The sequence below is a fragment of the Primulina tabacum genome, chromosome 1 (assembly GCF_025594145.1).
Source record: "Primulina tabacum isolate GXHZ01 chromosome 1, ASM2559414v2, whole genome shotgun sequence".
Classification (NCBI taxonomy): Eukaryota; Viridiplantae; Streptophyta; class Magnoliopsida; order Lamiales; family Gesneriaceae; genus Primulina; species Primulina tabacum.
In genome coordinates, this window is record NC_134550.1 from 12,166,822 (window position 1) to 12,311,000 (window position 144,179).

Here is a 144,179-nt window from a genome sequence, read left to right on the forward strand (position 1 = left end):
TTAATGAAAATGGTAGAGATCGATATCAAATACACACAGCGCGCTTTGCATTTGAAAAACTGTATGGAATACTTCACATGTTTTGTGCAATATATCACCAAAGTCATTGCTCATTTTCAAGTATGAGTGAGCATAAACTGTGTTTTATTATCACTCATTAAATAAATTTAATCCATCCAGACTCTAAAAAAATTCTCGAAAGGAAATATATCTATCCAGTCACAACTAAGACTGGAATCTTATATTTATTGCTCAATTAGAAAGTGAGTTGTCACATTGTGCTTTTTAGTTATAAAAATCTCAATATATACACTCACCCGCTCCTTATGTTTTCACCATTGCAAGAACTCGAATCGCAACAACTTGTGTCACAGTCTTACAACTCTCCACAAATTTCAAGCATTATTGGTATACATTTTTTCTGTAACCTGATTCACATTAATGGGAATGGCATCAGTTCTTTTGTGTAAAGATCCATTTTTTAAAAGTTCATTTTCAAGTGAAGGATTGGAGTTTTTAAGGAAATGGTGATCTTGGTTGTGTTCATAGATCATATGAAAAAATTTCAAGTGGAGTAGAAATTAATGCTTACTCCGTTCCATTTATGCTTATGATCTATGCACGATCTATAGTTTTTATTTTTTCTTTTTTTGGATGATTATATTGAAGTATTGATCTCTATGTTTTTTTGTTGTTGTTGTTGTTGTCGTCGCTCGAACCTTTATTGATCTGATATCGTCAGCATTTTTTTTGTCGATTTATGTCGGCCCTTGTTTTATCGATTTATTTTGTTAATTTTTGTGTGTTTTCGTCGCTTTTCGTGTTATTATTTCTATCGTTATGCACAACGTGGTTAAAAGATTCGAAGAATTTATTATTCAATTTTTTTTCTTCAAATCCGACTTCATGATTCTTGGTTGCCATATCACTCATAGGTTGATAACATTTTTTGAAGTATTTGTTCACAAAAATAAATAAATAAATAACTTTAATTTTTTTATATATATTCTTCAAAACTTAGTAACCATGCATGTCAATTTTAAATTCATTTATAATCTGAATAAATTTAATTTGTATTCTTTATTTTAAGTAAGTCAACACCAGAGTTATTTGCTACTCTAATTTTTTTTTTTTTTGGTGTATTTTTTATCTTTCGGTATTTTTTTTTTTTTTTGCTGACCTCATTTGAATAATCTCTATATATGCGTTGTCTTTGCTTGTTTTTAATACTTTTCTGTTTAATTTCTATGTGGTACAATTTTGATATTCTCTCCATTAAAAAAATAAATAAATCCTCAACTGTTGTCACTTGCTTAATTGTTTTTGTCAATATTTCTCTTGTTAATTTTTTTTTTTTTTAAAAATTTATTTCTTGTGTTATATATATGTTGCTGTGAACTGATATGTATCCTTAGAACATCAACCCAATAAATTTATATTTATTTTCTTAAAATCTGATTTTATGACTTTTTTGTTTCTATAATTTTTTACTGCTTCACATGATATTTTTACCCTTTATTTAATTTCTCTTAAAAATTTAAATTTCACAATCGATTTTTTAAGTTATTCTTCTGAAAATTATTCGAATCCAAAGAAGATCATTTTAAGTGCAACTAACGTGCAAAAATAATGCATTCTAATTTTAATGCAGGCTATTTCTCAATCTTAACTGGAAGCAATGGAAAACAACAACGAGGCAAATAACAACGTTGATCTTACTTTGAGATTGGGTCTGCCTTTCTACGACCGGCTAAGAATAGAAGAAAATAATAGGAGACAACAAGGCCAGGTACTACATATATAATACTAATTCTGTTTTTTTAAAAAATAATTATTGCACATAATATTTTATTTACAAACAGAAATAAACTAAAATAATTAATTGTGCTGTTTCAGTGCAATGGTCACATATTATTCTCAGTTTAAATGTTGTTTCAATTAGGGAAATCTCCCCATCCAATTGGGAGCTCCTGTTGGACCAGCAAACCTTGCTCCCAACCACGATCCTCCGGCGGCAGCACCATTCATGGATGGGGTGAAAAGGTGCCAAGTATGTGCCCGCACGACCACCTCGCTATGGAGAAGAGGACCAAACGGCCCACAGGTAAGTACCAAAGATGGATTTTATTTGAGAAATATGTTGCATGCATGCATTTGAGTTTTGTCATTTTAGAAAAAATAAATTATTTGCATTAGAACTCTGACTTATCTTATGTTATTTTTGCAGACTCTGTGCAATGCCTGTGGGCTACGTTATGCAAGAAATATGAGGAGAAATGTACAAGGATAGAGAAGGCTTCTTTGTATATTAATATTATAAAGAACTTAGTAGTTTTTTTATGCTAGCTTGTCAAAATTGAATTAAAATGAAAAATTGTTACCTTGAGTAAAAAAATTGTTTAGTTTGTCGAATTTTATTTTATATTTGTTTTGATCATAAAATTGTTTTAACAAATATTTTGTGGGAGACTTACAAAAATTAATTGAGGAAGCATTAATTCTTAAATTAACATGAATGCGCGCGGGACATAGATGATATTATTTTTTTGAATTTTTTAATCTATTCTAATTAATTTGCACGTACCATGCACGTCACATTATCATTAATATTGTTATTTATTTATTTCTTAATTACTATTATTTTGTCAATATTATTATTCTTAATTTATTAATCTTATTATTTTTTATTGTGGATAATAATTTAATTTAATTATTATCATTTTATTACTTATATAATAAAAAAATTTAAAAATTGGTAACAGTGAATTCGCCAGTTCACTATTTTTTAAGAAAGACAAGTATAATTTCTTTCGGTTATATTTCGATAGATGAAATTATTTTTGTAATATTTAAAAATAAAAAATAAATCTTATCTGGGAGTGATGGATAACAGTGGACACCAAATTCCCGACAACAGTGAGGCAAATAACAACATTGATATTACTTTTAGGTTGGGTTTGCCTTTATACATGTATAATATTAATCATGTTTTTTTTATATAATTATTACACGTATTATTATTTGATATATTTAATCAAATAAACTAAAATAATTGTGCTGTTTCAGTGCATTGGCCACATCTTATTCTCAGTTTAAATGTTGTTTCATTTAGGTTAGTTTCCCCATACAGTTTAGAGCTCCTGTTGGGATGGGAAACGTTAGTGTCCACATGAACTCGACAAAGCAAACCTTTGCGCCCCACCACGGTTATCCGGTGGATGGGGTAAAAAGGTGCCAAATATGTGCACGAACGAGTAACGATCATCTTGTCGTAAAAATGGGGCCAGCTAGGTGCATAGTTAAGAAAGAATATTCATGAGGCAGCAAAGAAACGTTTAGCATTATTTGTCAAATTTGAATGAAGGCAAATACACCTCGCTGTGGTTGGGAGGACCAAACGGTCCACGGGCAAGTATCGAATATTAATTAGGTTGTATGCATTTAGATGGATGAATTCGATTTCATGAGAACTGATTTCAGATATATACGATTTGAATTATCATAATAATAATTACTTGTTCAACTGCTTAAGCTGATAAAGAGGGAGTTTTAAACACATTTGAATTAAATTTATTCAAACAAGACAAATAAATTTGAAACCCACAATTTTAAATTCCTCTTCCTCAAACATTTTAATTGTATACTTTTTTTTTTTCTAATTACAAACAAATTATTTTCCATTTAAACTTTAAAACAAACTAAATTTGCATTAGAATTGTGACTTCTTGTCTTTTATTAATACTATTAGAGGGTATAATTTTGATTTTTTATATTATTTCTTATTTTGTATAGAATTTTATTTGTGCAGACACTGTGCAATTCATGTGGGCTACACTGTGCAAGAAACGTGCATGGGGAGAAATGTACGAGGATAAAGAAGGCCAACTTGTATCTAATTTATTATAAAGAACTTATAGTTTTAATTTTGTTTGTTAAGATCGGGTTTGAAGTTTAGAAGAAGTGAAAAAACTTAAAAATTTTTCTAAAATATTTAAGTTTGAGATGATTCTCAAACCGGATTCAACAGATATTAATTGTAAAAGTTCTTTTCTCCATCGGACATATATGAATGGACCACTTGAAAATGATTTTCAACGTGTGAAAATGTCCGGAAGATCTAGCTAATGATATAATTATCAAATGACTAAACTTTTAACAAAGTAAAATGGACAATAATAAATTCGGTAATGAAAGTAACACAATATATTTTTATGGAAGTTTGAAGCTGGTTAAATCTTTTATGTCATATTTTTCACTTAGAAATTAAAGAATTCATTTTGAGACTTTAGTTTTACAATGTTTTTTCACAAACTTACTTCAATCTAAGGTTTATCTCTTTTCTAAATTGAAACTTTTAGTTTTACTTAAACAACAATTACAACATATGTAAATGCAAATGAATCTTCATATTCAAACAACTCTCGACAGTGCATTAAACAATGACGAGAAATTTAAGAAGTCCCAGTTGATCCTCGATAATATGTAATAAACTTGAACGTGTAGGCTTGTAAGCAGTTGAATAATCATTTCAATAAGTGTGTTCAGAAATCTTAAGAAAATTGAGAGCTTGTAGACTTGTAAGTTGTTCGAGTGACCTCAAATTAATGGAGATACTCTCAATTTATTATTACTTTTGATTCCATAATTCGAATCCTTGATATGTTTGACTTTTGTTTTTCTATTGCAAAAACAATTTTATATTCATCATCTCTTGAATCATAGTATGCTGTATTTAATGATTTGTTGGCACCTTACCAGAAATGGTAACCAACATTTCTGAGAAGTTGATAATGATAAGAGAGAATGCCACAACAACTTTCTATATGATTGAGAGATATTCTGGTCTTCTAATGATTTTGTTTCTTGAGCATGATTGATCAAAAAAATCTTATAATGTAATCGAGTTGACATGTGAGATAGCTTTGAACTTCGTGAAATCTGGCTCTAAGACCAAATGTACTGAAACATGCAGAGTCCGATTGGGCTGAATAATGTCTGGTTGTAGTACTTAAGTAGTTCGGTCTGGTAGAAGAAAAATCCGATTGCAAGCAATGTGGTTAGACTACTTGAGATCTGGTTCCAACACATGCAAATACATTAAATGAGGGTTGGAAATCATATAACAATTAAGTGTTATTTATATTCACCAAAACTAAGAGACTGTAGTTTAACATTGTTTGTTTGTCGGAGATTGAAAAAAAATGGAAAGTTTATTCCCTTGAGCTAATTAAATGGTTTGTTTGTAGTTTTTTTAAAAAAAAATCAGAAAATTATTTAAAAACCTTTTTTTTTGGGTTGATTTATAAAAATAAACGTGTAATATAATATATGTTATGACGCTCAATATTCCTCAGTTATTTTTTTAAATCTACCAAAAAGAAGGTTTTTAAACAATTTTCTGATTAAAAAAAAACTACAAACACGCCATTTATATATATAAATTGAATATTATGAAAGGTGAAATTAATTTAAGAATTTTTTTAATCTAGTCTAATTTGCACGAATCATGCACGCTACACTATCATTAATGTTGTTATTTATTTATTCTTACTTACTATTATTATTGTCAATATTATCATTCTTAATTTATTTTTCATTTCTTAATTAAAATATTTTTAATTTTTTTTTGTCGGAATTGAATTATAATAAAATTTATTCCCTTGAGCAAAAAATTATTATGCTTGTCGAATTTTTTTTGTCACAAAATTGTTTTAAAAATATATATTTTGCTAGGTTTCAAATTATTAATTGACGAAGCATTCAATTAACATAATCCAGGGGCATATATATATTTGAAAATTACGAAATTAAATATGTAATTATTTCGAGGATTTTTTTCCAAAATTCAGTCTTTTTTGCACGCTAAATTAATATAAAAATAATAACTAACAATACCCCAATTCATTATTATTAAGAAAGGCAAGTATAATTTATTTTGTTATATTGAAAAAATAATAATAAATTATTTTCTAAACCCTCCATTCCCACCCCGAGTTATGCCAAGTCCATGTGGCAGCTGCTATCCAAGCCATGAACATGTACACTGATATAACCCGGGCGAAACGGACGAGTCGGGTCAGGAACTCTGCCGGGTAGTGATGATGCCCCGAGATATCCCGGGTCATAGATAAACCCTGGGACTTCCCGGGTCATGGATAATATCCATGGTTAGTGCCCGGGTCAGGAGAATAAAAGGTTCTGACCATACCAATAAAGTAATCGGATGGATCGGTACCCGAGTCATGAAATTACTCGGGATAACGAGAGGATGGCTGGAAGAACCCACGGAAGGGCCGGTCAATCAGAGGCCAGGCCACGAGAGCACCCGAAACATAACCTCCCTGAGAAGTTATACACTTATGTTCTTATAAGGAATCCCGAGGAATACCTCACCCTGACCACTTCGATATGAGTGAAGTATTTAATGCCGCCGATAAACAGTGTTTATAGCCGATTTATCTCTGACATTATTACAAGTGGTCAATAAATCAAGTGGCCTGGATGTGACAAGTGTGCGATTTGACATGTCAGAACAATAGGATATAATCAGCCACCCTATTATAATTAATGATCTCACACGAAAAACGAGGTCATCATTGTATCTAGTATAAATATCAGGATTCTTTACTTGCATTTACTATCGTTCAGATATTAATTCACATTTAATACTCTCATTTACTACACACCAATCATCACAGCCATCACTTGGCTACATTGGTTTTATTGCTTGAGTATCCTGCTGACTTAAGCATCGGAGTGGCCACGCTGGACTCCCCTCCGGCGCCCATTCACGTGGTTATTTTCTTGTTCACAGATCCTTCAATGGAGCTCGAGAGTTACAATCCAAGTCCAGCGTCTAACTCCTATTTCCTTCAATATCTTGATAGTTTACCCGGCAGAGTTGCTGACCCGACTCGTCCGTTTCGCCCGGGTTACATCATTGGCGCCGTCTAGTGGGAAATTCTGAGTTCTAAGACGTTGATATGGCTCCTACCAGAAGAACAGCAAATCAAGACACTTCCCGAGTTCAGGGAGAAAACAACACTCATGTTCAGGGAGAAAACAACACTCATATCTCTGGTGCTGGTGGTCCTCCCCCTAACTGGTCCTCAGCCTACCATTCATTTAACCCCCGAGGAGTTACAGAAGATTATAACTGATGCTGTTAAGATGGCCACGGCAAAGAAGGCCACTTCTCACCATGCCAGTCATCCCAAGCAACAACGTGAACAGCCGCAAAGGGAAGAGAGAAGGGAAGAGGAAGGGGAATCAAGTGCGGGTTCTAAGTCTCCCACTGTTGCGGAAGAATTGGAAGAATTGAGGAAAAAAGTGAAAGTGTTAGAGGGGCATGTTGGTTCTAAAGGCAGCGCTCCAGTTGCAAAAGGTTACCCATTTTCTGACATCATTGTTCGGAAACCATTACCCGGGCATTTCAAGTCGGCAAAAATCAAGGACTACGATGGGAGTTCTGACCCCGAAGAGCACCTCGCTCGTTTCGAAAACATGGCTATGTTGCATTGTTATGGGGACCAAATTAAATGCAAAGTGTTTCTAACCACTCTGATTGACTCGGCTCAAAGGTGGTTCGAGGGTTTAGCTCCTCAGAGTATTCTTTCTTTCGAAGATTTTCAGAAGGTGTTCTTACATCAGTTCAGCAGTAGCAAGAAATATAAAAGAACCGCCTTTAGCCTATTCGAGGTAAAGCAGCGCCCGGAGGAAATTCTAAGAGCTTATATCAAAAGATTCAACTGAGTAGCCTTAGACGTGCCTGCTTGCGCGCCCGAGACGAAAACTTCTGCTTTCACGCAAGGATTGCTAGAAGGGGATTTCTTCCGCTCCCTCACCAAAAAACTGCCCGGAAATTTCGAAGATCTTTTGTCCCGGGCAGAAAAGTACATCAATATGGAAGAAACCCAGCACCAGAAGAGAGAAGCATTGAAGAGAGCAAGGGGAGACCGGGCTGTCAGGCCTGAGGAAAGAAGTAACAAGAGGAATGGTTCCGGGCATCTTTCTCATGTTCCCTTGAGAAATGCCCGGGGTATGGAGGTTCAAGAATGCAGCTCGGATGTGGCCCCACTCTCTAATCTCACAGTCCGGCCGGTCCGATCAGAGAAGGTCGGATATTGCACCCTACATAAAGAGTGCTCCCACAACACGAATGAATGCCGATCCCTAAGGAAGGGATTTAAGAAGCATACAGAGCCGGAATCTCGCCCTGGGTATCGCGACGACCTGGGTATCGCGACGACCTGGACCGAATGTTCCTAGGAGATCGGCTGACATCCCCAGTGGAAGCAGGAGAACAGAAGGGAATTCTCGGGAAGAAAAAAGCAGACAAGTGGAACGAAAAGACCTTCCCCCTATCCGGGGAGTGATCAAAATGATTTCGGGAGGATCTACTGATGGTGATTCCAACCGAGCCAGGAAAGCAAGGGGTAGAAGAGTGTGCTTAGAAGTTGATGGGAGGGATCGAAGTGAGCCGGTTATTAGTTTTGGCCCGGAAGACCTCAGAGGAGTCAGGCTACCTCATAATGATGCTCTGGTCATTCAGGCCCGGCTCGCTAATTATGACGTGTTGAGAGTTTTTGTGGATAATGGGAGTTCTGTTAATGTTATTTTCAAGGAAGCCCTGGTCAGATGGATTTACATGAATATCCGCTGGAAGTAGTTGCGACTGCTCTGTTCGGCTTTGCCGGTCATGCTGTATACCCTGAAGGGAAATCACTCTGCCCCTAACACTTGGAAGTGGAGATTTGAGGAAGACAGTTATGACAGTTTTCACCATAGTAGATGCCCCATCTTCGTATAATATAATCCTTGGAAGGCCAGCTATGAACGAGATGAGAGCTGTAGCCTCCACTTATCACCAGAAGATCAAGTTCCCGATACGAGGGCAGGTGGGAGAGGTTAAGGGAGACCAACCCTCCTCCCAGAAATGCTATGGTGAAACAATCCGAGTAGATCAGAAAAGGGCAAGAAGGGAGGACAGGGGAAAGAAAGTGGCTCAGGGAGCAAAGGAGGTAGAAGGTAATGAAGTAAATTTTGTTGCAGAGGACGAGCAAGAGGTGGTCGAAATAAAACCAGGAAAAAGTATTCGAGTGGCCCGAGACCTGGAAGACTCCACCCGGGTAAAACTCCTAGCCTGTTTAAGAGCTAATATCTCTATTTTTGCATGGTCCCAACAGGAACTTGTGGGAATATCACCCAAAATAGCCGAGCACAAATTAAACATCATCCTTGGATCCCGACCTATAAAACAGAAGAAAAAGGCACTTCGGGCCCGAAAAAGACAAAATCATAGAAGAGCAGGTGAAGGAAATGTTGGGAGCCGGACACATCATGGAAGTCCAATTTCCCACATGGCTCTCTAATGTGGTCCTTGTTCCTAAAGCCACAGGGAAGTGGAGGATGTGTGTAGATTTCCGGGATCTGAACAAAGCTTGCCCGAATGATTGTTACCCACTTCCTCGAATCGATCAGTTGGTGGATTCAACTTCCGGCTTTGAGTTACTAAGTTTCATGGATGCGTATCAGGGTTATCACCAAATCCCCATGGCCCGAGAAGATCAAGATAAGGCCAGCTTCATCACTTCTGGGGGCACCTTTTGCTATGTGGTCATGCCATTTGGATTAAAGAATGCCGGGGCCACATACCAACGCCTAATGAGTCAAGTCTTCCAAAAGCAGATAGGCAGGAATATCGAGGTATATGTGGATGATATCTTGATTAAGACTCGAGAAATGTCTTGTTTTATTGATGATTTGACAGAGACTTTTGCCACGTTGGAAAAGTATGAGATTAAGCTCAACCCGGCCAAATGTGTGTTCGGGATCAAGAGTGGAAAGTTTCTGGGTTTCATGGTTACAGACCGAGGAATTGAAGTCAACCCGGAAAAGATAAAATGCTGTGATTGACATGCCCTCCCCTCAATCTACTCGGGATGTACAGAAATTGACCGGGAGGATTGCTGCTTTGTCCCGATTCATCTCTCGATCTGCTCACCGGAGCTATCCTTTTTTTCAAGTCCTCAGAAAGGCCCAGAAGTTTGGTTGGAATGAAGGGTGCGAACAGGCTTTCCAAGACTTGAAAAAACACTTATCCGAGTTACCTGTTCTGGTAAAGCCGGAGCCGGGGGAAAAGCTGTAGATTTATTTGTCTGTCACTAAACATGCTGTCAGTTCTGTTCTCATCAAGAAAGAAGGGACAGATCAGAGGCCCTTGTATTATGTTAGTCACGCCCTCCGAGGAGCAGAGTTGAAGTATAGTGAAGTGGAAAAAATAGCTCTAGCTCTGGTAATGACTGCCCGAAAATTGAGGCCATACTTTTTGTCTCATCCGATAGTGGTCCTCACCAATTCTCCACTCGGAAGAATAATGACACATTCGGAAGTCTCAGGAAGAATGGTCAAATGGACAATAGAGCTGGGGGAATACGACATTGAGTATCAACCCCGGGCCGCTATCAAAGCTCAGGCTCTGACAGACTTCTTGATAGAAATGATCCAACCGACAGAGGAGGAAGTATGGAGAGTCTTCGTTGATGGCGCTTCAAATCTATCCGGATGCGGAGTTGGAGTGGTCATAGTCGCCCCATTCGGAGAAAAGATAAAATTGGCCCTGAGAATCGATTCCCGGATTACAAATAACGAAGCTGAATATGAAGCTGTTTTGTCAGGATTACAAGCTGCCCAAGAAGTTGGAGCCTCCCGAGTAATTATTTACTCTGATTCTCAGTTAGTAGCACAACAAATTAAGGGTGCTTACGAGGCCAAAGATGAAAAAATGCTCAAATACTTGAAACTCATAACAGCCCGAGCTGCCACTTTTACCGACTGGAGCATTGAACAAATCCCCCGGGGAGAGAATGGGGAAGCTGATAGTCTGGCCAAGTTAGCCGCTTCTATGTCCGAAGTAAGTACCCGGGAAATCATGTGTTTTACCCGATTGGTACTATCTGTTGATGAGGCATCACCTACCCAAATAACTTCATGGATGACTCCCCTGATTGAATACATAGTCCATGCCAAGCTTCCGATTGACCGAGTTCAGGCTTTAAAGATAAAGAAGCAAGCACCCAGGTTCACTCTATTGAACAACACTCTTTATAGGCGATCATACCTGGGTCCTCTATTGAAATGTGTCTCAGAAAGTGAAGTAGAGTACATCCTCTGGGAAATTCATGAAGGATGCTGTGGAGAACACTTGGGAGGGATGGCTCTGTCTCGGAAAGCCCTATTAGCAGGATTTTGGTGGCCCCGGATGGATCAAGATGCCGCCAGACTAGTCCAAAAATGCCAGGGTTGCCAACACCATTCCAATTTTCACCATCGCCCAACTGTAAGGATGCAACCAATCTCCGCCTCATGCCCTTTTGATCAATGGGGTCTAGATATAGTGGGCCCCTTCCCCATGGCCCGGGCACAAAAAAGATTTCTTCTAGTGGCTATTGATTATTTCTTCAAGTGGGTGGAAGCTGAGCCATTAGCCAGGATTACCGAAGACGAAGTTATGAAATTTCTTTGGAAAAGCATTGTTTGCAGATATGGCATCCCTAGGAAACTAATTTCCGACAATGGAAGACAATTCCAGGGAAAAAAGATCACCTCCTGGTGTCATGAAATGAAGATTATTCAATCCTTCACCTCAGTAGCCTACCCTCAGGCTAATGGCCAGACGAAAGTAACTAACAGGATCCTCGTGCAAGCACTGAAGGCCTGGCTCCATGGGAAAGGAAAAGATTGGGTGGAGGAATTGCCAAGTGTCTTATGGGCTTACCGAACTACTCCTCGATCATCTACTCGGGAAACACCCTATAGCCTTGTATATGGTTCAGAAGCAGTCCTACCAGTGGAGATCGGGCAATCTTCTATTCGGATAGAATCCTACCCGAATCACAATGATCAGTCCCAGGCCATTGAACTTGATCTGGTTGAAGAAAGGCGAGACAGAGCTAGCATTCGAATGGAAGCTTATCGTAGCCGGGTAATGAAATCCTATAATAAGAATGTTCGTGCGCGAGACTTTCAGATAGGGGATTTGGTCATGAAAAAGGTGAAACCGGTGGGCGATGTAGGGAAATTGGAAGCAAAATGGGAAGGACCCTTCAAAATAATTCAAAGAGTCAGTTCTGGTGCAACTTATTATCTTGAATATTCTCTGGGACAAACTCTCAAGAGGCCATGGAATGCTTTTCATTTAAAGAGATATTATGTGTAGAAAATACTTGTATCTACTGATTTCTACATCAAATAAAAAGATTGTTCGAGAAAGCGTTCAAATATTTCAAAGCCCAGGGACCCGTACCCTGGCCCGGTGGACCCGTACCCCGGTTATACTTTCAAGTCCAGGGACCTATACCCTGGCCCGGTGGACCCGTACCCCGGTTATACTTTCAAGTCCAGGGACCCGTACCCTGGCCCGGTGGACCCGTACCCTGGCCCGGTGGACCCGTACCCCGGTTATACTTTCAAATCCAGGGACCCGTACCCTGGCCCGGTGGACCCGTACCCCGGTTATCTACCAAGTCCAGAAACCCGTACCCTGGTCGCCTATCGATCTTAGTAAAGATTAATGTTGTATCGGTCCCGCAGGTTTTTGTTTTGGAAAAAGAAAATTATCGGTTAATGATTGATGAAATTCAGAGTTAATACAAAGTTTGAGATAATGCGGGGAATATCTGGGAAGACGTTATCAAATGCGATGAAGAGATCTCATTAACAAAGAAGATATTTACAAAGTGCCCGGAACCCGGGAGTAAAAAAAAAAAAACTGGTTTTATTTGGGATCCTGCTCCTTGTTCTGCTCCTCCTCCTCGTCTGGGAGAGAGGTTGCTGCCTTCTCTAAATCTGGAAAATCTTCCCGGTCATCTGGAACCAAACCCGCCTCCTCGAATTGTTCCAGGCACTTGTTGAAGCCCTGTTCAAAGTACGGGAAGGCCTTCTTAGCCAACATCAGCTTAAACTCAGGAGATTTTAAAAAGTTGGTCATCTGCTCCTCCTGAGCAGTCTTAAGAAGGGATACGGCAGCCTGGAGACCATCAGCTCGAGCACGGAAGGACTCGGCTTCCTCCCTTAACGCTTGTGTCTCTGCTCGGGCCACTGCCAGCTCCGCCCGTATCAGATCCATTTGTTGCTCCCAAACAGCCCTCTACCGAGCCAACACATGCTCGTGAAGCTCGCTCAAACGGCCCACCTCCTCTCGGAGTTTAGCATGTGTCTCCTGGGCCGAGGTAGCCCGAGCATTGGCCCCTTTAGCTACATTAGCTACTCGCTCGTAAGAATGTACGAGCATCTGCAGGTCCTGAAAATATTGTTCGAACTTGGGGATAAAGCTACAAAGCTTACAAAAAAAAAAAATAATAGAAAGAAGGGGAGAGAAAAGAAAAAAGGGGGGGTTAGAATTTCCTGAACTTACAGAAAAAACCCGGGACGTTCCTTCGCAGAGAAGCATGTTGGGATGGAGTCCCTGAAGGTGTGCCACCTCGTCAGGACGAAGAAGGACCCGGATCATTTTAAGAAGGTCCACGCTGATATCTTCCCCAAAGATGTTGGGGATAACCCAAGGCCTTCCCCCAGAGGGCCCGGTAGAAGAACTTGTCATAGGAGGAGACCGGACGACCTCCTCGACTTCATCCTCTACTACCACCACCGGCTCCTGGATGGCCTTCCTCTTTCGCTGATTAAGAGGAGCTGGATCCTCTTCGGTAGCTGGGACGGTGGATTCTTCCTAGGGAAGAATGGGTTCCTCCCGAACCATCATTTCTGTTTCGTCCCCCTGTCCTTCAGTTTCCCGGGCTTGGCGTTCTTCCTCCTCTTGAGTTTTCCGAGCTTTTTTCTCAGCCCGGGCTTTCTTTTGTTCGGACTTTCTCTTGGCCGCGGCCTTCTGGAAACTCGCCCTGATCATGTCCTCGGCTGCATTACAAAAACAGCATGTCAGATGACCAAGCATGTGAAGGATACATAAAGGGAAATAATGGTAAGATAATACTTTACCAGCCTGCGACCCGGGGTGATTGAACTCATCTATTATCTGGTCCACGGGGTCTTCAGTCCGGGACCCAATCCCATAATGAATCAAGTTGTCCCCCCCAATCAATACAGAGGAAAGATAAGATTGTTTTTCTAGGGCCCCCCAGGCTTGGATAAAAAGAGGGAGGAGTTTGTAATTCCGGGGAAGCTCAGGTTTGGAGGGCATAGCAGAAAGAAAGCCCAAGGCACTGGTAGGGAGAGTCGGGAATTGAAGAAAGAAAAATTTCGTCTTCCATCCCTTCAGATAGGAAGGGATATCAGTCAAGAACCGGTAATGCATCCGGGCCATAAAAGAAAAGACCACATCATTAAACAGGCAAGAATAAAAATAATGAAAAATTGAAGAATTGATGGGAAGTTGTTTCATACGGAAGTACAAAAGTAGCAGCCATAATACGAAAAGCGTTAGGGTGGAGGTGGTTGAGGGGTAAGGTTGAAAAATCGGGCAACTCCTTCAAAGAAGTGGTGTACCGGGAAGCGGAGACCACTCTTGAGCTGCTCAAGAAAGAAAGCATGATAGCCGGGGGGAGGGGTATCGGGGTGATCGTTCAGTCCGAGAATTTTGATGTCATAAGTAGAAGGGATGGAGCCCAAAGATTTCAACTCCTCTATACTACCCGGGCGAAGGGTAGAAGTCAAAGTGGAAAACCACGGGGGACCTGTGGCCTTCTCTTTTCCCTTGCCCTGGGTACCAGCAGGCCGAGAATAAGAAGCTTTGGATTTTTTAAGGAGTCGAGAATGGGGAATGGGAATGCCTACTGGAAGGCGAACGGAGGTCTCAGAAGGGGTCGGGCAGTTATCCTCTGATCGGCCCCTGACATTTTTTCCGGACGTGGAAGATGTGGAGTTTGACATAATGAAAAGGGTAAATGAGGAAAGGAGACTTACTAGGAAGAAATGGAGATGGTGACCGGTTGTCGATGAACGGAAAGATCGCCGGAATAACATCCGCGTGACAGGAAAAGCTCGAGAGAAGAATTTGGCAGAGCTTCGCTACAAGGAAATTTGCAAGTGAATTTTGAAAACCAGTCATATACTATATATAGGGGAAGAGGGTGATCTACACCGTTGATCTAAAGCAGATCGAACGGACCAGATCAGTCTCGGAAATTGAGCGGCATCATTGGGCGGGATATTTGAAAATACGTGTGCACAAATCGAGGAACCATAATCATTCATTTTCTCGGAATACGGACAGTTCCTGACAGCTTGTCAGAGGGGGACGCGTCGTTCTGACATCGCATTAAATGATCAGGGAAGGCTAAGCCCCGGCGTATTATCCTAAGCCCGGGTGGTACGAAGCCTTGGCATATTATTCGAAGCCCCGGCGTATTATCCTAAGCCCGAGTGGTGCGAAGCCCCGGCATATTATCCTAAGCCTGGTTGGTGCGATGCCCCGGCGTATTATCCTAAGCCCGGGTGGTACGAAGCCCCGGCGTATTATCCTAAGCGCGGGTGGTACGAGGACCCAGCGATCAATTAATAGCTTATGGTTTTCTTGTTTATTGATTCTTAATCTATGCCGGCTTGTTCACAAAAGATATAAAGTAGCAAGATACGTTAAAATTTTCATCAAGGAAATGGTCTGCGTCGTATTACAGCTATTCTAGAAGATACATAATCTTGTCATTCATTCATCCAATCAGTCAACTCTTGAAAGTAGAGATTGGTGAAGGACTCGGCGGTTGAAATCTTGTTCAAATGATGCCACTTCCTTCCACAGCATAGCATGCAACAGAGTTTGGTCGGTGGCTAGGTCTGCAGTTCAAGCTATTTCAAGCTCTCGCCTATATTTCCTCGCCACTGCTCTCTGTGCACGAGTAAGAGCCAGGCCATTCTGGTAAGCGATGGTAATATCTTGGATCTTGTACCAAGTGGACATAACCTTTACTTCGATATACTCTTCGACAGTCCTTTTTAGATTCTCCACGTAAGGACGTAGCTCGGCTGGTATTTGGCTATGTGCACCAATGGAAGAGACTGTATTGCTGTAGGCACTGGAATCACTTGAGCTCGACATGATGAACTAATACTCATTTCATCCATATCGTCTTATTTATAGGAAGGTGACATTTAATATTGAAGAAGGTAAAGAGGCCCTAGGCAGTCGAAGCGCCTTCCTATTTACCCAAAAGGAAAGTTGATCACCACCATTGAATGAATACATAAACGGTCAGGATGAGTCTTGAAAATAGAGCAGAGTAGACGAAAAGATGTACACGAATATCTAGGTGTTATAACCTCGGAATATGAAACGATTTTCGTCGACATAAATAAGCATGCATCATAATAATCCTTATGGATTGCCCGGTTACACTAACCAACGAAGCATATTAGCCCGGGAAACGCAAGGTCCCGGCACTATCTACAGGCTCGAATAATGTGAGGCCCCGGTATATTCTTATAAGCCTGGATGGTACGAAGACCCGACATTTGATTTCGAGACCAGGATACTATTGTTTATTGGTTATTTGTACCTATTTGTATGCAGAAGATAAAGAAACATAAGACACGATAATTAATAATTTTTTATTATTAAAGAAAGATTCGACGAACTGTTACATTATCCATTATTGAAGATACAGAAATTTGCCATTCAGTTAGCCAGTCGGTCAATTCATGAATCCGAAGATTGATGAAGGACTCAGCAGTTAAGATCTTTTCCAATTGATGTCATTCTTTCCACAGCATCATGTGTAACAGAACCTGGTCGGTAGCCAGATCTGTAACTCTATCCACTTCAAATTCTCGGGTGTACTTCCTTGCTCTTGCTCTTTGTGCTCGAGTAAGAGCCAAACCGTTCCGGTAGGTATCATTCAGGTCTTGAACCTTGTACCAGGTAGACATGACCTTCACCCAGATTAATTCTTCAATCGTCTTCTTCAATTCCTCCAGATGAGGACGCATTGTGTTGGTTACTACGACGTGTGTGCTGCTGCAATTAGTGGAGTCACTTGAAGACATGTTGAACTGATATTCACCTTTCATTTCTATCCTCTTATTTATAGGCACATGACATTTAATGGATGCACCTCGTAAATGGTATCAGGTAGACGAGAGGACATTCACGGTTATCGAAACATCATTCTTATCCATCTCGAAATATGGAACGTTTTTCGGCAGGAATTTAATATTGATACATGCGTCATTATGATTCTTTATCATAGCCCGGGAGGTTTGAGGCCCCGGTATCTTATAGCCCAGGAGGTTTGAGGTCCCGGCATCTTATCTTAAAAACCGGGGAAATTTGAGGCCCCGGTATCTTATTTTATAGCACGAGGAATTTTAGCTCCCGACATATCAGTTAGTGAGATTTATTTTATTCAGTTCCTAATACAAATACAATATCTGGTAAAACTGAAATTCTCGACAGAATTAGAAATGGACAAGCATTTTTATTCCGGAAAGGGTGCTGGGAAAGTAACGGAGATATAAAACAAAAATAACTTTTATTCAGAAAAAAAAATTCTTGCGGACTACATCATAATATGCTTCCTCTACAAACATCATCCACAGGGTCATCCAGCCCTTTACTTCTCCAGTAGACGTTTTGAGGAAGCTGTCGGATTTGACGATGTCCGTCAGAATTTTCCTTTCCTTGTAGAGCATCAGCTCGTAGACATAATCGTCCTTGAAGAGATCAGCTGTCTCAAAAACGTGCAGGCGTTCCCGATACTCCTTCAGCTTTACCACTAGTCTAGGAGTATTAGCTTCCCCAGTCTCGTAGAGAAACTTCAATCTCTGAAGCTTTTCCCAGTAGTGGATAATTTTACTGGAAGACTTCATCCTCCAGTTCCAGCTTTCGTTTCTCCCGGGCTGTTTTCATGAATTCTTCCGCCATATCAGGAGTCTTGGAGCCGCTTGCACCTGCCATTGTATTCTTTAGAAGATAAGTGTGTTGGTGTCATTGAACAAAGGAAGGGTTGTTATATATGGAGAGTGAAGCCAATCCACACCATTAATCCATAATGGACCCAACGGCTCAGATCTCCATCGGAAATAGTGCAAAGATATTCATACAGGCGAGAAGATATTCGAAAAGACAGGTCCAGGAATCAATGCGTCATAATGATTCATTTTCTTGGAAAAAGAAGAGTCTCTGACAAATCCTACGGCCTGTGTCAGCTATAATCCACGTGTCCATATACTACGATCAGCCTAAAAATAATAATAATAAGCGAGTAAGCAAACAATTTTCCTGACCGGGCACACGAGACTAATCGGGACAGCGAGTGGACTCTAACCCGACTAATTAAGGAAGGAATGATGATGCCCCGAGATAACCCAGGTCATAGATAAACCCTAGGACTTCCCGGGTCGTGGATAATATCCATGGTTAGTGCCCGGGTCAGGAGAATAAAAGGTTCTGACCATACAAATAAAGTAATCGGATGGATCGGCACCCGAGTCATGAAATTACCCGAGATAACGAGAGGATGGCTGGAAGAACCCACGGAAGGGCCGGTCAATCAGAGGCCAGGCCACGAGAGCACCCGAAACATAACCTCCCTGAGAAGGTATACACTTATGTTCTTATAAGGAATCCCGAGGAATACCTCACCCTGACCACTTCGATATGAGTGAAGTATTTAATGCCGCCGATAAACAGTGTTTATAGCCGATTTATCTCTGACATTATTACAAGTGATCAATAAATCAAGTGGCCTGGATGTGACAAGTGTGCGATTTGACATGTCAGAACAATATGGTATAATCAGCCACCCTATTATAATTAATGCTCTCACACGAAAAACGAGGTCATCATTGTATCATCTACTATAAATATCAGGTTCTTTACTTGCATTTACTATCTTTCGGATATTAATTCACATTTAATACTATCATTTACTACACACCAATCATCACAGCCATCACTTGGCTACATTGGTTTTATTGCTTGAGTACCCTGCTGACTTAAGCATCGGAGTGGCCACGCCGAACTCCCCTCCGGCGCCCATTCACGTGGTTATTTTCTTGTTCACAGATCCTTCAGGGAGCTCGAGAAGTTACAATCCAAGTCCAGCGTCTAACTCCTATTTCCTTCAATATCTTGATAGTTTATCCGACAGAGTTCCTGACCCGACTCGTCCGTTTCGCCCGGGTTACATCATACACACTGTGAACCAAAGGATGGTTTGAACTTTGAAGAAGTGAACTTGAAAGCAAAGACACTACAAAATTTTGGAAATACTGAAAGTAGAATCCAAGTCACTGATTTTGTTTGTTTTCAATTTCATGGAAAAATAGAGTTTTCGTTTTATGGCCGAAACTACATTTATGTTTGAATACGTGTTTATTTTAATCAAATATAATTCAATTCAATATTGAATGTGTGTTTAATATGGATCTTTCCCTCCAAGAACGACGTGAAGAGAACAAATGCACGCTCATGCTGGTAGCTCGGGACAAAATGTCCATCTCCCCTCACAGTAGCAAACGTCATGTTTTGATATTCAGACACATAACCTCCAACCTTTCATTTAAAACCGGTTAGAAATACGAAGTTTTGGGAAAAAACTAAATCGACTAGTATTAAACAGATCGACTTTCTTACTTCACCTTGAGAGTACCAAGGATGCCATGGAGTCTTAACTCTTAACAGGTGAACCAAGTTTAGCCATTGAATACCCGGTTGCTTTTCGCAGGTATGACGCTGTCTAAGTCTCCGCTGCAGTCATTTTTCCTTGATCTCAAGAAATAAATGTATGCTAAATAAAGGGATTTAAACAATGGTGTAGTTTTAGTTACCTAAAGACCCAAATGCGAATGCGGGTGGTCATCGGTTCTTTAATGAGAGTTAGTACCGTACGTATCGGGGTCCTGCCAAAGTCAACTTCTATGTTCCACATTACTGCATGAATATATAACATATATTAGTTAATCAGAGTGGATCCTGCAGTAAAAAATTGAAATAAAAATGTACTAATTTGAGTGGAAATTGGAACAAAAGAACGTTTCTTGGATCGTATTACCTGCAGCTTCCCCAGGGTCCAGGAGCTCTGGTGACATTGGCATGAAGGTCCTTTTGTACTTCAGGGTTACTTGAAGACATATCAAACATGGATCAAAACCAAAGAACTGAATAGAACGAGTAAAAATTTTATAAAAAAGAGTATGATATGAAAGTTATTGAGGTGTATATACCTACCGAGGGAGAATTTGAAGTGGAAAGGCAAAAGGGAGCATAAATTGTTAGAGCAGGTGTCCGGTAAGCCAACTTGTGGCTCGGGCTTTATTGACTCTAATGTAAAACAATTTTTATTTTAATAATATTTTACGATTTTATTCGATTATGGCATTATACTTTATCTGTATACCCATGCAATCAGCATAGATAAAGTCCTTGATTATACTTTAATACAAATGAATCGTAATTCGATGTTGAAACTCATTTATAAACAATGTAAAATCTAAATTTGTTCCTAGTCGATTCAGCCGCTTAAAACATGGATAAAGGTCGCTTGAGTTCGAGACTAGCTTCTGTGATGTTGTGTACCGCGTTTCTTGGTAAGGGCATAGAGATGTCCAAACATGCAGATGGGTAGTCATATGATGATTATACCGAACTACCCTCCCTCGGACTTTCCAAGTGGTTATCATTCATCGAGAGGATAAGTCCGTGGTTGTGATTGTACACCATTAGTCCTTACGACCCGGGACAACACTGAGGCTCTATATGCTAGGGCTGTGCTTTGACTCATTTACCGACCCCAGGAGGGTCATCAGGTGGCGAGATTGGGTACAGTTGCGACACATGTAGGAGCCAGTGCATTGTAGTCGGGGATTCACCGCTCACCTACGGGTGTGGATATCCTATGTGATCTGATAAAATAATAGTGCGTGGAATATCTGGCCAGAGTATGAGATGTACGTTGGAGAAGGAGTTCTCCAATGGTACATACGATGCCACTATTATATGTATCACATAGTTATCAAATTAATATGCAACCCTCGATGAACCAATGGTTGCAGATTCGATCGGGATATATGAGATGAAGGGACCGTACTGTACGTTAATCATAATCGACTGGTTCTTGTAGGCACTATCAGTGATACCTAGGGAATCATGGGACGATGGTACTAGACGCTCTTACCATGATCCGATGGGTGCAATTAGAAATGAGTTCTGACATCCTTGATCAAAGAGTTGATAATAAGAATGGGGTTAACTAGGGTAAATCCGAATAAGAATAAATGTTATTCTGAATCACATGGAGATGTGAACCCACGGCTAGTTGTATTCCTGAACCATTGAGGGACACACAAGTATCGGATTCTGTGTTCCCGTTAAGATAGTCAAATTTCAAAGAGTTGGATTTGGTGACTATAGTTTGATGGAGATCAAACATGAAGCTTATAAAGGAGTTTATGTGATGATTTTATAGGATGGAAGAAATGGAAGTTAGCATGATTGCTAAATAAGGAAGGAGAGTGGAACTGCCTGTTTTGTGAAGGAGTTCACTAAAACTGGCAGCTGCCTAATATGGTAAGTGAAAATTTTTATCTTCGAAATTTTTTATTTTCATTATATGAACAAGCCTTATATCCTTGATACATCGGCGCTCTCGGATCGTCGATCGGGATTATAATCAGTTTGATTACTGATCTTGTTGTTTCCAAGGATTAGATCAGCAATCTGAGGCACGTAATGACCCGCGTAACTCTCTCCTGCTATGTTGAGATCTCTAGTTTTGTACTCTGGAAATCTCTGCAACCATTACAAAGGTGTAGGAATCCGCTGCAGTGCTTTTGTCACCAGTAATGTAATCTGATGTTGTGTTTGAGTATGAAAATCCAACGCCAGCTGGGGATTCCAAGAAGAGGATATTCGCAACTGCAGCGATTTCAAGATTCAAACTTTAGTTAATGTTGTTCTTCAAAGTAGAAATATGCCCTGTTTTAAGAGTACTCGTTCCATTGATACTCACCAATATTCCAAGAATATTTGTTGTACCAGAGAGTTTTACCGTCGGGATTCACCGGAAATGGTCTAAGTTCGGTCATTGCTCCATTGCATACTGAAGAGCAGCCAGTCCCTGTAGTTTCAAATATCTGATGATTCCAAGTTACCTTCAAGTATACGATCTTGTAATTTCATCTTAAACTGCAAACTTTAGCAATTTGTTCGTGTAATGCGATAACACGAAAAGGGTTTGAATCACAACGGGTTGCCAAACAGTAATATTATCATAGATTTACCTCCATTTAGCCATAGCGCCAGGGGCTTGCTTGAAGAATCTTCAGCCTCATTTAACCAATAAAACAGTGCTCGGCCAGCATTAGGATCAACTGTTACGTAACCCGAATATTGATCAAAATTCACCAATGGTTGCCCTGGAAACATCAAGATTCCGTCCTTTCCCCTCAATCCATCTTGACTTTCTACATAGAAAGGCAAGTACTCGATCGAGGCATCCTCGGCAACATCTTTGACAGATTCTTTTCAGCTTCGTGCCTCGAGAAATTCCCCTAGACGGTTAAATCCTCTACCATCATGAGAATGTACTAAAACCACGAGGCATGAGAGAGTCAGACACAAAAACCTTACACACCCCATGTAGTGCTCTGCATCAAAAATATTGTCCTTTTTTGTAGATTTTTATTTTTTTACTTAAATGTTGTCCATATGTTCTTGTTGCATTTTCAGCTGGATCCTTGGTCTTGTTGGTATTCAGTTCAGCCAGTCACGTTTTGCGACGATGCAGCTCGTTAGTTTGTCCCATGTCTTTAATGTGTTTCTTAAGCTAAGCCTGCAATGTCTCTACTTGTCTCATGGACTAAAATACAAATAATTGAATTGAAAAGGATATGCTTGATTTATAATTCATTTGTCTTTGTTTAGTGTTTCATTTGGAATTAATTTATGAAGTTATAACATGAAAAGTTTGTGAAAGAAAGAGACACAGATGGCCTTAAAAATAGGAAGGTCCTTTTTCATGACACTAATTCAATAACATAGTTTTCGACAGATTATTCAAATTTAAATTTGGGAGCTAAAATTACTGCTACATAGAAACAGAGGATTTATGTGAAATATAATTAAATTGGAATAACTTTTTCCTCTCTAATTTCGAGTGTGAGTTTTGTTTTATTACGTTTTTGCTCAAAATACTTAGAGTCTGTTTGGTATCAAAAGTTTTTTGATTAAAAATGTGCTTTTTTAAGTTGGCTTTTAAAAAGGCTTTTTTAAGTAAAAGTTGTGTTAATATTGTGTTTGGATGAATAGATAAAAAGCACTTTTTAAATTAATAAATGTGTTTGGATACATATCATTTAAGTGCTTTTTTAACTCATTAATTTATATATATATTTTATAACGGATTTCTAAACAAGTGTGATGTATAAATATAAATAATTAAATCCATACCAAAACAATAAAATATTGAAATCTTAAAAACCATAAAAACAATTGTTAATAACAATGGTTAATGTTTACATTCTACTTTAATTTATTAAAAATAAAAACTAATAGTTCAATGTCGACCTTGTATTGGCAGTGAATTTCTTATGTCATCTCTCAATTCTTTTATTTCCGTAATATTTTCTTGTGTTGGCTCTTGCCATCTCGTACCTCTGTCATGGACATAAACATTTTCACCATCTTGCTCGATTTCTTGTAAATCATCAATATTTTCGAGTTGTTCAAGAATATCTCCAGCCGCATCGTATCGCCTTATGAAATTGTGTAAAGCAAAACATGCCACTATAATTTTAAATTGAGTATCTAGACAAAATGTGGGCATATTTTGTAATACCTTCCATCGTGCTTTGCACACTCCAAATGTTCTTTCAATAACCTTCCTTAAACTGGAATGATGATAATTAAATACTTCATTTTTTTATCTGAACTTTGGAAGCCAATCGAAATTGAGGTAAATGATATCTAGTATCTTTATACGGTCCCATAAAGCCTTTGAAAGTAGGATAACCTGCATCAACTAAATAATATTTACCTGCAAAAAATAAGAGTTAAAGTGTAAATATTTATCTAACAATTATTTAAAAAAACATATAAGATATATTAACATCAAACCTTCAGGTGGGAGTGGAAAATGCAATCTCTCTCTGCGCATAGCCTCTTTAAAAATTTTAGAATCATGAGCAGAACCTTCCCAACCAGCCCATACAAAAGTAAAGCACATGTCGAAGTCACATACAGCCATAACATTTGTTGAAGTATACCCTTTTCTTCCAATGAAATCTATTTGCTTGCTAGGGGGAACACGAATGCATATATGTGTGCCATCAATAGCCCCTATACAATCTTTAAAATAAGGCCAATATCTTTTGTCATTCTTAATATATTCAGGGACATCTATAAAATTAAGATCGATAGGTTTGATGATATCTCTCGACAACTTCCATATGGACTCTAAAACGCTGTGAAACTGTCTTGAAACAGTTTTCCCCGAGTGTTGAAAACGCTCTTAAACATTTCTAACTGAAGCAGGTTGACCCATCATGTACAAAAATAATCCCACCTTTTCATAGATATCAACTCCTCTTGTTAGCTGTAAGCTATATTTTTGGAGTAGATCGTCACATAGTTTATAAAAAACATGTTTTCTCATTCTAAACATTTCAAAGCATCGTGTCTCATTACCATTCAATATCTCTGCCACCCATTGAGACCCTGATAACCACGATGTCCTACATTTTTCTTTAACAATATATTTCAAAACATAATCCGTAACACCACACAAGGATAACAAAACCATTCTTTTCTTAGAGACATGTGTATTTCTAATAGAATCAACGAAAATGTCGGAATCACTTGATGCATCAGAGTTATCTGATATAGTGGAGCCTGAACTCGCAGACATCATGTGAAAATATATGAATAAAGATAAATATATAAAAAAAAACAATAAATATTGAAAGTTTTAGATTATTGCATTAAAAATTTAAACATACTACTTAGTAAAGTTGACTCATCAATCAATAAAAGAAAAAAACAAGTGCATTATTCAAGTATTTTTCCTAAAAACATAACTGCTGTTAATAACGCTTCAAATCATCTTTAGTGAATGTCTTTACCCAACCAAGCTGCAGTTCCGAGTCCTTCAATCCGATAAATGTTTGTCTATTATGCTTTTTACTCAAAACTCTAGTAACTATGAAGAATTGCTCACTGCCAACCACCATACCAGGCAAACTACGAAGAACCTCCAGACAATTTTCAATGCTACATGGATCATCTTTTGGTGTTTCGTGTATAGACTTTTGAGTCTCAAATTCTTGAAGGACACGATCAAGTTGATCGGCTAACCTAGTGGCAATGGGACCTCTTTTTTCCCTACTCTCCCTTCTTTTTCTCTTCCTTTGCTGCATAAAGTTGTCAGCTCCCATTGTTGAGTTTTTCATAAATTCTTGGCTTTCAACATTAATATAAACATCACTTTGAAACTCTCCATCTAACTGAACATCCCAATCATTTGTATCATCGTTGAAATTATTATGAATTGGTTGATCCTCTGATGGTGCTATTGCAGCATAGCCAGTTGCTATGGAACCTTTAAATATATTTTCCAATAAATCTAAATTCTTGGGTCCCCTCAATCTTAACTTTGCATACTCAGGATTTTCCTGTAATTTGCAACGTAACAAAAAATAAATAAAAATAATTGATTAAAAATTTAAAATGTAGTATATAAATTATGTACCTTAATCTTATCCTCCCACCAACTATTATCAGCTTGCACGGTCATCTTGTTGTGATCCCAACCAAGGCCAGTCTCATTATTTCCAATAAGTTGTGCCCACAGTGCAAAATATTTTCTCATAAAATCCCATTTATTTTTGAATTGTTTTTGATTCAAAGAAAGTCTCGTTCTCTCATTAAATTTTGAAACTAAATTTGTGTACCCCGTTTTGTTTAAATGTTTGGTAGGCTTATTGGCGGATTCAATTTCTTCCTCACAAATTTTTAAAAATATTTCGGTATTCTGATCAGTCCAATCCGCCTTATTATTCCCATCAACAACAAATCCAGGTTCAACAGTCTCAATCGTATATCTAGGTAATTGACTTGGATTTGATAATCCTCGTTTAGGAGCTAACTTCGAATACATTCTATATTCAAAAAATAAAACATAAAAAAACAATAGATTATCTAATTCACAATATCATAAATGAAAAAGTAATACAAACAAGGATTAAATAATATTACAGTAATATTATGGTATATAACATATTTTAATTAATATAATATTATATACGTAATACACAAGAATTGGTGAATATTATATACGTAGTTGCAAAAAAATGGAATAAGCAAATACTTTTCCCTTCCTGACTTCTTGGATTTATCGGATCATTGACCGAATTGTAACATAATTATCTAATTCACAATACGTAATACAGACGTAAATGAATAGGGAGTGTAGATTCTGCAGCAAAAAGAAAGCAGAAAAAAATGAACGAACAAAAACCTCGACGGAAAAAAAAATTGTACCTTGTAGAAGAATGGAGAAAAGATTGAGAGGAGACTACTGGTGGATGTTTTTTTTAAGGTTATTAAAAAAGCTAGTGAAAAAAACTATAAAATAGGGCTTTTAAAAAAGCTCTAATTTCAACTTAAATAAGTGCTTTTTTAAGCACTAGAAGCCCACCCAAACAAGTTAAAAATTAAAAAAGCACTTTTTTAATTGTAGCTTCTTATACCAAACGGGCTCTTAGTCATGCTTATATTCTCTAATCTATAATATTAACTAAAGTTAAACCCTGTAGCATAACTAATTTTTCGTACATTGGTGAAACTTTTTTTTATAATTTTGGTTAATAAAAAAAATTAGAAAATTTATAAACTTAGAACTACAAAATTATTTTATATTTATTTGTTAGTCGATTTTTTAAATAGAACAAAGAAACAGAAAAAAGATATCCTCAAAACAAAATAAATTTCAAACACTAAGCAATTTGTGATCACTCTTTTTCTAAGAGCACATCACTACATGTTAATAGCATATAACATAACAAGTTTTTTATCTCAAGTAAAAGGAAAAAAAGAAGAGGATTTCAAGATATTTTCTGGATGATCTATTTAGCTCTGACTTGGAGGAAGCTTTCCAGCTAAAAATGATGAGAAGAAGGTAAGTGCGCGTTCGGGCTGGTAACTCGGAACAAAATGACCTGCTCCTCTTATCGTTACGAAGGTCACGTTTTGATATTCGACTGCATAACCTCCAACCTTAAAAATAAAAAATCATTAGAAACAAATTCTCTGATCAAAACTGTGTTTTTTCCTAAAAAATAACACGAACCTCGCCTTGTGTGTACCAGGGGTACCATGATGTTTTTACTGATGATCCAATCTTGTTCATTGAATATCTAGTGGTTGTCACTGGCACTCTTCCATCTGTGTCACCACTGTTTCATTTGAAAACAAGAAATATTTAGTAAGAACAATAGTACATCAGTGATAAGATTTAAGTAAAGAGAGTCAAAAACCTGTAAATCCAAACACTGATGCCACTAGTCATCAGCTCCTTGATCACTGGTAAAACCGTCTCCGGCTGATCATTCCAGTTGGAAAATATGAAATCACTTCATAGAAACAGAATTGTTAATCAAAACAGTGGGTAGAAAAATGGCCGTTGCCTTATTTTATGACAAAAAAACTAAAGATTATTTTGAAGAAAAATGGATAGCTATAGTACTTGCAACCCTCCCATGGTCCTGGAATCCCAGAAACGTTTGCGTGAAGCGCATTCTGCACTTCTGGTGAGTTTAAGTAGGCATCGACATAGTCATCGGAGCAAGGGTCGAATCCAGATATCTATTTTTAATGAAGAATGAACAATAAAGATACTGGCTAATGTTTAAGGTTGTGATAAAGAAACTGAATCTTGCTTTCATACCGATGGAGCCGTGGAGTTAGAGTCACACAAAGGTTCATATAATGCCATAGATGAAAATGTCGCGTACGTCGTTATCAGCAGCATTCAGCCGATTCTTGGCACTTTTCTGTCACTGTCGCCTGCGAAGAGAAGTTGCAATTCGCCAGAACCGCCTGGTGATGTTCATCAGAGACGAGGGCGTGTGACCAGAAATAATCATACGTGCCACTCATTTCATCTTCATAATCAATATATGCATTCCCAATCTGTAAATCACGAGTTCCGTAGAAAAATATATGTGAACTTTTAGACCAAATTTTCCAAGAAGTAAATGTAAGTTAGTTAATTCTCACAGCAATTCCTTTCAAGTTGATGACAGTTTGATTTGTTATTTTGTTGTTTTTAAGGATCAGTTGAGCCAGCTGAGGCACGTAGTGACCAGCATAACTCTCTCCTGTCATGTAGAAATCACGGGCTTTGTATTCGGGAAATCTTTCCAACCAGTTTAGTAAAAAGGTATAAGAATCTGCTGCCGTTCTCGTGTCCCCAGTGACATAATCTGATGTTGTGTTCGAATAAGAAAATCCAACACCAGCCGGAGATTCCAAGAACAAGATATTTGCAACTGCATCAATTTCAGAATCATAATTGAATCCATTAGTACTTTTTTTTTGTATATGTTTTTTTCTAGATTCTAAGCGGCTTTTAATGTCACCTGTATTCCAGGCATTTTTGTTGTACCATAATGTTTTTCCATCAGGATTCACCCTAAACGGCCCAAGTTCAGTCATAGCTCCACTTCCTATAGAAGAACAGCCGGGACCTGCGTCTCAAATTTTTTCTACATCAAGTTTCATGTTACAAATCGTCACATTCTGAATAAAAAATATGTAGACTTACTAGTTATAAATAATAATTACCTCCATTTAGCCAGAGGACCAGAGGCTTATCCGACGAGTCCTCGGCTTCTGTAAGCCAATAAAAGAGTGCTCGTCCCGCTTTAGGATCAACTGTAACATAGCCCGAATACTGAGAAAAGTTCACACTTGGCTGTCCAGGCAAATTCAAAATCTTGTCACAGTCCTTTAATCCATCCTGTTGTGCTATGTAAACCGGAGAATATTTAGTCAAGGCATCTTCTGTGACATAGTTTTCTGATTTTTTTGCCCTTTTGGCCCTGAGAAGTTTCCCAAGAGGGTCGTGTCCTCTCCCACCATAACATTGTACTGAAGCCACCAGGCACAAAACAGAAAGAAACACAAAAGACCCTTTCATTTTCTGTAAGAAACAACCACAGGATTCAGGAGAGATCGTATTTTCACGAATAAGAGCACTGCGTTTATATATAGGTTCATTGTGACACTTACTAAACAAGAAATCATTGTATGTATCAACATTATGCTTGTTTTTATTTATTGACTTGATCTTCATTGGCATTCTCTATGAAGATCTTGGAAAGTAGTCCTTTTACTGAGTATATGATCCCTTCAAAATTATATTTATTTAACAGAAAGTACAAAGAGATATTAAATGTTTATATTTTCATAACGGGACGAAAGAAAGATGTTGATACAAAAGAGACAAGTGAACAAGACTGGACTAGTAGACGCGCCGGCCAGTTACAATTTCCCCTTTCTCAACTGATAGTTTGTATTTGTTTGTATTGTTTCATTAAAAAAAATGGCAACATTTCCCCAGTTCAACAAATCATAAATCATTATTATTACTTATTCTGATGGATGAAGATTGAACCATTGTATTCCACGAAATGAAATTTCATTTAACCAGAGATTCACATTCTTTTAGTCTTGTTTTTCAAACTTGGATTTTGTGGTCAAGTCTTGATTAGTTTGTGAACTTCACCAGCATTAGAGATTACCCCTCCATCAGAGCAGAATCTGTGAAGTTGAAAAGGATATCATAACTCACATCATATTTTGCTTTTGAAAATGTTCGAAGTGTATGAGTGACCGAATATGAAGGATGATAGGCACGAAAACTAGGGATAATATGCTCTAATCTATCTGCGAAATAAGTCAGAATTTGAGAAGTGATTCACACTTGTTCCACATTGATTTGCCGGGGAACCATAATTTGATATGTTAAAGTCTAATGTGCCAGATCATTAAAAATTTGTTGTAATTCAGACCGCGTGGAACGCTTGTTAACTGAAAAATGATATAGCTCGCGCATCATCTCTCTTTCTTGATCCCAGTTAGTCTGAAAAATAGTACTTCAGCCCAGGGGCATACTTATGTTACCTTGTATAGATGAAAGAAATATGCATTTTTTTGGTTAATATTACATAGGAAGATAGCTTACTTGATTCTGATTATTAAAGAAAAGTTTATTCCTACAGATGTTAAAAGATAACACCAACCCCACATTTCTCTTACCGAGCCGGTATAGCAAAGCCGATGGGTATCATATCACTGCCTAATATTTTCTAAAGTAAACATAATAGAACCACCAGCCTAAACCCCTGTCAAATGATCATTTGAGGCTATTCCTTATAAGAGGGGATAATCATTCGGAGACAGCTTTCCCTCCAAGAAAGACGAGAAAAAGACGAGCATGCTCGAGCAGGTAACTCGAAACAAAATGTCCTGATCCTCTTATGTGAAAACCTGAATTTCCAATAGTAGCCAGCATATTTCAGAAGCTAACAATTCCAGTAGCAACTAATATTTCAGAAGTTGGTAGTTTTCCAGAAGACAGAATTCCAGCAGATAGAATCCAGCAGCAGATAGAATTCCAGCAGACAGTTACTGATTCTACTTATGACTTGTAACTGAAGCAATTAACACGAAATAAATATTGTTAAAGGCATATTATGGCCAATTATTTGGGAGGCTAACAGTCAGAAATTTGCCTATAAATAACACTCTCAAATCTCTGAATTGGTGTTACGCAAATCTTGAGTATCACTTGAAAATTCGAGTTAAGAGAGTGCCTATTTTCGAGCAGTAGAAACCAATAGCAAGAACAAGAAGATTCCAGATTTCAACCGAAACTTTCTAGCAAATTACAGTAAGTGGGCTTATGTATAAATATCTTGAAATCAGTTTGATAATTCCTGATTTATGTATTTCTGATATCTGATTGTTGAAGCACTGAAATCTAGTGAACTAATGGTAGGAATATATATTCTGAACATTACTGAATTCTGATTACTGATTACTGGTCTCACCCTTTAGAGGAGAGAACATATAGGGGACTGATATCAGTTTAGCCATGAAATTCATAAACGTGTTTAGTGCTTACTTGTTAAATATCTGATTTCTGTTCTGAATACTGATTCCTGAATACTGATTTTTGTTTTGAAAATAAGAGTTTCTGTATATTATTTGTATTACTGTTTCTGTTGAAAATGACTTTGAAAACTGGGAGTTATTCCCGCCCCCGCTTACTGAGTGACAACCATATCACACACCCACCAAACCCATCTCGGATAAGAACGAGGAAGAATTGTTAGAGGAAGAAGAGCAGATTCAGTTCTGGAGCTGGTGAAGAAGACTGTTATTTCTCAATTCTATTTTATGTTTTCCGCTACATCTGTTAAGACGTTATTATATTTGGTTTTACATTTCCGCTGTAAAACATTAGTCATTTGACTTTGTATTAGACAATGAATATTCAGTATTATGAATAAAAGACTGGTTTATGAATTCTGTACTTCTGAGGCTTGTTGTTTTCGAATGTAAATTTGAGAGCAACGCCGGTGTCGATCAACCTCGTCCTTGGTGGCGTGATATTGAAGTGGTATCAGAGCAAACCAGGTTTCATAATCTGGGGAGGAGGAACTAGAAATAATGAGTTCTGATAGACTTCTGAAAATAAATTCTGATAAATTACTGTAATAGACTACTGAAAATACACTACTATAATAGACTAGTGAAATTGAGTAGAAAAAAATCAGTAGACCAAAACCAGTAGATCGAAAAAAAACAGTAGCATCAGACCAATAGTCTGAAAACAGAACCAGCAGATGGGAATCAGTATATCTGAATGCAGAAGACTTGGTCAGTAGATCAGGAATGCAGCAGACTGGTTCTAACAGTGCTGGAAATCAGCAGACTTGATTGCAGTAGCATCAGTATTGCAGTAGATAGTGAATTCCAGCAAGCGCATGCAGTAGACCTTGCAGATTGTATGAAGTTGGAGTGTTTTTCGCGCAAACTTCAAACGGCCATAACTTTTGATCCAGGAGTAATTTTGACTATTAAAAGATACGGTTGGAAAGCTCTCAACGAGAAGAACCTAACATAGAACGAAGCTTTCGTTCTAGCACCGCCGACGAACCCCAAAATCTTTCGTTTAGATAGTGATATCATCATTTCCGTAAGATTTTCCAAATTTTTGAAACTTTGAGGAATTTTCATTTCCAATCGGCTCAATATTTTTGCACCAAAATTTGTACACATCATGTTCTTGATGTGAAGGATTTTTAATAAATTTTTCACGAGATTCTAAGACTGAAAAATTTTGAGCTATTTCTTCTATTGAATGTTATATGCTGTAATGATTCTGTTCATTCAAGTAATTGTCTATAAATCGACTTGTATTCTGAGATCATTTATGAACCTTCACTCTCATGTTTTGGATGTAGGATATGGCTGACCAGAGTAGCTATATTAAGAGCTTAGAGAAGAAGCTAGAGAAACTAAAGAAACATAACTACTGCCTAGAGCTGGACAAAGATGAATTAGAGCGTCGAGCAGAACACTTAAGAGGTGATGTTCAACGATATGCTCACTATCTGCATCAGGCAGAAGAGAGAAATAGGAAAGCTCAAGAGGAGTTCGAAACCTCCCAAGAGACTGTTACAGAGTTAATCGAGTTACGTGATACCTTGGTTGAGAAGATCCAAGTGCTTAAGGATCAAAATCACCAACTTGTGCATTAGCATAATCAGTATTGTGAACAGACTGATGCTCAGATTCATGAGTTGCAGGAGCACTGTTGAAGTTCTTAACGACCAGAATGCAGTTCTGCATGGTCATATTGAACATCTGGAAACAGTAATAGTCAACCATGAAGATGAACCCGAGGAGGATCCCGAAGAAGAAGTCGAAGATGATCCTATGGATTTGGGATTAGGAGATTGATATATTAGACCTTCAGTAGTACTTCTTTGTAATAACACTTGTTCCATTTACATTTCTGTTAGCATTTTCGAAATTTAGTTGTAATTGCACTTTCGCGGGAATCAATAAATTTAATTTTATCCATTGGTTTCATATTTAATTTTTGAGCAATTACTCAATCATTTTGATTCTTTGTAAAGTCTCTATTCTACCAACAACCTTAGAAATTTTATATTTGTAGGAAATGGACGGAAGACCCGTGAGAAACAATCGCAACCCTCGTTATGGAAACTGCAACAACAACCAAAACGATGAGGCTGCACAACAACCACCACCAGCAGTTGGCCTCAGTCAGGCGGACCTGATGGCTATAGCCACGATTGTGGCAACCAAGCTACAAGGGTTTGTCAACCCTAATGCTAATCAGCCACCGCCACCACCGCCAGCTCAGAATGGGACTAAGCAGCATTATGAGCCCCTCGAAAGAGCAAGAGTCCCGAACTTCGATGGAAACTCCGATCCTGAGGTCGGACAGAATTGGATGAAGGAGATGGAGAATCATCTTCGACTACTTGAGGTTCCACAAGGGATCAAGGTAGATGTGATTACACTTTTTTTTGTGGATAAAGCAGCCAAATGGTGGGAAGGAGTCTCACCAGCTATGTTAGGGACGGGACCTATCACGTGGCAAAGGTTCCGAGAGGTATTTCTGAAGCAGTACTTCCCGACAGCAATTTGAGTGCAGAAGCTATCAGAATTTGAAAGTTTGGTTCAAGAACCAAACATGACAGTTGTGGAGTATTCATCTAAATTTCACTTATTCGGAACTTACTCCCCAACCATCATGAGAGATAAAGCCTTGAAGATACATCGCTTCAAGAAAGGATTGAACAGCCGCATTCAATCTGCCCTTGCTGTTATCGAGCCCAACAACTTTGATGAATTGATGGGAGCCGCCATCAGGGCTGAAAACGACATCAAGAGGCGTGAAGGTGAGAACAAACTCAAACGTCCTCAGTCAAGCCAGTACCAACCGGACCAACAATTCAAGAAGCCTAGGTTCTCGAGCAATCAGTTTACCAGTGCTCCATCCAAAGGAACCACTTCTTCTAAATCAAGCAGAGAGGAATTCAAGTGCCAAACTTGTGGATTCACTCACACTGGTGAATGCCATAGGAACTCTGGAGCTTGTTTCCGTTGTGGAAAGATGGGCCACCGCATTGCTCAATGCCCTTTTCCAGATCCAAGGAATGGTCCAGCAGGAGGAACAACTCCAAACAAGCTAAGGAGAACAAGCCAAATGCTCGAGTCTATGTTATCACTCAAGAAAAGGCTGACAACTCAAATGATGTCGTAACTGGTACAACTCTAATCAATAATATACCTGCTTATGTGTTATTTGATTGTGGTACTACGCATTCATTCATGTCTAAGAGATTTGCTAAGAAGTTAGGAGCTAAGCCTGATAACTTAGAAGAACCATATAGAGTGCAACTCCTACAAATCGAATTTTAGAAACTCGTACTCTATATCGGGATATTAGTGTCGTCATAGAAAATCAGAAGTTTCAAAGCAAACCTAATCCAACTAAACATGATGGAATTCGATGTAATTCTTGGAATTGATTGGTTAGCCAAGAATCATGCTTTAGTAGACTATCATGGAAAGACGATAATCATCCAAGCTCCACATCAAGAGAGACTTTTATTTCATGGTAAGACAAAAGAACGAAAGAGTCTTCTTTCTGCTTCTCAAACTTGGAAAGCCATGAAAAGTGGAGAAGAAGTTTACCTAGCTATGTTAAGCGAGGTAAAGGAAGAAACCACACTTGCACTAGAAGAGATTCCAGTAGTACAAGAGTTTCCGGATGTCTTTCCTGAAGAACTCCCTAGCGAAATTCCCGACCGCGAAATAGAATTTGAGATTAATTTAGTACCAAACTCTACACCAATCTCAAAAGCACCATACCGAATGGCTCCGGCAGAGTTGAAAGAACTCAAAGAGCAACTTCAAGAATTGTTGGATAAGGAGCAGATCCGACCCAGTGCATCTCCGTGGGGAGCCCCTGTACTATTTATGAAAAAGAAAGACGGGAGTATGAGGTTATGTATCAACTATAGAGAATTGAACAAGATTAAAATTAAGAATAAATATCCCTCTCTCGAGGATAGATGACCTTTTCGATTAATTGAAAGGAACCAAGGTCTTTTCAAACTCGATCTGAGATCAGGATACCATCAACTGAAGGAGATGTCCCTGAAACAGCCTTCAGGACAAGATACGGCCATTACGAGTTTGCAGTGATGCCGTTTGGACTGACCAATGCTCCAGCAGCATTCATGGACCTCATGAATAGAGTCTACAAACCATACCTCGATAGGTTCGTGGTCTATTCATCGATGACATTCTGATATATTCTTCAAGTGAGGAAGACCACAAAGAACATCTTCGTCTCACCCTCCAAAAGCTGAGAGAAAAGGAACTGTATGCCAAGTTCAAGAAATGTGAATTCTGGCTAGAGAGCGTCACATTCAGCATCACATTCTTGGGACACATAATATCAGCATCAGGAGTCTCTGTGGACCCTAAGAAAGTAGAATCAATCTCAGATTGTGCTAGACCAAAGACTGTGACAGAAATTCGAAACTTCTTGGGATTAGCAGGCTATTACCAAAAATTGTTGAAGGATTCTCTTCAATAGCAATACCTCTCACCAAACTCACACATAAGAACTTACAATTTTAATGGATTGAAGATTGTGAGAAAAGCTTCGAGACTTTGAAGAAAAAGCTTACCTCCACGCCAGTGTTGGTATTGCCAACTGAAGGTAAAGACTTCACCATCTACAGTGATGCATCTAAAGAAGGTTTAGGATGTGTACTCATGCAAGAGGGAAGGGTGATTGCATACGCGTCGAGACAGTTGAAGCCGTATGAACAGAATTACCCAACACATGACCTTGAACTAGCTGCAGTGGTGTTCACACTAAAACTTTGGAGAAATTATCTTTATGGAGCCAAGTGTGAGATTTTCACTGATCACCAAAGTCTCAAATATTTGTTCAATCAAAAGGAACTAAATATGAGACAAAGATGATGGATTGAACTCATGAAGGATTACGACTTGACGATAAGCTACCACCCAGGCAAAGCCAACAAGATAGCAGATGCTTTAAGTCGAAAGAATACTAGTAAGGTGATCCTGGCGTCACTTTCAGTACAACCATGTCTTCGAGAGACAATCAAGATAAGTCAAGATACAGATTTTGCTTTGGTGAAACTGAAAGAGCAAGCTAAAGAAGGGAAAAACACCAGATTTTGAGACGGATAACAAGGGAATCTTGTGGATGAAAGGACGATTGTGCGTACCAGACATCGACAATCTTCGACAAGAAGTAATGTCTAAAGCATATAAGTCAAAATTTTTAGTCCATCCTGGCAGTACAAAGATGTACAGAGACATGAAGAAGAATTCCTGGTGTAATGGAATGAAAATGGATGTTGCGATATTTGTTTCCAAGTGTCTTATGTGCCAACAAATCAAAGCAGAGCACCAAAGACCTGGGGGACTTCTTCAACCTCTAGAGATTCTGGAATGGAAATGACAACATATCTCCATGGACTTTGTTGTCGGATTACCAAAGTCTAGACAAAGTCATGATGGCATCTGGGTAATCGTAGATTGACTCACTAAATCTGCGCATTTCTTACCTGTCCGCATGAACTATAATTTGGACAAGTTAGCCACATTGTACATAAATGATATCGTGCGATTACATGGAGTTCCAGCTAGCATACTGTTAGACAGAGATCTTAGGTTTACATCTCGATTTTGGAAGAGCTTTCAACAAGCTATGGGGACGAAAGTTACTCTTAGTGCGGCATATCACCCTCAAACTGATGGCCAAACTGAGAGGACAATAAAAACTCTTGAGGATATGTTGAGAGCGTGTGCTCTAGACTTCAAGGGTACTTGGAGCGAACATCTGCCCTTAATCGAGTTCGCATACATTAATAGTTACCACAGTAGTATTGAAATGGCACCATACGAAGCTCTGTATGGACGAAAGTATCGATCACCACTGTATTGGGATGAAGTAGGGGAAAAAGCCATCGTTGGACCCGAACTAATCCAAGAAATAGTGGATAAAGTTGCTATGATCAAAGAGCGACTAAAAGCTGCACAAGATTGACAGAAAAGCTGGGCTGACCTTAAAAGAAGACCCGTGGAATTGGTAGTGGGCGAAAAGGCAAATGTGAAAGTTTCACCCATGAAGGGTGTAATCCGATTCAATAAGGCTGGAAAACTGAATCCCAGATATGTTGGACTTTTTGACATTCTAGAGAAAGTGGGAACACTTGCTTACATATTAGCACTTCCCCCTGAGATGTCAAGGATCCATAATGTTTTCCACATTTCACAGTTAAGAAGATATATTTTCGATCCAAGTCATGTCCTTGAAGCTGGACCACTATTGGTTGAGAATAATCTGAATGAAAAACTGAAGTATGAAGAAATTCCGATTCGAATTGTGGATAACAAAGACCAAGTACTGAGACGACAAACTATTCCATATGTCAAAATAAAATGGTCCAATCACACCGAAAGAGAAGCTACTTGGGAATTGGAAGAAAAGATACGAAAACGATACCCTTACCTCTTTGAGGATCAGGTATAGCCAAGTTTCGGGGACGAAACTTCTTATAAGGAGGGAGGGATGTGAGAACCTGAATTTCCAGCAGTAGCTAGCATATTTCAGAAGCTAACAATTCCAATAGCAACTAATATTCTAGAAGCTGGTAGTTTTCCAGCAGACAAAATTCCAGCAGATAGAATCCAGCAGCAGACAGTTACTGATTCTGCTTATGACTTGTAACTGAAGCTGTTAACACGGAATAAAGGTTGTTAAAGGCATATTATGACCATTTATTTGGGAGGCTAACAGTCAGAAATTTGCTTATAAATAACACCATCAAATCTCTGAATTGGTGTTACACAAATCTTGAGTATCACTTGAAAATTCGAGTTAAGAGTGCGCCTATTTTCGAGCAGTAGAAACCAGTAGCAAGAACAAGCAGATTCTAGATTTCGACCGAAACTTTCTAGCAACCCTCATGGGTTTCATCTGGCACAAGGGCACTAGTCCACAAATGTTCATAAAAGCTGAACAACTCGTTTTTTATCCATATCACCATTTCGTTTAAGGGTTATCATTTCAGCAATAGTATATATCTATGTAATCTATCAACACGTTCCCTATCTGAAAATACCACAATCATTTCCATGTTACCGGTCTTGTTTTTTAAGATAACAGGTAAATTAATGCGCGCAGCGATTCCATTTAAGATGCTGACAGTTTGATTTGTGATTTTGTTGTTTCTGAGGATTATATCAACATACGCAATGACTGACATAACTCTCTCCAGTTATTTAGAAATCTTGAGTTTTGTACTTTGGAAAGCTCGTCAACCTGTTAACCAAAAAGGTAAGAATCATCAAAATATCTTCCGTTAATATTAGCATAATTTGTTGTCCTATTCAAAGTAAGAAAATCCAACACCAGCTGTAGAATCCAAGAACAGCATATTTGCAGCTACAATAAATTTCAAGAAATATAATACATGGAAGTAGATCGATTCAAGAAACAAAAAACCAAGTCCAATCAATGCTACGGCCCAAGTCCAATCAAATAGAATATATGGAAGTAGATCGTTTCAAGCATTGTTGTTGTGACATAATGTTTCTCCACTAGGATTCATTTGAAACGGCCCAAGTCCAATCAATGCTACGGCCCCAATAGAAGAACAGCCTAATAACCCAAAACACGTTGAAAATAATCGCTTAAAAACCAGAAAACCCTCTTATTTCAAATCACTTTCCCCCATTAAACCGCAGCACCGGTCGCTCATTTGAAGGATCCTCAGACTCAATAAACCAATAAAATAGTGCTCACCCTGCTTTAGGATCAACTGTTACATAACCAAATAGTGAAAAAAGTTCATTTCTTGTTGACCAAGAAACCTCGATATTTTAACAGATTCTTTTAGTCACTTACGAGATTCAACTAAAATCGGGGAATACTCAGTTAACAAGGAAACTATATGTTTCATAAGTCTCGGAGCTGAAAACTTGGCTTTACAATTGGTGTTGAATCCCACCGAATCTGTTTCACTAACGGTAATCAATTATTAACCATTGCTAAACTGAGCTCAGTCTCTACCGTCATGAATGGTTTTTGGTCTTTGCTAGTTGCTTAGTGTTTAGTAGTAGCTGTGAAGACCCAAAATTTTGCATTACAAAGAGACAAAATACCAAGTTGATTTTAGTTTTGCATTAAAGATGAATTTTGTCATGGAGGATAAAAAATTACATGTAATAAATCATGCAACTTTTGGCATGGATGATAATAAATAGCATTCAATAAACCATTCAACCTTTGGGATAGAGGAGAATAAATTACATGTCATAAATCATGCAACCTTTGGCATGGAAGAGAAATGCCTAAAGTCACATTGGTGCTTATAAATGAGTGAAATCACACCAAAACATCATCAAAAGTTCTCTCCAAAAATTGTAATTTTCGAGTACAAAAATTCTGCCCAATTTCAGAAAGTTTGCTCATTGTTTTACACGTCCAAATCAGATCTCCACCATTCAGAATATGCCTACACGTGTTTGGAGCAACATATCCAAAATTCAGACCGATCCAACGGTTCAATTAGGTGCAAACATTTTTGCAAGATGACTGATTTTTCAGTGTCAAACTCCAACTTTCATTCCAAGATTTTTGGAACAATCTTTCAAGTAAGTGAGTTTTTTCTATGTATTTCTTTATAACTTAAAATTTGTATAAGTATGACATGCTTGTATGTGTGTCAAATCATTTTCGAAAAATGCTATATTATGTATGATATAAATCTCGATCGATGTACGATATGTTCTTCTGGTCTCGACGTTCTTTGAATCTGCTGAGTCCTCTCATAATTTGATAAGTACTGTTTGATGAATCTTATTTTGTAATACACTGTTATGATTCGAGTTGGATATGGAACGACGATTGTAAATTCTGTTATAGACCCCATCAGTGGGTATAAAACTGTATTATGGCCCCCATCAGTGGGTATAAAACTGTGTTTTGGCCTCACCCCTTAGAGGACTAACATATGGGGGACAATTTGACCATGGAGGACAAGATGAATAATAGTGTTCCTTTTGTTCCGATCTGTTCTGTTTTGATAAGTTTTGTTTCACCTTTTGAGTCTCTTTCGGTTAATGTTTGATATGATAAGTTTTGAAAGTCTGTTAAAAGATGTTTTAAAATTATCTTTATATGTAATTGTGGTAATCGATCGGCCCCCACTTGCTGAATGTTTCTCAAAGCACTCACCCCTTACATCTCTCCCCAGATAAGAATGAAGAACAATTGAACGAGAAGGAACATGAGACATTCTGGGGCTGGTGATCACACCAAAAGATCTAGACTCAAGACTTTGTATTTATTTTGCTTCCGCAATTCTGATGTAATTTCATTTTGTTGTCATTGTAAAGACAATATTTATTTATGAAAAAGACTGGTGTTTGGCTATTTGCTACGAGGCTTAATTATTTTCATATAAATTGATAAACAATGCCGGATGTCACCGACTCCTCGATCTCGGGGCATGACATTTTAGTGGTATCAGAGCCGCTAGGTTCATAATCCGGCTGGGAGTTTGATAGACAAATTTTGGCGAAGTCAAATTTTAGCAAAAGCCCATGCCTTCCCATCCAAATCATTCTAATATATCACAATCATCTTCTTTTGTTTAAATCTTCGAATTTAAGATGTCATCATAATTGGATGGCTTATACTTTCGCATAGATTCTCGAAACTCAATCTTGTCAACTGCTTTCAATCTGTGCGAAATTACCCATTCTTTCCACTTTTCGAAAATCTCATTCTGTTTGATCCAAATACCTTGCTTTTCTGATAATGAAATTTTGATCCCTTTTTCATTCGATATGTATTGGAATTTTCCACCCCTTGTACTCGTGCTCAAGCCACCCTTCGCATGCGTAAACTTATCATTGAAAACTAAGTATGAGAAATTGAAACCCTAAAAACTCAACTCGCTAGAGGAAAACAAGATAAACAAGAAATCTTGGAGATTAGGAACCTGCTTCAAACTGATGTACAATGTCTCACCCATTATCTTGATCGAGCAGAGAGCCGGCTCGCCCTAACCCTACGTAATCCATCTCACGTGGTACGACTAGTTTCCACTAACCGAAAGTTGATAGTAAGGATTGAAACTGAGAATGATCTTGCTAACCGCTCTCGTCATCAACAAGAAGACCTTGCTAGAAAACAAGAACATTATATCGCCAAGCTTAATGGCGCTATGGATAGACTGCAAGAACAAAATAACCATATGTACCTTGTCGTGGAAAACGTGAAAGAAGAAGAAGAAGAAAAAGTACCTATGGATGTAGTGGAAAAAGAACAGTGATGATGGAGAGATGATAAGATAGGCTAGACTGGTATTATGGTTATATGATACGAAAAGAAAGAAGTGTAACATTTCTTTGGGAATGTACAAAGATAAGTTGAATTATATTTTTGGGAATGTATCTATCAGATATAAGTTGACTTATATTTTTGGAAATACACCTATCTGATATAAGTTGACTTAAATTTTTGGGAATTTACCTATCGAAGATAAACTTTTGACTTAAGATGAAATGTTTGACTCGGGGATAATAAATTATTTATGAAAATATGAGATAAGTATTATATAAGTTTTGATATTCAGATGTAGAAGTTAAATTTTGTGTCAATAATTAACGGTATGTACATTAAATTTGGGATGCTAAGTGCTAAATTTAAATATGTAGGATTTTGTAATATCTTATGAAGGTAATAAATAATATATATTAAGAAATTTATATTATTTTAGGTCATTTCCTTATGAAAATAAAGTAAGATATTGATTGGCATCGAGGAAGTGTAGCATGCATAATAAGTTCTGACTCTTCTTATAGTACAAAAAAAATGGAAATTTGAGGAGAAAGACATCCAACGAAACTTGTTTGTGTTAAAGCATGCTGGGCTCATAGTCTTGATTAAGGAAAAATTTAGTAAAAGAAGAATTATTTGAGGAATTAGTTTCTTCCGTACAAGGTTGAAAGAAATTTTAACTAGGTTATAATTATTGGGACTTAAGTCAATAGGCTGATAAGGAGTTATGTTTAAGATTCTATGTTGGTTTTAAGTTTTGAGATAATAATCGTGATAATTTTAAGATAGAATAAAATAAGTATGGATACACATATATTCAGTGCCGATTTTATTCAGTGTACTATGAGAATTGATTGATTGGAAAAGAATCATGCAATGGTAGATTGTTGGGGTAAGAATACCAAACTCCAATCCAAGAATAAATCGTATTTCATGACAAGGATAAGGAAACTAAATCCTTCCTTTCTGCTTCTTAGACTTAAAATGCCATGGAGTATGGCGAAGAAATCTAACTAGCAATGATCAGCGAAGTAAATGACGAAGTTACTCTGAAGATAGAGGATATTCCAGTTATTCAGGAATTTCCGGACGTCTTCCCTGAAGAATTGCTTGGCACGATTCCTGACCGTGAAGTGAAGTTTGAGATCAACTTTATCCCTGGGGCTACACCAATCTCAAAAGCTCCATATAGAATGGCCTCCGCATAGTTAAATGAACTAAAGGATTAACTCCAAGAGTTGTTGGATAAAAAGCAAATCCGACCCAGTGCATCTCCGCGCGGAGCCCATGTACTATCTGTGAAAAAGAAAGACGGGAGTATGAGATTATGTATCGACTATAGAGAGTTGAATAAGATTACAAATAAGAATAAATACCTTCTCCCTAGGATAGATGACCTTTTCGACCAATTGAAAGAGCCAAGGTCTTTTCAAAACTCAATCTGTGGTCAGAATACCATCAACTGAAGGTCAAAGCAGAAGATATTCCTAAAACAACCTTCAGGACAAGATACGGCCATTACGAGTTTACGGTAATGTCGTTTGGACTGACCAATGCTCCAGCAGCATTCATGGACCTCATGAATAGAGTCTTCAAACCATAACTCGATAGGTTCATGCTCGTATTCATAGACGACATCCTGGTGTACTCACCAAGTAAGGAGGATCATGATAAAAATCTTCGTCTCACCCTACAGATACTCAGAGTAAAAGAACTGTATGCAAAATTTAAGAAACATGAATTTTGACTAACAAGTGTCACCTTCTTGGGACACATAATCTCTGAAATAGGTGTCTCAATAGACCCCAAGAAAGTAGAGGCAATTGTGGACTGGCCTCGACCAAAATCAGTAAGTGAGATTCGAAACTTTTTGGGTTTAGCTGGATATTATAGGAAATTCGTTGAAGGATTTTCAACCAAACTCACACAGAACAAAAAAAAACTCAAGATTCATTTGGAGCGAAGAATGAGAGAAGAGTTTTCATATTTTTAAAAGAAAACTTGCATCTACACCAGTGCTAGTACTTCCCGAAGATGGCAAGAACTTCACCATATTTAGTGATGCATCAAAGGGAGGATTAGGGTGTGTACTTATGCAGGAAGGTCAAGTAATGGCCTACGCATCAAGGCAATTGAAACCTTATGAGCAAAATTACCCAACTCATGATCTTGAGTTAGCAGCCATCGTATTTGCACTAAAAATATGGAGACATTATCTATATGGTGCTAAATGCGAGATATTCACCGATCATCAAAGCATCAAATACTTACTCACTCAAAAGGAATTAAACATGAGGCGGAGATAGTGGATTGAACTCTTGAAGGATTATGATATAACAATCAACCGCTATCTGGGTAAAACCAATAAGGTAGCAGATGCCTTGAGCCAAAGAGACTTAAGAAAAGTAAATTTATCGGCTCTTTCAACTCAACCATGCCTTCAAGAAACCATCAAGCTGAAGCAAAATCACGATCCTTCCATAGCACATATTGAGGAGAAACTTCAAGAAGGAAAAGCTCAAGAATTCCAACCCGATGAGAGAGGCGTCCTGTGGATGAAAGGACGTTTGTGTGTACCAGGCCTCGATGAGATAAAATGAGAAGTAATGTCTGAGGCACACAAGTAAAATTTCTCAATTCACCCTGGGAGCACCAAAATATATCGAGACTTGAAACATAATTACTGGTAGAATGGAATGAAGAATGACGTAGCTGACTTTGTCGCTAAATGCCAAATTTGTCAACAGGTCAAAGCCGAACATCAACGACCCAGAGGACTTCTACAACCGCCAGAGATCCCAACATGGAAATTGGAGCACATTTCCATGGATTTTGTGGTAGGATTACCAAAGTCAAGACAAAACCATGATGGGATCTAGGTTATCATCGATCGACTGACCAAATTGGCACACTTTTTACCGGGGCGAATGAACTAAAACCTAGATATATTAGCCACTTTGTACATGGACAACATAGTAAGATTAGACGGAGTTCCAGCAAGTCTACTACCTGATAGGGATCCAAGGTTTGTGTTCCGATTCTGGAAAAGTTTCCAAGAAGCCATGGGAACCAAAGTCACCCTCAGCACATCCTATCACCCGCAAACAGATATCCAAACCGAAAGAACAATTCAAACCTTAGATGACATGTTGAGGGCGCATGCTCTAGATTTCAAAGGAAATTGGAGTGAGCATCTACCTTTAATAGAGTTTGCATACAATAACAGCTATCACAGCAGCATAGAGATGGCCCCTTATGAAGCACTCTATGGAAGAAAATGTAGATCGCCCCTGTATCGTGAAGAAATCGGGGAGAAAGCCATCACCGGGCCTGAACTAGTGCAGATCACGATTGAGAAGGTAGCTATCATTAGGGAGAAACTCAAAGCGGCTCAGGACCGACAAAAGAGTTGGGATGACTTGAAGAGAAGGTCGTTGGAATTTGAAGTCGGAGAGAAAACCTATGTCAAGGTTTCACCTATGAAGATAGTGGTCCGCTTCAAAAAATCGGGAAAATTGAACCCAAGATACGTCGGACCCTTCGAAATTCTGGAAAGAATCGGAACCCTAGCTTATCGACTAGCCTTGCCGCCTGACATGTCAAGAATCCATAACGTCTTCCATGTTTCGCAACCAAGAAGATATATTCCCGACTCGATTCATATTCATGAGGTTGCACCACTGCTACTCGACGACAACCTAAATGAAGAATTGAAATTCATATCCGTATAGTGGACACCAAAGAACAAGTGCTACGTCACCGCACCATCTCGTACGTGAAAATACAATGGTCTAATCATACCGAAAGAGAAGATACTTGGGAACTTGAAAAAAGAATGCGCAGACATCACCCCTACCTTTTTAATGACCAAGCTAATTCAAGTTTCGAGGACGAAACTTTAAACAATGAGGGAAGGATGTGAAGACCCAAAATTTTGCATTACAAAGAGACAAAGTACCAAGTTGATTTTAGTTTTGCATTGAAGATGAATTTTGTCATGGAGGTTAAAAAATTACATGTAATAAATCATGCAACATTTGGCATGGATGATAATAAATAGCATGCAATAAACCATGCAACCTTTGGGATGGAGGAAAATAAATTACATGTCATAAATCATGCAACCTTTGGCATGGAGGAGGAATACCTAAAGTCACATTGGTGCCTATAAATAGTGCCAAAGTAATGAGTGAAATCACACCAAAACAACATCAAAAGTTCTCTCCAAAAGTTGTAATTTTCGAGTACAAAAATTCTGCCCAATTTCAGAAAGTTTGCTCATTGTTTTACACTTCCGAATCTGATCTCCACCATTCAGAATATGCCTACACGTGTTTGGAAGCAACATATCCAAAATTCAGACCGATCCAACGGTTCAATTAGGCGCAAACATTTTTGCAAGATGACTGGTTTTTCAATGTCAAACTCCAACTTTCATTCCAAGATTTTTGGAACAATCTTTCAAGTTAGTAAGTTTTTTCTATGTATTTCTTTATAACTTAAAATTTGTATAAGTATGACATGCTTCTATGTGTGTCAAATCATTTTCGAAAAATGCTATATTATGTATGATAAAAATCTCGATCGATGTACGATATGTTCTTCTGGTCTCGACGTTCTTTGAATCTGCTGAGTCCTCTCATAATTCTGATAAGTATTGTTTGATGAATCTGATTTTGTAATACACTGTTATGATTCGAGTTGGATATGGAACGACGATTGTAAATTTTGTTATGGCCCCCATCAGTGGATATAAAACTGTGTTTTGGCCTCACCCCTTAGAGGACTAATATATGGGGGACAATTTGACCATGGAGGACAAGATGAATAATAGTGTTCCTTTTGTTCCGATCTGTTCTATTCTGATAAGTTTTGTTTCACCTTTTGAGTCTGATTCGGTTAATGTTTGATATGATAAGTTTTGAAAATCTGTTAAAAGATGTTTTAAAATTATCTTTATATGTAATTGTGGTAATCGATCAGCCCCCACTTGCTGAGTGTTTCTCAAAGCACTCACCCCTTACTATCTCTCCCCAGATAAGAATTGAAGAACAATTGAACGAGAAGGAACATGAGACATTCTGGGGCTGGTGATCACACCAAAAGATCTAGACTCAAGACTTTGTATTTATTTCGCTTCCGCAATTCTGATGTAATTTTCATTTTGTTGTCATTGTAAAGACAATATTTATTTATGAAAAAGACTGGTGTTTGGCTATTTGCTACGAGGCTTAATTGTTTTCATGTAAATTGATAAACAATGTCGGATGTCACCGACGCCTCGGTCTCGGGGCGTGACAGTAGCTACTATCACTTCTACATACCACCTTCGTGTTATGATTTTTTTTTTGGTCGTTGCTAGTTGCTTAGTGTTCTACATACCACCCTCGTGTTGTTAGTCGGGCTGCGTGCTTTTTTCTACCGCATAACTTAGGCCTACTGGGTTCGGTCGACCCTACCCCTGCGGGCACTGCCTGCAGGGGTCGATCCAACGGCTCGGATTTTTTCGAGCCAATTTTTTTTTTTTTTTTACATGGAGGTGGGCCCGGATCACTCATGTGGAGTGATCCGGGCCGTTCATTGCCCGTGCAGGCAGTGCCTGCACGGGTAGGATGAAACAAACCGGCCCACTGGCACTTCAAGAACTTAGTTGTCAAATCTAATTTTTATGTGTTTCTACTTTATTTCATTGGCAATTTATTGTTTTATGATTGCAGCAAATTCTAGTGTACTTTTTGACCTTACTTGTGCTGTATATGTAAATTTCTAATCGATCGATATTTATTGTTTCACGGGCTAAAAAACTTTCTCAATGATTTCAATATTTTAATGTATCATTTGACTCATGATGTAAAATAACATAGAGTTGATATTTTCATTTTTCCTCAACATTTTATATATCTTATGTTCTTATATAATATAAGGATTATAAAGAGTTATTATTTACATTTCATTTTTTTTTATTTACACTCTACTTTATAAATAAATTTTATGCACTAAATGAAGTGTCAATCGTCAAAATACCTTATACAGCTAGATCGTAGCACAAGCATCGGTTCCCAAAAAGTCATTTGATTCATATATCCATATCCAGATATTCAAGCGATAAAGTACACATGTGAGAAAATAGATCATTATGAAAAGTAAAAGAGTGAAAAAATATAGGACTAGAAACCATATCAGTATATCACCAAGGAAAAATCTCATCACAGTTTCAAAATTTGGCTTGTAGAGGAACGCCAAGAAAAAAGTAAAAAGGTAGTCTCACGTGATATTTAATCCAGCTACAAAATTCATGAAACAGTCTATGATTTTAAGTTCGTTCGACAATATATATGCAAGTCTCAGTACATGCGAGGGCATCACATTAATGCTACAAAATCCTTTATAGGAGACTTCGTTTTTCTGAGTTCATTTGACGATAACTCTGCTAACTCTCAGAACAATTGCAGAATATATTAGTTCACTGCTGGCTGCTGATGGTTAGCGTAACCCTTTGAAGCAGCCCTGTAAGATGTAGTCTTGGTGTGTCCATATCCATTGTTAACTTGTTAGCCATAGTATGTGCCATTATTAGAATCCACTCCCATCTGCAAAGCGAAAAGGGTGTACAGAGAAGGCAATATTACAGGGTGAATTTGATAGGAAACATGCAAAAAAGAAACATCAACTCTCTTTCTAGTGCAGCATATTGTTGATACAATTTGAGGTGCTAAATTCTGCAGTTATAGTCTTCAGTATATATTTTGAATCTTTGATGCATGGGCATTTTGACATTGGTGAAGAACTATATCTATATTTCCCTCTTTTAATTATCAGAAGAATTGTCACAGAAAATATTAAAAAAGATGGGTCTTGTGTAAACAGAAAATATTTAAAAAGATGGTGAGAGTGTACCTTTTCTACTTCTCCATTCAACATAAGCTTAAAGAAGTGACTGAGCAGAAAATATAGAGATACATGACTAGTCACGTTTCAGCCAAATGTTTTGTTTCGAAGAAACAAAAGTCAAATTTCAATTTCAAGCCGTTAAAAGGTATTGAGTTTCAGAGGATGTAATGACTAATGAGGACAACTACACTTGTGAACTTTATTTTCTTATCTGTGTATTAAATGGTAATTTGACATGTGGGTTCAAGTGGTGAAGGCTTTACAGTTAAATGGGAAAGGAATGAGATTCTCCAAGGTGGAAATATCCCAATCACTCAAAATGAAATAAAATGGAAGATTTACCTGTTTGTTTAGCACATTTCGACCCCAAGAAAGACGAAATGTCTGCTTGCCAATAACAATGCCGCTTAATCTCTGAATTGCTTCCTCTGCATCGCTTCTGTTCAAATGGTATTTTAAAAGGGTCACGCCATGCTAATGTAACCGCCACATGCATCAACTTTCTTGGTAGCAAAAATTCGATAACATTCCATGTTTTTTTATTGAGGGCCTAACATCCAGAATTTTAATTTAGAACACCCCTATTTAGTGAATAATAATATACTATTGGAAAAAAAAAACATCCATCGCCACAAAAGCATGTATGACAAGAATCACGACTTTTATTCTATTTTTTTAAAGAATTTTGTGATATCTCAAATATGGTGTATTGTACACTATATGATAGGGAAAACACAGTTGAGTAGAAGATACTACATATAGGAAGATGGACAAGCGCCCGGATAGTTAAGAGACCAGTAGACTCAGTATAGGATAAGTGATAGGAATTGAGAATAAGAATGAAAGCAAAAGACGTTTTATTTGCACTTGTTTTCTTATTTCTGCTTCAAAAGGAAAATGACGTGCCTGTATATAGGCTTACAAAAAAAACAACTTCCTAAGATATCTCAACTAACAAGGGGATTATTATGGCACTAGCCAACCATCTAGAAACTAATAAAATTGATAAATGACTTGGTCAAGTTTGAATTACTTCTCAACACCCTCCCTTAATTCAAACCTGCAGACACCAAGCTGAGATCTTAGATAAACATGTTTTTCTCTAGGAAGAGACTTTGTCAGGATGTCTGCAACTTGCTCCTCTGTATTGCAGTAAGATAAACCAACTTTCCCTTCAGCTACAAGTTCTCAGATGAAGTGAACACGAATACTGATATGCTTGGTCCTGCTATGAAAAGCAGGATTTTTAGTCATAAAAATTGCTGCTTTATTATCACAAAAGATCTCAGTTACTTCTTTTTGTTCATGACCAAGTTCTTCAAGAATTCTTCGCATCCATACTGCCTGACATGCTGCTGAAGTTGCAGATACATATTCACCTTCTGAAGATGACAAAGCTACTGTTGCTTGTTTTTTTGAGCTCAAAGAGATGGCACCTGAACCAAGATTGAATGTATAACCTGTTGTGCTCTTTCGATCATCCAAGCACCCGGCCCAATCGCTGTCAGTAAAGCCCCTTAATTTAAATTTAGCAACTTGACTGTACCATAGACCAAAATCAATTGTTCCAGCAATGTAACGCAATACTCTTTTGGCTGCTCCAAGATGATGCTTTGACGGAGAATGCATAAATCTTGAAATTACCCCCACCGAATAAGCAATGTCTGGTCTGGTGTGAATTAAATATATTAAACCCCCCACTAAGCTCCTGAAATATGTTCCATCAGCTGGTTCAGTTTCGTCGTTAAGTTGCAATTGCTCATTCGAATTCATTGGTGTGTCTGCAACTTTACAATTGAGCATATTAAACCTCTTTAGAATATCAGTAGCATATTTCTTTTGATGGACAAAAATCCCATCATCAGTTTGATTCACTTCCAAACCAAGACAGTAGTTCAATATACCCAAATCTGACATCTCAAATTTGTTCTTCATACTATCTTTGAATTCTTTAATAAAACAGGAAGTACCCATGTAGATAATATCATCTACATATAAGCAAACAAAGAGAAAATCGTTACCAGCTTTCTTCAAATAAAGTGGGGGTTCATTTTTGCTTCTCTTAAAGTCATTTTCTTGAAAGTAAGAATCGATCTTGCTGTACCATGCACGCGGGGCTTGCTTTAAGCCATATAAAGCCTTTTTCAACCTGTACACCTTTCTCTCTTCACCATGAACAACAAAGCCTTCAGGTTGAGTTACATAAACTTCTTCTTCCAACTCACCATTTAAAAAGGCAGACTTAACATCAAATTGATGAACAACCAATCTTAATTGAGCAGCTAAGGCTAGAAGAGTTCTTACTGTTTCAAAGCGGGCTACGAGAGAGAAAGTATCTTCATAATCGATACCTTGCTGCTGTGAGTATCCCTTGACCAAGAGTCTTGCCTTGTATTTATGAATTTCTCCATCAGAATTATACTTAGTTCTGAATACCCACTTTACTCCAATGACATTTTTTCCTTCTGGCAACTCCACCAATTCCCAAGTTGCATTTTTGTTAATTGCCTCCAATTCTTCTTTCATTGCTGTCCACCATTCTTCTTTGCTTACAGCTTCTCCAAAGTTTGTAGGATCAGCTACAGATAAAACTTGGGTACCCTCATAAATATCTGCTAATGATCTGAATTTTCTCGGTGGAGTTTCATCATTTGATGAGTTATTGCTGTTGGAGTTAGAGGATATGGAAGTCGTTGTTGAGGTTGAGCTGACAAATTCAGGTGTGTTCTGTAGAACTTCATATTCAGTTGTGTCAACATTAATACCATCTGATTCTTCATTCCATATCCATCTTGAATTTTCATCAAAAACAACATTCCTGCTAATAATCACTTTGCCACTTTTTGGGTTATATAGCCTATATGCTTTAGATTGATCACAATAACCAACAAAAATACATTTTACTGATTTATCATCAAGCTTACGACGATTGTGTGAATCAATTAAAACATATGCAATACAACCAAAGATACGTAAGTGGCTTACCGAGGGCCTTCTTTCTTTCCACGCTTGATAAGGAATCTGATTCAGAACAACTTTTGTTGGAGATAAATTTAGAAGATAAATTGATGTGGCTACTGCTTCTGCCCAAAATACATTCGGAAGACTTTTGGCTTTCAACATGCTTCTTGCCATCTCTACTACCGTGCGGTTCTTGCATTCTGCCACACCGTTTTGTTGTGGTGTATAAGGCGCCGTCAATTCCCTGTGAATGCCATTTTCTTCACAGAATAAAGAGAATTCTTTAGATAAAAACTCACCACCTCTATCGGTTCAAAGCACCTTAATCGATGTGCCACTTTGCTTCTCAACACAGGCCTTAAACTTCTTAAAATTTGAGAATGTTTCTGACTTGAGTTCTTGAAAATATACCCAACTCATGCGGCTGTAATCATCAGTAAAGAGTAAGAAATATCTGCTCCCGCTAAATGATGCAGTTTCCATTGGACCACATAAGTCAGCATGCACTAACTCAAGAGTTTTAGATGCTCTCCAAGACCTGCCTACAGAAAAAGGACGCTTGCTCTGCTTTCCATATACACAACCTTCACATAACTCAAGTGAATCAATTTGAGGCAGCCCATTCACCATTTCTTTTTCATTTAACAATTTCAGACCCTTGACATTTAAATGTCCATACCTTAAGTGCCATAGTGTGGATTCATCCTTTTCTTTAACAGCAAGAGCATAACTCTCTACACTAGAAAGTTCAAGAAGAAATAATTTGTTTCTAGTCATAGAAACATTAGCTACAACATGACCAGAAGTTTTTTCTCTAATCACACAAGAATTATCATCAAACAAAAGAGAAAAACCACTTCCCATTAACTGCCCAACACTCAACAGATTATGTGACAAGGATGGAATGAAATAAACATCATAGAGAAACTTGACATTACCGTGATCATTCTTTATTGTCACAATACCTTTACCTTCAACTTGCATCTGCTTATTGTCACCGATTCTTACCTTCAACTTGTAGGAATCATCAAGTTCCTTGAATAAAGACTTTTCATTAGTCATTTGATTAGAGCATCCGCTGTCTAAACACCAAATATCGCTCATGATCTTTGCATCATCATGATAGGCCATAAGCAACTTAGCCTCCTCTTCTTCCTCTTCTTGAACAGCACAATTTGCTTGTATGTCTTTTTCTCTTTTCCAACAATTAGCTTGTACATGTCCATATTGTTGGCAATAATAGCATTGGATATTGTTTTTGTTGTTTTCACGTCCTCTGCCTCTTCCACGATAGCCTCCTCTGCCACGTCCTCTGCTGGACATTTCTCCCTTCACATGAAAGGCCTTTTCTTCATCTGGTTCATATTTCTTCTGTCTTACTTCATGGGATTGTAGAGATCCCATTAACTCATCAAATGAGTAAGTTGTCAAGTCTTTAGACTCCTCTATAGCAGCTACTATATAATCAAATTTTGAATTCAAACTCCTCAGTACCTTTGCAACAACGATTTGGTCTTTGATTTCCTCACCATAGGACCTCATTTGATTAACAACAGTATCTACCCTTGTCAAGTAGTCTTGTACCGATTCTCCATTTTTCATTTGTAAGGTTTCAAAATCACGACGAAGAGATTGGAGTTTTACCGTGATTACTTTTGAGGAGCCCTGGAAGGATGTTTGCAATGTTGTCCAGGCTTCTTTGGCAGTGTTTGCTGCTGAAATCTTAGTGAAGATAGACTCATGAATAGCCTGCTGAATAAAAAACAAGGCTTTTGCATCCCTCTTCTTGTTTTCCTTTACCTTCGCTTCCTCATCCTCCTCAGAGTAGCCATTTTCAACTAAATCCCACAAGTCTTGAGATTTAAACAAAGTTTTCATTTTGATACTCCAGAAGTCATAGCACTCACCTTTGAAAAGTGGAATTGCTGGTTGAGAAACGTTCACAACATTGTTGTTTGCCATAAGCACGCCCAGTTATAATCGAACCTGGCTCTGATACCACTTTGATAGGAATTGAGAATAAGAATGAAAGCAAAAGACGTTTTATTTGCACTTGTTTTCTTATTTCTGCTTCAAAAGGAAAATGACGTGCCAGTATATAGGCTTACAAAAAAAAAAACAACTTCCTAAGATATCTCAACAAACAAGGAGATTATTATGGCACTAGCCAACCATCTAGAAACTAATAAAATTGATAAATGACTTGGTCAAGTTTGAATTACTTCTCAACAATAAGTTGACTATCTCAACCAAAGATGGTGATGGACGAACCATCCTAATGTGAAGGGCTTTACTAAATATCTTACATCATCCATCCAGCCAATATTTCAAATCAAAGGAAGTTTAAACTATTTGAGTTCAAATCCCAATTAAATTCAATTTGATGGATCCAAACATAACCTACCAAAAATGAAGATGTTAGCAAAATGCAATTCTAATGTTGCCAAGTGTTTGCATCTTATGACTTAATCGAAACATCTCTTGGTCCAGCATAAGGTACACATCCAATTTCTTGCATGGATGAACAAATTTTTCCATCTGAACCTTTCTTTTTCTTTTTTAATTCACTTAGCATAATTTCTGCACACAGATGACTTACCTGTTAGCAAATTGTACAAAGCCACATCCCTTTCCAGCAGGTATTTTTACAGACAGAATTCCTCCAAATGATTAAAAGACTGTTTGAGTTCCTCATCAGTGACATCAGAGTCTAGTCCTCCCACAAATATCTAGAACAAAAACGGATACATGAATTGTTGTACAATAAAAATTTATGGCAACTAACTGCAGAAGGGGACTCACTGTCGTGTTAGGCGAATCACTATCTGACTGACCTTGGGGCACAGCATCATTTGGTGCATATCCACCAGAAAATACCAAGCTACATGGTGAAAGTAAGTACAAAATTTCAAGAAAAACTAAACCATTGTACATCTCTGAACTGCTATTGACAGAGTAAAAGACAAACTTCAATGAGGTTTGACCCAAAATAAAGATGAAACAAAGATGTAAGCCAGTAGCTCCCGTTTAATTTTCAGCAAGAGTAAGAATCAAAAGTAAATGGGCAAAGAAGATGGCGGTGTCAAATAATAATAGCGTATTTATAGATAAACACAAGTGCTCTACCACCCACCACAAATAAATTATATGGAGAACAATGTAAATGATGGTGAATCTTCAGAGTAAAAATGTCACAAGTTGCAGAACAGTGCAAAGGGTTCTGTACCTTGTGAAGAATATTGTTGCTGTACTGAAGGTTTCTTAGGAGTTGCAACACCAACACGCATAGGTCTACTAGAACAACAGACACCATTCATTTCAGGCAAGGCTTGAGACCTATCATTTTCATCACCAAACTTCACAAAGCCATATCCTTTTGGACGACCAATGCTCGAATCAACTACTACTTTTGCACCTTTGACAGATGGATATCTAGAGGCAAAGATATCATGCAACATCTCGTCAGTAACATCAGTAGCCAAATCTCCAACAAATATTGAAAAATTGGAACCAGCTTCAGGGCACCTATCACCAGTGCTAAATCCTGCTCAGTTTAAGCGGAAGGTTTGCTCGGTATTTGGCATCATGGTGCCATTGTAGCTTTGCAGGACCTTCTCAGCCGCTGCATGAGAATTGAACTCGATGAATCCATATCTCTCTGATTGGCCAGTCTCTTGTTGTGTATATTCTTCACCGAAACAAACTGCATGTATGGATCTCGTAAGAGATCAATTCCAAGAGTGATATAGCACAAATATGATATTCAGATAAAGTAACAGTTCCCAATTAACATTAAAAAAATATAAAAAATTTCTAATTCACCTCGGAAATCTAAATGCTCCCCCCCCACCTGTAAATACAAGATAAGGCAAATTTAATGTTGTCCGGTCACATTCTACGGATACTAATTGCTACTAATACAAAAAAAAAAAAATAAGGCCATCAAATGTCCTGCCATGCTTTATCAAAATCTATATAGTTGAAAAATACATTTTAATAAAATTGTTTTGCTATTTTGGATAGTGTAGGAACAATTAAGGGAATTGCATACAGCTGTAGATGTCTTTCTATTTATTTGCAGATCAATTTTTTACTTGTTTCTAGCAGTTAGTTTCTCATATACCAAAAGTAGCGAGGTGGTCTACAGAATAGAATTGTACTCATAGTAGTAAACTAGGTAGGGACACCTCAATTCTTGAAGTGTCTTACCCAAGTTTATAGTATAATATATGAGCATTCATATTTATATGTAAAGTAACTAACCATGTGTTCATTTTCGGTCGTCTTATTTAATAACTTAATTTTAAAAGCTACAAATATGAGTATAGTAATTTTTTATTTTCTTTTATATCCATAGTCATATTATTAGTATTTCAAGTTGGCACTATGCTTAACAAAGTAAAAAATGAAAAAACAAGAATTTATAAAAGTGAAAATAATCAAATGGGAGAAATTTAATAACATGTTCCAAATTGGACATAAAGTATTTGCTCATTTTAAAATTTAATCAAGGATTTACTCCATAAATAGGTTATTATAAATCCGAAAATAGAGTATCCATACTTAAATCATGGTAGTGGGTGTAAGGTGTCATTCACTGATATCATCTCAAAAAATATATAATAAAAATAAAATTATTAATTTAATAAAATTTCGATTTTTTCGGTCTGTTCGGTTTTGACATATATAATCCGAAACCGAACCAAATAAATTTCGGTTTTAACATTTATATCTGAATCATAAAATTCGGTTTTAGGTTCGATTCAGTGTTCGGTTTCTTCGATTTGGGTTTTCGATTTTTTCGGTTTTATCCGAAGTTTGAACACCCCTACATGCAACCCAAGAAAGGCCATAAAAAGTATTCTCTTACACACAAATATATATATATATACGTGCGCTGCACGTGAAAACCTGAACTGCTGAAAATATATGTATGAAATTTTGATCATATTTAAATGAATTAAAACATGGCTAATAGCATTTATCAATTGAAACTAATTAAGCCACAAAAATAAAAAATCATGACCATAGACGTTATATGAATCGGAGAAGTTGTCTTATCCACTTGACACACTTTTCAATATGCTTCTTGGTTGATTTTGACAACTCAACAACTCTTTGTGTAGTTTGTTATAATATGCATATAACTATTTTTGTATACTCAACAAGTGTCTTATCGTTTTAACATCTATTATGTTATCTACAATCCTCATCTGGGAATCTGACATGCTCGTAGCTTGATTCCTTATCACGACATTTTTTAGGTTTTCTACATTGTTTTTATCTGATAATCTTGTTTTTTCGACTATTTGTTTTGTTGTTAAATGATTTTTCAGTTTTTGACAATCATCAACTATAACTCTTAAGAAAAAATGCTTATAATCGTGATAGATTTTTATTTGTGACTAAAAGTATGCATAACATATATATTCTTCAACAACATAACCAATGAATGGTGTTGCACCTTCTTCAAACATGATATTTGTGATATTGTTTTTATATATTTAGTATCATTATTATCAACATATAGCTGTAAAGTTAATAATTTTAACAACTATTTCTCAATCACTGTGATAAAAAAATACTTGAAAATCTCTTCAAATGACTATATCTTATAATTGTGTCCTTGTTTAATTTGACGCAATTCAGTAGAATCACCTCTTTCGTCATTTTTTTTGAAAGCTTTGGAACAATGATTGCGTGCATCATGTCATGAGGATGATATAGTTTCAATCTCATTTGTTGTGTCTAGAACATAATATTATATTATTCATTGAAACAAAAAAAATCTATTGAGTTAACATTTTGTTTTTAAATATTTTGTATCTCGTGGAACGACATACAAAATTAATTATGGTATTTTAAAAATCTTGAGAAAAGACACGAATAACATAATTAAGATATGCATATGAGATATCATTCAAATATATGTCAAAGTATTTTTCTTATTCAATATCTCATATAATAATACAACTGTTTATATTTCATAAGCATTTTATCATAGTCAAAATTAATTTTATGAAATATTGTAGAATTTATTTGAATTTCAATATTTGGCTAAATGAATTTATTTGGCGAGGAGTTTTCTATGTTGGCATCATATATCTTATGAATTAGTTGGTTAGACACTTTGACTAAAAAAAGAGGCAAAAACAACCATTTAGCCACCTCGAAATATATCGAGATAATATTGGAGGAAATAAAGTGAAACTGGATGTCTCAATAAAATGCACAAAAAATTGATCTATTGTGTCAACAAAACTTTAGAATTATTCCCATATCATTTATAAATAGAATGAGAACTATGCACAATTTGTTTTTCATGTATTTTTTTCTGAATGAAGAATTTTTTCTTTTTGAAAAACTATTTTATTTTTTAAAAATATTGACATTTTATATGTGATCCATATGTCGCAAACCATGAAGTAGCAATATAATAACTATATAACACTTGACGTACACATACAGTTCTTCAATTTCTTCTTCATTGTGCTTCGTTGAAATTTAAATCTGAATAATTCTTGATCTTAATATTTTGCTTTAAATATGATTTAATATATATGTATATGTGTTTCATGTTAGTTAGACCTAATTTCTAATATCTATAAAAAAATGTGCTTCAATTATATAATACAGAAATTAGGACATAGTAATACAAAACATTATTTTTTATTTAACATGTCTATTTTTCATCCATTATATTTATCTTAACTTTTTTGTTCAAAATTTGACGTATTTTGTAGACTATATGTATGAAGAACTAAGAAATTATATATTTCACAGAAACCATTTATTACCCTCTTAGTAGGACAGAAGACCCAAAATACGTGGCTTTGATTGGTGTACTCTCATAATTATTTTCATATAAACAACAAGTCACATAATATAATATCAGAAAAATCAATTACCACCAACAATATTAATCAAAATGAATAAAAAAATCATAACACAAACAACATCGATAAGAGAAAAAATGATAACTCGAAGTTTAAAAATAATTTATTTAGTACAATAACAAAGAAAGGGAAGTATACACGAGCAACGAAAAGCATAAATCACTCTCAAATTAAATACTAACTCATATTATTAACAATTGGTATAAATTTTCTGATATTTTTTTCAAATAAAGAGAAGATGCCTTATTAACGTCATTATTTCATAGATATTCAACATTTTTTTTGAAAAAAACACACAAAGTAAAAAATGGTGCCTCGAAATCATCATGAAAAAATCCTTTAATAAAACCATTAAGAAAAATAGTCGTAAAATATAATATAAAATCACACAATTTTTCTTAAACCAAAAAATATATTAGATAATTGACAAAATATATCTAGCAACAACAAAGCATACGTTAACTAGTGATATAATTAAAATTTATAATCATGCATAATCATTGAATTATAAAAAAATCGTATCGCATGCCAAAAATCTACTGGATATTATATTTTTTAACAATTTATCCATGTTTATCGTCCACAAAAGGACTCCTAAACCTACCAAATTTTTTTTGAAACGTCTTGTCTCGCTCGTTTTTAAAAATGCGGAAATTTTTTTTTTATTATTTTTCATTATATTTTTTTTATAAAGCTCGTAGTTTGGAAATAACATTTAAAAATGATCGTAATTATCTTACCGTAAAAATATCACAGTTTAATTAAAATGACCAACATCAATCGTAAACGTAAAGGAGTAAAAATCGTAATAGAAAAATATAACATTTAAAAAAAATGATCTTAAATATTTGTCAGTAAAAATAGCACATTTTAAAATAACCAAACTCATCCAAAATCATACGTAAGCATAAACGAGTAAAAATCTTAAAATTATCAACGTATGAAAATATTCATCTCCTCTCAATCTCATAATTCGTAATGCGGAAAACATGTGGTCATCGGGTCGTGTCACCTAACCAGATCTGCCTACTCAGAGTTCGGCACCTCCAGTCTCCTCATCATTAAGTTCACCTGCATCACACACGCCTAGTGAGTCTAAAGATTCAACACACCTGTACCAGGAATAACAAGTACATATACATAGCACACAGCAGTGAAAAATATCATACTCAACATATCTTTCATGAATTTAAAAGCATAACGTAAACGTGTCGTGTAAAATCGTATCGTGTCAAAGCATGTCATCTCATGTCATCATATACATATACGTTTCATGTAAAATCGTATCATATTAAAGCATGTCATCTCATATCATCATATAAGTATACATTTTCTTTTAATTGAATTCAGTTCATTAGCTGTGACTTTCGTATCATCATGTCATCACGTCAGTCGATGGATCCATCTATGTGTAACCGCGGTACCCGGCGGCGAGAGTCATCAGCAACGGCATTACCCGCCCACTGAGCCCGAGCCTATCATATCATGTCAATGGAAATACGGTCGCCGGGCTCCCTCTGGGGCCTTCTCCCGTAAACGGGCTCCCTCTGGGGCCTTTTCCCTCACGATATCTCCAATCATATCATCGTGTTATCGTGTTAGTCACAACTAAATCACTTCCTTCAAAACGTGTCATCATATTCATCACTTAACAAAAGCATGCATATACATAATTTTTCCTTTAAACCAAGCATGCAACGTATTTATCATAATTACGTAAAAATCGTAAACATGATGCATAAACATTTAAAATATCATAATTTTGTGCTCAGGGCGCTGCCAGGACCAACATCTCACCCCAGGTGCAAAATGACCATTTTGCTCCTGAAACCCAAAAATTACCATTTTGCCCATAGACGTAAAATTTCACTTTTTTGACATTTTCTTAATTCCATTAACTCTAACACGTCCCAAATAATTATTTAAACTTACAAGAACTTTCCCATATTTTTATTTGGCTTAAATCTATGACTTTTAAATTAATCTTTAAATATAACCTATTAATGCGTTTTAATCCCGAATTAAACCAAACCTTAGCATAAAATTCCCAAATTAAAAAATTTGACTTCTAAAAATTATTTGAGCTTAAATATAATTTTCCATAATTTTATCAAGCTTAAATCTAAGCGTTTCAATTAATTCTTTAAATTACGTGTCGTGCGGTGATTAAATCCCGGATAATTCCAAAACTCATTATTTTGATCCGAAACTTACCAAACTCCTTAAAACATCCCAAAACTTATTTATAATCATTCCTAAACATAAACTTGAGCCCATTTCATAACTCAACCGAATTGTTTTAAAACTTAAACCGGTGTCCCGGTTTTAACCCGAATCGAGTCAACACTTAACCAAATTTCTCCTAACTTTTGTCCACACCTAATATACACATTTACAGCCCTTAAAACACCTATACCCGTCCCTTAAACATTACGAAAAAAACCTTACAAGTTGCTGGAAATCAGCACATCTCCTTACTCGACCTCTAGTGTGGCCACCATCCAAGAATTTTGATGCTAGCCTACAGCCGACGGTACCGGTCACTAACCAGTTTGTCCTACACCTAGACCAGACCCTACTGGAGCCTCTTGAGCCGTGGTCACAGCCTCATGCAACCTACTGGAGCCTCTTGAGCCGTGGACACACAAGTCGAACCAACCTCGCCCAACTCTCCCTTGCGGCTTCTAGGACAGAACCAGCAGCGTTTGCAGATTTCCAGACCATGGTTAAGACCCACCAGAGTCTGGTCCAAGGTCTGGAGTCGCCCTTGCACCACCGGTCTTCACCTACCCACCGATCTAGACAAAGAAAACGAGAAAACCATAGCCGCTACACATCTCGGCCCTCTTATCACAAGCAGCCTTCGGTTCCCGCCTACTGTTCATCTGCTTCTTGATAATTCCAAACCTCAACGCACCCAAGGACAGCCCCCTTTACACAAGGACCACAAAAACGTGAGTTGGATGTAAAGAAAATACAAATTTCATGCACCAACCGAAGCATACCCGTAAAAACTATGCATGAGCCGAGCAATACATGAATGACACACATATCAGCAGACATCATACAGCATGTATACAGCGTGAGAGATGCAGAAACGAAAGTACAATGCGTGCCTTAAGATGTAAGAACTCGAGAAGAATGAAGAGAGGAACGCCGGAGAGCCTTGGATGCAAGAACGAGCCAAAACCGATACAATTCAGCTACTGGGGGAAGAAGCCGAGATAAATAGCTGAGGGGAAGTGTCGGTTGGTGTTTTTTCGAGAATAAAGGCTGGTGGGAGTGAGGGTATCGGTTGGTGGGGTGGGGAATGATAGGTTTAGGATTAATTAAGTAGTAATTAAGTAGTTAACAATTAGCTAATGAGCCTTAATTTACTAATTAAAAGTTAAAAATTTATTTTAAGCCCAACAAGCTTAAAAGTAGGCCCATTAAATCCAAACACACTCCCGAAAAATATTTCGTGTTGGAAAGATTTTGAAAATATTAGCCGAACCCCCAAAAAGTCTCGCGATTCTACAAAATTTACGTACCGATAAAAATTAAAATCTTGCGGTTAAAAATACCCAATAAATCCCAATTCTTGAAAAATACCTTTAAAACATCTTAAATTAATATTTAAAAACAAATCATGTAATAAAATAATTTTTTGAAAATTTCCCCAGTCTCCGTTCCTCGTTCGAGCGCGAAATGCAACTTAAAAAATCTTTAATGCATGAACCTTTAAAATTTCGTGAAATAAATTCTATCATGCATGAATTATGCATAAAAATAATTAAACACAATTTAATAAAATAAACATACATTTAATGTTTTAAATCAAATTAATAAAAGACCAAAGAAATTTAAGACTTGCATGCATGTGGTCTACGTGACCCTTCAAATTCTCGGAACGTTACATTTTTAGTCCACCTATTATTTTCACAATAAATAATACTACAAAAATAATATAAGCAAGCACATAAAAACTCAAATTCAAATACATTCTATCAATCTAAATACAAAAATTTTGTATAGAGAATACAATAATTTTCGTAAAAATTTTAAATATTGATTTATAGACAGAAATCTAGAAATATATTTGCCCCAATAAATAAAAAATATCATCTCTTGATATTCAGAGACATAAGGTAAAAATGAAAAAATATTTCGGTATTTTTAATATTTTCTAAGTCGTTTCAAACTAAGTAATCTAAGCAAACAGAAAACATGCATTGTGTGTTTAAAAATTAACAAAATATCTCAACAATAAAAAATTGAAAAACAACCATTTTTGTGGGATATGTGGTTTTGTTTTGTATTTTCTTTCGGCGAACAAATAAATCACATAAACAATCCAAAATAACATGATCAATACAAATGACATATAACAATAAAACATGTTAACGCTATGATAAAAAACTCATCTCATTGCAAGAACACAAAATGATCAAATGGATCGTGTTATTTAGTAATATTTATTTAGCAGCATTTATAAAAGAAAAAATTGACCAAATAGCTTAAACAATGTTTGAAATCACTTACATACAATATCTCTCGATCACGTATCTCTATTGACACATAAAGAGTCTGAAAATATATTTATTCTAAATGGGAGAAAGAAGTTTTGTATGACCTTAATATTTATTAATAATTTATTTTTATTCAATCTGACTCATCTTCGTCTGTCTTCCCATTATTACCAATCATTAATATAGTAGAGATTTTCCATAAATTTGACAGCAATGTATAAATTTAAATAACTAAAATTAAATTTAAAAGTAAATTAAAATAATAATTAGTTTGATTGAGTTAAGTACACTATTAATGATCCTATTAAACTAACATAAAAAATATTTAAATAACAACATGAACATGATAAATTGTAAAACAAAAAAAATGGTAAAATAGTAAGCTTACAAATGAAAGTCATATATTTAATAGATTAATAGATAATATATTATTTAGTAATATTTATTTAGCATCATATATCAAAAATTGACTAAATAGCTTAAATATTTGCATTGAAATCACTTACATACAAACATTTTCTCTCAATCACGTATCTCTTTTGATACATAAGTACTCTAAAAATATCTATATTCTAAATGAAAAAAAAATGTTTTATATGACCTCAATATTTATTAATAATTTAATTTTATTCAATCACACTCATCTCCATTTGTCTTCCATTATTACCTTAATATTCCTAATATTAACAATTTGTTTTAATTTATAACATTATGATAGTGATTTTTATGAATTTAATGTCAATGTAAATATTAAATAATTAATTTTAAATTTAAAAGTAAAATTAAAATAATAAATAGCTAAATTGAGTTAAGTTTATAATAGTGTTTTTCTATGAATTTTATGTCAATATATAAATTAAAGTAATTAATTTTAAAATTAAAATTAAAATAATAAATAGTTTGATTGAGTTAAGTACTCTATTAATAATCCTATTAAACTAATATAGAAATAATTTATAAAACCTCATGAACATGATAAATTATACAACAAACAAAATGATAAAATAGTAAGTTACAAATAAAAGTCATATATTATAATAATAATATTATTATTATTTATAATAGTAATATATGTTATATGATAAAATAGTAAGTTACAAATAAAAGTCATATATTTATAATAATTTATTTATAATAGTAATATATGTTAGTAATATTAGCAATTTTTTAATGTATAACATTATGATAAAGATTTTTCATGAATTTGAAATGTATAAAATTAAGTAATTAAATTAAATTTGAAAGTAAAATCAAAATAATAACTATCTTTTTTGAGTTAAGTACACTATTAAATAATATATTTATAATATTTATTTATTTATTATAATTAATATATGTTAGTAATATTAGCATTTTTTTTAAATGTATAACATTATGATAAGGATTTTACATGAATTTGAAAGATATAAAATTAAATAATTAAATTAAATTTGAAAGTAAAATCAAAATAATAACTCTGTTTATAATATTTATTTATTTATTTATAATAGTAATATATGTTAGTAATATTAGCAATTTTTTAAATGTATAACATTATGATAAGGATTTTCCATGAATTTGAAATATATAAAATTAAGTAATTAAATTAAATTTGAAAGTAAAATCAAAATAATAACTATCTTGTTTGAGTTAAGTACACTATTAATGACTATATTAAACCAACATAGAAAATGACTTAAATAACCTCATGAACATTACAAATTATAAAACAAATAAAAGGGTTATGATAAGGATTTCCATGAATTTGAAAGGTATAAAATTAAGTAATAAAATTAAATTTGAAAATAAAATCAAAATAATAACTATATTTATAATATATATATATTTATTTATAATAGTAATATATGTTAGTAATAGTAGCAATTTTTTTAAATGTATAACATTAAGATAAGGATTTTCCATGAATTTGAAATGTAAAAAATTTATTAATTAAAATAAATTTGAGAGTAAAATCTAAATAATAACTATGTTGTTTGAGTTAAGTCCATTATTAATGACTATATTAAACCAACATAGAAAATGACCTAAATAACCTCATTAACATTACAAATTATAAATCAAATAAAAGGGTAAAATAGTAAGTTCACAAATGAAAATCATATATTTATAAAAATAATAGATAAATCTAAATACGTGAGAAACTATTTTTTTGGTCATGTATATTTATCTTCTTGAAATTATGATTCTCCGTGTCGCCAAATTTCATTTTCTTATGTTATATTTGTTTTCTTTTGTTTCAATTTTAGGCTTTTTTCGAGCTGACGTTGACGTGACACCAATGTAATTATGATGTGGCGCTGACGTGTATGTGTCAAATCAGCACTCTGGGATGGACAAATAAATAGAGTTGCCAAAAATAAAAAGCTGTAAGACTAAAACCAAAATTTGATAACATAAAGGATCAAAACAATACATGAAAAAAATAGGTGACCAAAAAATCATTTTTCTCTATAAATACACATACATAACAATAGAGACCCACACGCACAATTTTTATTTAGAGTAGGATGGAATGGACTTCTGGTGATGCTCATGGAATGTGTAGCCACCGGCTCCCACCGCCACGGCGGTCGCAACCTCCTCCTGTATTTTGTGCCTGTACTTGTTATATGGGGCCTTCTTGGCCTGGTGCTTCTCATACTGATCATTTTCATGTAAATATGTCAAAAATAATATAATGATAATTGAATTTTTCAACATAATCTAATTTGGTAAATGATTATTATTTGATTACCTATATATAACTGTATTTTGGGTGATGAAGCTGATGGGATTCCTAGACACTGGATTTCACCGATTTGATCACAAAATGAATGATCCATTGTTATTATTAACTTTTATTTAAAGAGAAATCCTAATGGCATATCCCGGGACTGAATAAATTTGTATAATCATACAATGTAGTATCCTCAGAATTTGAGGTAATTCTTTTGTAAGATTAATATATATGAAAATTAGTTAGATGTATCATTCATGCATACAAGGAGAATTCATTTGTGTGAACCACAATCCTGCGAGGTCGTGTCAAAATAATAAGTTTGCACCTGCATGGTTGATGAATTTAACAGTGGAATTTGATTTGGGAAATGTTTGATTGATGAAATCCAAATAATACTCATCTTAGATGTAAATCAATCGTAATTTCCAATAAAATTGGATAACTTGATATGACGTTAATTTATATTATAATTGAATTTTATCCATTCAAGCAAGATAATAAATTTGAAATATATCATCTCAAACCCCATCCAATTTATATCAAACCTACTAATGTTAAAATCTTGTATTATTCTATGATCCAATGACATGCATGGTAGGTTGAGAAAAACAAAAAATTTTAGGCAATAATTAAGGAATTTACGCACCAGCAGCCATAGTTCCCAGCTCACCGAGGGGTTCCTTGCTCTGATGAGCCTTTCACTCTTTCTCATAATCTGGTTGCGTTGAAACATGGCCAACGGTTTTTAAGAATTATATATAAGAATAATTTAGTTATTTTAAAAAATAAGAACAAAAGATATGCAGAAAAATTTATGAATTACACGTCATTTATAAATGGGGACAATTGCTAACGTTTTCTACACAAGGGAAACAATAAAAATATACTGTGAAATAATTAGTTAAAATTAATCTAATTCTTAAAACATGCCATTTGCTGTAAAGTAAAGGTTCTTGAGGAGGTTAACACATAAGAAGCTTACCAATGCCAAGAAGGGGGAACGCCACGCAACAGAGTTAAGCCCGAGAAACTGCAACAAGGAGGCAGACAACACAACAAGCAAACTTTTTTGGCTGGACTTTGCTCGGTGCAATGGTGGGAAGACAAAGACCGAGGCTCCCAAACGAAGGAAGAAAAGAGGAAAACGAAGAGGCAAAGAAGGAAGCCTAACCCACTTGCAGTGATGTGTTGTGGTGGAGAGCAGAGACAATCCCACGTGCTATTGTGTCCTTTGTCTGTCATGTGGCGGAAGAGACACATGTTGAGGGCATTACCTGTTACCGGATATAAACTGGCCATTTCCCACAACTTCGCTCTTTAATATAAGCAGAGATACAAAAATAAGAATTTCTTCTATGTGGTGTTCTAATTATTTCTCATGATGTTAGTTAACATGGCATTAGAGTCAAGGCTCGATAAACCCTAGAAGCCCATTCTTTCCTTACCACGATATCAGCCTTTCAGAGCAATGGTGTGTCACGCTTCCTCTTCTGGAGCCTTCCAGAGCAACAAGTGTCACATTTCTTCCTCTGCAGCAGTCTTCCGAGCGACGGTATTGAGTATCATCGCTCACCGTACGTGCATAAGATAGCCATCTAGCAAGCTTTGTTATTGGATAGGGATTTCTCAGAGACCAGAGAAGTTAGTGTAATCTTAGATTCAGATGCTGAGCTACATCAATACATGCTAGATTTCTAGCAGGTTTAATTATGTTAATTTGTACATACTAGCACGAAGCACGTGCGATGCACGTAAATACCAATTATATGCTAAAAATTAAAATTTTGATTTTATAAAAAAACAATTTGAATCATTTTGTTATTAACTTGAATTTATTCTCTTATTATGTTAGACGAATAAATTAATTAAGAACTTATATAATTTACTTTCAAATTTTTTGTCAAATCAAAATTAAAGTTGTTAATTTTATGTTATGAAATAAATTATAAGTAGCACAATATATCGAACCAAATGAACTGAAACAAATTTTTAAAAAATATATATCCAAACATCACCTATAAGGCATAGTAAAATAAAAATTAATTAAATTATGGACTTTATCAATGTATAATCATAAGTTACATAAATTAAGCACACTAACGATAAATATTCATCAAAATTCAAAAAAATATCAAAACTAATGAGATAATAATATTGATAGTAAAATATAACTCATTTAAATAAGATTATATGGTAAATATCAAATAAAATCTGATAAACTCATAAAATAATTATTAAATATAAAATTTAAACTACCGGTATGATTTTCACTTAAAAAATATAAATATAACCAAATACATAACTTGCATAAAAAGGTTATTTTTTGTATTTGTTGAATTAGTTAGTTTGATTTAAAAATAAATAAATAAATAAAGATGTTAATATATCATATGTAAAAGCTCTAATACTTTGATAGATGTTAATCAATGATCATTATAATTTATATTTATTATAAGAATTATGTCATATATTATTTTTTATATTAGAAAATAATATTTCATTATGATATAACTCAATTTTATTTCTCTCACGCTCGTTTACAATTAAAAAAATTTCTATTATCCACATATTTATATATATATACAATGCAATAATTTTTTTTAAATGAAATATGACATAATTAAAATATTATAATGAAAAATAAAGGAATAAAGTCAAAAGCATAAAACTATAACCATAAAATGTGGTTAATTAGTATTTAATTATTAATTAATAAACTAAGTGTGAAATTACCACATATGTTAATTGATAATGGAAATAAGTAAACACATCCACACATTTATATGTATATGAAATGAAATAATTTTTTTTAAATAATGAGAAATGACATAATTAAATATTATAATGGAAAAAAAGATATGTGAAAAATTTAAAAGCACAAAATTATAACCATAAAATGTGTTTAATTAGTCTTACTATTATTTAATAGACTAAGTGTGAAATTACTACATATATTAATTGATAATTGAAATAAGTAAAAATGTGAAGGGTAATTACGTCCATTCACAATTGGAAAACATTTCAAGAATCCATGCTTTTATAGGTATATAGATTTACCCGGTGAGATGTCCAAGGATTGTGCATTCAAATTGGACTGCACATATATGTTCTACGCCTTTTATGTGATTTTGTTGATAAGCATTTCTAATAAATTTTGATGTCAAAAGAGACATCATTTAGTGATGAATCCAATTCGAAGGTACCTAATGCAGAAATTTCTAATTAATTCTTATAATTTTGCATGATAATAATGGTGAGGACCCAAGAACCCAAAAAAGTATTGTTCAGAGAGAGAATCATACGAGACTATCAATGGCAACATTGTCTCGAGCATGACAATCTCTTAAACAAACAAAAACCATTATATAGCCAAGTCCTTGGAGGGTATTCATTAGAAGTCAGCATTAGTACCCCATAATCACATAATTCCAGAACAATATGGGATCATTGGTCGATCTGGATCATTCATTGATGAACTCAAAATAAACTTATAAAGAATCAAACAACGAAGAATTTTTTTTTTGATAGGAAACATTATTTATATTATTGATTGATAGAAAGTGTTACAGCTGCAACGGATGAGAAATCCACGACATTAAAATAAAGAAGAAACAAAACTCAAGACAGTACAAACTTCCAATCCCTAACAATATCTGAAATGGAAAAAAGATTAAACTCCTTGAGCTTTGTTGTCCAAGTCGCAACCCTGAATTTGATCGATTCCCATACTTCTTCCGCGGAAGCAAACTCGTCTTTGAATATTCTGTTATTTCTCTCGAGCCATATGGACCAAAAAGTGCATTGAATGATCAAAAACCAGAATATGGTAGCTCTTTTCCCTTCGGGAATTCCGGGCTCAATAATGAACATGTTTCGTGCCCTTCTCGGAAGTATCCACGGGAAACTCAACTCTTTCATTATCTTTATCCATAAATCTCGCGCAAAAGAACAATGTAATAATAAGTGATCCTGATTTTCTTCATGGTTCTTGCATAAAGTGCACCATTGCGGACATAAAGCACAGCTTGGCCATCTTCTTTGGACCGAGTCTGAGGTAGGCAGTTTGCCCAAAGCCACAATCCACGAGAAAATTTGAACCTTTTGCGGGACAGGTACTTTCCAGATATGATCATAACATGAGAATAGTGGAAAAGATGTAATGTGAAAGAAAGAGTCGTAAAAAGAGCGTACGGAAAACGATCCTAAAGAATCACCCACCCAAACCCTGAAATCCTCTGATGACAACTCTAATCTGACTGAGTTTAAGAATCCCAATAGAATAACAAAATCCCCCACTCACTCTCATCTAAATTCCTTCTAAAGCGAACATCCCATCGATAAGATTGGCTTGCACCTACATGTACGACCTCGATGAACTTTTGAATTGGTTTATTAGTGTCAGTGCAAACCCTAAACAAAGAAGGAAATCTCTCTTTGAGCGAAAGACCCTCTCCCCCCACTTATCCTCCCATAACTGAATGAAATTGCCCTCTCTTAAAACCATCCTAGTCAGCTGATGAAATGCAAGGTAAAAACGAGAAATAAATTTCCATGGGCTTCTAAACGTCGCTTGTCTCGCCAACCCCAAGTCCCACCCATTGGCTTGATAGCCATAAATGCTTCGAAATAACTTTTTTCCACAATGGCTCCCTTTCCCTTGTACTTCTCCACCACCATTTCCCCAGCAAAGCCGTATTTCGTAAACAAATATTCCCCAAACCCAGCCCACCCCTTTCCTTGGGTTTACACACCTGCTCCCATCCCACAACATGACAATACTTGTCCCCGTCCGCTCCATCCCAAAGAAAATCCCTCATGATTTTTTCCATCTTTTTGGCAACTTGCTTCGGAACTTTAAACAAGGACATGAAATACGATGGTAAAGCGCTCAAAACTGATTTAATCAAAGTAAGGCGACCCCCTCTTGACAGGAACGCCTTTTTCCAACTTGCTAGTTTTTTTTGATATTTTCGATACGACCGGTTCCCAAAATTCAAAAGTCGTAGGCCTCCCTCCCAATGGAACCCCTAAATACTTAATTGGCCAATCATCTCGTTTACATCCAATTGCTCGAGCCAAATCAATCACTTCTTCCGCAAAGTTAATTCCCAACACCACACTTTTTTCAAAATTTATCTTCAAACCCGATTTCAGCCCGAATAATTTTATTATTTGCACTAAAGCCATGACATGCCTTTCAGATTGGACGAAGAACGTGTCATCCGCAAATTGGATATGAGTAATTTCAATGTTTCCCTTTTCCACCACGAGTCCTCTTATATCATTTGCTTCCCTTGATTTGTCAACCAACCTCCCCAAGACATCAACGACCAGGTTAAAAAGAAAAGGGGATAAAGGATCCCCTTGTCGAATGCCTCTTTCCCCTTGGCTTGCCGTTGATAAAAATTGAGAATGAAACGTTAGACACACACCCTCTGATCCATCTCCTTCATCTGTCTCCAAAACCCTTCTTCAGAAGCACGTAATCAAGAAAACTCCATTCGACATTATCATAGGCCTTTTCCAAATCAACTTTAATTACCCACCCTTTCTTCTTCTTCCTACGGTACTCCTCAACCACTTCATTTGCCACAAGACAACAATCTATAATCTGTCTCCCTTTGATGAAATCACTCTGGTTTTCCGCAATTGTACCGCTCAATACTTTCTTCATTCTAGTGGTCAAAACTTTTGCTAATATCTTGTACAAGCTCGTCGTCAAGCTAATTGGCCTAAAATCATTGACCCTGATAGCATCTTGTTTCTTCGGAATGTGACAAATATAAGTTTCATTTGTAATGCCATTAACCACTCCTTCTTCATAAAACTCAGCAAACACCTTCATCAAATCCCCCTTGACCGTGTCCCAACTCTTTTGGAAAAAGGATAGTGTTAACCCAGCTGGCCCTGGAGCTTTACATCCATCACATTCAAACACTGCTTTTTGACCTCTTCCTCCGAAAAAGGAATCTCCAACTCCCCCACTTCATGCGTATCCAAAGGGCACCATTCCAAATCATCAAAACCTCCCCCCTTTCCCTTCCGACTTTGTATACAATTTCTTAAAATAATTGACTATGTTTTCTTCTATCTGTCCTTCCTCCGTAACCACTGTCCCATACTCCAACTCCACTTTATCGATAGTTGCTCTACTCCTTCTGTTATTCAACAAAGAGTGGAAAAATTTTGTATTTTGATCTCCTTCCCTCAACCATCTTACTTTCGCTTTTTGACCCTCCATTTGAAATCTCTTAAAAATCAAATTTTCCACTTAACACCTTACGGCCCTTCGTTCAGTCTGTAAATCCTCAGTCCATCCTCCTTCAGCTTCTAACTCATCCAACTGATCTATCCTGTGATTCAACTCTGCGTATCTTACACCCACATTTCCGAAAACCTCTTTATTCCAGCGGGAGATCTCCACTTTCAACCTTTTGAGTTTTGTCATAAATTTATACCCTTCCCATCCTTGATTGACCCCATCATTCCACCACGAGTGGACCATGTTTATGAAATTGTGATGTGACAACCAAACGTTCTCGAATCTAAAAGGAGCAGGACCCCATTTCGACTTTGCGGTATCAAATATCACCGGGCAATGATCCGATGTAATCCGGGGTAGCACACTTTGTCTGAAGTTTGGGAAGATATCCCTCCATCCATTAGTAATGAGAAATCTGTCTAATCGACAACAAATTGGATCATCCCTCATATTCGACCACGTAAACTTTGCATTTAAGAGAGGAGGGTCATGAAGTCCCAAATCTCCAATCAATCCGTCAAAACATAACATACTCCTGGTATTTGAAAGGCTATTCATCTTTTCTCCCGTATTCCTGACGACATTGAAATCACCACCCAGACACCATAAATCCCCACAAATAGAGCTCAATCTTGATATTTCATCCCAGAAACTTTCCCTCTCTCTGGGCTTGACCGGTCCGTATATAGCTGAGAACCACCAGTTAATGTTGTTATTCAAACTAATTTCAATCGACACCGAGAACTCCCCTATCAAATTATTACTGACCACCACCACCCTCGGATCCCACATCACAAGAATACCCCCTGATCTCCCAACCGAAGGTAAACATACCCATTCCACAAATCTAGACTTCCACACACTATACACAAACCGCTTATCAACATGTTTTTTCTTTGTTTCCAGAAGCACAACGACATCTGGATTTTCCTTTCTTATGACCGTTCGTACTAGCTCTCTCCGTTTAGTCGCCCCTCCTCCCCTGATATTCCAAGAGAACAGCTTCATAACAAAACTTCTGGACCCCTCAAGGAAGAACCTCTATCGTAATTAACTCCACACTTCAACCTATTTAATTCTCTGTTCAGAGGACCCGTCAATACCTTAACCTCAAACCCACATTTTCCATCTGCACCGACTTCCCGGATTTCCTTTGTAACATGCACATTCTAATGAACTTGTAGCCCATTGCAAATTATCCTCTCGGAACCCGACAAGACATCTACCCTCTCACCCCCTCCTCCTATTAGACCACTAGACAACCCCAGAGCCGAGAAAGATGAAGGTAGAATTGAATGAAGTTTGAAAGAATGGTTTAGTAATGAAGAATGAAAACTGGTTAGTACATGTCCCACTGTAGATATCGCATTTTCAGGTGGATTTGGCACGGTGAGTGACAAAGTCCTCTTTGGTGACGAGAACATTTCTTTCATTACTGTTGCCTCTATCACGCAATTCATGTCCTCCTCTGACCGGACAGTTCCTTGGATATCATTATCCAAGAGTTCAAGTTCATTTTCCAGCAAATCATCGCTTGAATCTTCGAATTCCACTGATATTTTGTCCTCTGAATCCTGGACCCCAAAATTCCTACTGGCTTCATTGTTACCGAAAGCTGAATCTATCTTCTCATCGCCGCCGCATCCATCTTCTATCAAAGCACCTCCTCTTTTATGTTTTCTGCAGTAAACATTCCCATAAGAAGGCAGAATATGAGTGCTGGTTTCATAACCCTCCCTGTTTTGCTTCTCCTCCTCATCTATGTTATTGGTAGATTGGATTGGCGAGCTTCTGAAATTTGATGCATCTTTTGGCGCTACTTTCCTCAATATGTTGTACACTTTCCCCCCTTGTGTTGTGATGATGCACCCTTATAACCTGCTGGTCGCTGCTGTTCTACCTTCGAATCTGTTGAAGCCTGCGCACCTTCCTTCCTTTCCCCGTTGTCCCCATGAGTATCTCGTATCCTTCCGGTTTCCTCGTTCTTTTGTTGATCCTGTATAACCCCCGCGTCTATGTTACCTGATATATTACATCCTCTGACATCCGAAACTCCTCTCTGTTCCGCATGGATATTTCTATTGCCCCATTCCGCCAAAGTCCTCTTGCCATTCACCACAACTTGTGCATAAGTTTGGCGCTGGTACTGCTGATATGCTATCGGATCAAAAGATTTCACTCGAATTCTTATCTCTAAGTTCCCCCCTTCAATCGGAATGTGCATCCTACTCTGGATAAACCCTCCTTCGATGCCTTTAACCTTAATCTTGGCTGCTTCCAGATTACGGAAGAATAAAGTATCATCGCTAATGTCCAGCAAGCCCCCGCAATATTCCCCGATGATCTTGAATGTATCCTGTGACCATAGGTTCCAAGGTATCCCATAAATTAGGATCCAGCTGTTGCAACATTGCTCCACCCTATCGGCCTTGTTACTGTCCAGTCTCCATTGCTCAAACTCCAGAGTCACCCCGTTGTCGAAGAAGCCTCTCTTCAGCTTAACTCTACTGAGCTGGATGGCCACCATACGGCTTTGTTGGCTTGAAACGGAAATACCTCGACCAATTTGTTTGTAGCCTTCCCAAGGACTTGTTGAATGAGTTCCCAAGCGATATTCACCCTTCCTCTGGTAACAACTGCTTCATGCCACTTCATCTCCTTAAAATGCTTAACACCCGTGTCCGTAACAACCTTCTCCCTTGGTTTAGACTCCTTCTCTATTGCTCTATCATACTGTTTAACAGAATTGTTTCGTAACGGGTAGAAGCCACTATGTAAAGTAGATTGCAAAGTTGTTCCTCTGATAATTCCCTGACAAAAGCTTCCCCAAAGTGAGTGAAATCTTCCTCCAGCCCCATGATTTATAACCGCTGGGCACGATGGTATTTAGCTTTCTACCCCTCGAATTGAATTTGGACATCTCGATGAAGCTTCCACGTTTATTCGCGAATTTCTGCAACATGAAAACCGCATTCCTTCCCCTATATCGATAGAATTCTGATTCTGGAAAAACGTTATTGACGAAATCATTGAATCTTAAGGTTATCCATCTTGCCTCGTCTCGATCAAAGTCCATCATAAAGCTCGACTTCCTGGTTCTCTCTTCCCACCAAATCGAACCGCCCCCATTACCCAACCGCAGCGCAAAGACTTTGTGTTCAATGTGTATCACTTCATCACAAACTGATAACCCAGATGTCATTGTGGTTCCCGGTGCTAAAGTTAATCCAGCGAGTATGCCAATATACTCCGAAGAAAAAAGATTGAGGACGTGATGACCAGAACAAGAAGCTTGGCGATGAGAGAAAAAAAACGTAGGGTTAAACTTTAAAGAGTGCTTTCCGGTGGATCAGCGACCGGCGTCGGGACCGGTGTTGAGGTAAGTGATCGGCGATGAGGAATGTCACGAGCCACTGAATGGACAAAAGCCAATACCGACGAAACTCAACGAACCCAAGGATGAGAGCATTTTTGAATTTTTCTCTCAAACAACTGAAGAATTTGATATCAGCACTATGAATTAGATAACTGATAAAGGTTATGATTAGAGAGGACTATGATTTTGAAGGACTAATGGTCAAGTAAAGATATAAGAGACTCAATCAACTTAGGATCAATTTTTAACCAATAGATTAAGCAGTAAAATGAAGACAATTTGAGCAACTGAGCAAAGCTGTCACGTAACTTAAAATAGCAAATAAAAAAAGACCATTTTGGCCTGCTGAGATCTCGCCCTAGTTATCAAATAGATATCATTTAGTTATCCACCATTTATGACTTTTCCCATCTCCTAAAATTAGATAAACATTTCGAATAAAAAGGACAGATGCTTTTCAAAAGAGTTGTCAAAGTTGGAAACCAAAATTTCAAGACTAGTAACTAAATGAAAAAGTTTTGTGCTCAACTGATCTCAGAAATCTCCTACATTCAAAATTTTAAATCACGAGGAATTCCCCAGATCAACTGACTGTGACTAACCTCCACCCATGAGAAAATTTGACTCAACAAACGTTCATCGGGGAAAAAGGGAAGTCTTTCTCGTCTTTATCTCCTTTATGAAGATAGCCTTCTCGACAGAGAGCGCTTAGTTGATCCAAAATCTAGGAACTACAAACAAAAAAAACTAAGCTCAAGCATCATTCTCTAAGCTCCCAAATATATGCATACAAGCTTTAAACGTCTCACTCTTGCAGCTAGAGTTCCTTATTGCTGATAGTTCTTGGGTATAGTGACGATGCTGATATTGTCAAAACTCTTCCACTTAAACTCAGCTTGACCCTCACAGATAAAACTTTCTCAAGCAAGCCATATAAAAAACACTGTTCGAACAGTTACAAAATCCGATTTTACATGCTATCGCAGACCAATATCCATAGATTGCAGCTCATTCAAACACCAAATCATCAACAGCTTAATGAAGATTGTCAAAGTTCATCATTTTTTCTTTCACGGTTGACCATTGATGTAGAAGAAATGAAGAATTTCAAGCCACACAAATTCCTTATTAAACCAAACTCTATCCCAGTACTCTGAAGATAAGTATAGGCTCTAGAGCCTATAAATCAGTAACTTTTGACCAAGTAAAACTCTAAACCACATATAAACTCAAAAAGATGTGCTGATTTAAGCCAAAATTACAAATCTAGAGGCGTTTAGTGGTTTGCATTCTTTCTTAAAGAGATTTTACCATAGTTTCAGTTTTATTGGTGGTCCACGTGTTAAGATGATGAGATTTGTTTCCCATGAACCTTGATTCTTGAGTTGAATTTACATTATTTTCAAATCATGGATGCTTGTGTGTTATCCATCAGGATAAAGAGACGCTTAAACAAGTAAAAGCAGCATATATAGTTAAAATAACAGATATTTAAGTCAACACGGCCATTTTCCAAATTATAGGCTCAAATCAAGCCACCCACCGTAAAAATGAATAATTAGAAACTCCAAGTACCAATCAAGAAAAGAATTTAATCTATCGATATAGTAAAGATAACATTTTTACCTCTCCAGTTCGAGAAAAGCAAGATTGCAGATAATCTTCATCCATCCACTGCTGAAGATCTCCAATCCAGATGGTCTTTTTGTCATCACCCGAGCTCTGAATCTGATGATTATTCTTTACCAGCTGCGTCTGCGGTTGCTGCTACTGCATATGGTGGCCGTGGTAGTACGGTACGTAATGCACATTGTACATCATCCGCTGCTGCATCACCATAGCCGGATACTGCATCGCCGCCCACTGCTGCTGATACTGCTGTTGCTGCATCTTTTGCTGCTGATTCAAATCTCCGCCGTTCATCTACCCCTCCCTCCAATCTTCAGTTCTCGCTGGAGAGGAAGGAGGAGAGATTTCGCGAAGACGGCTGATAGGGGAGTCCGCGAATTTGATGGATCTAGGATGGATTTTACGTGGCGGTACGTTGAATGTGAGCCGTAGATGGGTGACAGGGGTTATTTATGGCCGTCGATTGAGGGGAGAACTAGCTCTTGGTGTAACGGATCCCTTGGTGACGTAGATCTGGCCGTTGGTTAGAAGCTGTTGTTTGAATCGACGGTTGGGAAGCGTCATCATATTGTATTGTGTATCCATTTTTTCATAATAGGATAAGCAATCGAATCGATCAATTTTACAAAAATATCCAACCGATGAATCGGTTTAATCCAATGGTCGGACATAATATTAATATAATTTAATAAATAAAAAAATTTAAAATTTCGTGCTTATATATAAATAGACAAAAAGTTGCGTGCCCTCGAACCTGAGGTTATCGACACTGGTGTGCTCTCAAATATACTTTCAAAACAAAAAATCTCAGAAATACAGATTTCAAAACTTCAAAGCCAGCATATATTCATAATACTGAAGATGTCATTGTCTTGTCCAACTTCAAAGATTGTTTTACAGCGACGGAAATGTAAAACAATATATACACCAAAATAACTAAATGCTTAACAAATGCAATGGATAAACAACATAATCAAAAACTAAGAAGAAACATCTATGAATCTTCATCACGAGTCTCGGAACTGGATATGTTCAACTTCTTCAATCTCTTTTAAATTATTATCTGAGAGGTGTTTGAGTGGTAAGTGATATGATTGTTACTCAATAAATGGGAGAAATCCTCCCACCTTTTAAATTCATTTTATGCACCTGAACATATTATCACTTTCATGGCCAACTTATATCAGTCTCTTATATTTTAATCCTTTAAAAGGTGAGACGGAAATAAGAAATAGCAGAAATCAGACATGTTCAGAATATATATTGCTATCATTAGTTCACAATTTTCAGTGCTTCGGAAATATAGATTTCAAAACTCGTACATACATATATACTGGTTAGTTTTAAAACGATTATCAAGAGTTAAAACAGAAAGCCCACTTATTGTAATTTGCTAAAATATTTTTGTTGACTCCTGGGAAAAATATGTTCTTGCTACTAGTCTCCTGGACGAACGAAGGCTGATTCTTTCTTAGAATTTTAAGTGATATGCTCAGGATTTGTATAACACTTACTCAGAATTTAATATGTTATTTTGGGCACCCGCATTCGTTACTGTTATAACACTCACCACCTCATCAAAAAATTGTAGTGTCCACATGTCACATACACATTATATTAACACATCTATTCTCTCACATTCATTTAACATTAACACTCATTATTTGTAGATCTTGATATTCACTCGTTCATCTTATTTTTATTTAAAATTAAATAAATACAATTTCAAATTATTTACAAAATTTAAGATATTATTATTTTATTTAAATAATAATATGTTTTTGTTATATTTAGTACGTAATTTATCTAATTTTCTAAGTGTCATTTATTTTAAATTAAAATATTAAATCTTATTATAAGCTTAAATGAAACAGTACAACATATAAAAACTAAAAAAACATATAAATTAAATATAAGAGAAAATGTAAAATACTAATACAAGGGTTGTTGTTGTATTGTGATCAAATATGTTCAACTAAGTCAGCACGAAGTTGGTGATACATATGAGTATCACGTATTTCGGAATTTGTTCGGAGATATTTGTGAAATCCTCGGTTTGAGCCCTGGACAGGTTGTGCGGGTTCGTCACCTTCATCCTTGTACCAGTTTGTCACGTGAACCCCCTCATCTTCAACAATCATGTTATGTAAAATAATGCATGCTAACATAATATTTTTAACTTTTTTTTATAACAATAACGAGCTGGACCTCTGACAATTGCCCATCGAGCTTGGAGCACCCCAAATGCTCTACATCATTTTTTGCAGACTCTTGTCTTTCCTTAAAAAGCCTCCTCTTTGGATCCTCCGGGAAAGGAAAAGTCTTAACGAAAGTGGCTCATTCCGGATATATTCCGTCTGTTAAATAATACCCCTTCGTACATTGAGTCTTGTTGACCATGAAATTAACCTCTGGGTCATTTCCTTGCAAGACGTTATTGAATATGGGAGATTCGTACAACATGTTAAGATCATTACGTTAACCGGCGACACAAAAGAATGCATGCCATATCCACAAGTCTTGAGACGCGACCGCTGCAAGCACGATTTTTGGTGACCCATGGCCTCTTGTAAACTGGCCTTTCCAAGAAACTGGGCAATTTTTCCATTCCCAGTGCATGCAATCAAGGAGGCCCAACATTCCAGGGGATCCGTGCCTCTCATCATGCATTTGAAGAAGACATTGAACATCATCAGCATTTGGTCTTCTCAAATATCGATCACAAAATAGTTCAACCACATATCCGCAGAACTTGAAAAGGCACTTGATGGCAGTTGATTCACCCATGAGTAGGTACTCGTCAAGATGGTCGGCCGGGACTCCATACGCAAATTGAAGAATTGCAACCGTGCATTTTTGTAGTAGTGACAAGCTTTTCCTTCTCGCAGCATCGTCCCTTTACTGTAAAAACAGTGAACGATTCTCAAGTGCATTCACTATTCGAAAAAATAACTCTCTTCGCATGCGATATTGTCTTCGAAATATTTGATTTAGATACACAGGGTTTGTGGAGAAATAATCATTGAAGAGCCTCGCGTGCCCGACTTCACGATTTCTTTGGATGAAACTTCTTCTTCGCCGCATCACGTTATTACTTTGATATGCTTCAACTATTTATCGGCTTTGTTGAAGTATCAATGACATTATCTCTTTCTCCGGATCATAATATTCATCATCAACTTCAACTTGGACTTCATTTTCACTTGTCGAGCTAGAGCTGAAACTACTGAAATATTGAGACATTTTGGAGTAAGCAAATTCAAGTCTACGTGTTTGCCAAATGGTATGTTTGTAGAATGAAGAATTGTATAGCAAAAGGTGTCTATATATTTTTAAATTTGCAACGACCAGATTTGCAACGGCTATATTCCAACGACTGCAACGGCTACTTTTCAACTACCATATTTGCAACGGCTATATTCCAACGACTACTTTGCAACAACTACATTAATTGACCGAAGAGTTACATTAACTGAAATGAAAATTACATTGAATGAACATATAACAAATGAAAATTACAATAATCGAAAATTACAATAACTGAAAATTAAATATTCCATCTCCCTCTAATCTCTTGACATAGACGTTCGCGGATGATAAGTTTCTCATATGTCATTTGCGAAGTATCTTTCGAAAGGATTGCGTATTTGTTTAGTTGAACTTTGGCCATGGCAGCTTTTGCTTTCATCTCCTCTACTTCGAGTTGTTTTTGTTTCATTTCAACTTCAGCTTTTTTCATGCTTGTATACTCTATGAACTTTGCAAACATATTGTCCAAGTTTGTTATCATACACTCCATGTCCAATCTCGTTTTGCCTCTTCCCTTTCTTTTTGCAGCCTTCTGACCCATTGTACGATTTTCTTTTTGTTTAGGTCTACATGTAGACTCGCATCTTGGTTGGATTATGTGTTACTTGCTCCAAACTCTGAGGTACTTGCCTTCTTCGTGCAAACAAGGTGATCAATAGACTGTGGAGTAAACATTGGACGGTCTTTTACGATTCTTCACACATGCTCGAGATTAAATGCGATGGCGTTATTTTCCTCGCGATATTTTTCATACGCAAGCCGTAGTATATCCTCATCACTGTGACCGCTACGATATGCACTACAAATGCTATTGTAATTTGCATTGAATCGATATATATTTTTTGGATGGTATTGTGCCAGTGCGATCGTATGACACTTGCACTTCTATTTGGTGTACCTGCGGAATGATTGTCATTGTAGTAACTTGCAACACGTCCCTAGAAAGCTTCTGTCTTTTGATCATTGTCGATGATTGGGTCATCACTGATAGTGACAAACGATTTCGCTAAGACCTTGTCTTCAACTTTTTTTCAAGTTGACCGTTTTTCCTACCCTCGGCGCTAGAATCCACTTTCTTCAAATTTGTGACTTCAATTGGGGATTCACGGTCAGACAATTGAGTCTCTGGGACGAAAGTCGGGGTGGCAGGTTGATTTTCCGTCGGAGATGTAAAAAGCATATCGGTTGCATGTGGATTAGATGAATAATTTGGTGGATATGGTTATATGGATAATTTGGTGGATATATGTGATGTGGATAATTTGGTGGGTATGGATAATTTGGTGAAATTTGTGAATTTTAGGAAGAAGTATTTTCTTCCGGTATTTTTGGATAATTCACGAAATTTTTTAAAAAAACCTCAGTAATTTTCATCCATTTCGGCACAAAGTAAGATCTTATAAATAAAATTTTCAAATAATATTGATATGGTGAAAATAGAATAGAGAATATTTTTTTTAGTGATTTATGATGTAGAATAATGAGTTTAGATGTTTGAAATAATTTATGAAATGTGTGAGTATTTATAAATGAATATTTAATTTTTTATTAAAGTAGCCGTTAATTAACTGTTAAAATAATTTTTTAATATTTTTAATAAACTAACCGTTACTATTTTAATATTATTAAAAATAAATAATCTTTATTTTAACTATTTAAATAAATTATTAGATTAAATAATATACATATTATATATATAATATATATATATATATAAATACATGATGTAATTAATGAGGACCATTCTTTCACTTTCAAATTCAAAAAAAAAATTATATTTAAAAAAAATGAAGTGATGTGGGCGTTCAAACATTTGAACGCCCACATCATTTTGCACCACCCACATTTATGTTAACACCTCATTGGTGTTCAAATCAATTGGTTTGAACACCAATGTAGGTGCTCTTATAGAGAACAATCTGACTGATAGACTCTATTTAATTGTTATTTGATGTCATTATATGTCATGATTTCGAGTTAAGGCTTCAATTATGAGTTTGGATCAAAATCAACAGCCGACTATTGAGTGGCCTGCTGGAACCTCGGCTACTGAATTTTCGGCTACTAAACTTTGTCTGTTGAAATCCGTCCACTGGAAATGATTAGCCACTAAGTTTTGTTTGCTGCTGGAAAATATGTTAGATGCTGCTGAAAAATGCCAACAGCTGCACAATATCTGTTGTTATTGAATTTTGCCATTGTGTAAGGCTCTGAAATATATTATCAGATAATTTGACATAATTAAAATAATTATTTAATTTATTAATTGAAATAATTATTTATGCCAAATAAAATCAAGAAGTGTTAAAAAAATATATGTATTTTAGGATATCATAGTTAATATGATATAGAATAGATATAGAGTTTAAATAACACACGAGAGAAAAATAAATGCCAAACCAAGATAAAAAGGGGCATGGATACTACATTATATACATATACCTTTACACACCATTAAAAAGAAGAAGGAAGAGAAAAGAGAAACTCATCTCCTTCCCCAACCATTTCCGCAGCTGCCGTAAAATCGTCGTATCTCCTCCGTCCAAACTCGAAACTTAAAAATTCTTGAATGGTTGTGTTCCTAACATCCTAAGCCTCGACTCAAGCGATAAATCAGTAATTTTGAGCTAGTATTCAGCTGGATCGAAGCTACTGTTTTTCAGCTCGTTTCCCAGCTTGTTTCAGTTAGTTTTTGGTGGGTTTACAGCTTTTGCTTCTGTTTTCGAGTTTCTGTGTATTTTGCACTAAGGATCTCGACTTGTGGTTCAAATAGAATCTATTGTTAGCTTTCTATAGCAGGTAGAAAAATGGAATTTCAATTAGAAACAGATTTGATATGATTTTTCTACCACACGATGTCACAATCAAACTCTGTGTTTAAACTGTGTAGAATGGATACCGTAATTCGAGGTTATCACCTTTTTTCAGCTGGATTCTGGATCTTTGGTTAAAATAGAAAATGTAGATCTATGTGTTATCTTTTGAACAAGATTTAAATCGTTAAATTCCATTAAGAATTGAATAATTTATGCACGTTTTACTGAAACTGCTCATTTATAGAATTCTCTCCGCAAATTTCATGACTAGCAGTGTGTTCTTGTTAATTATGAGATTAATCTACTAGGATTCTGAAAATAATTTCATCTAGAAAAACTTATTTAACTGAGTTTTCTTGCATATCCAATTTGCGGATCTTGATTTGAAGTAGTATTGAATTAATTAAGAATTTTGTACAAAAACTGTTTTATTTGGATAAATAATTCGAGTTCTTGACTTATGTATTTTCAGATTCGGTTGAAGTATTGACTGGGGTTGGCACAAGATTATTTACTTTAAGTTGTTTGGTAGTGAATTGAGGTTTTTTTATCGATATATCATTTTTTTTTAATTTGTTTTGGATCGAATTCTTGGATGGAATAAGAATTTAATTGAGATTTAATTTGTTGATATTATAGTAGACTTCGGGGGTTCAAGACTTCTCAACCACACCTTTAGATCTCTTTTTGGTAATATTTGAAAGGTATGTTACGGTCGGTAACAAACGAGATAAAACTATCATTTTTATTTTAAATTGTAAATTTTATGGCTCGATGAATTACTTGTGATTTGTTGATAATTGTTGTCTTGAGATAGGCTTATTATGATATCGAGTTGATGATATTGATTTGCATCATTGCATTGCATCTTGAGCAACTTTTCGATTCAGATTTGATATGGCCGAAGTCGCCTTGATTTGTTGGACATATGGGGCTATAGTTGAGTTGGCATAGTGTATGCGGAGGTCGCTGCTATGTGCTGAACACTCTCTATAGGCACACCATAATCTTGAGATTGTAGAACACAGCATCCTACCCCAAGCGGATGAGTCGGTGGATGTTGCTGGAGGATTCTCTTCCCTTGGGTACCCTATGACCAGATGATTCACTTGATCTTAAGATTTATAGATAGCCCGCAGCTTCTGATCATGCATTGCATTATATTGCATCTTTATGGATTTCATATGGACTAATTGTTATTTTAATTCTCATATGTTATTAATTGTATCATACTGGGTTTATATTTACCGGCATGTCGGCTACTTCTTGTTTTCATGTGCTTGATAGTAGGTGAGGCGAGGCCTGGCATGCCAGAGTCCAGCTTCAGGTGAGGAGATGTGAGTTAGAATGAGATTCTCGGGTCTTAGGAGCTATTTGATGATACTTGGATTATTTTGGCTCAATAGTTTATTTTTGCATGTTAAAACTTATATTTTAGACATTTGGGACTTGTAAATTATTTTGTCGATATTTATGTCGGTCTGTGACGCACAAGTTATGTGTTTTACTCAATCGTTTGTTTTGTTAGAACCGTCTTTGTTTTCTTGGCTTTTGCTTGGGACAAGTTTTTATATTTTTGGATGCTCCTATTTTAGGGGAGATGCTGCCCGTTTTATTTTAGGAAAGCTAAAAAAACATTTCCTCATTTATAATTATTAGAATTTGATGTCGGACGGGGGCCCCACACATTGATACTGATATTTCTGAGTTCTTACGTATCTCCCTCCTTATGAGAAGTTTTGTCCTCGAAACTTGATTCTTCTATAGGTTTGAAGATATAAGGGCATCACTTGTGCATGTCTGATTCTAGTTCCCATGTAGCTTTACGTTCTGTATTGTTGGACCACTAGACTTTCACGTATGGTATAGACCTTTGTCTCATAACTCGATCCATGGTATCAACTACATGGATTTGAACCTCTTCGTACTGTAGGTTCTCATTCAGATTATCTTGTACCCTCAAGGGTCTCATTTCAATACATGCCTTGGATCAGGTTTGTATCTTCTCAGTTCCAATACATGGAAAACCGGATGTATTCTAGACAAATTATGGGGTAAAGCCAATTGATAAGCTAGTGTTCCCATCTTCTTCAGTATTTCGAACGATCTTGCGTATTTTGGATTCAACTTTCTGGCTTTGTCGAATCAATCACCCCTTTTATTGGAAAAATCTTCACCTATACTTTTTCTCCGACTTCAAATTCTAATGGCCTTCTTTTTATATTTGCCTAACTTTTTTGAAGGTTTTGGGCTACCTTGAGTCGTTCTCTAATGATCTTGACTTTCTCCATTGTGGCTTGAAATAATTCAGCTCCGATGATGATTTTCTCTCCCGCTTTATCCCAATATAAAGGTGATCAACCCTTTCTCCCATAAAGTGCTTTGTAAGGTGTCATTCCCAGACTGTTTTGAAAGTTGTTGTTGTGCAAATTCTACCAAAGGTAGTGATCACTATAGTTCGATATGAAGTCCAATGCACAGGCCCGTAACATTTCCTCGAGAGTCTAAATAGTCATCTCGGTTTTCCCATCAGTCTATGGGTGGTATGATGTGCTAAGTGTTACTTTGGTACCTATTACTTCTTGAAAATTTGCCCGAATTTTGATGCAAATCTCGATCAAAAATAATATTGATTGAGACTTTATGTAGTCTCACTACATTATCCATGTAAAGAGTTTCCAATTTATCCAAGTTGTAGTTCATACATATGGGTAGAAATGTCTGGATTTAGTTAGTCTATCCACAATCATCCATACTCCATCGTGGCTGTATCATGATTTTGGCCATCTCACTACGAAATCCTTGGAAATATTCTCCAATTTTTAGTCTGGGATTTCCAATGATTAGAGTAATCCACCAGGTCTTTGTTGTTCGGCCTTTACTTGTTGACACACCAAACCCTTGGAGACAAAATTGGCATCATATTTCTTCACTCCACTGCCCCAAAATTTCTTCTTTAAATCTTTATACATCTTGGTGCTTTCAGGATGGATGTAAAATTTTGATTTATATGCTTCTTCCATGACTTATTGTCTTAAGTTTTCAATGTATGTCACGTACAGTCTATCCTGAATCCTAAGCACTCCGTTGAGGTCTATATAATATTCATAACTCTTTCCTTCCTTGACTTGAGCTTTTATTTTTGTCAAGTTAGGATCTTCGTCTTGACTTAGCTTAGTTCTCTCAAGCAGACATGGTTTGCTAGATTAAGAAGCGAGTATCATTTTCCCATGTTTTTGTGACTCAAAACATCAGCTACTTTGTTGGCATTTCCCGGGTGACAGCAAATTGTCAAATCATAATCTTTAGTTCTATCCACCTTCTTTGTCTCATATTCAATTCTTTTTGTGTAAACAAATATTTGAAACTTTGGTGATCAGTGAAGACTTCGTATTTCGTTCCGTATAGGTAGTGACTACAAATCCTCAAAGAAAACATTATCGCAGCTAAAACGAGGTCGTGTGTGGGGGTAATTCTACTCATACGACTTTAATTCACTTGACGTGTATGCAATCAACATTGCTTCTTCCATGAGTACACATTTAATTCCTTGCTTTGACGCGTCACTGTTAATGGTGAAGTCCTTATTGTCCGTGGGCAGTACAAGAATTGGAGTAGAAGCCAACTTTTTCTTCAATACTTCGAAGCTCTTCTCACATTTTTCATTTCAAATGAATTTGGAGTTATTTTGAGTGATATTTGTGAGTGGTACATCTATCGAGAAAAATCTTTCAACGAAATTTCAATAATAGCATTCCAGGCCTAGGAAATTTCGGATCTCGGTCACATTCTTCAGACTTGTCCACTCCATGATTGTTTCTTCTTTTGCAGGGACAACTGATACACTTTCAACGGATATTATATAACCCAGGAATCTCACATTGTCTAGCAAATATTCATATTTAACTTAGCATAAAGTTATTTCTCTCTTAAGTTTGTAGAGTAATCTGAAGGTGATTTTCGTTGTTTTCCTTGCTTGGTGAGGAGACAAGTATATCGTCAATAAGGACTACTAGAAATTTGTCAAAGAATTGTTTGAACACCCTATTCATGAGATCCATGAATGTTGTGGGGTAATTCGTCAAACCAAAAGACATCACTGTGAATTCATAATGCACATATACTATTCTGAATGATGTCTTAATAATATCTTCTGTCTTAATTCAGTTGATGGTATCCCGACCTCAAGTCGAGCTTCGTAAATTGTTCTTGATTGTATTTTATTCAGCCCTCGCTAGTCGATGCGCAATATCATGGTCATGTCTTTCTTTTTGACAAATAAGATAGGTTCTCCTCGAGGTGATGCGCTTGGTTGTATTTGCTTTTTGTCAAACAATTATTGGAGTTGGTCTTTGAATTTCTTGAGCTCAGCTAGCACCATCCGGTATGGTGCCTTTGAAATAGATGTTGCCATGGGCGTCAAATTGATTTTGAATTCAATTTCTTGATCTGGGTTTGCACCAGGCAGATCTTCAGGAAAAAGATATGAAAATTCTCGAACCACTGGGATGTCTTCTAACCTGACTTCGGCTTACTTCATAACCTCACTTTTCATTGCAAGATATATGTCCTCATCCTCTTTCAAAGCTTTCCACGTTTCGAAAACCGAAAGAAGAGTCTTTCATTCTTTGTCTTGCCATGAAATAAAATCTTTTCTTGTCTTGGAGCTCTGAGAGTTACCGTCTTCTCACGAAAATCTACTAAGATGTGATTCTTGACTAACCAATTCATTCCAAGGATAACATCAAATTCGACCAAGGATAACATCAAATTCGACCATGTGTAGTTGGATTAGGTTTGCATTGAAGTTCTGATTTCCAAAACAAAAACATGCTCCCATGTTCCTTCGACATTCACCTGTGTGACTGAACCCAGAAGTTTGACACTTGGCTCTCTCTTTGCTTCAGTGGGAAAACTAGTTTCCTTTGGTTTGGCTACTAGTGGTCGTGCTCGAATACTTTGGGTCTTGAACTGATGGCCTTGTGGTTGGTGCAGGCTAGGCAGAGGATGTTTGAGGTTGTTTTCACGCTCACGTCCTTTGATGTTCACAGCCCTGATGGCAATCCCTTCTTGAAGAAATGAAACTTCAAGACTTCATCTGCAATGATGGTTGGGGAGTAAGTTCTCAATGAGTGGAACTTGGAAAAATGCTCCACTACTATCATGTCTGCTGCTTGGGTCAAGCTTTCAAATTCCGACAGCTTCCGAACTCGAACTACTAGAGGGAAGTTCTGTTTTAAAATTGCATCACGGAATGTCTTTCAAGTGATAGGTCCAGCTCCTAGCATAGATGGTCGAACTCCTTCCCATCACGTAGCAGCTTGGTCCACAAGGAAAGGTGTAACATCCACCCTAATTTCATGTGGCACCTCAAGTAGTCGAATGTGGTTCTCTATCTCTTTCAGCCAGTTTTGGCCGAAGTTTGAGACTCTGGCAGAAATAGCAACTCATATTAGTTTTTGGTCCCGTTCTGAGCTGGAGGTAACGGCAATGACTGATTAGTATTAGGGTTGACAAACTCTTGGAGTGTGGTTGCCACTACAGTGGCAATGCCATTAAGTCCGCCTGACTAAGGCCAAAACTAGGTGGTGGTGGTGGTGGTGCATCTTTATCAGTGCGGTTGTGATTTTGGTTGCGTATCGCGGGTTATGATTGTTTCGAATAGGTCTTATGTCCATTTCCCACAAGTATAAGAGTTTCTAAGATGTGTACATTACAAGTAAAGACAAATGAATTAACAGTGGCTCGTAGATGAAATCAATCAATGGAGCAATAGATTAAATAAACTTTTATTGATTTCAATCAAAAAGGTTTACATTCAATGATGAAAGAAAATGGATTGAATATCTTTATTACAATCAATTACTAATGATTTGTTCTATAACTTCTCTCAATCCTAATTCCATGATATCTTTATCGGGTCCTTCTTCGGGATCCTCTTCAGCTTCCTCTTCTGCATTTATGGAAATCACCATTTTTAGGTGTTCAACTTGATTAAGCAGAACACCATTATGGTCGCTGAGAACCTCAACAGTGTTATTAGTTCCTGAATTTGAGCATTAGTGTGCTCACGATACTGAGTAAGTTGGTGTATGAACAGATCTTTTTGATCCCTAAGTGTTTGGATCTTCATAACCAAGTTGTCTTCATGTCGGTGAGTTCGGTGACAGTCTCTTGAGAATCTTCCAATTCTTCCTTAGTCATCTTATGCTTCTCTTCTGCCTCATGTAAGTAGTAAGTAAAGCGTTCAATGTCATCTTTGAAATGCTCCTCTCTACACAGTAGTTCATCCTTGTCAAGATGTAAACATAAGTTGTGTCCCTTTAGTTGCTTTATCTTCTTCTCTAGGCACTTAACATAGGTGGCTTGGTCAGTTATATCATACACCCAAAACATGAGAAGAAATATCCAGCACAATGTTATAAATGTCTAAATCACGCTAATGTCAACTAATGAGATAATTAAAATCAATCAAAGTAGGTAATGTTTGATGGACAAAAGTGTGAGTTTGGAAAAATGACACAAAATTAAACTATATTAGAATTGGACGAAATTTTTGTTAAAAATTCTTTCAATCACAAACATGAAGCGTACCAAATTTGATGAAAAAATATTGAAGTGATTTGAAAATGAAAACTCCTCAAAAGTTTGGGTAAATGGAAAATTTTAGAAATTCGATGATATCTTTGTGAAAACGAAGAAATTTGGGGTTCGTCGGTGGTGCTACTACAATTAAATTGCTCGTTTAGGTTCATCTCGGAAAAAAATTGTCGGTATAATACAATAGTCAAATTTTCTCTTGGATCAAAATTTATGGTCGTTTGAAGTTTGTGTGGAAAATACCTCAACTTCTATGGGATAAATAGATTAGCAAGGTCTACTGGACAACGTTTGCTGGAATTCACCTTTGCCGAATTCTATTTCTTCTAAAATCAAGATCATTATATCCAAGTTCTGCTGAAACCAGGTCAACTACATTCTAGGTCTATTGGCTCCTGGTTTAAGCTAGTGATTTAAAGGCTACTGGTTTCCGTATAATGTTTTATGATCTACTGGTTTTGGTCTACTAAATGCAGGCTACTGATTTTGGACTATTGAATTCAAGGTACTGATTTTAGAATACTAAATTCAGGCTACTGATTTCCATCTTCAGACACCCTACTGAAATAAGCAAAAGCTCTACTGAATTCATTCATATACACTTTTCCCTATTTATTTGCCCAACTTTCAACGAACTATAATTTCAGTAGTGTATAAAAACTTATAATTCTTTAACAGTTTGAATTTCCTCCTAGCCAGATTATGAAACCTGGTTTTCTCTTATATCACTTAAACGTCGCGCCACCGAACTGAGGTGATTGACACCGACGTTGCTCTCAAATATACTTTCGAAAACAACAAGCCTGAGAAGTACAAATTTCTGAACTACAAAACCATGTATCAATTTATGCACCGAACAGTTTATTAATTTCAAGGCTAACTGATATCAGTCTCTTATATTTTAATGCTCTAAATGGTGAGGCAAGAATAAGTAATAATAGGAATCAAGCATGTTCAAATTATATATTCATAACATTACTTCAAAATTTTCGGTGCTTCATAAAAACAGATTTCAAGACTCATACATACATATATGCTGGTTGGTTTTAAAACGATTATCAAGAGTTAAAACAGAAAGAAAACTTACTGGAATTTGCTAAAATAATTTTTGTTGACACATGGGACAAATCTGTTCTTGCTACTGGTATGCTGTCCAAACTAAGGCTGATTCTTGCTTAGAATTTTAAGTGATATACTCGGGATTTCTGTAATACTAACTCAGAATTTTGTATGTTGTTTATAGGTAATAATCTGACTGTTAGTCTCTTATTTAATGGTCATTATCTGTCATTATATGCCATGATTTCGAGTTAAAGTTTCCTTTACAAGTTTGGATCAGAATCAACAGTGGACTGTTGAGTGGTCTGTTAGAATCTCGGCTGTTGAATTTTCGTCTGCTGAACTTTGACTGCAAAAATCAGTTCGCTTGAAATTATCAGCTGCTGTGTTTTGTATTCTGTTGAAAAATATGCTAGCTGGTGTTGCTCAATTTTTCCCTTGATACTGAAATTTCCGGGTTCTCAAAAAAAGTATTATCATATTTTAAAAACTAAATAATTATAAACAGAGATTAAAAATACCAATTATAGTTATATATTTTTAAAAAAACTTAAACAGTAGATTAAATAAACTCTAGTACTACTAAAATATTATTTTTAACTAAGTTGAAATTTCAAATAATCGTGTATATATATAACTAAATATTAAATTTAAGATCTTAAAATAAAAAAATTAATTTAAAAAAACAAAAACAAAAACAAAAACCTACAGGATTACAGGTTTATAACCGGTCTGACCAGTTTCCGACCAGTTTTTGACTGGTTTGACCCATTAAATAGTTTTTTAGAATTTTTCAGAATGGACCGGTGGTTCCCGATCGAACCGGACAGACTGATACAGTTTTGGAAACCCTAGTCCTAATACTATTTTTTAAAAAAAATCGCTATGACTCAATCATCCAAATTAGTTAGTCTTTATAAGTGTGCAACTGTCGATTTAGTTCGGTATATATGGTTGGTATATCAAATTTCTAATGAACACCCTATTAGCTTTGGGACAAAACTGCGATTCAATCAGCTTCCATCGAATCTCATGGGTCTTTTATAATTTGAATTAACAAAATTTTACTTTTGTCCTTCATGCTCTAGCACATATGACGAATCTAGTGAAAAATATTTACACGTGATTAAGCAGCAACCAAAATTGAAAGTGCAACTATAAAGATAGATGTTTAGGCAAACAAAGCTCGTTGATGTAACCTCGTTGAAATGGATGAGCCGTGTAAGGAGATTCAACGGATCAAATCAATATTTTATAGTGTTTGGGAATTTTAGTCAAGGTAATGGCTTAGATTAACACCTGCAAACAAGAAAAGAACTCGTGAATGGGCGCCGGATGGATGTCCGGCGTAGCCACTCCGATGCTAAAGTCAGCAGGTTCAAGATGAACACAAGCAATATTTGAGATAAAAAATGTAAATGCTTGGGAGTTAAAGGATTTCAGAATCAATAAATGACATTAATACCTGCTATTTATAGTATAAAAATAGGGTAGGTACCTCGATTCTTGTGCCACAGACTAAGTATGGCAAGTCGGCTGCCCATACTTGTAGCTTCTGATGACTTCTAGGACATTTCAAGCTCAAGTGGTTCTGACAGATTAGACGACCTATATTAATCACACTCGATTGTGGTGTAATTTTCGAGGTGACCCGGATAGTAGGGTACCCGGGTGTTTGCATGAGATCCCAGCAATTGGCTCGAGAGCCCGGGTTGTGATGATGATTGCCCGAAAAGAGGCGCGGTGACTGGGTATTTGAGGAGAATACCCGGCAATCAAACTATCCAAGTAATAAACCGGGTTAATGATGACCCGAATCCTTATTGGGGTATCACCACCCATCCCTAAAATAGTCGGGCTAGAGCTTGATTCGTTGTCCCGATCAGTCATACTTGCACTCTTATTTAGCACACAATTCTGAATGTGTAGGAGCATCGAGGGCTTCAAAGATCCCATAGATAGGATGAAATACCGGGGTTTGATACCACCCATGTTTAAGATAGTACTCCGAGGCCTCGACCGAGATTGAATAAGATGCCAGGGCCTCAAATCTCCCGGGCTTTGGATAAGATGCCGGGGCCTCAAATCTCCCGGGTAGTCCAAGAGGTGTCATTATGACGCATGCTTTAGCATTAAATTCCCGCCGAAAAACGTTCCGTATTCCAAGAATCCGATAAGTCTGACACCTTGATACATGTGCACGTCCTTTCGCATGCCCGGTACAATTTACGAGGCACATCTTGATCGTCCACGTGTGTTTAAATCAACGATCGATATTCCCCCCCCCCCCCCCCAACCGCTTATATATATTAGCCCTCCTATTTTTCAAAAATCACTCTCAAATTCAAAATTGCAGCGAAGATCTTGCGAATTTTCCTCTCGACTTTACAACGCGCAAATTTCATGATTCCGAAGCTCCCCCACCGTCCGCCACCTCAAATCATCTTAGCCTCCAAAAAATCGTAAGTCCTCTCCCTCAAATAATGTCTAACTCTACTTCTTCAACTTATGGAGCGAATGCGTGAGGCTCTCCTAGTGACGAGTCCACCGCGATGCGCTCCGATTCTTCCCCTTCTCCCCCTCGCCGCCGCACTATTTCCCAAGCTTATAAAAAACCCATAGCTCACCAAACAAAACTCTCTTTTTCAAAACCTTCTTCCTCGGGTAATTCCCGAATTCTGAAAAAGGGTAAGGGAAAAGCCCGAGCTTCTGACCCTCCTCCCACCGATGCCCCGGAGACTCCCTGGTTCTCCTCTTTGAGTAGCTCTCTGCGCTTGGGGGCAGATGAGGAAATCCGGGCTTTGAGATCCATTCTTTCTACCTCTTCTATCCTTTTACCCGGTCCCTCTGATCGGGCTGACAAGCCCCCTCCCGGATATACTACCTTCTTCCGGGACCAAGTTAGGAATGGTCTCCGGTTTCTCATTCCTCTTTTTTACATCGAGGTAGCCAAATTCTATGGTGTACCTATCAATCAACTTCATCCCAACTCCTTCCGCATCATGGCTTCTGTAATGTCCCGAAAATCAGAAAGTCCACGTGTACCACATGCATGCAAATTATTAAATTTCTTTGGTGTTTTATTAAATTCTTTTAAAGCATAAAATGCATGTTTATTTTATTAATTTGTGTTTAATTATTTTTATGCATTTTATGCATATTTATTTAATGGTAAGATTTAATTCATGAAATTTTAAAGGTTCATGCATTAAAGATTTTTAGGTTTCATTTCGCGCTAAAACGGGGATCGGAGAACGGTTTTAACCCGAATCGACTCGAAACTTAACCGAATTTTTCTCAACTTTTTGTCATATCTTAAAAACATCTAAAAGGTCCTAAAAACCTCAAAACCAGACCTTTAGACACTTGAATAATAGGCCAGCAAGCTGCTGGAATTTCTAGCATGTGCTAACCCGAAAGCCTTGGTCACCATCTTTCCTTAATTCGACTCTCATGCTTAAACCGACTCGAACCGGACCCGAACCAGGCCCTAGACCCAACCCTTAGGCATAACCTAAGACCATGATACACCACTTTCAAACTCAAAACTAATGCCTGAGCCCCAAAGCAAGCAAGAACCGTGACTAGCCTAACACGTCTCCCATTGGTGCAGCTGGTTGCTTCCTGGTCTAGCCACCTTCCCTAGCCAACCCAGCCCTGAACCAACACCACCAGGCCCTCCCTAGGACCCTAAGGAACGACCCAAGACACTACACCACGGCCTATGTTTTATTTAAAATGAACAATCTTCTTATCAACCCCCTCATTCTTCATTATTTCTTTTCTTACAGACTCGGGGATAATGCCTTTTCCCTGACTGCCCGCCTTAATTCCAGATTCCTTGATGATATCCCTTCTTCTCAGAAGAGGTGGAAATGACGATTTTTCTTATTCAACTCCCCGGTCCTCTTCATTGTCTGACCGGGTTTATTCAATCTCTTCCACCACAACCTGCCCTTCCCCCAGCTTACAAACTTGAGGAACCTTTCCTCATGAATCAAGCTCTGGTGGAGGGCCATAAATACTCCTCCTCCGTTCTTATCTCAAATGAGAATCTGGTCGCTTATGAGTTGAGTGCCCGGGCTGAGGACCCTTTGGACAGGGTGATCGACGAGGTTGCGGACTCGGGTGCTCAACCTGGTACATACTCTTTTATACCTATTCTTTACTTTATTATTATGTAAATTTGCAATTTGTACTGATGTTTTCTTCCTCCTGTTTGTGCAGATAACTCGAAAATGCAGGAGGCCTTCGCTAAGAAATGGGCGGCCGAGAAGGCAGCCAAGGAGAAGAAATTGGCAGCTCGGAAGGCTGCAGCTGAGAAGAAACAAGCCGAGGAGGGGGCAGCCCGGTAGGCTGAGTTGACTCGGGTCGAGACTCGACAGGAAGAAGAGGCGACCCGAGATGAATCCCAGGGGGATTCTGAAGATCATGTCCCTCTCAACCAGAGGAAGCGAAAGGCTATCACAAGTCCGGAGCAGATCCTGGTTTAGGATAACCGGTAGGGGGGCCAAAGTTCCTCTGAAGCAGCTCAATCAAACCAACCCCCCCCCCCCCCAGCAGCCCCTCCTCATCGAGCAACCTCCCCAAGTCAACATCTTCGAGGAGGGATCCTCAGCTAGGGGGCTTAAAATTTTCAAACAACTCCTGACTCCTGATGAGGAGGCCTGTTTGAAGAGCTCCCGGCCTTCTGCCAAACTTTTCTAAGGCTCGAACAAGCTTTTGGCGGTAAGTCTCTGTCAATTTCTCTTACTCTGTTTTTTGGTTATTTCTACTAACTTTTTTCTGAACAGGCTGCTCAACTGCTGATCTCGGCCTTTGAGGAGGTTACGGCGGCTGCCACCATTTCTGGCAACCGAGCCCAGCAATTCCAAGACACTCAGGCCAAGCTGCAGGAGGAGTTGTCCCGGGCTCGAGCCACTTATGAGAAAGAAGTGGCCAGCTTGCGCTCGGCCCTGGACAAGGCCCGAGATGACATCAATGAAGGCCTTGTTTGAGAAAAAAATCTGCGAGGCTCTCTGTCTATCTCGGAATCGAGGAATCATTCCCTTTCTGAACAGGCAGAGGTGCAATTACATCGGGCAAAGAGAGCCGAGAATGCCCTGGCCCTGGCTGAGTACAACAAAGATAAGTGGTAGGCCTCCTTCCTTCAATATCCTGAGTTTAAGAAGGCCGTGGTAGATAAGGCATATCATCTTTTCCAGATTGGTTTTGATAAATGCCGTGAACAATTTGAGGAAGCCGGACTCTTGCCTCAAGACAAGGAAAACTTTCCTGATTTCGGCCTAGCTATTGCATTCTTCCAAAGGATGGTGAGGAGGAGAAGGAGGCGACCCGAGAAGAGCAACCAGGGCCAGAACATGTAGATATAGACTAGGATCATACTTCTTTTATTATTTTTTCTGTAATTCTTGCCTTCAGGTTTTCATTAATGAAATTTCCATTTCCTTCAATATTATGACAAGTCTTCACGAAACCCGGGTAATTAACTGTGTATAATAATTTAAAAAATCTTCTAAGTGTTGAGAACTGACCGGTATTTTTAATAAATAATCAAGATAATGAAATATGATCTCGAGTAAGAATCAAGGCGCGGAGCCTTGGGCCGGGGAACATGTCCCGGGACTTGGGAATGGTCGAGGTGTGGTTCCTCGAGCCAGGGTGTAGTGCCCTGGGCTTTTAAGAACCAAGGTGCGGAGCCTTGGGCCGGGGAACATGTCCCGGGACTTGAGAATGGTCGAGGTGTGGTTCCCCGAGCCAGGGTGTAGTGCCTTGGACTTTTAAGAACCAAGGTGCGGAGCCTTGGGCCAGGGAACATGTCCCGGGACTTGGGAATGGTCGAGGTGTGGTTCCCGAGCCAGGGTGTAGTGCCCCGGGCTTTTAAGAACCAAGGTGCGGAGCCTTGGGCCGTGGAACATGTCCCGAGACTTGGGAATGGTCGAGGTGTGGTTCCCTGAGCCAGGGTGTAGTGCCCTTGGCTTTTAAGAACCAAGGTGCGGAGCCTTGGGACGGGGAACATGTCCCAGGACTTGGGAATGGTCGAGATGTGGTTCCCCGAGCCAGGGTGTAGTGCCGTGGGTTTTAAGAACCAAGGTGCGGAGCCTTGGGCCGGGGAACATGTCCCGGAACTTGGGAATGGTCGAGGTGTGGTTCCCCGAGCCAGGGTGTAGTGCCCTAGGATTTTAAGAACCAAGGTGCGCAGCCTTGGGCCGGAGAATATGTCCTGAGACTTGGGATTGGTCGAGGTGTGGTTCCCCGAGCCAGGTGTAGTGCCCTGGGCTTTTAAGAACCAAGGTGCGGAGCCTTGGGCCGTGGAACATGTCCCGGGACTTGGGAATGGTCGAGGTGTGGTTCCCCGAGCCAGGGTGTAGTGTCCTGGGCTTTTAAGAACCAAGGTGCGGAGCCTTGGGCCGGGGAACATGTCCCGAGATTCGGGAATGGTCGAGGTGTGGTTCTCCGAGCCAGGGTGTAGTGCCCTGGGCTTTTCTTACATAACCAGGGCCTAGTACCTCCCGGGCTAAGATAAAAGAAACATTTATAACAATTTTTCTCTGAGAAAATAGATCTTTAATTTATTTCTTCCGTCAAATAATTACATCTGTCAAGCATAGTACTTTTTCAAATTAAATACATTCCAAGGCCTTTTGAGAAGACGGCCCTGGACATCTTCTAGATAAAAAGATCTCGTACTGATCCTCCGGGTGATCTTATAGGGTCCCTCCCACCGGGCTTCCAACTTCCCAACATCCCCGGCGGGATTGACTTTCTTCATGACTAAATCCTCTACTTGGAAGTCTCGGATCCGGACCTTCTTGTTATATGATTTCATAATCCGGCTCCGATACGCTTCCATTCAAATGAATGCTTGATCTCTTTTTTCTTCCACCAAATCCAACTCCAAAGCCCGGCTTTGATCATTAGCATCCGGGTAAGATTCTATCCGGGAAGAAGTTTTTCCGATCTCCACTGGAAGGACTGCTTCAGAACCATATACCAAGTTAAAAGGAGTTTCTTGAGTAGGTGCCCGGGGAGTGGTTCTGTACGCCCAGAGAACACTGGGTAATTCTTCCACCCAGTCCTTTCCCTTACCTTGTAGACTTGTTTTCAGTGCTTGTACAATAATTCTATTCACAATCTCTGTTTGGCCGTAAGCTTGAGGATAGCCAGCGGAGGTAAAGGACTGGGTGATCTTCATCTCCCGACACCATGATATAATCTCTTTGCCCTGAAACTGTCTTCTATTATCTGAGATCAGCCTTCTGGGTACTCCAAACCGGCATACTATGTTCTTCCATAGAAATTTCAGAACTTCTTGCTCAGTGATCTTGGCCAAGGGCTCAGCTTCCACCCATTTAGAGAAATAATCTACAGCCACCAGCAAGAATTTTTTCTGAGCCCGGGCAATTGGGAAGGGGCCCACAATATCCATACCCCACTGATCAAAGGGGCAAGATGCCCAAACAGGCTTCATAAGAGTGGCCGGGCTATGTTGAAAATTTGAGTGGTGTTGACACCCTTCACAAGCCTGGACCACTCGGGTAGAATCTTGGCTAAGAGTTGGCCACTAGAACCCGGCAAGCATTGTCTTCCGGGCCAAAGATATTCCTCCGAGGTGCTCAGCACAGCATCGTTCATGAATTTCTCGGAGGACATAATCCACTTCTCCCTCAGATAAGCATTTTAATAAAGGTCCCTGGAATGATCTCCTGTACAAGATATTATTTAAGAGAACAAACTTGGGAGCTTGTCTCTTAATCTTTTGACCTCGGGCTTTATCCTCGGGTAATTCATTGTTCACAATGAACTTTATCAGAGGTGTCATCCAGGAATTCTCTAAGGTTGATAATGCTTCTTCTTCAATAGAAAGGACCAACTGGGAAACATGCAAGACTTCCCGGGTACTGACTTCTGATAGTGAAGCAGCCATTTTTTCCAGAGCATCAGCCTCTCCATTCTCGTCCCGGGGTATTTGTTCAATACTCCAATCCACAAAGGTTTTTGCTTGGGCTTGAATGAGCTGTAGATATTTAAGCATCCTGTCATCCTTAGCTTCATAAACTCCCTTTATCTATTGAGTGATCAGTTGTGAATCAGAGTACAGAATAATCCGGGAAGCTCCAACCTCCCGGGCAGTTCAGATACCCGCGAGGACAGCTTCATACTCGACCTCATTATTGGTTACCCGGGAATCAATCCTTAATGCCAATTTAATCTTTTCTCCCGGGGGAGATATTATTACAACCCCTACTCCTCACCCAGCAATGCTAGACGCCCCATCCACAAACACTCTCCATACTTCTTCTTCCTCGGGTTGAACCATCTCGGATAAGAAATCTGATAAGGCTTGCGCTTTGGTGGCCACGCGAGGCTTGTACTCAATGTCATATTCTCCCAACTCTACTGTCCACTTGATCATCCACTCGGATACTTCTGAATGAGTCATGATCCTGCCAAGAGGACTATTTGTAAGAACAATGATTTGATGTGATAGGAAATAAGGTCGTAGCTTCCGGGCAGTCATGATCAAGGCCAAAGCAATCTTCTCTATTTCTCTGTAACGGAGCTCGGGGCCTCTTAGAGCATGGCTGACATAGTAGACAGGCTTTTGATCAGAGCCTTCTTCTCTTATTAAAACCGAGCTGACAGCATACTCCGTAGTAGATAGATAAACGAATAGTTTTTTCCCGGGCTCCGGCTTCACCAATACAAGGAGCTCTGCAAGGTGATCTTCAAGTCCTGGAAGGCCTGTTCACATTTCTCATCTTACCCGAATTGTTGGGCCTTCCTGAGAACATGAAAGAAAGGATAACTTCTCTGTGCTGACCGGGATATGAATCGAGACAGGGAAGCAATTCTCCCGGTCAGCTTCTATACTTCTTTGACAGATCGGGGAGAGGGCATACATAACACGGATTTGACTTTTCCCTGATTTACCTCAATCCCCCTGGTATGTCACTATGAAACCCAAGAACTTGTCACTCTTGACGCCAAAAATACACTTAGCAGGGTTGAGCTTGATCCCATAATGCATTAGAGTGGCAAAGGTTTCCTCCAGATCGGCGATGAAATGTGCAACCTTTTTATACTTGCCTAGGATATCATCCACGTATACCTCCACATTCCGACCTAGTTGCTTCTCAAAGACTCTGTTCATGAGGCGCTGGTAAGTAGCCCCTGCATTCTTTAACCCGAAAGGCATTACAACATAGCAAAATGTACCTCCCGAGGTGATGAAGCTGGCTTTATCTTGATCACTTTTGGCCAAGGGAATTTGATGATATCCCTTGTAAGCATCCATGAAACTGAGCAGTTCAAAACCCGAGGTAGAATCCACCAGTTGGTCAATCCTGGGCAGGGGGTAATGGTCTTTGGGGCAAGCTTTGTTGAGGTCGCGGAAATCAACGCACATTCTCCAGTTCCCGGTGGACTTAGGTACCAGTACCGCATTCGAAAGCCATGTAGAAAATTGAATTTCTCAAATGTGGCCGGCCTTCAGCAGATCTTTCACCTGTTCATCAATAACTTTGTCCTTTTCAGGACCAAAGTGTCTCTTCTTCTGCTTCACCAGGTGAGATCCCGGGAGAATATTTAATTGATGCTCCAATATCAAGGATGAGATCCCTGTCAACTCTTGTTGGGACCAGGTAAACACATGAATATTAGATTTTAAACATTTAATCAGACTAACCCGGGTGGATGTACTGAGGTCCTGAGCCACCAGGATTTGCTGGCCTGGCCCAACTTCTATCACCTCCTGCTCCTCCTCAGCCACAAAATGAACCTCTCCCTTCTCCACTACTCTTCCTCTCACTTCATCAACTCTCACTTTCTTCCCTTCCCTCCTGGTTTTGCTTTGATCAGCCCGGACGGTCTCCACATAGCACTTCCGAGAAGATGGCTGATCTCCCCGGACTTCTCCTACCCGGATTCCCACAGGAAATTTTATCTTTTGGTGGTAGGTGGATGCTACAGCCCTTAGCTCATTCATAGCCGGTCTCCTTAGAATGATGTTATATGAAGATGGGGAGTCCACCACAGTGAAAGAGGTCATCACTGTCTTTTTGATCTCCTTAGAATGATGTTATATGAAGATGGGGAGTCCACCACAGTGAAAGAGGTCATCACTGTCTTTTTGAGATCTTGAGAGCCTAGGGTTAGCAGGCAAGACAATCAATGCAGTTTCCATAGCTTTCAAATGATAACCCTGCAAATCCATCTGCATAAAGGCGTCTTTAAAGATAACATTAACAGAGCTTCCCGAGTCCACGAAGACTCTCAAAATATCATAATTGGCTACCCGAGCTTGGATAACTAGGGCGTCATTATGGGGTAGATTCACCCTCTTTAAATCTTCAGGGCCGAAACTGATCACCGCCTCATTTCTCTTCACCCCATCCACTTCCATACAATCCCTCCTACTCCTAGACTTCCTCGCCCGATTGGAGTCTCCATCAGTGGAGCCTCCTGATATCATTTTAATCAACCCCATGACAGGGGGCGAATTCTTCTTTCTCTCGAGCTCGGGTTCTCTCCTCCTCTCGGGCTCACTCCTTGGATTACTCCTCAAACCTCCTCCCCGTGAACTGGATTCCGGTTGCCGAGATGTCCAGGGTGGCAATCTCGGTCTTTTGTTGGCTTGGCCAGGTGCCGGGGGGAAGGTAAGGCATATTCTCCCTTCAAAGTTTTGCAATCTTCGGTGTTATGATAATATACTTTGTGGAGAGTGCAAAATCCTCTCTTCTCAGGCCGGGATATTTGATAATCCGGGGCCAGATCTCTACTGCATTCATGCACCTCTCTCTCCCGGACAATCTTCAGAGGCACGTGGTGAGAAAAGTGCCCTAGATTACCCCTCCTCTGCCCCTTCTCCTCGGGCTTAGACATTCGGTCCCCTCTCTCTTTCCTCACATCCTCCCTCTTCTGCTTCTGGGCCTCCTCCATATTGATGTATTTCTCTGCCCGGGATAATAAGTCCTCGAAGTCCCCGGGCACTTTCTTGGTCAGTGATTTGAAAAATTCACCCTCCCTTAGCCTTGGGTGAATGCAGTCGTTTTTGTTTCAGTGACACAAGTAGAACATCCAGAGCCACTCTATTGAATCTTCTGATGTAAGCCCTTAAACTCTCCTTCGGGCTCTGTTTGACCTCAAAAAGACTAAAAGCAGTCTTCTTGTATTTCTTGCTACTGCTGAAGTGGTGTGAGAACACCTTCTGGAAGTCTTTGAAGGAATGAATACTTTGAGGAGCCAATCCCTCAAACCACCTCTGAGCAGAATCTACCAAGGTTGTCAGGAACATCTTACACTTGATTCGATCAGTGTAACATGGCGATATTTTCAAATCTGGCCAGGTGCTCCTCGGGGTCGGCATTGCCATCATAATCATTTATTTTGGCAGATTTGAAGTTCCCGGGAAGAGGTTCCCAGACAATGGCTTCCGCAAATGGGCATCCTTTGGCGATTTCCCGGGAAGTACTGCGGCTCTCCAATTGCCCTTCCAGGACCTTCATCTTTTGCCTCAGTTCCAACAGTTCTTCCGCTACAGTTGGAGATTTGGACCCGGCACTAGACTCCTCGTCCTCTCTCCTCATTTCCTCCTCCTCCCTCTCATCTCCTGCTGCTTGCTCCTGCTCATTTTCCTGCTCTTCTCTTGGAGGAGTGGCCTGGCGTGAATGATCTCTACGGGCCATGGCCTTAGCCACCGCTTCAGAAATCATTCTAGCCAAATCCTCCGGGGTCGTGGTAATTAGATTAGGTCCTGTGGGAGGAGCACCACCACCACCTTGTCCCGAAGTACGCGCATTATCACCCTGAACCCAGGAATTATCCTGGTTAGTTCTTCGCGTATGTGCCATATCAACGTCTTAGTCTCAAGTTCCCACAGACGGCGCCAATGATGTAACCACGTTGAAATGGATGAGCCGGGTAAGGAGCTCTAACGAATCAAATCAATAATTTATAGTGTTTGGGAATTTTAGTGAAGGTAATGGCTTAGATTAACACCTGCAAACAAGAAAAAAACTCGTGAATGGGCGCCGGATAGATGTCCAGGCGTAGCCACTCCGATGCTAAAGTCAGCAGGTTGAAGATGAACACAAGCAATATTTGAGAGAAAATATGTAAATGCTTGGGAGTTAAAGGATTTCAGAATCAATAAATGACATTAATACATGCTATTTATAGTAGAAAAATAGGGTAGGTACCTCAATTCTTGTGCCACCTACTAAGTATGGCAAGTCGGCTGCCCATACTTGTAGCTTCTGATGACTTGTAGGACACTCCAAGCCCAAATGGTTCTGACATATTAGACGACCTGTATCAATCACACTCGAGTGTGGTGCAATTTTCGAGGTGACCCGGGTGTTTGCTTGAGATCCCGGCTATTGGCTCGAGAGCCCGGGTTGTGATGATGATTGCCCGGGAAGAGGCGCAGTGCCTGGGTATTTGAGGAGAATACCCGGCAATCAAACTATCCAAGTAATAAACCAGGTTAATGATGACCCGAATCCTTATTAGGAGTATCACTCGTTATCAAGAAATACATCTAAAAAGTTTTCCCTAAAAGCTCCACAAAAGCTGAGAGTACCAAACCAATAAGAAGTTTGATCATTAATTTGTAAAAAGTTAATCGTACTCCCTTACGAATAAAATAACATCAGATTATAAATTAAATTTATGAGGTTATTGCAGCAGTTGAAAGTCTGAAATCATTTCGTTTCCATGCAATATATTAATCAATTTACAGTCTCTACGACGGCAAAAGGAATGCAACAAAATGTGAGAACTTTGTGATAATAAGAAATTTTAAGTTTCACTTGTATGTTAATCAATTTACAATCTCTAAAATTCGAACTCTTTGATGTAGTAATATACTTATCGAAAAAGGGTCACCATTAGGACGAATGTTTCGTTATTCTTCATACAAAATAGGCATAAATTTGTACAAAAATTGCATTACAACCATGAAAACAAGGTTCAATCATTCGCAGCCAAGGTACGGACAGACAAGTTCTCCATCTTCTTAATGCACAATCTGCTCTCAGTTGGGATGTCTTTAGCTCCTGGGATGGCATGGAGGATAATCGAGTCTTCATCCTTAAAGTCCCCTCTTAAGACTCCCATGGCAATCTCATTCTCAACCATCTGTTGTATCACTCGTTTTACAGGCCTTGCACCGAAGTTAGGGTCAAAGCCTAATATTGCAAGAAGATTGACAGCTTCCTCTGTGTAGTTGAAGTCAATATTCTTCTGTTTAAGTCTTTCTTTTACGCGACAAAGCTGCATATGAATACAATGGTGTCATCTGATATATTTAGATAAACTAATTGGAGAAGGTACATCTCTAATCAATTTGATAAAAGGAGAAGTACGCCACTGGCAAAAACTTGAAGTGTTTCAACGAAAAAAGATTGAGAGAAGCTCCTAAAGCAACCGAGGAGAGCATAAATTACAGATTTTAAATAGGAATTTAATGTCTCGATGAAAAGCTTTTGTTACCTGTATTTCAACAATTTTATTGATTTGTTTGGAGTCCAAAGGCTGGAAAACAATGTACTCATCAATACGATTCATGAACTCTGGTCTGAAAGTTTGTCTGGCTAATTCAATAACCTGTCTTTTCATCACATCATAAATTTCATCCTTGTTATCCTGTGTATTTCTAAGAGTTTCAAGTATATAATGGGACCCAATGTTTGATGTCATAATCACAACAGTATTGGTGAAACTAACTGTCCGTCCTTGAGCATCAGTTATTCTCCCATCATCCAACAGCTGTAGAAGGATGTTGAAAACATCATGATGTGCCTTTTCAATTTCATCAAACAAAACTATCGAGTATGGCCTTCTTCGGACTACTTCCGTCAACTGTCCGCCTTCTTCATAACCAACATAACCTGGTGGTGCACCAACCAACCGAGAAACTGCATGTTTTTCCATGTATTCACTCATATCAATCCGTACTAGCGCATTGTCAGTGTTGAAAAGGTATCGGGCAAGAGCTTTAGCGAGCTCAGTTTTACCAACACCAGTTGGCCCCATGAACATGAAGCTTGCTATAGGCCGATTTGGGTCAGAAAGGCCTGCCCTTGAACGACGTATTGCATCAGCCACTGATTTTACTGCCATATCTTGGCCAACAACTGTGTCGTGGAGGACATGCTCCAAAGAGACAAGCTTCTCCCTCTCAGTCTGCTGCAGATTAGATATTGGAATGCCAGTCCATCTGCTCACTATTTCAGTAATATCATGATCTGTGACTTCCTCTCGCAGCAGCGATTTTCCAGATTTCCGATAATCAGCTAGGTTATTCTCAGCTTCTTCAAGCTGGTGTTGTAGAGATATTAACGTCCCATATTTCAGTTCAGCCGCACGATTAAGATTGTACTCACGCTCAGCAGCTTCCATCTCTAGGTTAACCCTGTCAATCTATTCAAAGAATTTCAATAAGTACAAGGCAATATGAGTTTGAGATGATAGTCATCAAATTCTGCAGAGGCTATCACCTCTTTTTTAATTGACCGAATCCTGTTCATGAGAACTTTCTCATTTTCCCACTGCTCATTTAACTCCTTTTGTTTCTGTTTAAGAGCACCTAAATCGTGTTCCAATTTGACAAATCTCTCTTTAGAAGCTTTGTCTGTGTCATTTTTCAGAGAAAGCTTTTCCATCTCCAGCTTCAAGACAAGCCTGTCTATTTCGTCCAACTCAGTAGGCTTGGATGTGATCTCCATTTTCAATTTGGCAGCAGCTTCATCAACGAGGTCAATGGCTAAAATAGAACAAACATTACCTTTGACGTAGTAGTATAAATGAAATTCTGGAGCAACAAATTTACATATAGAGTATAGACCCAGGAAGATCCTTCACTTATCTTCTACAGCTCTACCCCCAGGCCTCTGGGTGGAAAAGATAACATAGCACACAAACGTTTGGAAAGAAGTACATCAAAGAAGAAATAGTTGTTTCTTGGAGAACGAAATTTCCAGGGAATAGTGATGCTTCGAACAAACACGAGAATGTATGCGCATCTTTTCTTGGCTTTCTAGTATAGTTATTTCATTTTCAATAGAGAAGAGGAACATAATGTAGGAGATTTAATGATTTTTGTAGATTTTAAAAGTCTAGAGTTATTCAATCAAAATTTTTACATACTCTATAGAAATCTAGTTATCTTTAAAACAAACTTTCGTAGAATTTTAAAAATTCAATTGGTATTCAACATTAACTTCTAAAAACTCAATAAAAATCTAGATGTATTCAAATTTTCAATAAATAATAACTCAATGGAATTCATGAACATACAAACATTAAAGCCTAAAGTACAACTATAAATTGTCAAAAATTGTTTTGGTTCAACCCAAAGATTTGGATGGATTTTTAAAATTTCTAACTCATACACAAACTGTTTATTTCTCTCTATGTAACCTCACATCACCTCTCTTCTCTTCTCATCACCACTCTCTTTAATTTTCAAAATGTATCTATATTACATTTTCTTTTTTCCTTTTCAGATTTTTCATATTTTTGGTTGATTGCTTATTTAATAATTTTTTATTTTAATATCATAGAAAATTTTGAATTCTATAGTTGATTTTGTGATTTTAAATTTATGAAATGAATGTAATATTCAATAATAATAAAAGATGATCGAAAAAAATAATGCCGCTTAAATCATAATAATTGAATAGTCTCGCAACAAGTGCGATAAAAAAATAAAATTAAAATTAAGATTTTAAGATATAATTTATAAAAAAATTATGATACAACTGATAAAATAATTTTTTACCTTTATTGTTTAAAAATTACATTTTATTTCTTTATTTATGACTTCTAATTTTGAAATTCTATACGGTTTAAAATTATAATTATGAGTTTTTTCATAAAATTATTACACATAATATAAGAAAATCATAAAATTTTATTGGCTCATAGAATTGAAAGTAATAGTAATTTTGTTAACAAATAAATTAAAATTTGTTATTAACTTTTTGACTAAAAATTGATTTTTAATTCTTTTTAGCATTTTATATTTTTACAAAAAAGTTATATCCACATAATGATAAATAATATTATTTTCATATGAAGACATATTAATACAGTGATGCATTTTTACAAAGTTACAACATACATACAAACTCATATATATACACATATACATGTAAAGATTAAATAATTCAACTTTTAAATAAGTAAATTTATTTACTGATATAAATTTTAAAAAAATATTTCAAACTAATATGTTATCTATGTCAATTAATTATTAGTTCAAAGAAATTAAAAAATAATATTTTATAATTAGGTACAAAATCTATATAATTCTATAAAAAAAATTACAAAAGTATCTAAAATCTTGCAAAAAAATATACAGGAATCCATAAAAATCTGTTTATAAATTTGTGAGATAAATAAAACTTTATTATTTAAAAAAGTCATCAAAACTCTGGATTGAATACCCCCCACTAAGTGGCAATAGTCCATTATCTTCAAGCAAAAATGATTTACCACACTTGTAAATGGTTCATACAATTTTACGATTGGATTCACCAAAAAAATCAAAAAATATTTTGGAAGCATTTTCCATTTTCTGAATCATTATTGGCAAAAATACAAGGGTTAACGCTAGATCACTCTCATGTAAATGCAGGATTCGGCTGTGAAAGATTCAAACAATTAATGATAAATCACACAACATATTATCATGATTTCGATTACATGAAAAATGATTTTAGCATAACAACTTTGATTTTAAAAAAGAAATCCAAGGCATACCTTTATCTGGTAAAAAACGCTCTGTGATGTATCTATCTGAAAGAATTGCTGCTGAAACGAGAGCACTATCCGATATTTTGACCCCATGATGCAATTCATATCGTTCACGCAATCCACGCAATATAGAAATTGTGTCATCTACAGATGGCTGTCCACAGAATACTTGCTGGAACCTACGCTCCAAAGCGGGATCTTTCTCAATGTACTTCCTATACTCGGTAAGTGTGGTGGCCCCAATGCATCTGAGTTCCCCACGACCAAGCATGGGTTTCAACAAATTTCCAGCATCCATTGCTCCTCCGGTAGCCCCTGAATGTGAAATTGCAAATCACAACTCATCATCAAGGACTCATTACTGAATATAGACAAAACAAAAATGACATTTGCAGATTAACTTCCTCTGGTTCTGACCAAGCTAGCTAATAACAATGTATCCATATATGTCAAGTGATTAATGGAACAGAAATAAAATAAATTGATTTTACCACAGACAAAAGTGATTAATCCAAATCACCACTTTCAGTCTCAGGGATTTCATTGCAAATAGAGAAGTTATTGTTCAATATATTTCAAGCATGTAGTAGTCAACACTTGCTGAATGTGTATATACAATGAATCATAAAGCAAACAATTGGCAAAACGATGAAAAATTTAAAGATGAGATGCGAACATCTCACAGACTAAATGATTTAAAAACCTGCACCAACTACAGTATGTATTTCATCGATAAATAATATAATCTGCCCATTCGAAGCAGTGACTTCCTTCAGCACAGCTTTTAACCTTTCCTCAAAATCTCCACGATACTTTGCACCAGCAAGCAAAGAACCCATGTCCAGAGAGATCAACTGAATGCATAAGCACAAGAAATTGCACAAATTACAACAATCACTAGTAAATGATCCAATTGAACACAAATCACGGGATAGAAAGAACTACATAAGAACACAAATTAATATGTCTAAAGAATAACAAAGCCTCAAACTAGATATAAGAAATTTATAATGTCGTATTCTTTGCCACATTTGAGGACCACCCACCCTATCCACTTGGTTGCTGATCTGCCAAATGATATTATTTCCCACTATTATATGACAAAATCTAGGGGGTTGTATTGCCCTTGCAGACTTGACGACATCTTGTCATGGGCCTCATGAGCTGACTAACTATACTTTGGAGGTAATGTTTTGGATCTTTCAGACTATTGTGGATGTGGTTCTTTGGTGATATTCAATGATTGTGGACAATAGGCACACTAATTCAGAATCGAGTCATTTTTGACTGGGTAATGCTATTGCGCTCAAAATTTATGCTATTATTGACCTCGTTTATCATGTTGGTGATGGTCCTCTAGCTATAGTATTTTCCTTTTTCTAACGGCGAGTTTGATCGATTCTTGTTAAGAATAGTTATGTTAGATTAAAGAATATGTTTATGTAATCTGGGGTTTTGGAAGCAAGAAAAAGAAAACCCATAGAAGGTCAATTCCTATGTAAGAAGAGATGCCTTTAGGTTATCTTCCACATAAGGAGATATATATAAAGTTAATGGGCTCACAAAATTCAAATACCAAATACCAAAACCTAAAAAACAATAAATTAAATCTATATTTTATAACATAATAAAATCATTCTTTAACAATTAATACATATTCCAACTGAATGGATTGATGAATTCGGAAGGGTTATGATGCAGCCTGGTTTCGAGTGGTAATGCTTTTTGTTTATGTTGATGATGGATGTTTTTAGTTAATATACTAATATGTCACTTTATCCACCTCAAAGATGTTTATATACCACAAATTAAACTATTTCTATTTCTCCACACTACTCATCAAGTTGCTAGATATCTATCGTGCCCAACTGTAGTGAAATCTTCAAATTTTGCCTAAAACAACCAATTGTCAATGCATTAGCAATGTGTTTTTGTGAATGCCCACTTGCAATCCACAATCTTTTTCCCTTCAAGCAAGTGTATTATTTCCCATATTTCATATTCTTTTCAGGGCATTTATCAACCTCAAGGACAGTATTCTTCTGTTGGGAGTATTCAGAGCTTCTCGTATTGTCTAAAGAATATCCCCACTATGTAATTGAGAAAAAAAAGCAAAGTAGGTTTAGACAGATTTTTGTAAGAAACGCGGTTAGAAAGATGATGTTGAGTACGTACATTGGGTTTGCATTGACAATTTTTAATTATATTACTTCCCTCCATCATTTCTCTAAGAAAAAAGTACATGAAAGAAAAGCACCTCTATCACCCGCTCAAAAAGCATAATTAAAGACAATCAACAAAAAATTCACTAAAGATAGATTAAATTAATTTGAAAAATTGCTCAAGGAAATCCTCCATCCATCTCCTAATATGTAAGGATGAGATAACCTTTCGATTGAAAAGAGGTTCTGGGACATCGCCGCGAACAATTCTCTGAGCCAACCTGAAAATTCCATGTTATCAAGTCATTTGCATTTCAAAGTTGAACATTCCAAAATGACTAGATGACCGGTTTGATATATTCAATATTACTTCACAATTAATCAAAAAGTAAATGTTTTTAAACATGACATTTACTTCTTCCATGGCAAAAACATTTGCATCCATCATTCAGAAAATTTAAAGCAATTAACGCGAAACATGATATTCACACAACAATACTCTCCAAGACAAAAGAAACCACTCAAACACAATATGTTTAACATAAACATTTTTTACATGAAAAATACTTATGAAGTCATGTTAATTTGTTAGTCATCTGGCACCAAACATGTGGATACCCTACAATCTTCCTCAAGAAGTGATTGTCAGATGGTTTATCTCATCGTCTTGCAAGACTAATTAATGCAACAAATGATGCAAAGTAAGCTAAAACCAACACAAAGTTACAAGGAAATTAATATAGTCAAAGTCAAAAAATTATCTTCTATTTCTTTGATCAAGCAACTTATTCAGGTGATTTACATACAGTCATGAACCTTTATCCCAACATTAAATGACTTCTCTGGAAGTGCCACTTAATGGTAATCTTGTAATACTTGTTTTATGTTCTTTATGATGATAAAAATAATTTTAATATTGAAATCCTAGCTCGCAAAAGATGTAAACATATATACTAATAATTCAAGTTTTCACAAATGTGACCATAAACAATTTAATCAATCATAGAGGAAAATTAAACGGAAATTATCTTGCATTTTTTTAAGATCGCATACAAGTGGATAGAAATATGGTGGAAAAAAATGTATGTGGTACCCTTCAGCAATTGCTGTTTTTCCCACTCCAGGTTCACCAATTATCACAGGATTGTTCTTTGTCCTGCGCGATAAAATTTGAATGCATCGCCGTATTTCATCATCACGCCCAATAACAGGGTCAAGTTTTCCACGCCTGGCGAATTCAGTCAAGTCATTCCCATATTTTTCAAGCGCCTCGTATTTACCTTCCGGATCTATACAGAATTACAGAAACATGAAGTTATCAGACAAAGAAAATAACTGCAAAAATGTGTCCTCTAAGATAAAGAATCTCAGCAGAAAAAGACAAATATGAGCAAGATCGCTTCATATAAAATATTGATAAAACTGTTCCTCTCTAGCTGTCACATATATTTCATCGTGACTCAATTGTTTCTTTGAGATAACTATCAAGAAAATTTATTTTATGAACCTAACCAAAGTTTGAGTTTTACTAAAGAGAAGCTGCAAAAGTATGCATACTAATGCTTTTGAGACTAGAAGAACAAAGGATCAACAGCATTCCAAATGATTTAGCACAAAAGAAAACACAAATCATTTCCTTCTGGTTATTGAGTATGCTTAAAAAATTAAATATCCAACTGTAGTAGGTAGAAATATATTTGAATTGAACTTGAAAGACAACCTGGTCAGATAGTTCTGTATAGTAGTCAAAATAATAATTTGATTGTTAGCAATAGCCTACCACTACATTTTCTGATTACAAAAGATGCATGACATATTATTTGATTCTTTCCTCCTAGTTCACATCATGGGCGAAACCATTCAGCCCTGGCTAGCCCCATTCATTTTGGCCATAGAGCTCTTTCATTTTACCTCTAAAAGGGAGCTTCAACCAAAAAACCTTTTTATCCCTTTGCTTATGTCGGCTTCAACCAAATAATTCAACTTAGCCTTTCATCTTCTATAAAAGAATTTGTCCATTTTAGTTTTTATTTTCATTACAAGCTTCTAGTCCAGGGCTCATTATCTTTATCCTCTTCTTATCCATTCTTGGTTATGGTATTCTTCTTTGATTTAAAGAAATCAACTGAACTATTTTTATGAAATGTCAGTCTTTCAACTCTTTTAAATAAAATAAAATAAATTTTATCATCTTAGTTTTATATCTAGTTCAAATATTTTTATATATGAATTTGATGAGAATACGAGTACAAATAGTATCACTCAAATTAATTCATTTCATTGTATTTACACGTATTTATTTATTTTTTGATATTTTAACTCATTTGCTTATATACTGGGTTAAATATTTTATATTATAACATGTTACATTTATATATCTTGAAACACTAATTTTTCACTAATGATTTTTAACTAAAAAAATTATTATTTATATTTATTTTAGCCCACCCAAACATAAACTCGTTTCACACGTTTTTCAGGTATGAGTAAAGTTTTCAAACATTAACCTACAGTATGTGTAAACATACTCTGATCGGTAACTCTTTGACTGCCACGGACAGATTGAACAGCATCTTTCAAAGCATTCTCACTTAGTTGGAGATTTTTGAACAATTGAAATCCAAATCTCTTATCCAAAGGAAAAGCCAACACTAGATGCTCAACAGACAGAAATGAATCACCCATTTCTTTCTTAAACTTTCTCGCAATGTCCAACATAGCACTTAAATGTGAGCCCATGATAGGTCCAGTAGTATCTCCCATCACCTGCAAGAAAAATTTGCAAGGAGTATTTTAGAGAATTTTCATGGGAGTAAGTTCATCTGCTTCCATATGTCATACCTTTGGTTGTTGTGATATGAAGCAGTCTATAGACTGCAGAAGTGAGGTGTTGTCAACCCCAGCTTTGGTGAATATTCTTCGTGCCAGCCCATCCTTTTGTTCCAAAAGTGCTTTCATTAGATGCTCAGTTTCTACAACTTGTTGTTTGCTTTCTCTTGCTGCATCCACAGCACCGATAACTCCATCCCATGCCATCTCAGTAAACTCAGAGTTACTGATCTGTCAAGCAACTAAATAGTCATGTGTGCTCTTAACTTCAAAAATGCCATTATAAGGAACAAGAAATCATAGGAGACAAAAATGAGATTATAAAGAGGAAGTTAAACTCAATCGTGATACTTCCTTATCCTCCAATATATTCTTCAATACATCATCTACATCGGATTTAAAATTGCTCAGCCAACTGAAAAACTAAAATATACAAGAACTAATTGACACTAGATAGAATAAAACAGAGTACATATGTCACGCCCCAGGCCCGGGCCCACACCTACGTGACTGCACACAATGGGCCTCTATAGCAACTACTTCTCATTCGTCATCGCTTTATGAAAACGATTAACCCAAATTGTTATAAAAATCCATTGTAAGCCCATTATAAACTCATTTTAAATATTTAATTTTTAAGATGTGGGGACAAGAAGTATCACAATCATCCCTGCTTCAGAATGTTACGACCTCGTCGTGGCCTGACCCCTCGATCCACCAGCGCCGAGAATCTAGAGGTCGCTTCTACATGTTCAAGAGATGGTTCCCGTCATGTAACACTTTGCCCCGCAGGTTCAAGAGGTGGCTCTCATGCACGCAGCACTTTGCCCCGCATAGCACTTATTTCCCGGTGTTCTTTGTCGGTGACCGTCTCTGATACCACTTATCCCACATCTTAAAAATTAAATATTTAAAATGAGTTTATAATGGCCTTACAATGGACTTCTATAACAACTTGGGTTAATCATTTTCGTAAAGCGAGGACGAATGCGAAGTAGTTGCTATAGGGGCCCATTGTGTGCAGTCACGTAGGCGCGGGCCCGGGTTAGGGCCGTGACAACATACTCATCTTATGTATTATGTCATCAATTATGATCTCTAGTGCTAAACTAGAGTTGCTATTCAACTTCTAGCCCTTTAACACAACTTCCACCATGTATCATTCTCTCCCCATTCAAAACTAACTTGTTCGCAAGGTGAAGTGAGGAATAAAGACAGCATAAAATGTGACAACACTCCTAGGCATCCACTTCAGGTGGAAATTCCTACCAATAAAATGTATACATGTCACTTCGTCAATGCGAGAAGCACAAATGGCAAACGGACATTGCAATGGTCAAAAAATTTTTGTGCCGAAAGGACCAATACCTTTGAAAATATGCAACGAAATGTCAATTGCACCCTATCACCACAGAAGGCAAAATCAGTTTTAAAGAAAAATAAAAATCTAATTGAATGGCTCTGTGGTAACTAAAAGGCTAAAAGAGCAACCGTGTGTATAAAATGTTCACAATAGATCATCTCGGAAAAGCTGGAAGGTGGTAAAATGGTATAGAATAAGATTCTCTATGCATATCAATTGAAATCTTGGATAAAATAAATAAGATATTCATTCAGAATATAAATAAATATTAGATCTAAGGGATATTCAGTTATTGCTCTTGCGTATATATTTCAGTATGTAATTTGTACGCTAATCAATGAAGAAGGAGATTTATTTTCCCTTATATACATCATATACCAAACTACATGGTATCAGGCGTTCAAGTTAAATCCTAGCCATAGCCATGACCAAATACGGCCACATGGCTTCCTCCTCTGGTTCCGATAAACACACACCAACCAACTCGCTTGCACCCACACCTGATGTCACCCCAATTTCGTCTGTTACTTGTCACAAACTCAATGGCCAGAATTATCTTCAATGGTCTCAGTTTCTCATGATGGTCATCTGCGGCAAGGGCAAAGAAGATCTCTTATCAGGTTCCTCCAAACGTTCAGCTTCTACTGATGGCAACTTCGAGAACAACATCCTTATGTCCTGGCTTATCAATTCCATGGTCCCAGTTATCGGGGAGAACTTCCTGCTATACCAATCTGCCGGAGAGATGGGATGTAGTTCGTGATACATATTATGCCCTTGACTACACCTCGGAATTATTCGGCGCGGAAGGATTGCGTCCGCGCCAGGGTGAGGACACTTTCACGGCATACTTCAATGCCCTCACCAAACACTGGTTCTAACTAGATCTATTCGAATCCCACGACTGGAAGTGTCTGACTGATGAATCACAATTCAGGGAGATTGTGGAAACCAAACGGGTGTTCAAATTCTTTCTCGGTCTCAATCCATCGCTTGATGAAGTTTGCGGCCACATCTTGGCCACGAAACCATTTCCAGGACTTCGTGCGGCCTTCTCCGAGGTCTGACATGAGGAGAGTCGCCTGAAGTTGATGCTGGGCTCCTCTCATTCCCCTCCGATCGACGGTTCTGCCTTTGCTTCCATCGGCCTTCGTTATCCACCTTTCCCAACGGTGGTGGAAGCACTTCGCCATATTTTACTCCCGCTACTAATCAGCCAATACGGAATAGTCGGCTTTGGTGCGAGAACTGCAAGAAACCCAACCACACGGTGGACACTTGCTAGCGCATTCATGGCAAAACGGCTGACAGGAAGCCAAGCACGGAACAACGTGCCAATTCGGTTGTTGCTGATAATGCTTATCTTGTCTTGCAGCAACCTTTCACCCAAGAGCAACTCGATGTCCTTCAGCGGCTATTCGGCCTGAAATCTGCTCAGAATTCTACCCCTTCTACCTTACTTCTCAGTGCTAGTAATGCAACCCATCAAGGTGAATTTCCCCTTGCATTTTTCTTGAAACAGGATTTGTATTCTACGTGGATTGTTAACTCAGGCGCCTCTGATCATATGACGGGCAATCTTTCCCTCTTTAGTTCATGCAAGCCTTGTAACGACTCTCGATCCGTGTGCCAATGGTTCTACTTCAAAAATCTTTGGTGTTGGTTCTGTACAACTCTCACGTGATATTTGCTCACAATATGTGCTCTTCGTCTCCGACCTTGAGGTTAATTTATTGTTTGTTAGCAAGATCAATGTCGATCTCCATTGCACTACTAAATTCTCATTTGATTCGTCTTTTTCAAGAACTACCATCGAGGAAGACGATTAGCAGTGCTGATCTGCGTGCTAACTTGTTTCTCAACTGGATGGAGCCTCACTTCAAGAATGGACCACAAAGAATTCCAAGACCAATTTTTCTTAATTCTTGTTATCTTATCAATTCCGATAAAACATCGATATTCTTTTATGGCATTATAATTAGGTCATCCGAACTTTTCTCTTTGGTAATAAAACACCATGTTTACTTCAGTGTGATATTTGCCAAGTTTCCAATCACACACGTAGCACCTTCAAACCACAACCGTAAAAACCATCGACCCCCTTCTCAGTCATCCACAGTGACATCTGGGGGCCATAAAAAATAAAAAATGTGACGAGTACTCGTTGGTTCCTTTTCTTTGTGGACAATCATACTCGAGTATCGTGAGTATTCCTCGTGAAAGATAAGTCTGAAACAACTTCCTTCTTCCAACATTTTCATTCCATGATTCAGACTCAGTTTTCCACCAAAATCCAAGTCCTCCGCACTGATCAAGCCTGTGATTATTTTAATTCTGTGTTGAGTACATATCTGGTCAGCCATGGCATTCTACACCATAGTTCTTGTATCGACACCCCTCAACAAAATTGGTTATCTGAACGCAAAAATAGCCTCCTTGAGGTTGCCCATTCTCTTTCGTTCACATACAAAGGGTGATGTGGTGATTACTGCCACTTACATCATAAATTGAATGTCTTCTCATGTCCTCAACTATAAAACGCCTATCGAGTCCCTACTTGAATACTTTCCCCAAACACATCTCCTTAACTCTATTCCCCTCAAAATCTTTGGGTGTTCCGTCTTCGTCCATATTTATTCCCAACACCGTGGGAAACTCGATCCCCGGGCCATCAAATGCATTATTATAGGGTACTTCCCTAACCAGAATTGCTACAAATGTTACACCCCGATCACCAAAAGATGTTATCACTCTCTTGATGTCACTTTCTTCGAAAATAAACATTTACACCCCAATTTTCTTCGAAAATGAAGAGTAACACCGACGAATATCGAAATTGGGATCACACGTTATTTGTCGACCCAATTAATGTCACTACAGAACCAAACCATGTACTAAAACCTAACCACCTATCAACATCCCCAAATACACCACTCAAAGTTTATTCAAGAAGAAAGGTCATCCAAATGGAGAGACAACAAGAACCAGTACAAAGTCAATCGGTACAATACACTTCTACGTGGGCAGTTCCCAATTAAAAAGACCAAAATACTACTGAACTTGACAGTTATCTCCCATACTAGATCATTGCGACATTGATTATAGACCTATTACTTTAAGAAAGGGAAGTAGGACATGTACACAATACCCAATATGTAAATTTGTCTCGTTTGACTTTTTATCACCTGTATATCGTTCTTTTGTGTACAATTTAGATCAAGTACAGGTTCCAGGTACTATCGAGGATGCCCTCAAGGATCCGAAGTGGAAAGCTGTTGCCTTTGATGAGAACAAAGCATTAGAAAAGAACAACAAGTGGCAGATTACAGAACTCCTCCCCAGAAAACAGACAGTTGAGTGCAAATGGATTTTCACAGTGAAATATAAGGCTAATGGGATCATTGAACGATACAAAGCACGATTCGTTGCAAAAAAATACACTCAATCGTATGGAATTGATTACCAAGACGTTTGCTCATGTTGCAAGACTCAGCATCGTCAGGGTACTCCTGTCAATTTCCATCAATCTTGACTGGCCACTATTCCAACCGGATGTTAGAAATATGTTCCTCAATGGGGAGCTAGAATAAAAAGTCTACATGGATATTTCTTCAAAATTTGTGACAGAAGCGGTGAAACACAAAGTGTGCAGGTTGAAAAAGTCTCTATACGGTCTTAAACAGCCGCCTCGGGCGTGGTTTCATCGGTTTACAAATGAGTTGACAAAAGAAAGATACATACAATCATAGTTGTCAATCGAGCGTAGCGCCCCGTAGCGCAAAGATTGCCCGTGACTATAGCGCATGACGAATAGCGTAGCGAGGGTTATTTGAAATTAAAACGCCACAAGTATATAAATATAATATATAGCATATGCTAACATCAATTCAATTGTTCATATACTTGAAATATATATATATAAGTTCAAAGCATATAAAACCTCAATTCTAAAACTAGAAAAACATAATATAAAATTCATCCTCATCTTCTTCGTCAAGATCGAGACTATCTTCTTCATTTGAAATTGCATAGCGCTCGACATCATTCTCTTCTTCACTTTCTTCATCAAAGTCGAATTCATCCTCTTCATCTACAAGATTAAATGTAGTAGATGTTCCTATTGGACTTTTTCGTCTAGACTTAGATGTGGTCGCCTTCGAGCTTCCTGTAGGTGTAGATGTGTAGATTTACCGACGACGACGTGAGGTAAGTCCGGCGGCCGACAGCCCGATGTCCGGCGAGCCACGAGCAACAAAAGAGGAGAAGCAGTGGAGAATGGTAGGATTTATGTAAGGGTTGATTGGGAGAAATGGATAATATTGAATTAGAAGAGGACAATAAGCGTTGATTTCATATATTATTGGGCCAAAAAATTGTGCAAAATGGGCCTAAAAAAATTTCAGCATTATTTAAAAAAAAATTGTTCTACAGCTTTTGTTTCCTATAGCAAAGCTATCGCGTTGATAGCGACGATAGCACTCGCTATCCCGAAGTGTAGTGTGCGTAGCGCCCTGTAGCCACGGGGCTTCGCTTCGCCTTGCTACGCTCACTATTGACAACTATGCCTACAGTGCCAGTCAGATCACACGTTATTTTTGAAGCACATTGAAGGAATGATCGTTGCTCTCATTGTCTACGTTGATGACATCGTTCTCACGGGAAATCATGAAACATAAATGACTCGTATAAAAGGTGTCCTTTGGAGTTTGAAATGAAAGATCTAAGAAATCTTTAATATATTCTGGGTCTGGAAGTGGCTATATCATTTCATGGGATTTCAATTTAAGAGAGACTGGAACGAAAGGGTGCAAACTAGTCGACACTCCAATGGATCCAAATGTGAAAATATGGATCAGGATCGAGCACTTGTTGACAAAGGAAGATACCAGCAATTGGTTAGTAAATTGATCTATCTATCACACACTCGACTTGACACTGGATACATCGTAAGTGTTGTCAGTCAGTACATGACTAAACCTACTGAAGAACAGATGGAAGCCGTATATCGAGTGTTGAGATACTTAAAAATGAACACCACTTTAGAAATGCTACAATCAGAAATGTTAGTCGGCGCTCTACATCTTATATTGTTCATTTCTATGGGGTAATCTAGTGACATGGATAAACAAAGAAACAATCAGTCGTAGCCAAAAGTCATGCGGAAGCTGAATTCCGTTCTTTGTCCAATGGAATTCATGAAGGCGTGTAGCTTAAAATGTTGCTCAATGAATTCATGAAGGCGTGTAGCTTAAAATGTTGCTCAATGAATTGAAGATTGGAGATGACAATTGAGATGATGCGTGACAAACAAACGGCTTTAAAGATTGTTAAGAATCATGTGCACCATAGCAGAACCAAACATGTGGAAATAAACAGACATTTAATAAGTGAAAAGATTGAGAAGAGAGTAGTTGATCTTCATTATGTTCTCTCATACGTGCAACTGTCAGATATCTTGACAAAAGCCCTCCATCGACCACACTTTAAAGAATTAAAGACCAAGCTTGGCACGACAAACATATAATATCAAGCTCGAGGGGGAATGTTGAAGATCTTGGATAAGATAAATAAGATAATCTTTCAAAGTTTAAATAAAGATTAGAAATTTAGATTTGTAGGGATATTCAGTTATTGCTCTTGTTTATATATTTCAATAATGTATTTTGTGCGCTAATCAATTAAGAAGGATATTTATTTTCCCTTATACAGATCTTTTACCAAACTACAATATCACTTTGCAAAGTAACTGGTTGTCCTTTCCAAGGGAGTTCAATCCAAAGAAACAGTAAATAAAATAATGAAAAGAAATGTCTTCTGCAACTAATTAACCTAAAATAACGTCATGTCCTTCATGAGTATAACAAGCAGACTCCTGACCATGTCATAAATTGTTCTGTTGGACCACCTGTTATGACCCCGAACTGCCTTTACAAATCTTGGACAGCTACCATAAGATTTTGAGATTCGTGGCAGCTCTCAATAAAACCATCATTAGTACGATCTGCCTTCTTATCATAGAACGCAAATATGTTGGTCCTAGGAACATTCATCAGACGAGAGAAAGGATGGGAGAGCAGATTTTTAGTGCATTATATGTACAGATTTTGTAAAGGGCTAAAATGCAAACCGGGAATGCAAAGTACTGACTGACAACGCTGGTGATTGGTAATAGCAACTCAGCTTCAACCCCTTTATGTACCAAAATCAACAAAAACTTGAAATAATTTTATTGCAGATAGGAAGTACAGAGTGACAAGAACCTGGCCTGTGGCAGCAGCAGATGCAGAATACGACCGTGCAAGGGCAGAGCGGTGTGCGATATGGCTGAGGCACGATTCAAAGAACGGCTTGGGGGCCTTGGTAGAAGAGAATCCATACCCATTAGCAGCAACACGGAAGTGAAAAGAAGCCGCGAAGGTGCACAGCGGATTGATAGCAGGTGACCCAGCACGTGACCACATTAGCGCCGTCGCCGCCGACCTGCTCAGCCGTGCGGCCGATGAGCTTCGAGAAGTCGCCAACATCACCACGATCGCCTATGTGAAACACTACTCAAGCTTCTGCTTGTGCCAGGGGAAACAGAAATTATGATATTATTTATATTTCATTCGTCCGAGGAAAAAAAAAAAACTCTCTCTCTAAAAAGTACGAATAAGATAATGATTGATTCAAAAATTGAACTTTAATGGTAATAAATTAACGGTAAATTTCAAAAAAATACATCTGTCAATCTTTCAATTAAAATTCAGTACTTAGTTATAATTTTTTAGAAATCAGTACTTGACAAATCTATGCTTTTAGTTTTAACTCATCACAAAGCAAAAGTTACATTTTTACCTTTTATTATTTAAATAAATATATTATTTTAGTCACAAAAATTACATGAATCTTCTTCATTTAAAATATAATTTTATAAAAAATTTGTTTCTCAATTATCATGGAATAAAAATAAATACTTATTTTGATATATAAAGTACCTATTATGGGGTTTCAAATACTTGATTTTGATCTTCGAATACTCCAAATAAATGAGAAAATACTATATTTTCGAGTATTCACCATAAATTCTATCATTGTTAGTCTTTTCATGAAAAATGCATTAGGATGACTTATTCATGTCATTTTATTTTTTTAGAAAAAGCATAGGTCATCACTCATCTTGAAATAAAATTAAGTATTTATTTTTGACTTACAAAATACCTATTTTGGAGTTTCAAATGCTTGATTTGACTATTTTAATAATCCAAATGTGTAAGAAAATACTGGATCTTCGAGCTATCACAATAAATTCAATAATTGTTGGTCTTTTCATTGAAAATACATTAAGATTACTTATTCATGTCATCTAATTTTTTTAAAAAACATAGTTTCTCACTCATTGTTGAATTAGAAAAAGTACTTATTTTGATCGATAAAATACTTATTTTGGGGTTCCAAATATTTGATTTGGCTATTCGAATACTTCAAATGTGCAAGAAAATACTTAAGTTTCAAGTAATATTAAGTAACTTTTAATGATGTCATTTGTGAAGTTAAAATGTGATACTTAAATTGATACAAAGAGTATCTAATTAGAGTCTATAAATATATGATTTTACCCCGTAAATACTCATATACAATAATTTGAGGATGCCAAAATATAATTTGAAGTTAATATTAATTGACACCGATGATGATATTCGTGAAGTAAAAAATGTAATGCTTAAATTAATACAAATAATACATAATTCGAGTCCACAAATACTTGATTTTACCGTTTAAATAGTCAAATTCGATTGAGTGTGTAAAAATATATAGTTTGAAGATAATATTGAATGTTATTTGATGATAATATTTGTGAATAAAAAACGTGCTAACTAAATTGGTACAAATAGTACCTAATTTGATTTCACATATACTTGATTTTGTCTTTTTAATACTCAAATTTGATTATTTTGGTATATAAAAGAATATAGTTTCAAGTAATATTGAGTGACTTTTGATGTGTCATTTTTGAAATTAAAATGTGATACCTAAATTAGTACAAAAAGTATCTATTCGAGTCTACCAATACATGAAGTACTTAATTTGGGCAAATACTTGATTTCGTAACTGAGATACTCACAATATGTACTAAAATACTGGATATTCGAATAAACAACGTAGGTTCACCAAGTGTTGGTATTTTTATGGAATATACATTTGGATGACATATTCATCTCATTTAATATTTTTTTTATAAAAAACAAATTTTCAACTAAGCATGAAAATTTTAAAGTATTTATTTTTACTTGAGAAGTACCTAATTTGAGTTTGCAAATACTTGATTTCGTAAATGAGATACTCACACTATGTTTTAAAATACTGAATATTCGAATAGGAAAACGTAAGTTCAACAAGTATTGATATTTTCATATAATAAGTATTTGGATGACATATTCATCTCATTTTAAAAAAAAATTGTAAAAGAAAAAACAAATTCCCAACTAAACATGGAAATTCTAAAGTACATATTTTTATTTGAGAAGTGCCTAATTTGAGATTAAAAATATTTGATTTAGTATATGAGATACTCATAATATGTAATAGAATACTGGATATTCGAATATGGAACGTAAGCTCACCAAGTGTTTATCGTTCCTTGGAAAGATGCATTTGGATGACATATCCATCTCATTAATTTTTTTTTTTTTTGTAAAAACAAAAAACAAAAACAAAAACAAAAACAAAAACAAATTCTCAACTAAGTATTGAAATTTTAAAATACTTAGTTTTATTTGAGAAGTATCTAATTTGAGTTTGCAAATACTTTATATCTTGAATAAGATACTCACAATATGTATTAAAATACTGGATATTCGAATAGGCAACGTAAGATCACCAAGTGTTGGTCTTTCCATGGAAGATGCATAAGAGTATCTAAATTGGTGAAGTTAAAATATGGTAGCTAAATTGGTACAAAGAGTATCTAATGCGAGTTCGCAAATACTTGATTTTACTCCCTAAATTCTTATATCCAACTATTTGAGGATGTCAAATTATATAGTTTGAAGTTAATATTGAGTGGTCTTTGGTGATGACATTCGTGAAGTAAAAATGTGATACCTAAATTAATACAAATAATACCAAATACGAATCCACAAATACTTGATTTTACTATTTAAATACTCAAATTCGATTATTTGATGATGTCAAAATATATATTTGAAGTCAATATTGAGTGGCCTTTGATGATGAGATCCGTGAAATAAAAATGTGATACCTAAATTGTACAAGTATTACATAATTAGATTCCACTGATAATTGATTTTACCATTTTAAAACTCAAATTTGATAATAAGTATAATGAAAGAATATTGATACATATAATGAATGATTACCAATAAATATTATGAATGAATACTATGAAGATGATATACAACGAAGTATTGTCTTGTAATTTAATGAATACCAACAAGTATTGTGAATGAATATTAATGTTATTATAAATTAATACCCATAAGTACAAAGAAAAAATACTAATAAGTATAATGAATAATTATCCGATAAGTATTATGTCAAATAAGTATAATTGTCAAATAAGTCATTCAATGAATATCAAAAAGTATTGTAAATTAATATTGATGAGTATTTTATAAATAATTAATCTTAGAATCGATATCTATACTTAAAGTGCAAACTTCAAGCTCATTTACGAACTATGTTCATAATATATATCTCCCAATTAGTTCATGATGTACAATGAACTATGTTTATTTATTTAAATGACATGAATAAGTATCCTAATGAATTTTTCATGGAAATATTGCATATTCGAATATCCAGTATTTTAATACATATTGTGATTATCTCATTTACGAAATCAAGTATTTGCAAACTCAAATTAGATACTTCTCAGGTAAAACTAAGTACTTTAAAATTTTCATACTTATTTGAGAATATTTTTTACCAAAAAAATATTAAATAAAATGAATATGTAATCCAAATGCATCTTCCATGGAAAGACCAATACTTGGTGAACTTACGTTGCATATTCGAATATCCAGTAGTCTATTACATATTATGAGTATCTCGTGTACCAAATCAAGTATTTGCAATATGGAATTAGGTACTTCTCAAGTAAAATTAAGTATTTTTAAATATTCATACTTATTTGAGAATTTGGATTTTTTTTTACAAAAAAATATTATATGAAATAAATATGTCATCCAAATGCATTTTTCACAGAAATACCAACACTTGGTGAACTTACGTTGCATATTCGAATATCCAATATTCTATTACATATTATGAGTATCTCATGTACTAAATCAAGTATTTGAAATATGAAATTATGTACTTCTCAAGTAAACTAAGTATTTTAAAATTTTCATGCTTATTTGAGATTTTTTTTACAGAAAATATATTAAATGAGATAAATATTTCATCCAAACGAATCTTCCATGGAAAGCCAACACTTGGTAAACTTACGTTGCATATTTGAATATCCAATACTCTATTAAATATTATGAGTATCTCTTGTACCAAATCGAGTATTTGCAAACTCAAATTAGGTACTTCTCATCCAAATGCATGCATATTTCATGAAAATACCAACACTTGGAGAACTTACGTTGCTTATTCGAATATCCAATATTTTAATACATATCGTGAGTATCTCATTTACGAAATCAAGTATTTGCGAACTCAAATTAGGTACTTCTCAAGTAAAACTAAGTACTTTAAAATTTGCATACTTATTTGAGAATTTGGTTTTTTAACAAAAAATATTAAATGAGATTACTATGTCATCCAAATGCATTTTTCATTGAAATACCAATATTTGATGAATTTACATTGTCTATTCGAATATCCAGTATTTTAATACATATTGTGAGTATCTCATTTACGAAATCAAGTATTTGCAAACTGAAAATAGGCATTTCTCAAGTAAAACTAAGTATTTTAAAATTTACATGCTCAGTTGGGAATTTGATTTTTTTTTTAAAAAAAATATATTAAATGAGATGAATATGTTATTCAAATACACATTTCATGAAAAGACAAGCAGTGACTGAATTTATGGTGATCGTTCAAGATCCAGTATTTTCTTACATATTTAGAGTATTTAAAGAGTCAAATCAAGTATCTGAAACTTAAAAATAGATATTTTTTATGTCAAAATAAGTACTTAATCTTATTTTAATGATGATTGATGAACTATATTTTTTTAAAATAAAATGACATGAATAAGTCATCATAATGTATTTTTAATGAAAAACCAACAACGACTGAATTTATGGTGATTGTTAGAAAATATAGTATTTTTTTACACATTTGAAGTATTCAAATAACAAAATAAAGTATCTGAAACCACAGAATAAGTACTAATATTTTGGTAGATAGAAAACACACAATTAATTTGGTAAATAAAATTATATATTTATTTAAATAGTAAAATGGCAAAAATGTAAAATTATCTTTGTAGGTAGTTAAAACTAAGTTTGTAGTGTTGTCAGGTATTAATTTGTCAAAAAAATCTTCTAGGTACTGAATCTTAAATGAAAGATGTGCAGATGTATTTTTTTCAAATTTGCCCTTAATATGTCATCCAAATGCATTTTTCATTGAAATACCAATATTTGATGAATTTACATTGTCTATTCGAATATCCAGTATTTTAATACATATTGTGAGTATCTCATTTACGAAATCAAGTATTTGCAAACTGAAAATAGGCATTTCTCAAGTAAAACAAGTATTTTAAAATTTACATGCTCAGTTGGGAATTTGATTTTTTTTTAAAAAAAAATATTAAATGAGATGAATATGTCATTCAAATACACATTTCATGAAAAGACAAGCAGTGACTGAATTTATGGTGATCGTTCAAGATCCAGTAATTTCTTACATATTTAGAGTATTTAAAGAGCCAAATCAAGTATCTGAAACTTAAAAATAGATATTTTTTATGTCAAAATAAGTACTTAATCTTATTTTAATGATGATTGATGAACTATATTTTTTTAAAATAAAATGACATGAATAAGTCATCATAATGTATTTTTAATGAAAAACCAACAACGACTGAATTTATGGTGATTGTTAGAAAATATAGTATTTTTTTACACATTTGAAGTATTCAAATAACAAAATAAAGTATCTGAAACCACAGAATAAGTACTAATATTTTGGTAGATAGAAAACACACAATTAATTTGGTAAATAAAATTATATATTTATTTAAATAGTAAAAGGGCAAAAATGTAAAATTATCTTTGTAGGTAGTTAAAACTAAGTTTGTAGTATTGTCAGGTATTAATTTGTCAAAAAAATCTTCTAGGTACTGAATCTTAAATGAAAGATGTGCAGATGTATTTTTTTCAAATTTGCCCATAAATTAACTTATTCTGCTTAATTAACATTTTATAATTTGATTTTTTTTTTCAAAATTCAACTTAATGTGTATTATATCATTTAAGTTTAATTATTCTTATTAAATTCAACTTAACGTGTATTATATTTTTATATTAATGTGTATTATATTTTTATATTAAAATTTGAATACAAGTTACCATAAAATTTATCAAAAATGCTTAAACCAAATAATGAAACTTTTATCGTCATAATCACACAAATGGGGATACAGAGTTAAATTCATTTGTCCTCATATCAGTGATCTGGTCTTCACATGCGGTCGGGTTTTTTTAGGATATTGTTTTTTTCATGATCTAAGACTTTAATTATAAACATTTTTGGAATTCTCAATGGATCAATATCAGATTTCAACATTTTAAAATAATGATTAGGATTGCTTCTATCATCTGATAATAGTACATCTAATCTCCAGCAACAAATATTCGTTTTATTATATTTTATAATTGTATTAAAAATTAAATTTAGGAATATATATAATTTATTAAAAATAAATTTTAGGAATATACATAATAATATTCCATTCATGAATACTTTTTTCATTATAACTATTAGCAAAAATGTGTATTCTTGTTCTTCAATAAGAACATCCATGGGAGTAGGTCTATTATAATAATATTTATTTTGGATAGGTTTATCTACCCATTTAATTTTATTAATTTCTTCATCAAAATGATTCTCATTATTGTCAAACTCTTCATTAAGAGTATTTAAATTAAGATATTAAATTTTTCTTCTAATAATTTTTCTATATCAGAAACAGAAGACTTAAATTTAAAATCTTTTATATCTAGAGGGGATTGAATGGAAGTAGCAGCAATAGAAACAATATTATTGTCTTCTTTAGATTGTATATGAACATCTGATTTAATTTGATTAATAGCTAAAATTATTTTATCAATACGATCTTTAAGAGAAACTATTTTTTCTCCTATTATTGTAAGATATAAATTTATATAATTCTGTTTTTCAATTATCTGATTAATATGTTTAACAGTTATTTGTAACATATCATTTTCAAATAATTTTGAAAAAGCAGTAAAATTTAAAATTTTATTATTTTTTCTATAATAAAAGATTGTTGAGGAGGATAAACAGATTTTTGAATCTGTCCAGAAGAAAGTTTATAATTTCTTTCAAGAATAGAAATATAATCTATAATAAATATTTTGAAAAACCAAGGAACAAAATGTATTAATTTATTCTGGTTTTCACAGTATTTATAAAATTCCAAAACAATATAATCAAACTCTTATTCAGAGAAACTTTTAAAGTACCAATCTCTGAAAGATACACATTTGGGTAAATAAAATTCTACATTGATCTTTGCTCTAGCAAGAGATCCTTTAGTAAAATCAATTTTTGGTTTACTATCCATTAAATACTAAAATTCATTTCTGAAATTGTATCAGTTTCTTTAACTTTTTGAAAGTTACTTTTATGAACAATATTGTTTTGATTAATGATTAATTCTTCTACTGTATCTTGTACAGAATACTCTATCTTCTCTTGTCTGAGAAGTAGAAGCTCTAGAAGTTTGTAGTATATCTACCATATAATCTAAAGGTGTAATAAAAGAATGACTAGATCTTGATCTAGCATAGATAGAAGATGGTAATAATCTTATTTGTTCATTATTAAACTGTATTTGAACAGATTCTTCATTGTTTTGTATAACTTGTTGTAAATCCCAATTTATTATAAGAACCTTATATTCATTATTATTCTGAAATTTAAGTTCTTCCTTTTCTTAGCTCAGTATGAGTTGAAGATGGTATATAGGCTGGAAACCAATAACCTCCATGTGTGCGAAATCCACTAAGGAAAATTTTGGTAAAACAACGTCACGTATCATATTCACTTTGATTCCAAGCCCCAGATGGTATCAGAGCCATGGAAATAGTCTGGTTAATAATTTAGCACTTTTTATTCAAATGAATATTTTCAGTATGAAAGAAACTGTTCAAAACAGTTTAAATGAAGAATATGATTTACCTGAAAATTTACATTTATTGAATAAATGGACTATTCCTAAGATAGAATCTAAAATGATCTATAAGTTAGGAACCTTTGAAAAAATTTGTTTTAAACAGGTAGTTAAAACTACAGAATCATCATTACCTCTTCATAATGATGAAATGGTTATTAGATTATTAAATAATAAAGATATTTTACTTTATAGAAAAAATTACAGATTTATTCATATAGGTTTAATTCAAATTGCTATTAGACCTTTAACTTTAGAAGGTTTACCAGAAAGCTTTATAGCAGCTTTAAGAGATGATAGAAATTTGAATTGGAAACAATCCCTTATGGGAATAATTCAATCTAGTCTGGCACATGGTCCAGTATATTTTGATGTTTATCCTAATTTATCTTTATCTTTGTCTGATATAAATATATTAGATTCTTTAACATTAAATGTTAAAAATCATGGTTATAATTATACTCCTGGAACAGAGGTCATATGTATCTGTTATCGTATTTATTATAAACCATTATTTACACTGAATCCTATATGTAAAAGAATAGATAAAAAATTAAATGAGACTATTCTCATATAAACTAATTTTAATAGATATAATATTACAACCCGTATATACATAAAATGGGAAGATATTGAATTTCCAGAATAATAATGAATATAAGGTTCTTATTTGGAACTTTTACAAAACATAAAAAGATTTATAAAAGATATACCAAAGAAATTAAACAACAGAGGATTTTACCGAGATCCCATAAAATCATAAATTCATAAAAATCACCCATAAACGCCTTAAATGACATTTCTCGGCTAAGCAGGCTGAAGGGCTACAACATGAATTTATTTTTTCTGGTTAAACTCGAACCTTGATTTTACCATTTCCTGGTTCATCTTTTTACCTTATGTTCTAACCAAAGACTCTTATATTACATTAAATTCCAAAAATTTAAATAAATATTTTATTATATCAATTTAATTGCAAGTTACAAATAAATATAGATCATGTCATAGTAAGGTAATAATTTAGCACGAATATTTTAGCCTGTCATTCAGGCTAATCTATGAAATATAAATTTTTAAACAGTAAATAAAAATAGAAAATAAAAACAATGTAAACTTACAAAGTTGTTATCAGAACTTCAAGTTTTTATTGATAAACTTCAGAAGGGTTGTTTACAAGAGAGAGAATAGAAGGGAGCAAACTCAATCGTGTTCTCCTAAGAACACAGAATGATCCTATAAATAGATAGAAGAGCCGGACATGAAACCCCGAATTCTATCTTAAAATAAAAATAGCAAAATTCTTTATTAAAGCAAATAGTAACATGGTTACAATAGTCAAAAAGTCTATAGTGATATGCCACCCACTTTTGTCATGATATGCCATGATGTGTTATTTCACCAACTCTGAATGGTGAGATTCCACTTCAACCATTTTGATTATCTTTAATATTGTCCTTTAAGGAATTCTTCAAATTTTCAAAAATATCTTCAATTTGAGATAGATGAGGAATATCATCCTCTGGATCTTGTGCATATCTTCATTAGATGGATAAATTGATTTTCACTGGATTCAGATGCCATAGATTGATCAGATTTTGAATCAGAACATCCAATATTCTTATAAAGATCCTTCTTCTATATAAACTTCAATCATTTTTTCTTTTGAATAAATCTCAGAGTATTTCTGAGTGAGAATTTTGAATGGACTCATAGAGGCCTTCTCCTTCTCTTGTTGTTTATTCAATTCTTTCTGGTATAACGAAAATTTTTCCTCCATTTGATGAGGAGTATCATAACCATAAGGTTTTCCAGTTTCTGGATCATCTCTTAGTAATTTGTCCCAAAATTTAGTGGAACTGACTCGCCATATGCAAGGGATTCCTTTATCAGTGTATCCAAATTCTGGTTGCCATTTCCAGATCCAAGGAATTCCAAATTCCATAAAGAATAGACATAAAGTCTTTCTATCAATCCAATGTTCAGAGAATGATTTTTTAATACTTGGAGAAACATTTAACCAAGTATTCATGGGTTTTATAAAAACCTCTGGCAAAATCTTTGCAGATGGACCAAATATTTTCCACCAAATTAAAAACCAATTTGGAACAGAATGATGAAAAACATTTTCATAGATCTTTAAGAACCATGTATGTTTCCTTTTTTCATTTTCATAGAATAGAGTTTTATTAAAACTCTTAATATAATCCCAAAAATTGAATTTGAAACTCATTTTATGACTTTCAGAATAAAATTTTTTTTCAACCAATGGAGATATACCTCATTCTTCAATAGATATTATCTTATTGATAATATACTTAGATAAGTTATAACTTCCTTTTTGCTGGGTATTACTGAAAAAGTGAGTTATATCAACACTTTTTGTAGATAACAGAAGATTTTCATAAAATCCTCTTTCCTTATAAGAACCATATACATATGATGTATTGGTTAAGTATCTCTCCATGATAGTCCATGGAGTTTTCTCCCATTGAGTATCATTTTCTTCTATAAGAAGAATTAATTCACGATGTTTTGACTCTGTGTATAGAACAGAATCATTATCATCATCTTTTATAATATTAGCATATGATGCTGAAGCTTGAGAATATGTATTATTTCTCTGTTTTTGTGTGGGAAACCGGACGCTAATCATGTTCTTAATCGTCATTGGGACTATTTAATCAATTATAATAAACATGGTCTAAATTTTTTTTAAAAAATTGCGGAACGTAATGGAATAAAACTTATATACATCTCAGTATAAAATGAAGTACAAGTCCTGTACCGTCTACAAATCAGTAAAAACTAAGGTTCAACATCTAATTATCAAGTGTCAAAACCCTATATACATCAAAGTCCGAAGTCTCCACTCTATCACGATCTCTCCTCATCTCCTGGACCCTGATCCTGTCCCACCTGTTGTCATGTACACATACAAACAAGACAACAGCCGGAGAATTCCGGTGAGAAATACATCCCAGTATAAATCAACGAACATGCAATCATATAATCAATAAAAAAGCATGTAACAAATAACAGTAATATATATCAAAGTCTGAAAACATAACCAATATAAAACTGTCAATCGTACTCGTGACTCCACGACTCAGACTAGACTCAATCCTAGTCTAGGGATCCCGATTTCCAGATGTGGTATTCCTATATCGACCAACAGTAATAGAAGAAACTCCGATTCTATCCACGTCGATATAACCAAACATCCAGTGTCTTGACCTAACCGTCACAGACTTTGGCGTTTTCACCAATTTCCTATCTTGTGACATCGTGCAATGTGCCCGTGGCGATCCCACCACTATCAGGCGCTTCTGTCACAAGATCACTCCTCTAATACTCGTCGAATACATGCTTCCTATAAATCAATAGAACAAGCATATCAAATCAAATCAATAAACACAATCATAATAATAAGTATGTGATTTAGGGAAACTCAAGTATATCAAACTATACTCGAGTCGATCTCCCGGTACCACATTGACTTATACCTTTCGTCTGTAGTCTTGGTTTGAAGCAATATCAGTTCTGAACTCAAGACTGTCTCTGTAAATCTGAAACGACATATCGAGAATCATAATATCAATATTCCACTCTTAATTCAACACTTGAATCTGTTTAATCTGGATTTAAGTCAAATCAACGGCATACGGCACAATCTCAGTATCCCCGTCAATACCAAATCAACAGACATTAATTACAAATCATAACTCATATCCGATACAATCTGTAATTCATTCATAATCCAAATCTGTCCGATTTCAAATCAATATAATCAGAAAATCATAACAATTCCATAATCAGTCTGTTTTACCAATCTGACTTCGATTCTACGATGTCTAACATGTCAAGAACATCATATATGAATCATATTTGATTCTGACAATGTCATAATTTCAAGACTATCAAAACGTAACAAAACTTACGTCCAGTGGTAGCCTGCATTGATAGGAACACAGTACTGAAGTCGGATTCTAATTCGGACGGACGGATTTCTCGCAAATCGAATTGAATGTAATTCTCCTCCGAAAGCTCTCGTTTCTTTCCTTTTTCTAACTGAGGAAACGAATTCTGATATGTATATATATATATATATATATATATATACATATACGTAACATGCATCAAGGCAAATGGCGCATCCTACATGCAACACGTCTCGCGCATATGCGCGACCCTCCTCGGCGCATATGCGCGAGACAGTATGTCTCGGCGCGTAGCTCGCACATGCGCGAGGCCCTTGTTCATTTTGCCCAACTCTCGGGTACCTTCGCGCATGTGCGCGGATACACATCGCGCATGTGCGCGAGGTTCTCTGGACATCTCGCGCATGTGTGCGCTCCCCGTCGCGCATGTGCGCCCACCTCTCTGGAGTTGACTTTGAACCCTCGCACAGCTCGCGCATATGCGCGCACACCCACCGCGCATATGCGCGAGACCCTCTGCTCGTTTCGCGCATGTGCGCGTCTCATGTCGCGCATGTGCGCGAAAGGCACTGTCCTCGCACTTACATCTTTTCATGCTGAATCAAATCGTGTCCCGATTAATCCTCTCATAATCATATCAAATTATAAATCAATTAATTACAGATTACTAGGATTAAATTCTCGGGCATTACATTTTGTTTCAAAAATTCTTGAAAATCATTGTATAACTCATTAATCTGCTCAGTATTACTGGCTGATGAACTTGATAAGTTTTGGGCTATTAGCCTCTGCTTTCCATGTTGTGCTATAATATTAGGGGGTTTTCCCCTTCCACCTCTTCCTCTATAAGAGAAATCTCCTATACCTCGAGAGCTCATATCTGTAAATAAATACATTAATATAAATATTCTCGAGTTAAGAAATCAGGTAGATGATTATCTTCACTTTTTTTATAAATGATTTCAAAATCAAAAGGAGCTAAATGAGCTTGCCATCTTGCAAACATTTGTTTATTAACACCATGTTTGAAATCTTTATTAAACATAAATTTTGCAAATTGCAGTCAATTTTTATAATAAACTTTTGATTATATAAATCATCTTGAAATTTTAAAATACATCTTACAATAGCTAAGATTTCTTTTGCTACCGTGGAGTAATTTTTCTGGGCATTATTCCATTTTTCAGAATAAAATTTTATAAGATATTCTTGTTTTGTACTGAGGATCTTTTTGTTTTAAAATCCTCCAAAACCTATATCTGAGGCATCAGTTTCAACTATTTTATCCCATTGGAGATTAGCAAGCATAAGACAAGGAAGATTTTTAACCTTTTCTTTAATATTTTTAACAGCCATAGTATGTTTTTCCGACCAAGGTAAATGATTTTTCTTTAACCTATCATATAAGATAGCAGAATCCTTAGTAAGATCTTTAATATAAGGAGAAATATAATTTAAACTTACTAAATATCTTTGTAACTGAGTTTTATCAGTTATAATATCAGGAAATTTTGAACCAAATTCTATACTTCTTTGTATATGAATTATTTTCCCTTTTTAAATCATATTACCAAGAAATCTAATATTAATTTGAAATAAAATCATTTTAGATTTTGATATGACAAAACCATTTTGAATAGCAATGTTTTTAAACATATCTAAATGTTTAAAATGTGTTTCAATATCATTAAAAAATAATAAAATATCATCTATATAAACAATTATAAAATTGCTATAATTATAAAAAATATCATTCATAATTTGTTGAAATTCTGAAGGGACATTTTTAAGTCCAAATGACATTATTGTCCATTCATAATGTCCTATTGGAACATTAAAAGCAGTTTTATATCTATCAGATTCTTTTACTTGAATCTGCCAAAATCCCGATTTTAAATCAAAATTTGAAAATATAATTGCATGTACCAATCTATCTAATAAATCTTTTTTTATTAGGAATAGGATGGCTAATCCATTTTAAAACCTTATTAAGAGGTTTATAATTTATTACTAATCTAGGAACACCTCTTTCCTGCTCAGAATGTTTATTAACATAAAAAGCAGTACAAGACCAAGAAGATCGAGAAGGTTTTATTAAACCTTTTTCTAATAAAGAATGAATTTCATTTTTACATAATTCTAAATATTCAGAATTCATTTGACAAGGACGACCCTTGGTAGGAATATTCTTTTCATCAAAATTCTCTTCATATGAAGAGAGATAATATGCTTCTTTCTATTCCAAAAAGCATTTGAAAGATCATTACATATTTCTAATGAAAATTTATTATAAATAATTTTAATTTTTCCTGCAATTTAGGATTATTTAATTTATCATCTATAGTTAATATATTAACTTCTTCTTTTAAAGAATTAATTTGAAAAGTTTTCCTATCAATCTTCTCCTGTAATTCATTTAAAATTCTATGAACATGTTTAGTTATAAACTTAAAAGAAATAGGATTACCTTGAAAAGTTCCTATAATACCTGTTTCATCTACATAAGTTAAATGATATATTTGATAAATAAAAGAAAGACCAAGTATAAGTTGGTTAGAAATATCTTTTGCTAATAAAAAACTGGTTTGAATACAATTTTTATCTTTGCAAATATATACTTTTGGTAATTTATAATTTATTTCTAATGGTTCTCCTCCTTCATGAGAAAGAGAATGAGTAGTTTTATGAAAATATTTTGTAGGAATTAATCCTTCCTGTATAAAATTTAAATCCGCACCACTATCAATCATAGCAATGAAATTTTTTTTATAAAATTTTCAATTAATAAAGTAATATTGGTGTACTATTTTTGAGATATAATCATGCTTAAAACAGATAAATGTTTTTGATTTGGATCAGGAAATGAAATATCCTGAAGATTATCAAAACTTTCAGAATTATTAACTGGATTGTTAGTTTCAATAATTGAAATACGATAATTTAAACTATTATTATTGTGTTGTAAAATTTTTACTTGTTCTTTAAGATTATCTATTTCTTTAACTAAATCCTGTATAGTAACTGGATTCTGTTTACTATATTTTTGTTGTAGAAGATTTTTTACTTCTTTCATGGAATAAGCTTGTTCTTGTTTAATAAGAATATTATTATTATTGCTAGTTGAAACAGTATTTTCCATTTGATCTATAATTGTAGATTTAAATATTGTATCCTTAATCATTTTAAGAAATTCTAAAATATTATTATTAGTTAACACATTAATATTTAAATCTTGAAACTTGAGACATGAGTTTATAAAAATCATCATTTTTATTAGTATTATCATCTATATGATTTATACAAGTTTTTCTTTGTATACAATTATTACACTATTCTAAATCAGAAATTTCTGATTCAGGTATCTAATATTTCTTCTGAAATATTAGATTCTAACGAACTTTCAGTTTCACTGTCTGCAAATTACTAATTTATTTTTATATTATCTTCTTTTCGTGAATTACGGCTTTCTTTTCTTTTCTTCTTTTTATCTCTTTGTCTATCAGACAAATGTCTTTTCATTCTATAAATTTTTCATCTTTTTTTTTTATTTTTTTTCTTACCTTTATTAGATAATTCCATGCCAAATTGATCACAAAATTTACCTAATTGCTTTTTCTCAAGTAAATTCTGTCTTTTAATTTGATTATTTAATTTTAATTCATTACAAAGAGCTAAACCCTCTTTAATACAAGTACTAATTAATTTTCTATAAGTATAATTTTAATATGGAATATTAATATCATCTTTTCTTAGAACTTTTCTAATTCTTTTAAGCAAATAGAAAAGGTAAACCATTTATAAATTTAGCTTTCCAAAAACTATTATTACAGTCTGGTATCTCATATATTCGAGATAAAAATGTATCTTTATATCATCTAAAATCAGTAAGTGTTTTACATTTTAGCTTACTTAATAAAGTACGAATTTTTTCACTATTATCAGTGAATCTACCAGTAAAGTGTTCAATCATTGTCATTATTAATGAATATACTACATTTTCTGATTGAATATTATTCTCAATTTTTATAGAATTTATAATATCATCTTTTTGAGATTGATTTAAATAATTATCCCACCAACCTTTAAGTTGGCCAGTAAATCCTAATATAATTATTTTAGCAATATTTTTATCATTATTGCGTAAAGTTTTACACACATTACTATACATAAGCATTCTGTGAGCAGTATTATAAATTTGCTTATCACTAAAATCATCTCTGGAATTTAAATTCTTCCTTTTCTTAGCTCAGTATGAGTTGAAGATGGTATATAGGCTGGAAACCAATAACCTCCATGTGTGCGAAATCCACTAAGGAAAATTTTGGTAAAACAACGCCACGTATCAGATTCACTTTGATTCCAAGCCTCAGATGGTATCAGAGCCATGAAAATAGTCTGGTTAATAATTTAGCACTTTTTATTCAAATGAATATTTTCAGTATGAAAGAAACTGTTCAAAACAGTTTAAATGAAAATATGATTTACCTGAAAATTTAGATTTATTGAATAAATGGACTATTCCTAAGATAGAATCTAAAATGATCTATAAGTTAGGAACCTTTGAAAAAATTGGTTTTAAACAGTAGTTAAAACTACAGAATCATCAGTACCTCTTCATAATGATGAAATGGTTATTAGATTATTAAATAATAAAGATATTTTACCTTATAGGAAAAATTACAGATTTATTCATTTATGTTTAATTCAAATTGCTTTTAGACCTTTAACTTTAGAAGGATTACCAGAAAGCTTCATCGCAGCTTTAAGAGATGATAGAAATTTGAATTGGAAACAATCCCTTATGGGAATAATTCAATCTAGTCTGGCACATGGTCCAATATATTTGATGTTTATCCTAATTTATCTTTATCTTTGTCTGATATAAATATATTAGATTCTTTAACATTAAATGTTAAAACTCATGGTTATAATTATACTCCTGGAACAGAGGTCATATGTATCTGTTATCGTATTTAATTATTATAAACCATTATTTACACTGAATCCTATGTGTAAAAGAATAGATAAAAAATTAAATGAGACTATTCTCATAGAAACTAATTTTAATAGATCTAATATTACAACCCGTAGATACATAAAATGGAAAGAAATTGAATTTCCAGAAAATTGGATAATTGAACAAGCTATTCTTAGAAATCCTATAATAAATAGAGATTTACAACAAATTATACAAAATAATGAAGGATCTGTTCAAATACAGTTCAATAATGAACAAAGAAGATTATTACCATCTTCTATCTATGCTAGATCAAGATCTAGTCATTCTTTTATTTCACCTTTAGATTATATGGTGGACATTCCTCAAACTTCTAGAGCTTCTACTTCTCATATAAGAAAAGATATAGAGTCTTCTATACAAGATACAGTAGAAGAATTAATAATTAATCAAAACAATATTGTTCATAAAAGTAACTTTCAAAAAGTTAAAGAAACTGATACAGTTTCAGAAATGAATTTTAGTATTTAATGGATAGTAAACCAAAAATTGATTTTACTAAAGGATCTCTTGCTAGAGCAAAGATCAATGTAGAATTTTATTTACCCAAATGAGAATCTTTCAGAGATTGGTACTTTAAAAGTTTCTCTGAAGAAGAGTTTGATTATATTGTTTTGGAATTTTATAAATACTGTGAAAATCAGAATAAATTAATACATTTTGTTTCTTGGTTTTTTAAAACATTTATTATAGATTATATTTCTATTCTTGAAAGAAATTATAAACTTTCTTCTGAACAGATTCAAAAATCTGTTTATCTTTCTCAACAATCTTTTATTATAGAAAAAAATAATAAAATTTTAAATTTTACTGATTTTTCAAAATTATTTGAAAATGATATGTTACAAATAACTGTATAGTTATAATATGGATGGTTTTAGTGATAAGCAAATTTATAATACTGCTCACAGAATGCTTATATATAGTACTGTGTGTAAAACTTCAGGCAATAATGATAAAAATATTGTTAAAACGATTATATCAGGATTTACTGGCCAACTTAAAGGTTGGTGGGATAATTATTTTAATCAATCTCAAAAAGATGATATTATCAATTCAATAAAAATTGAAAATAATATTCAATCAGAAAATGTGGTATATTCATTAATAATGACAATGATTGAACATTTTACTAGTAGATTCACTGATGACAGTGAAAAAATTCGTACTTTATTAAGTAATTTAAAATGTAAAACACTTACTGATTTTAAATGATATAAAGATACATTTTTATCTCGAATATATGAGATACAAGACTGTAATAATAGTCATTGGAAAGCCAAATTTATAGATGATTTACCTTTTCTATTTGCTGAAAGAATTAGAAAAGTTTTAAGAAAAGATGATATTAATATTCCATATGAAAATTATACTTATGAAAAATTAATTAGTACTTGTATTAAAGAGGGTTTAGCTCTCTGTAATGAATAAAAATTAAATAATCAAATTAAAAGACAGAATTTACTTGAGAAAAAGCAATTAGGTAAATTTTGTGATCAATTTGGCATGGAATTATCTAATAAAGGTAAGAAAAAATTAAAGAAAAAGATGAAAAAGTTTTATAGAAAGAAAAGACATTTGTCTTGTAAGGCCCGAGATTTTATTACTGTAATCTGAGATTAATCTGAAATGATTTATTTATTAATCAAGATGATTATAAACGGAACGGATCAGACCGGGAGAGCCGAAAGAAGATTTGACATTTTGTGCAAGAAAAGTCCCCGCGCACATGCGCGACATGTAGGGGCGCACATGCGCGAGGAAGACAGAACCATGCGCGCACATGCGCGGCTTGAATGCGCGCATATGCGCGGAACGTCCAGAGAGTTCGGCGCATATGCGCGAGTGAAGGGATGTGCGAGACAGAACATCTCGCGCATATGTGCGAGATATGTCGCGCATATGCGCGAGAAGATAAATGCGGAAGGTGCCGGGCCGAACCTCCGACGCATATGCGCGACTTTGTGCGCGCATATGCGCGCGACATGCAGAACATGCAACAAGCCACTTGCCATCACCGTGCAACGTGTATATATATATAAACATACAAACGTTAATCCTCAGAAGAAAAGAAAGAAAGGAACAGAAGAAGCAACTTCTGATTTTGATCGAGATTTACGAAAAATCCGTCCGTCTGTTTTTGAATCCGACTTCGGTACTGTGTTTCTATCAACGCAGGCTACAACTGGACGTAAGTTTTGTTACGTTTAGACATGATTTGAATTTATGATATTGTCAGAATTGAATATGAATCAAATATGATGTTTCTGCTACAGTAGACATTGTATAATTGAAGTCAGATTAAAGAATATACTGTTTATACAATTGTTATGATTTTCAGAGTTGAATTGATTGAGATTTGATATCAGAGTTGAGTTATTACTGATTTAAGTGTACCGATATTGAGATTAGGAATTGTATTGATACTGATTATGAATTCTGGTAGTATCTCTGTGATGTTGAGATTGACGGGGTTATCGAGACTGTATCGTTATGCCGTCGAAACATCAGTTGATTTAGATTGATCAGATTCAGTAATGATTTCGATTGTATCGTGATATCGTTGATATGAATTAGATTGTACCTTGTTCAGATGTGGATCAGATTATATACTGATTTGAGTATTGATCAGAACAGGTTTTGAATCAATTTATATACTGATATTGTATTTATGCGATTGTCATTACCAGACTGGGTATGGACAGATTGGAATACTAGACTTTGTCTTCATCAGACCGAGAAGAGAAAGGTATAAATTGATGTTAATTGGGAGATCGACTTGAGTTAGATTTAACTCGAGTTTCCCTAAACCACATACTTGTATGGTATTGTTTTTATACCTTTGTATTTTAATGATTATGTTTATTCTATTGAATTAGAAGCAGAAAGCAGAGAGCTATTGAGTGAGAGTCACTGACAGAGGGGTTAGATTTTGACAGTATAGTCACTGACCCATTGCACATTGTCAGACTAGGCTTAGTCTTGGTAGATACGCCAAGGCACTGGACGTTTGGTGTATCGATATGCTTAAGATACAGACATTGTTCTTATTGTAGATTATTCGATACAGCTAGACCAAAGTCCAGAAATAAGAACGTACCGCCACCGCGACTGGTAGTAGTAGGTGGGAGACTTGTTACGTTCTTATTCATCGGGATCCCTAGATTAGAATGAGAGATGAGTCGAGTCTTAGATATCAAGACTAGAACTTGATTATAGAGTTGTATTGATTTATGTTTCGTAGATTACGATTCAGATATTATTTACAGATTGGTATTGATACATGTTGTTTGATTATGCTACATGTGATAAGATATAATTCATGCTTTTATGTTAATTCAGTTAACTACATTTATACATTATTTATACTGGGATTTATTCTCACCGGAGTTATCCGACTGTTGTCTTGTTTTGTATGTGTGCATGACAACAAGTGGGACAGGATCTGGGTCAAGAAGATGATGAGAGAAGACGAGTTTAGAGTGGTGATTCCGGACTTATTGTAGACTTGGTTTAATACTTGAAATTTAGTAGTTGAACCTTAGACTAGTTTGAATAATTGTTGTACATTATTGTACTTATATACTGAGATGTATATTAGTTACATTCCATTACGCTCCGCACTTGCATTTTAAAAAGAAAAATTTTTAGACCCTGATTATCTGAATTGATAATTAACTCCCAAAGATGATTAAGAAAATGATTAGCGTCCGGGTCCCCACAACAGGTGGTATCAGAGCAATAGATCTTTTAGATTGAGATAGAAGAGAATGAGCAGGGTAGATTGAGTTTTCTTTCTTTGCATGTGATTGCTAGCATGAGAATTATTTTAATGTTGATTGACATTGCGTATGCTAGCATGATACTATGATTTACTGCTTTGAAATACATGTTTACCTGATTATCTGATTTGCATTGGTATTATGTATTATTGAGTATGAATCAGATTTGATTCTTGATCAGCAGTAAGATGATCAGAGAAAGATTGGAACAGATTTGTGGTATTTGGTTACTAATGTTTTGATAAGCAGATATACCTCCTCGAAGAATTCCAGAATGGGGCGGTACCTCGGTTGAACAGATAGATATATCAGAAACTCCGATGGAAATACAGTTGAAGCAGTTTCAGTCGTTTCAACCACCGATTTTGAAGGGTACTGAGATGTCTGAAGAGTTTCAGAATTGGTTAGATGACATAGAACTATTGTTTGATTTACTTGATTATTCAGAGGAACAGAGAATTAAACTGGTATTCCACCAGTTACAATAGGCTGCCCGAAGTTGGTGGATTACGATCAAAGGAATATTAGAACAACGTGGTACTGTGATCACGTGGGAAGTTTTCAAAGCTGAATTCTATCGAAGATTTTTCTCAGTTTCGTACCGGGGGGACAAAAGAGCAGAATTTGAGAATTTGAGACAAGGCCAACTGAATATTGAAGAATATGTTGCTAAATTCTCTACTTTACTGCGTTTTGTTCCTCAGATAGCTGGGAATGATGAAGCTGTAGCTGAGCAGTTCATCAAAGGATTGAATTCAGATATAGTTGCATTGATAAATATGCAGCGACCTTACTATTTCGCTGATACTTTGAGTAGGGCAAAAAGAGCTGAGGTGAGTCTGATTCGACAACGAGAAAGATTGGATGTGATTCCACTCCAAACACAACAACTCCCTCTTAGATTTGATAAAGGCAGTACGAGTGGAAAGCAAGATTTGCTGAAAGCTCGAAAGAAACCGTTTAAGAAGTTAGGGAGCGGACTGAGTGCTTCGTCTAGCTCCAGTGGTTCCAGCCCGAGTTATACTGGAGCATATTGCAGAACTTGCGTAGGGAGACATCCCACAGAGCAATGCCAGGGAGTGACTGGTAGTTGCCATATTTGTAGACAGCCGGGACACTTTGCTAGAGTTTGTCCTCAGAGAAGTTCCCGAAGATTTTAGGGAGCAGAAGACCGAGGAACAGACACAGGACACGCCTGATGATATAGTGGCAGGTACTGTTCTTTTATGATTTTATTGCATAGGTATTGATATATACTAATGCATTCCCTACGATTATCTTTGACTGAGTTGCATAGAGATATGCTTTATCGGTTGGGTCTGTTTGTACTGTAGTATCGATTTCTTTACCTTTTGGGAGACATGTTGATATCAGTGAATTTTATAACCTATCGTATACTACGATAAGATGAGAATGAGATTGAGTTGGACGGTGTTGTACTTGTATTGTCCGATTTGACTGCATTATTGATATTAATATGATGACCAAGTACATAATTATTATAGACTCCTTTTAGGAGAGTATAGGATTCAGACCAGATATGGCTAAGTGGAGATTCCACAGTAAGGATTCTAGATCCCGAATTCCTTTGATATTTATATCATCTATGACTCGATAGTTAGAGAAAGGAACAGATGGTAGCCTTATGTATTCAGTAGATGTACTGAAATCGAGCCTAGCATTGGCAGATTTGCCACTGATGTACGAGTTGGCTGATATTTGTCCAGATAAGATTTCAGATTTGCCTTGTATTAGAAAGATGAATTTCAGAATTGAATCGATACCAGGTATTGGTTGTCATTTTAGAATTCAGTACAAATGATATTGAATGTACAGAATGACACTGAATGAAGTGAAAGAATTGAAAGATCAGTAGAAGAGTACTGGCCAGGAGTTACATTTGATTTAGTGTTTCTCGGTGGCATGTTTCAGTATGTTCAGAGATATTCTGATGATTTCATGCTCGTTGTATCTATGATATTTTGATATATTTGCAGCATCTGATTGATTGAATCGAATATCTGAAGATTGTATTGAATACTCTGAGAACTGTGATTATTGTATACAGAAATTATTCAGATAAAAATCTTGCTTGAAACAGATTGTAGTCAGAAATGTGATATCTGAAGTCAATATACCGATTGATTTTGACACAGTTGAGATTGTGATCAGTGACTGCTAACGATACCGATATCAGAAAGATCAGAAATTTCAGAAATGTCAGAAATTTATTTTTGTCTGAGTTGGGAGATTATCTTATCCGATTATGTTTTGAACTGCTTGAGAATTGTTAGCTTCTAGATAAGTATTTGATACAGATTGTATGGTTTGGGGGCATGTCATCTTTGCAGATAATATAGCAGTTGATCTGGGCAACGTGAAGATGTAATCGATTATTCAAACCGAATCAGAGCTGAATTCGAGAATTACGGCAGTTCAGAGATTTAACCAGAATGTTCAGAACTTAAATTCGATAATCAGAGCAGAACACCGATCAGAGTGGCAGATATGTGATTTTTACTGTATGAGAATGATTATCGGATGATGTCAAATGTGTCAGATTTCTACAACAGAATTTGATATCGATAGTCAGAACCGAATACCAGGTAGGTATTTTTCTTTAATTTATATTATTGACTGATTTGTTTGTACCAAATAGTTCGAATCTGAAATTGACAGATAGTGTCAGAAACACACAGTAGTGGATTCAGTTTTCATTTTGGTGACGGAGAATGCATAATATTCGGACAGACAGTTTTGATATAGACAGATTAAATCAGTTATGATAGAATTTGTACGGAAATGTTGGCAGAAATTGTACCGAAATGTCTAAATCGCCAATAAACGAAGACAGAAAGATAGAAATCAGAAGATTTATTACAGAATTTTTATATTCTTGACTAGACATGGGGAGTATATTTCGATGAATTTCGTAATGAGACCACTGCAATACTTTCCAAACTGTGATATGATATGATTGTGATTGACAGATTGTTCAATCTATAGCTATTAGTTGTACCAGATAACGTACAAACATGACCAAATGACACAGATCGATGTCAGAGAAGTGGTCAGAGTAACCAGAATGCCACAGTAGATTATATCAGATTGTGATTTTTGCGTGATTTTGTACTTGTGGCAGAATATACCACAAACTCCTTCGCATACGATCCAGATCTGAGAGATTATGTATAGAGCTATAGTGTTGGATGTTAGCACTAGTTAATACGATGCATTGTCACTTGGTGCAATGAGAATCATCAAATGAGTATTGGGATAGCTACATACGAAGCATTGTACAGTAAGTACTGCAGATTTCTTTGGTATAAGAATAATGTCTCAAAGATATCTGAGATAAGATCTGATACAGTCAGAGATAGAGCAAGAAAAATGAAACTGATTCAGAAGAAAATGAAAATTATTCTGTTGTTGAAAACACAGTAAGATTTTCAGAATAGCAAAGAGATT

General features: G+C 36.0%; 6 protein-coding genes and 1 pseudogene across 7 annotated transcripts; all 7 read right to left on the bottom strand.

Moving 5' to 3' along the window:
• Positions 1-21,620: 21,620 nt before the first annotated feature.
• On the bottom strand, positions 21,621-22,737 carry LOC142518006 (serine carboxypeptidase 1-like). The gene is made up of 3 exons (XM_075620579.1): positions 22,228-22,737; positions 21,957-22,064; positions 21,621-21,862 (listed from the first exon to the last, which is right to left on the bottom strand). The coding sequence occupies exons 1-3, from the start codon at positions 22,370-22,372 to the stop codon at positions 21,714-21,716; spliced, it is 402 nt and encodes a 133-aa protein (XP_075476694.1). The 5' UTR covers positions 22,373-22,737; the 3' UTR covers positions 21,621-21,713.
• A 2,289-nt stretch (positions 22,738-25,026) lies between these two features.
• LOC142505017 (L10-interacting MYB domain-containing protein-like) lies at positions 25,027-26,099 on the bottom strand. Its single transcript, XM_075617845.1, has 2 exons — positions 25,692-26,099; positions 25,027-25,614 (listed from the first exon to the last, which is right to left on the bottom strand). Exons 1-2 carry the CDS (start codon positions 26,097-26,099, stop codon positions 25,027-25,029), a joined length of 996 nt encoding a protein of 331 aa, XP_075473960.1.
• A 971-nt stretch (positions 26,100-27,070) lies between these two features.
• LOC142518012 (serine carboxypeptidase 1-like) lies at positions 27,071-29,155 on the bottom strand (annotated as a pseudogene).
• Positions 29,156-47,695: 18,540 nt separating this feature from the next.
• LOC142541682 (polyadenylate-binding protein RBP47-like) lies at positions 47,696-76,659 on the bottom strand. Of its 2 annotated transcripts, XM_075648163.1 has the most exons (7): positions 75,876-76,659; positions 75,669-75,797; positions 54,529-55,005; positions 54,105-54,183; positions 53,902-54,031; positions 48,699-48,780; positions 47,696-48,033 (listed from the first exon to the last, which is right to left on the bottom strand). In XM_075648163.1, the coding sequence occupies exons 3-5, from the start codon at positions 54,758-54,760 to the stop codon at positions 54,013-54,015; spliced, it is 330 nt and encodes a 109-aa protein (XP_075504278.1). In that variant the 5' UTR covers positions 54,761-55,005; positions 75,669-75,797; positions 75,876-76,659; the 3' UTR covers positions 47,696-48,033; positions 48,699-48,780; positions 53,902-54,012. The 2 variants fall into 2 exon arrangements, with proteins under 2 accessions (XP_075504278.1, XP_075504273.1); XM_075648158.1 differs by lacking the exons at positions 75,669-75,797; positions 75,876-76,659 and adding an exon at positions 66,874-67,331.
• Positions 65,089-77,259, bottom strand: LOC142541672 (uncharacterized). The gene is made up of 5 exons (XM_075648148.1): positions 76,693-77,259; positions 66,604-66,663; positions 66,411-66,458; positions 66,075-66,143; positions 65,089-65,349 (listed from the first exon to the last, which is right to left on the bottom strand). The coding sequence occupies exons 1-5, from the start codon at positions 76,735-76,737 to the stop codon at positions 65,203-65,205; spliced, it is 369 nt and encodes a 122-aa protein (XP_075504263.1). The 5' UTR covers positions 76,738-77,259; the 3' UTR covers positions 65,089-65,202.
• A 20,073-nt stretch (positions 77,260-97,332) lies between these two features.
• Positions 97,333-97,950, bottom strand: LOC142505033 (uncharacterized). Its single transcript, XM_075617861.1, has 2 exons — positions 97,644-97,950; positions 97,333-97,454 (listed from the first exon to the last, which is right to left on the bottom strand). Exons 1-2 carry the CDS (start codon positions 97,948-97,950, stop codon positions 97,333-97,335), a joined length of 429 nt encoding a protein of 142 aa, XP_075473976.1.
• A 5,319-nt stretch (positions 97,951-103,269) lies between these two features.
• On the bottom strand, positions 103,270-120,169 carry LOC142541701 (chaperone protein ClpB4, mitochondrial-like). Its single transcript, XM_075648171.1, has 10 exons — positions 119,855-120,169; positions 112,244-112,462; positions 111,931-112,168; positions 110,496-110,691; positions 109,629-109,683; positions 107,944-108,094; positions 107,247-107,555; positions 104,981-105,246; positions 103,974-104,903; positions 103,270-103,754 (listed from the first exon to the last, which is right to left on the bottom strand). Exons 1-10 carry the CDS (start codon positions 120,116-120,118, stop codon positions 103,452-103,454), a joined length of 2,931 nt encoding a protein of 976 aa, XP_075504286.1. The 5' UTR covers positions 120,119-120,169; the 3' UTR covers positions 103,270-103,451.
• Between the last annotated feature and the right edge of the window lie 24,010 nt (positions 120,170-144,179).

What these genes read in the sequence shown, in the direction of transcription:
- LOC142518006 (XM_075620579.1), bottom strand. Translation starts at nt 22,372, where the DNA reads ATGTTTCCAGGGCAACCATTGGTGAATTTTGATCAATATTCGGGTTAC. An exon ending in GGCGCTATGGCTAAATGGAG is followed by an intron (nt 22,065 to 22,227) that starts GTAAATCTATGA and finishes TTGAAACTACAG; the next exon opens with GGACTGGCTGCTCTTCAGTA. An exon ending in CAAATATTCTTGGAATATTG is followed by an intron (nt 21,863 to 21,956) that starts GTGAGTATCAAT and finishes AAATCGCTGCAG; the next exon opens with TTGCGAATATCCTCTTCTTG.
- LOC142505017 (XM_075617845.1), bottom strand. Translation starts at nt 26,099, where the DNA reads ATGTATTCGAAGTTAGCTCCTAAACGAGGATTATCAAATCCAAGTCAA. An exon ending in GGTGGGAGGATAAGATTAAG is followed by an intron (nt 25,615 to 25,691) that starts GTACATAATTTA and finishes TGCAAATTACAG; the next exon opens with GAAAATCCTGAGTATGCAAA.
- LOC142541682 (XM_075648163.1), bottom strand. Translation starts at nt 54,760, where the DNA reads ATGTTGCATGATATCTTTGCCTCTAGATATCCATCTGTCAAAGGTGCA. An exon ending in GCAACAATATTCTTCACAAG is followed by an intron (nt 54,184 to 54,528) that starts GTACAGAACCCT and finishes TTCACCATGTAG; the next exon opens with CTTGGTATTTTCTGGTGGAT.
- LOC142541672 (XM_075648148.1), bottom strand. Translation starts at nt 76,737, where the DNA reads ATGGATGAAGATTATCTGCAATCTTGCTTTTCTCGAACTGGAGAG. An exon ending in GCTTTTCTCGAACTGGAGAG is followed by an intron (nt 66,664 to 76,692) that starts GTAAAAATGTTA and finishes GCCACATGACAG; the next exon opens with ACAAAGGACACAATAGCACG. An exon ending in GTTCCCCCTTCTTGGCATTG is followed by an intron (nt 66,144 to 66,410) that starts GTAAGCTTCTTA and finishes CAACGCAACCAG; the next exon opens with ATTATGAGAAAGAGTGAAAG.
- LOC142505033 (XM_075617861.1), bottom strand. Translation starts at nt 97,950, where the DNA reads ATGAAGCCTGTTTGGGCATCTTGCCCCTTTGATCAGTGGGGTATGGAT. An exon ending in CCAGTCCTTTACCTCCGCTG is followed by an intron (nt 97,455 to 97,643) that starts GCTATCCTCAAG and finishes GTTCTGAAGCAG; the next exon opens with TCCTTCCAGTGGAGATCGGA.
- LOC142541701 (XM_075648171.1), bottom strand. Translation starts at nt 120,118, where the DNA reads ATGTTGGCGACTTCTCGAAGCTCATCGGCCGCACGGCTGAGCAGGTCG. An exon ending in CTGCTGCTGCCACAGGCCAG is followed by an intron (nt 112,463 to 119,854) that starts GTTCTTGTCACT and finishes GTTGCTTGACAG; the next exon opens with ATCAGTAACTCTGAGTTTAC. An exon ending in TTCGGTCAATTAAAAAAGAG is followed by an intron (nt 104,904 to 104,980) that starts GTGATAGCCTCT and finishes TTCTTTGAATAG; the next exon opens with ATTGACAGGGTTAACCTAGA.